The sequence below is a fragment of the Arachis hypogaea genome, chromosome 6 (assembly GCF_003086295.3).
Source record: "Arachis hypogaea cultivar Tifrunner chromosome 6, arahy.Tifrunner.gnm2.J5K5, whole genome shotgun sequence".
NCBI classification, from domain to species: domain Eukaryota; kingdom Viridiplantae; phylum Streptophyta; class Magnoliopsida; order Fabales; family Fabaceae; genus Arachis; species Arachis hypogaea.
Window position 1 is genome coordinate 102,954,645 of NC_092041.1, and position 144,179 is coordinate 103,098,823.

The 144,179-nt window shown below is 32.7% G+C and overlaps 7 protein-coding genes, 1 non-coding gene and 1 pseudogene across 35 annotated transcripts in view; 6 read left to right on the forward strand and 3 right to left on the reverse strand.

The window, feature by feature from the left end:
* Positions 1-13,161: 13,161 nt before the first annotated feature.
* LOC112697212 (DNA replication complex GINS protein PSF2) lies at positions 13,162-24,241 on the forward strand. 2 transcript variants are annotated; one of them, XM_025750297.3, is made up of 9 exons: positions 13,162-13,662; positions 17,029-17,132; positions 17,231-17,305; positions 17,398-17,512; positions 22,814-22,913; positions 23,021-23,051; positions 23,131-23,223; positions 23,666-23,818; positions 24,016-24,241. In XM_025750297.3, the coding sequence occupies exons 2-9, from the start codon at positions 17,085-17,087 to the stop codon at positions 24,031-24,033; spliced, it is 633 nt and encodes a 210-aa protein (XP_025606082.1). In that variant the 5' UTR covers positions 13,162-13,662; positions 17,029-17,084; the 3' UTR covers positions 24,034-24,241. The 2 variants fall into 2 exon arrangements, with proteins under 2 accessions (XP_025606082.1, XP_025606081.1); XM_025750296.2 differs by lacking the exon at positions 13,162-13,662 and adding an exon at positions 16,634-16,779.
* A 2,538-nt stretch (positions 24,242-26,779) lies between these two features.
* On the forward strand, positions 26,780-33,110 carry LOC112697213 (uncharacterized). Of its 25 annotated transcripts, none has more exons than XM_072197453.1 (10): positions 26,786-26,997; positions 27,221-27,527; positions 27,603-27,808; positions 28,046-28,166; positions 28,706-28,778; positions 28,924-29,023; positions 29,800-29,965; positions 30,335-30,622; positions 31,438-31,585; positions 32,658-33,110. In XM_072197453.1, exons 5-8 carry the CDS (start codon positions 28,714-28,716, stop codon positions 30,541-30,543), a joined length of 540 nt encoding a protein of 179 aa, XP_072053554.1. In that variant the 5' UTR covers positions 26,786-26,997; positions 27,221-27,527; positions 27,603-27,808; positions 28,046-28,166; positions 28,706-28,713; the 3' UTR covers positions 30,544-30,622; positions 31,438-31,585; positions 32,658-33,110. The 25 variants fall into 25 exon arrangements, with proteins under 25 accessions (XP_072053563.1, XP_072053571.1, XP_072053575.1 ...); XM_072197454.1 differs by having other exon boundaries at positions 31,438-31,503; XM_072197460.1 differs by having other exon boundaries at positions 30,341-30,622.
* Positions 33,111-34,868: 1,758 nt separating this feature from the next.
* On the forward strand, positions 34,869-38,174 carry LOC112697215 (pentatricopeptide repeat-containing protein At3g04130, mitochondrial). Of its 2 annotated transcripts, XR_011862556.1 has the most exons (3): positions 34,869-35,283; positions 35,396-37,035; positions 37,260-38,174. XR_011862556.1 is itself a non-coding variant. In XM_025750300.3 (2 exons), the coding sequence occupies exon 2, from the start codon at positions 35,460-35,462 to the stop codon at positions 36,963-36,965; it is 1,506 nt and encodes a 501-aa protein (XP_025606085.1). In that variant the 5' UTR covers positions 34,875-35,323; positions 35,396-35,459; the 3' UTR covers positions 36,966-38,174. The 2 variants fall into 2 exon arrangements, 1 of the variants encoding a protein (XP_025606085.1); XM_025750300.3 differs by having other exon boundaries at positions 34,875-35,323; positions 35,396-38,174.
* A 12,561-nt stretch (positions 38,175-50,735) lies between these two features.
* Positions 50,736-54,011, reverse strand: LOC112697216 (uncharacterized protein At3g27210). The gene is made up of 3 exons (XM_025750303.3): positions 53,491-54,011; positions 51,554-51,634; positions 50,736-51,316 (listed from the first exon to the last, which is right to left on the reverse strand). The coding sequence occupies exons 1-3, from the start codon at positions 53,705-53,707 to the stop codon at positions 50,940-50,942; spliced, it is 675 nt and encodes a 224-aa protein (XP_025606088.1). The 5' UTR covers positions 53,708-54,011; the 3' UTR covers positions 50,736-50,939.
* Positions 54,012-96,148: 42,137 nt separating this feature from the next.
* LOC114924140 (uncharacterized) lies at positions 96,149-97,128 on the reverse strand. The gene is made up of 2 exons (XM_029287416.1): positions 96,361-97,128; positions 96,149-96,268 (listed from the first exon to the last, which is right to left on the reverse strand). Exons 1-2 carry the CDS (start codon positions 97,126-97,128, stop codon positions 96,149-96,151), a joined length of 888 nt encoding a protein of 295 aa, XP_029143249.1.
* A 4,275-nt stretch (positions 97,129-101,403) lies between these two features.
* Positions 101,404-105,890, forward strand: LOC112697217 (ribulose-phosphate 3-epimerase, cytoplasmic isoform). Of its 2 annotated transcripts, XM_025750304.3 has the most exons (8): positions 101,404-101,654; positions 102,364-102,368; positions 103,564-103,626; positions 103,741-103,847; positions 103,913-104,010; positions 104,192-104,284; positions 104,385-104,426; positions 105,345-105,887. In XM_025750304.3, exons 1-8 carry the CDS (start codon positions 101,538-101,540, stop codon positions 105,486-105,488), a joined length of 669 nt encoding a protein of 222 aa, XP_025606089.1. In that variant the 5' UTR covers positions 101,404-101,537; the 3' UTR covers positions 105,489-105,887. The 2 variants fall into 2 exon arrangements, with proteins under 2 accessions (XP_025606089.1, XP_072053579.1); XM_072197478.1 differs by lacking the exon at positions 101,404-101,654 and having other exon boundaries at positions 102,363-102,420; positions 105,345-105,890.
* Positions 105,891-118,636: 12,746 nt separating this feature from the next.
* LOC112697218 (protein LYK2-like) lies at positions 118,637-122,099 on the forward strand (annotated as a pseudogene).
* A 4,502-nt stretch (positions 122,100-126,601) lies between these two features.
* On the reverse strand, positions 126,602-128,223 carry LOC112697219 (uncharacterized). Its single transcript, XR_011862558.1, has 2 exons — positions 127,087-128,223; positions 126,602-126,804 (listed from the first exon to the last, which is right to left on the reverse strand). It is a non-coding gene; the product is annotated as an uncharacterized protein (transcript).
* Positions 128,224-143,382: 15,159 nt separating this feature from the next.
* Positions 143,383-144,179, forward strand: part of LOC112697220 (probable adenylate kinase 7, mitochondrial) — a 2,446-nt gene continuing 1,649 nt past the window's right edge. Inside the window, exon 1 of the mRNA XM_025750306.3 lies at positions 143,383-144,179. This exon is cut by the window's right edge and continues 55 nt beyond it. Within this exon, the coding sequence (XP_025606091.1) occupies positions 143,905-144,179 (275 nt within the window). The 5' untranslated portion in view covers positions 143,383-143,904.

The window sequence follows — 144,179 nt, forward strand, 5'->3', positions numbered from 1 at the left end:
TGTCAACCATCACGCAAGTCCACACTACTCGGATGTGTTTTGTTGGGTAATGAGGAAATTCCTAGCTTTGAGTGGGTCTTTAAGAACTGGTTAAATTGCATGGGAAGTCCCCCACAGGCCATCATTACAGACCAGTGCAAATCCATATTTGGCGCAATTAAGAATGTTTTTCCAAATACTAGACACCGATGGTGTATATGGCACATAATGAAGAAGATACCACATAAGCTCGGAGGATATGCTAAATACAGGGAAATAGATGATAAAATGCATGGCACGGTTTGGAATGCCCGTTCTGAAGAGTCTTTTGAGAAAGATTGGTGTGCATTCGTTAATGACTTTAACCTACACAAAAATAAATGGCTATCAGGTTTGTGCTTTATAGTGCTCTTGTATTATTTTTTTATGGTAGGTATGCTTGGAAGGTTCGGTCTTTACTTTACTAGAATTAAGCCCCCGTTGTCATTGGATGATTGCAAACCAATTTGGATACTTTTACGGAATATTTTTATTTGAGACGTAGATGTATAGTTGGTTAACTAAGTCTTTAGTGGTGTACTGTGATGTAGCTATTTATTCATGATGATGATTCCCGATTTGATATGTATGTTTTGGTTTTGTAGACCTTTATGAAGATCGTCGAATGTGGGTTCCAATATATTTCCAAGGTGAATTTTGGGCTGGTATGAGAAGTACCCAACGGAGTGAGAGTATGCACGCCTTTTTCGGTGGTTACCTGCATTGTAAAAGTGGACTGGTTCAGTTCGTGCATGAGTATGACAATGTGCTTGGAAACAAAGAGCAAAAAGAACTGGAGGATGATGCTGCGAACTCTAAAGGAGTTGTCCCATGTTCATCGAGCTCTACAATTGAAAGACAATTTCAGCGTGAGTACACAACCTTTAAGTTTAGAGAAGTCCAATAGCAATTCAGTAAAAGAGGGGATTGTTTAGTCCGTGGGGTCACTCAAGAGGGTGATTTGTTTCGGGTGACCGTGAACGAGCAATACCTATTGTATGGGGAGCCTAGATCTTGGAAGTACAGTGTTGAGTTTGATCCCAAGACACACAAGATTCGGTGTGAATGCAACATGTTTGGCTCAAGAGGTATTATTTGTTGCCATTGTCTTGCTGTGTTGTTTTATTACGGAGTAGACACAGTACCATCTTTCTATGTTATCCCTCGATGGAGCAAGAATGTACAGCGAAAACACACTTTCATCAAGAGCAGCCATGACGAGAAGCGATCGGACGAAAGCCACAACTTATTTAGGCGACTGTGTTCACACTTCTACAATGTAGCACAAGATTTTGTTACATGTGAAGAGGAAGCGGCCATGTTACATTTGGGTCTTGATTAGTTAAGATCAAAGTTGCTTGATTGTCGTGCGAACTTGGTGTCTAGGCGTGTTCCAACTTCACAAAACATCACGGTCACACAGGGAGACCCCCATCTTGGTGAATCTGACATCCAAGGTCCTTCAAAGGTTTCAACGAAGGGTTGGCCAAGAATGAAGAGGCTTGGATCTGAACTCGACGCCTCAATCAAGAACTCTATGCGAAGAAAGAAGAAGAATCCACCGCTGGTATGCGTTTCCTTTTTCCATAGTTTCAAACCACTTGATAACTTGACTAAATGGATAAAGTTATTAGTGTTATTCACTCTTTGTCTATGCATGTTTGTTTTCTTTAGGATGTTCATCAAGCATTGAATCAAGATGTAGTGTATTGTTCTGCTAGGAGAGCGAATGGATCACAGGAACATGGCGGGTTCTTGTCGTTGTTAAACTCATTTCAGCCTACTTAAAAATTTTTTTATTATAGATTTGTATGGAGATATCCCTTTATTAAGAGTAACTTTTTTACTCTAATCATAGCCATTTTATTCAGTTTGTTAAATAAATAAACATTGTTAACAATGATATATCATTATTTATTGAGTTTATGTTCATTGATTAATATTGTTAACTCCTGATGAGTTTGTTAACGTTAAAATTTGCTAAGCATTGAAGGTTATTTGATATTGATTAACAAACACGTAAGACACATCTCGTGGAAGACACATCCAGATGAATATACCTAATAAAAAGTCATAACCACAGAAGACAGATCTAGCATAATAAACTAAAGACACATCTCGTAAAAGTCACATATCATAGAAGACACATCCCTATGGAGAGATTTCCTAGAAAGTTACATCTAGAAGACACTTCCTGGAACAAGACACATCCATATGAAGACACATTCGTAAAAGACACATCACGTAGAAGACACATCCCTACGAATACATATCATAGAAACTCACCTCTAAAGACACTTCTTGGAAAAAGACACATCCCTATAAATACACCTCGTAAAAAGTGACTGCTAGAGTACACTTCTTGAAAAAGACTCATCCATATCTAGCCACTAGCAACAAGTCATTTACGGCTAAAACAGACACATAAATTAGAATTTACACCTCCACCAGAATAGAGTTATGTTTTCAGTCACCTGTGTGCAAAATGTGAGTAACAATGCATGACTAAGATAAGTAGAGACATCCAAAGACATGTAGGAACCTCAACAGGTGTATCCATTGACAACAATTACACTTAAAGAATGCATTAGTTATCGAGCCTGTGCACAAAATTATCCCAAACCAAGGTGCAAAAGACAAAATCCATATAAACATGAAATGCATTATCGTTGAATTAACCAACAAAGTTTGTCAAGGTCTATGGTGCAACTACCTATAAACAACCTAACAATCCAAAATAAATAGTCCCATTGTGTAGCGAAAGTAATTTGTCTAATCCCAACAAAATATAGCATAGGATGTGAGGATATTCCCTCCATATGTAAACAAGGAGTTATCTGGAGCCTTCATCTTCCCATATGTTAGATCCTTTTGGTGGACTTTTTCTTTGGCTTTCCTCCAACCCGCCGAAGTATGCTCTTTGTATCAGGAGCTGTGAATGGAGTACTAACCTCCATACGTTTATTCCTTGGTTGGTTGCGGCGCACAGGAGGTTGAGCACGACTGTCAAGTGCATTTAAGGCAACTCCAATGGATATATTCTTGTGACATAGGATGATGTCCAATATTATTTCTAGCCTGTACAACTTGACCACGTCCTGCATATAAAAAATCAACGTAAAAGAAATGCTTATCGGTACAGACATTGACATGTGAATACGAAATATAGTAATAACGTATATAGGTTAGTGAGCTCACATATTTCCAGTCATTTAGTTTCTTGTCTTCGGTCCAGAACTCCATGTATTTTATTGTATACACACCACAGTCAAATCTAAGCGAATGGAAAAAATGCAATTTTGTTAGTGGAACAACCTAATGTAACTAAACAATTAATACATTGCGAAATCTTGGAGAGAAGAGTCACCCATTTGGCTGAATTGGCACAGAGGCACAAGTGCAAGGCAGTCCTTTTTGTGTGGGCCTATAAGTTGGGATGGCCACCTGTGCAATGTCTTCAATGATCCTCGCCTAAGACACAAACAACTAAACTTAAACGGAATACTAGAAGAATGGTTAAATAGAGCTTAATAGGGATGGGCTGGTGATGTACCGCATATGAATCTAGCCTGCTCCGTGCTGTATCAGGTTTACTGTATATGCTATCTAGTACAAACAGCCTTTTGCCGGATACATCAAATGCATACACCCACCAGTGACGGGTGATACATACAGGGAAAAACCACTGCACAACCAACCATTGTAACTAGGTATATTACTTGCATTTACAAAGAAAAACAAATATCTTTTGTGATAGTGCTACGAGTATAGTGAGTTATTGCACTGCAAACATACGTACCCAATTTCTGTTTGCAGCGATTTCCTTGTCGAAACAACTAGTATCAGCCCCAAAGTTTTGACCCAATCCGACATACGTTGGATTCGGTCCATCATGATAGTTTTCCAGATTCTTTGGGACCAAAACCATTTCCTGTACAAGTACGAATTATCAAAAATACATAAACTGTATTGTAAATAAATGATTAATATTGACGTTTTCTTACCAGAATCCCCGGACACACACAATAAAAGTCACGCGTGAATCTTTTGAGACCTGAATCATTGAATGCGCAACACATCCAGTGTACAACCTACATAACCGATTTGTAAACTAATCAATGTCGACAACACGTGAGCAACAAACAAACTACAGAAACATGATTTTTCGTTACATACCTTGTTATTTAGCCATGCACGTGGTCTCAGTGTGCACACATCCTCCCTTGATAGCACTAGGAGTGGTCTACCCTCATATGACGCCAAAGTTTCGTGCCTATCAAGAGAAGTGTTCACATCCCATCCTCTGATTCTTTGTTCTTCCCGCTCGGTTATTTTCCGACCCCGAAGTAATGGATGAATAGGTCGGGGAGGAGATGGTGAAGGTGATTTAAAGAGTTGCGTCAGACCAAGAGAGAAAGAGGGGCGTTATGGACTTGGAGTGCGGTAGGGAGAACCTCTAGGAATGATTGCCTGGATCGGGTCTATGCTAACGGGTCTCGATGGGTAAACGCCTTTTTCTATATTTGCCCAAATCATTTCGCACTCCGGATCCCGTTGAGATAAGATGGTAGGATGCCTGTTTGGAATTTAAAAAAACTGCAGTGGTCAACCATAGGAATTGTTTGGGAGGCTATTTAAACAAAAAACATTTTATACTACTACCAAAAACAATGTTACGTAGTAATAACTTGCCTGTCAAAGAATTCAGAAGAATATTCCTCAACCCCTAAAAACTCAACCAATTCTGTTGATGGTGTTTTTGGTTCAGGAGCAACTGTCACATTTGGTTGATTAGTTGATTGTGACTGCATGCTTGTGATGATTTTCCCTTCTACCATACCGCGCTGAGGTGACCACTTGGAAGAGTCTTGATGCGGATTTTGATGCCAATGGGCTGGTCATCTTCATCATCATCTTCTGAAGTCCCTGTTTGATGGGTTGTGCGCAATGATGCCCTTCTAAATCCCCCCTTCAGGGTGGATCTCTGAAACCACAATATCAAACTAGTTTTTCACAAACTCCTCAAAGTGGTTTCATAGTATACACAGAACCCAATGCTAAATGACAGAGCATTACACTAAGTTTTATTAAATAATGGCACAACCAATAACTAGTTTAACATTAACTTTAACCATTGCAGATGTTCCAAACTGCATAGCTGCAAGTAACAAATACTAACAAGGAACAACTTGCTCACCTTATGGTCCCCTTTTTCCTTTGTATTATCAATCATGCCTGCATGCTCAACCCTCATAGATGATTGAGGTGTCATCCTTGATACAGATCTCCGGCGCAATCTCTTTGCAATTGGCTCGTCGTCATCGTCATCACCGTCCGACGCAACTGCATGTGTATCCGAGTCATTGGAAACCTCTCTAACTCCATCCAGGCGAGAAGATTCCTTAAATCACATCAACAACACAACTCCAACATAAATTAAAGGTAAACATAGGCCTGACAGTTTACACGATCTACGATTAACCACGAAAAAAAATACTAAGCATATGTTAATCCTAACTCACTTTTCTATGGTCCACGTCTACTTGTTCAGGGCTTGGGTCACTAGTTTCCTCTATAGCAGCATCCTCCTTGCCATCATCTTCATTCTGGCCAGGTTCACCGCAATCCTATTGTTGCCCATTAACTAGTAAGAAGACACATACATCTAACGGAGCATTTATCAAATATGGACATAATAAATGACACAACCGTTAGCGACATCTTCTATTGCTTAATAATAAATTGCAAAGCCATGATATTCATTCACTCAAAAAAATCCATTTTGCAGTCAACCGCATCATAAATCGAGCTATGAGTTAAAAGTTGACTTTTTTTACACATAAGAAACAAATTGATTACCTCCGGTTGAATAGTTTCTGCCATAGCGCTAAGTTCCTTGGCAGTCCATGCGGAAAGCCACGGCTCAGGTTCTTGACAACCCTCGAGTTCACCGTGCTTTAGCTTCTGAAAGTACAACACCTGTAGATATTGAAAGAAGATGTCAGCTTCAGGGATGCACATCTTACTCACATTACATTGAATTTTAAATTAACAGCATTACCAGCAACCCAAGCATGCAGCCCTCACAGGATTTGTTCTTTTTATGTTGGTACTTCTTAATTGCCTGTTCTAGAGAATTAAAAATATGCAATGGCCAACGATATCTCGCCGGATCAGATACATCAAGGACTGTGTCGATGTGCCACGGGGAGATTACATGTTGCACGGTCGGGCATAAAAACATCTTCAGCACCAGTAGAATGAAGTGTCTCCTGAACTCCATCCTGTCATCTTCGGTATCCATTGGACAATGCCTGACAAAATGCCTCAGCTGCACAGTTTTCAATCGATGATACCTTGTTTTAATTGACACATGAGCAGCATTGCTACTGTCGAACGGTGGAAAGTTATCAACTGCACCATGGATATGTAAAAGATAGGGCAAGATGGATACAGTCATACGTAGATACTAGCAATGAACATGAAGACCGAAACAACACTAACCAATTCAGTGGTATGTAATAAGTAAAGGTATACTCACCCCCGGGAGGGATACCAAAAAGACGCTGAAAGAGCTCCGGCACAATGCGGATGTTCCCATTTTCTAGCTTGAGGGTGCTCGTTTCAGTGTTATAGGCTTTGGCCAACATCACCATTATGCCTTGCCTCACTTGCCACTTCGGAACAAGCTTCAGGAAACCAAAACCAATTTCTTCAATCTCATCAAGCTTTGCTTGATCCTCATTGGTTTCCAGTTCTTTGAACAAGTCGGCGATATAACATGGTGAGCATCTTGTCTCTAGTAATTTCTAGAAAATATACGACGGAACTGTCAGAATACAAAAAATTTATATGAACTATAACAAGAACAGAAAATTGTGTATGAGTTATTACCGGCTTCCCCATGTATATAAGTTGGTCTTTGCGTAAATAGGAGAGATTGATTCCAATTATAATCTTCTCTTGTGTTATCCAAAGTCAACTACTGTAACATTACAGAAATTAATAATGAGAAAAGCATTTATTTAACCTACTCATAATCATAGTACACTATTCTAATGTACAAGACACATCTGAGATAAAGTACGAACACTCTCTACGGTAAATTATTATACACACGAATTATACTCTTATTTTGCTAAAAAAAACCCCTAGAAATATTTATAAAAATCAGCTACGTGTTAAAAGAAGCCTCAACCATTGTAAAATCATTGTGGGCCATTGCTCTTGTTGCACAGTGAATCATGAAGAAACTAAAGATGTACAGAAACACTTGTTGATCACAACGGATTTCGTAAAAAAAAAAATTACAACATCTTGTCAACGTAATTGTATAATCATATGCCCAATTTCAGTAAGGAAAATTTTTTTATTGCTATGTGTATCACAAGAAAACTCACTACAAGACACATTCATTCAATAGGAAAAAGTCACATTAAGCAAATTAAGTTGAAAAAAAAAATACAGAGTATTGCTAAAGATAAACAAAAAAGAAAACTTATGCTTAAAATATACACTCATTCTCAACTTAAATATGTGACTCCATGTATCACAGAAAAATTTTCCAGAAGACAGATTAACCTACCATGCACAACACACATTAAGCAAATTAAACTGAGAAAAAAATTAGGAGTGAATGATACTAAAATGAACAAGACGCATGCAACGATAAGTTGGTGTCCTACCAAATAAAAATTATAGAGCCAAAAAAATACAAATTCAATTTGCTAATATAAAGCTCATTTAACAATTCCTAAAACCGTAAATATCTAATAAAAAACACATGGATCTGAATGCATTGCTCACAATATATTGTCATTCTCAACTAAATTTATTCCTATGTGTATCACAAGAAAACTCACTACAAGACACATTCAGATCAATATGAAAAAGTCACATTAAACAAATTACGTTGAGAAAAAAAACACAGAGTATTGCTAAAAATAAAAAAGAAAGACTATGTATGCTTAAAACATACACTCATTCTCAACTTAAATATATGGCTCCAAGTATCACAGGAAAATTCTCCAACAGATACATTAACCTATCATGAACAACACACATTAAGCAAATTAAACTGAGAAAAAAAATGAGTGGATGATCTAAAATGAACAAGACACATGCAATGATAAGTTGGTGTACTCCCAAATTAAAATTATAGTGCCAAAAAATACAAATTCAATTTGCTAGTATAAAGCTCATTTAACCATTCCTAAAACTGCAAATATCTAATAAAAAACTCATGGATCTCAATGCATTGCTCAAAATATATTGTCATTCTCAACTGAATTTATTACTATGTATATCACAAAAAAACTCACTACAGGACACATTAAGTCACTATGAAAAAGTCACATTAAGCAAATTAAGTTAAAAAAAAAGAGTAATGCTAAAAATAAACAAGAAAGACTATGTATGCTTAAAATATACACTCAATCTCAACTTAAATATATGGCTCCATGTATCACTGGAAAATTTTCCAATAGATACATTAACCTATCATGAACAACACACATTAAGCAAATTAAACTAAAAAAAAATCAGTGAATGGTCTAAAATGAACAAGACACATGCAATGATTAGTTGGTGTACTCCCAAATTAAAATTATAGAGCCAAAAAATACAAATTTAATTTGCTAATATAAAGCTCATTTAACCATTCCTAAAACCGCAAATATCTAATAAAAAAGTCATGGATCTCAATGCATTGCACAAAATACATTGTCATTCTCAACTGAATTTATTGCTATGTATATCACAAGAAAAGTCACCACAAGACAGATTAAGTCACTATGAAAAAGTCACATTAAGCAAATTAGGGTGAAAAAAAAAAGGAAAAATAAACAAGACACATTTGAGGTTAATTTCTTATACTCTCAAACGAAAAATTATAGACCCAAAAAATACAACATCAATTTTGAAACAAAAAGGTTATATACACTTTTTCTTCCATAAGAGCAACATGTTAAAACAGACCACACCAATCACATAAACAATTTGCACCACTGTAACTTAGTGGATCAGGAAACGCAAACCATTTAAAATAAAATAATTGGATCTCATTTCACTTTCAAACACAAACAGCGAGTACATCAATTATATAGCCTAATTTTAAAATAGCATTACCAACTTGAGAACGAAAATACACACATCAAAATGGCAAGCAGATCCACAAAATAATCTCAATTTTTAATAAAGACACATCTGAATAATTCATATTACTAAAATATGTTACTCTTAATAAATTATATTATAACATGCTTTCATCGTGATTAACTTATATCAATAAAGTGCCAGCAACAATTTAAAATCTCAAAACTGATGAAAAGGTACTAAATAATTGACAACGACAACAACTTCGTCAACGAGGGTGACCACAGCGACACTACATTAATCAATATTTTTCTGTCTACAAATAACACAACATAGACATATGGAATAAGCTACAAATAACCACGACAAAAAAAATTGAATAACTGATCACTCTATTTTTATCAAAGAACTCATACAACACAGTATAAGCAACCTCTTTTGTATAGTAACAAGATCACCAAAAAAACACTTCAATACACCAACACCTAAGTTCGTTCACAGCCAAGAGACACAGACACATGTTTAATCCTTCTCAATTCAAAAAATGTAATACTCAGATTTACACACCTATACAAGCACCTAATTTAAATCTCAAATACCCACTAACCTCGTAGTGTCGCCGTGGTGCCCTATGGAAGACACGCTTCTTTTCGGGCTCTTCTGCCAGTGAACGAGTTGCTCTTGGTGGCAGTAGCGACTAAAGAAAGCCACGGTATTACTATCGAACCCACACAGGCCTACAAATTGTGCCGCTGCCTGAGGAGAGAAGCGCTGGGTTGTTGCACCTTGTACAAGGGCAGACACCCAGATGCGTCTTCAAGGCTCCTCTGATTAGGACACGTAACAGACCAAACCTCTTCGCAGCGAATACCGGACCATAGCCTAGACGTGATGGTCTAGCGGTCCGCCGAAATTGACTTTCCCTTGACGGCGGAGACCGACGGAGACGGCAACAAAGGAACTTACTTGGCCGTGGATGCGGATAAGGAAGGTTGGGAGACACAGTCCACCGTCAGTCAATTTGGGGCTATGGTAATTTAGGTTAAAGTGGTAAATTAAGATTAAACTATGGTTAATTTAGATGTGTCTTTATTTAGTGGATGGGCTTCATGTACAGCCCAACTCAAGTTGGCAGATCTTGGCAGATACCAAGTTGGTAACGTAGCACTACTGATTACATTTATAAACGCATTGTGATACGTGCTTTATCTCGTTTACGGTGTAAACGAAATATGACCATACTTATCTTATTTATAGTGTAACTATAAACGAGATAAGATTAAAAATACATCGTTGACATAGTAAATGAAATATAATAGGATAAAAATATAACTTCTATAAAAGGACCAACAAACCGTTAGTATTCTTCACAAAAACATCAAATCTTCCTTCTCCTCTCTTTTTCTTCTTAGAGATTTGAAAAAAATGTCTAGTAGTAATGATTTTTTTTGTTGTGATGGTTTATCCCAACTGTCGGATGAAAAACAATGATAGCGGGGTGATATTTGAGATCGAGAGTCCGGCGCTCTTCCGAAGTAGAAGAACAGATTAGTTGTCGGAGCTAAAAAGTATGATATTGTCTCACGTCGGTCGTGCAGAGACAAAAGAGGTTGGCCGAGTTGGGTATAGGATGCTAAGACCGATGGAAAATGGGGTGTTTTGATTTCGTCTGTTTTGGCTCGATGGCGACAAGCACGTGCGCCTTATGTTTGATGTGCATGGGTGAATTATAGTTGAACAAGTGATGGAGCTTTCAGCAGAAGTTTGTGGCGTTGGTAGGGGCGGTAGTGGTACCTCGGACTTCGTACCGGATGACCCTCCTCTCACACCACGTCCGTTGCACTATGCGAGTCCAGTGCATGACATGGAGGTGGAGGGTGAGGAATTGGACGATGACTACGTTACCGATAGCAATAGAAGTGGTTCATCTGAGGATGATGACAAAGATGAGTTCGTACCAGAGACTTCCGTTAGGGTATCACGTCGATACCTGTTGCCACCTCCCAAGCCAATCCCAAAGTTATCATCTGTGCTAAGCCACTACCACACATTGGACTTGGATGTGATGCATGAGAAAACTCCGTGACAAGGTGAAAAGTGTCGGTCTCCATCTGTTTTGGGTTACGCAACATTTTGCAGGATAATAGTGCACTCACCACATGGTAGGTGAAAAGTGTGGGTCTCCAGATGCCACCGCTCCACAAATGCAGTAATAAGAGAGTTGTCAAAGACAAAGTCCTTAAGTTTCACCGTATCGCCAAACTCGGCTTCCCTCAGGTAAAGGAGGATGGCATCCGGAGGTGCAAGTGTGTGACTAACCCGCCTAGGCAATAAAAGGCGAGGCCTCTGTTTAAAGGTAAAAAAGTTACAGATACAAAAATTCAAACTAACTTCTCTAGCATATTAAGATCTATTCTAAAAAATATCATATGCAACTCAGATAATCATCATCAGATAAACATCAGAATAAATAGCACTTATTATTTCTATTTGCCAACTAACATACTTCTCAAATTTTCACTATGAATAAACTTAACTTCTTCTAACTAAGTTGTCAACAAGCATTCCCTATAAATAAAAAGTTCACTATAAATTAAGTTAACTACTTATAAATGTTTTAATCTATATTTGTCAACTAACATACTCTGTGTTACCTAAATATGATTCCATCTATGTTGTCTATTCACTAATTAAAACACAATTGATTATTAATCTAAAACACAAAAGATAGCACCAGCCTTAAAGTCGATGGCTCCCGTAATGTGCCAAGTCGCGTCCAGCCTATTTATATTAAGGTTACAAGCCATACCGGTCCAGGAACTCAGAAAATATCAAGAAACTGGCCTAAGGATGGAGGGAATGGAGGGAAAGGAGAGAAGTGTGGGTCATGAGTGGTCCCAACTCATATGTCAACGAGTTGCTTTTATAGGCGTCATTTAACCTTATCTCATTGACATATGGGTTGGGAGAGTTAATACTCAAAATAACCCCTGAAATTTGACCCTCCGACTTAATTTAGCCCTCAAATTACTAATTGACCCAAATTGTACCCTGAAATTTTAAGACGTGGCTCAAGTTGGCCCTTTTATCTATTTCCGTCACAAAAAAAACTGACGTGACATGTGTAGTTGACACCTAGCATTAGCAACAACCAAATGACACCGTTTTTCTTATTCACACCTAAAATAATACAAAACAAAACGACACCGTATGACACTAGAAGGGTTAAACAAAATCCCAGTTCACTGTTCCCACGTTTCATTTCCCTCAATTGACCATTCTTCTTCTTATTCCTCCTCTCGTCGATGCTGTGCGCACATGGTGTTGCTGTAGGCCAAGTTGAAAGTTTTTCACACTTGTTTACCTAGCACTATGCAGATTAGGGTCACCCAAAGTTTTTTAGCACGAGCAACGAAAGATTTAGAAGAGGAGTGGAGGCAGACAGCCAACCCGAGCACCGCGACAGCGAAGAAGAACCAGAATACGCAGAGCCATAGTAGAGGTAGATGCTGACCCACAACTGTGACGGCGACGATGACTCAGAGACCAATGCAAAGGATGGCGAAGACTAATGGAATAAAGAGGCACAAAAAGAGGCAGATCTAGAGGACATGATAGGAGGCCAAAAATAGGGACCAAAAGCCACGATGAGACGCCAGCTACGAAATTACTAGCTTGTGTGTGGCAGTTAGTGTGTGAGTGTGTTGGCTGTTGTGACCGGAGTGTGTGAGTGTGAGACGAGAGAGTTGAGAGACTGAGGTGAGATTGTGAAGAGCCTTAGACTTAGCTGCTAGAGCCACTTGAAGCTTGCTCCTGCTCCCAATTCACCAGTAACGACAATGATTTGGGAGAAATGGGATTGCTAGATTTTTTTATTTTCAAATTATTGAGGGCTAAATTGATGCATACGAAATTTTGCCAGGTGTTAACTACACGTGCCACGTCAGCTCTTCGATGACGGAAATAGACGGAAGGGACCAACTTGAGCCCCATCTTAAAATTTTAGGATACAATTTGAATTAATTGACAATTCAAAGGTTAAATTAAATCGAGATCAAATTTCAAGAATCATTTTGAGTATTAACTCGAATTGGGAGCATATCTGATATCTCAATAAAATTAAAAACGAAAAATGGTAAAAAAATAAAAAAAATTACATATTTTAGTAATTTTAATATTTATTTAAAAAAAATCCCCAATTTCCCTCCAGTTTTTTCTTAGAACCAGAATCTCCTCCCGGTGCTCCCACTCCCCGTCACCGTCCACCTCTTCTCCATCCGCCGCCGTCCCCATCTTCTCCCAGCGAGCCACCTCACTTCTGCGGTTCTCCTCTTCCAGCCCTCCGTTCCGCCATTCATCCTATCCCTGAGCTTGAAGTCGTGTCGCCGCGATTTCACTTCCATTCCGCCGAGCTCTGCCATCACGGTCACCTTCACGTCGTGCTCAGTGCTCACCTCCAGCTGTGCCGTCCAGTTGCAGCCGTCGCCTCCAGCCGTGCCTTCGAGTTCCGGCCGTCGCGTTCCAGCATCGTGGTTGGTGCCTCAGATTCTGGTAGGTGTAGTACTCTCTTGGATCCTTCCTATGTTTTTTCACTTTCTGTTGATGGCTGCTGTGTTGTGGTGGTTGCTTGGTTTCTGTGTTGTGGTTGCTGTGTTTTTATTAGTTTTTTATTATGCTATTGTCTTGCTAGTTCTTGCTGCTGGTTGCCGTGTTGTTCGTTGCTGGGTTGTTCTTGCTATTTGTTAAGTTGTTAATCACTTAATTGCTGTTGTATTAGGTGTTATTATTATTTTCTTTGCTATGGATTGTTGTTATTAACTTATTGCTTATTGCTGCTGCCTAGTTGTTCTTGCTGATCGATGCTTTGTTATTCACTTATTGCTTGCCATGGGCTTAATTTGTTAATAATTAGTTAATTTGTTAAGTTGTTAATCATTTAAATTGTTGCTGTGTTAATTGATCTTCTTGCTGGCTTTTATTATTTTCTTTTCTATATTGCTTTTATTGTGTTAATTTAATTATTCTTGTTATTAGATTTTTTCTCGTCTTTAACTTTAAGTCTTTCACTATAATTTTTTTCCCTAAGTATGGACGATAGTGTTAATCAAGAAGCACCTGGGATAACAAGGTATCTGCGGATAATAATTTGGCTTATAATCTACCTGATTCCAACACTGAGTTACTGATAGGTTTTCACAAAGCCGAAACTTTTTCTTTACAGGTGTTTGAAAATACTTTAATGTGCAAGGGCTCAAATCTAGGATGATTTAAATAATTGTGGGGATGGTGGTTTGATGCATAGTTATGGGAACGGGTACGTGTACAGCACATGTAAAATATGTTTTGGAAAGTACACTACAACACTTATAGCGTGCTGGTATGCAAATGAATTGTGAATTGGGATGCCATACATCACCTAGTTGGTGAATTCTTTGATGTGGATATTTTCACATTAGAATCATTTTGTGGTTCTTATTTGACTTGCATTTTGGTTAATTTCAGTTTTTTTTTTTTTAAATTTGTTTTGTTTTGTTTTTTATTTTGATTCTTCACTTGATATTAATTAACGTTGGTTGTTACTGACGGCAGTAGATATTCAGAATGGTAAATGTTTGGGATTGGTATTAATTGAAGATACTTTTTATCACCAATATTTCTTTTTTAAAACATCATTAGTAGAAATTCATTGCCTGCTGCCTGGTGATGTGAATTTGATTTTCCTTCATTTTTTGTTGGATTTGATTGGAGGACTTGTGATATTGTAGTTGGTTATGTTTCATATTGGCAGACAGCTACATTGTTGAAATTGGAATTGAATGCTTGGGTTTTGGGATGAAACTTAGGTATTTGTACACAATACTTGAAGCATTTCTTGTTTTGGTTTTGATTGATTGATTTTAGCTTTGGCTAGACTAAGCAGGAAAAAGTGCTATGGCAATGCATTTTTTGTGCCAATAGTATTCTTGGTGCCTTGGATTGGTACAGGGTTTCCCATGGGAAGCTCTTACCCTCTTAGAGTTGATTCGAGATAAGTTTGCTTCTAATGAGACAGAATGGCACACTTTTTGGTATTGTTATTGTGTTTCGGTTGTGTCCTTTTCTCTGATCAGGCCTTTTCTTTAAATTACACGTACCTCTTGTTTTTCTTCTGTGTATACTGTTGCTTGATTCAAAGGAAAAGTGTAATTAATTAACTGTTGTCTTTTCCTCATAGTCACACAATAGGCATACACTTCACTTTCCAAGTCCCTTTCCCATAATTCATGGAACTTATGTGAAAACTGTTATCCTTAAATCGTGACTCCTTTCCAAAGACAGTATATGTTGGCCTTCCTGTGTGGCTATTAATTCTTATAGTGGTGTTTTCATTCTATTTGTTCGTATAATAGATGACTGGAAAGAAGGTTGAAATCACAATCTTTGAGGGACTTCTCATATAAGGGGTTGCACTGTTGATTTCTCCCAAATTATGAAATTCAAATCTTCAGAACCAGGCAGATTTGGTCATGAAGGAATATTTGTTAGCAGATAATTCCATGTACATACATTATCGGTGGCAATTTTGGATATTGTATCAGTTAGTTTACTTAATTAATTAGTTGCTTTAGGATCTTTAGGCTAATTAGCAAGTTGTAGTGATCTTAGACTAAGTAATCATTCCCTAATAGGTTAAATATCCTTCTATCTTAAATTTAAGTTGATTTTGGTCATTGCCTTGCTTTAGTCTATCATCAAAAGTAGTAATCAGGTGGATCAATAGTCACACTTGCTGCTTATATCACTCACCCTGAACTTACTAGGCCATTTACAGTTAATTAGTCTTGCTTTCTTCACCATTTTTTTTTAGTTCTCTTAGTGTCATTTGTTAAAAGGATTGCCATAGTATCCATCCTCACACATTGTGTTCTTTATCTATCTAAATCCAAGAAAAAGTAAATCATGCTATTGCATTCTCAGTTCCTTTTACCATTGTGGCAAGTTGATGCCTATATGATTTGTTCTTGTGTTTTACATGATTAAATTTCTGTCAACGTCATCTCAAGTTACTTTTCAAGTCTCAGTCTGCTATGTCCCCTCTGTTTTTTAATTTCAGTTTTCATTATTTGATGGGAATAACATTGCATCAGGATGTGGGTAGCCTTTCTACCTTCTTATACAGGTTAAACTGTTTGTTGCTAGTGTTTATTCTTCTGGTTCAGGTAATTTGTATTATATGGCATTGATATCCATTAGCAAAATCAAGTTATGGGACCTGGTTGTTGTAATTCTCAAAAGAATTGCTCCCACACACTTCATTCATCTTGCCTGTCTTATAAGTTCGTTTACTGCTATTTTTCTGCATAAAAAATGAACGAAAAAGGAGGTCTTAAGAAATGATGTTGACCTCACACAAGGGTCAAAGTCCTTTGAAAAAGAAGGGTTTGATAAAGAAAAGTTTTTTTAAGCATTATTAGCGACTTAAAACTCTTTTGTTTTCTTTCCTTTTTTTTTTTTTGTTAATTTTGGTTTTCATTCTCTCCGAGGCTATTTTCTAGAAACTCTTGTACCCATGCTTTCTTTTTCATTTTTTCGCTCAGTCCACACATCTCTTCTCCTCTCACAGTCACTCATATCTATTTGACTGTTCCACCACTGGCTAGCAACACAAAAACAGCAACTTCAGTCAAAGTGACCTCTCCAACCAACAACCTTGCTTTGCCCTCTTTCTCTCTTTTCTGCAAAGAGCCCAAAACTATTATTTTATTGTTCTGATTTCTGTTGTTTCTAAGTGTTCTTTGTGTGCTGAAATTTGTGCCATTTGTTTTTGATTTTTTTTACTTGATCAGAAATTCTTTTTATTTATTCTTTAATTTCAATGAGTAGATAGAACTTTATTTTGTATTACAGCAAGTTTCTGAAAATTTCCTTTTGTACTAGTGTCTGTGCATCATAGCAAAGTATATCTCGTTGCACCTTGAGTACGGAGAGAAGAGATGGCTGGGCAATCAGATCCTGAGCTTTCACTGTTTTCAGCAGAGGAGGTATTTTAAAATTTTTTGGTCCTTTGCTCCGCTACATTCTTTGACATTGTTGACAGAATCACAGATTATTAATATGTTATGGTTTGGTCATCATGCAGCTTGAGTTCATTGCTGAGGATGAGATTGTGGACATTGTGCCCAATCTCAAGATGGGTCCTCTTAATTTCATCTCTGTAAGCAATAACCAATAAATGGAATGTCTCAACACTAATTCCTTTTACACACAGGGCATTGTTATTTACTTAGTTTTTCATAACAATGGCAGGGAGATTTTGGCCCATTTATCCCACAGATTGTTGCCCAAGTACCGCTTTGGCTGGCTGTTGCATTAAAAAAGAGGGGCAAGTGCTCCATTTGCCCTCCTCAATGGATGTGTGTTGGTGAGCTTCTCTTTTCACATCTCTATCCATTTTATTTTCTTTCAATCTTAGTGGTCGCAATGTTTCAGACCTGACAAGCCCATATGTATTATTTTTTCTTTTACAACCTATAATTGAGAAACCAAAAAGATAGAATAAATGAAGGAAATTTAAAGGATGTGTTTGAACTAATATTTTTGAACTTCTAGCAATATTCTCTCTTATTTTGCACGGTGGACATTGGGTGCAAGTTTTTCTTAAATACCATTTTGGGGTATAGCGGAATTAAGCTAAAGTTTATGAGCACCATATTACAAAGTGTTTGTGAATCAAGTCAAATCTTATAAGCACCATTAGATACATACCATTTTAGGTACTTGATTAAGTTAGAGGCATTGACAGGTACTAATTAGGAACAGAGATCAAATGGCCATTGACACATTCCCTTAATTTGGTATAGGTTTAGTGATCATAGATAATTTGGTTACTCTATTTCTATGGAATTGAATTAGGAATTTAATAAGTTCTCTTGAAGTTATGTTGAATCCACCTATGCTACATCTGTGGAACATAGCCGATTTCAAGCCCGGATAAAGGAGGAGGGTTGTGTTATGCTTTCGACAACCAACATAAAAACTGAGTCAAATCTTCATGACGTGGATCAAAAGACGTTATTGTGCTAAAACTAGGTCGTTTCCCGGAAGCAACCCGCTGTATGCCTCGCTTATAATGTTAAATGAGCAAGAGTCACTGCATCGGTACCCGGGTGTAGTATTAAATGAGCAAGGGTTCTCGCGTTTTCGTGAACGGACGAGGGTAAAACTAGTTCACAAAGAAAAAGGTAAAGGTAAAGGTTGGACCGATAGAAGGTTGAGATTTGGGACATGGAACATGGACACTGTAACAGGAAAATCTATGGAGGTAGTGGATACAAGAGGAAGATTAACATCATGTGTCTACAAGAAACAAAATGGGTCGGCGCGAAAGCTAGGAAGTTGGATACCTCTGGGTTCAAACTTTGATATACAGGAAAGGTGAATAATAGGAATGGGATAGGTATTATCGTGGATAAGTAGTGGAAGGACGTAGTGGATGGCAAGAGGATGGGTGATCGGATCATCTCTATCAAACTTGTGGTGGAAGGAGGTATTTTTCATGTGATTAGCACCTATGCACCGCAAGTAGGTTCGGACGAGCAATACAAGATAAGGTTTTGGGAGGATCTAGAGAGTTTAGTCCAAGACATGTCTTCGGGAGATAAGTTTTTCTTAGGAGATTTAAATGGTATTGTTGGGAGAGAAGTGAATGGGTATGAAAGTATTTACGGAGGCTATGCTTTCAGGGTGATCAATACTGAGGGTAAAACTATTTTGGACTTTTCCTCAACCGTTGACCTTCTCATCGCAGATACATGTTTTAAAAAGAGAGATGAACATCTTATAACCTATAAGAGTGGCATGACAAGCTCTCAAATCGACTTTTTCTTGTTGAGGAGAGTCGACCAAAAATTTTACATTAATTGTAAAATTATTACGGGAGAGAGTTTAAGAACACAACATATGATGCTCGTCATGGATTTTTGAGTTGAGCAAAAGTTGAGAAAAAGACATAATACGAAAAACCCAAAGACGAGATGGTGGCAGATAAAAGGCAAGGAACAAAAAAATTTTCTAAGACGGATAGGAGAAGATGCAAAGTGGGAATGGGATGAAAGTGCGGAGGAGATGTAGAGGGAGATGGCAGAAGTTATTAGAACAGTAAAAAAAAGTTTTGGTGAATCTAGAAGGATAGGAACAAGAGATAAGGAGTCTTGGTGGTGGAATGTGAGTGTACAAGAAAAAATAAAGACAAAACGGGAGTGCTTTAAAGAGTGGTTTTTGTGCCGTAATGCAGATAATTGGAAAAAATATAAGGCGGCTAAGAAAGACAAAAGTGGCTGTAAGTGAAGCAAGAACAATGACATATGAGGGTTTCTATCAGTCTTTAGGTACGAAGGAAGAAGAAAAATATTTATATAGAATCGCAAAGAGCCGTGAAAGAAAAATAGAAGACTTGGATAAGGTTAAGTGCATAAAAGATAAAGAGGGAGAGGTTTTGGCTCAAAATAAGAAGATCAATGAAATGTGGAAGAGCTACTTCTACGAGTTATTTAATTAAGGGCAAAAAAATCAAAACTTCGATTACTATCAAAGGGTTCGAGATTTCGGGTTAAAAGAGGCTCTAAAGCGGATGAAAAATGGCAGGGCAATATGACTCGATAATATTCCGATTAAAGTTTGAAAAGGTCTTGGAGAGAAATGCATCAATTGGTTAACCAATTTTTTTAGTAAGATTTTAAGGTTAATGAAAATGTCAGATGAGTGGCGAAAGAGCATCTTGGTACCTATCTATAAGAATAAGGGGGTATACAGAGTTATGAAAACTATAGAGGGATTAAGTTCATGAGCCATAACATGAAATTACGGAAAAATGTGATAGAAAGGAGGCTGGGACAAGAGACACAATACCACTGAAGCTCCATACCTGTTAAGAAGAATGATGGAGATATATTATAGTGATAAAAGAGATTTACATATGGTGTTTATTGATTTGAAAAAATGTACGATAGGGTACCAAGTGAGATCTTATGAAAGGTTTTGGAAAGGAAGAGAGTAATGATCACATATATTCGTGCAATTAAAAACATGTATAATGGGGCTATAACTAGTGTGAAGACTCAATGTGATGTGATAGAGAAATTTTCTATTGGTATAGGATTATACTAGGGATCATTCTTAAATCCATACTTTTTCACATTAGTTTTGGAAGTACTCACAGAGTATATCCAAGAGCCTGTGCCATGGTGCATGCTTTTTGCCGATGATATCGTCCTTATAGAAGAGTTAAGGAAAAACCTAAATAAGAAGTTGGATTTATAGAGAGAAGCTCTAGAAGTGTAGCGCATAAGCCGTAGCAAGACGAAATATATGGAATGTAAATTCGACTGCCGAAGGAAAAATCCTAATACAAAAGTGACGATTAGAGAAAACATCCTACAAAAAGTTAAAAGTTAAAAGTTTTAAGTATCTTGGGTGCATCATACAAGATAATGGATTGATTGAACAAGATGTAAATTATAAGATCCAAGTAGGTCAAAATGGCGGTGTGCGTCTGGTTTTATATGTGACAAAAAAGTGTCTTTAAAACTTAAAAGTAAATTCTATCGCACTGCTATCAAACCGGCTATACTTTATGGTATAGAGTGTTGGGCGGCCGAAAGGGAGTACGAACATAAGTGTGGTAGAGATGAAGATGTTGAGGTAGATGAGTGGTCATACGCGATTGGATAGAATAAGGAACGAAAATATAAGAGAGAGAGTTGGAGTAGCACTTATTGTGGAAAAGATGGTAGAATCGCGTCTCATGTGGTTTGGACATTTGATAAGAAGACCGGCAGAGCACCCAATCAGGAGGGTGGATAAGTTGGAAGATAGAAAAGGGGTGAAAGGCAGAAGAAGACGTAGAAAGACCATCCATGAACTCAATAACGTTGTTTGATCCATGTAGCCGACCGCACCTAATGGAACAAGACTTCGTTGTTTTTTTGTTGTTGTCTTCTCTTCACATCAAGTCATTTGTACTATTTGAGCATTATTCATGCCTCTTCTGTTGAGCATTTCTAGAATGTAACTAGAAGGGTTAATGAAAGAGTGAATTTGAAATCAACTTTATTGTGATTAATAGTAGGAAAGCTCCTTTTTTATTTACATTAGAAAAATTTGCTTTTTGCCCTTTTAGAGATATCGGAATAACAAAAAAAATCTACACATGATGTTTATTTATTTGAAAAAAACATATGATAGGATACCAAGAGAGATTCTATAGAAGGTCTTTGAAAAAAAGAGGGTAAGGATTGTATAAATTTGTGCAATTAAGGATATGTACGAAGGGATTACTACTAGTATGAAAACTCAAAGTGGTGTGACAGAGAAATTTTCTATTGGTGTAAGATTGCACCAAGGATCATCTCTATCTCTATATCTCTTCACATTGGTTTTGGATGTGCTTTCCAAGCATATCCAGGAACTAGTACCATGATGCATGTTTTTTGCCGATGACATCGTACTTATGGGAGAAACAATGAAAGATTTAAATCAGAAGTTAGAGTTGTGGAGAAGAGCTTAGAAGGGTATGGTTTGAGCATAAGCCGCAGTAAGATGGTATATATGGAATTTAAGATTGGCAGGCCAGAAGAAAATAATAATATAGAAGTGAAAATTGGAGAAACCATTCTACAGCAAGGAAAATGTTTTTAAGTATCTTGAATGTATGATATAGGATAATAAAGAAATTGAGGATGTAAAACATTGGATACAAGTGGGTTGGTCAAAGTAGCGTGCATCTGGTTTTATATGCGATAAAAGAGTACCTTTAAAATTTAAAGAAAAATTTTATTGCACTGCCATTAGACCGGTTATGTTATATGAAATAGAGTGTTGGGTGGCAAAGAATGAGTATGAACATAAGTTAAGCGCAATAGAGATGAGGAGGTTGGGATGGATGAACGGTTACACACATATGGACAAAATAAAGAATGAAGATATAAGAGAGAAAGTTGGAGTAACGTTTATTGTAGAAAAGATGGTAAAACCTCGTCTCAGGTGGTTTGGATATGTGGGAAGAAGATCAATAAAGCACCCAGTTAAAGAGGTAGATGAGATGGAAGATGAACAGATGACGAATAGAAGATGAACAGGTGACGAATAGTAGAGGAAGACTTAAAAGGACTTATACATGAGGTGGTCAAAGGAGATCTACATGACAACAGTCTCACTATAGACATGATACATGATAGGGCGCAACGACATCATTTAATCCATATAGTTGACTCTATCTAATGGAATGAGATTTTGTTGTTATTGTTGCTGCTATTGCTTTTTTACAAACTACATTTCGATCTTACGTACTTGCATTGGAAAAAGTCAAGATTCTGTTCTTAACACAATAAGTTTTGGGGACTAGACCTTGATTAATAGGCCTTGGAAAGGGATTCAATTGAGTTAGTTGGTGAAGAAGAGCATAAGAGAGAGCATTAGAGAGATAGAAAGGGAAGTTGAAATATCAGTAGTTGACGGTCTAGGAGAGCAAGGGGGTATTTTAAGACCAAGAAATTCAAGTGTGTTGATTAACACGTGTATATACAAATTTTGTACAATAGTACTGCTTTCGTCTTGATCTATTGCTAGTTTGAAGGTTCTTGCTTTATGGTTTACACTGAAGCTAAATTAACAAATATACAAGGCCTAATATTATTCCAATTCCTTTTTCTTTTTCTATAACTAGAGAACTTGACTCAAGTTTTGGAAGCTGAGCGAAACTCGCAAGAAATGTCAGAGCAACTGCCATTTCACTATGTAGAAATTTCTAGACTTCTGTTTGACCAGTAAGTCCAGAGTTTAAGAGACATTGCTCTTCTCATAAGAAAAAGAGACATTATTCTGTTTACCATTTTTCTCTTATTACATTAACTAACGTCTTTTCAAATTTTAGTGCAAATGATGACATCTCGGATGCATATATGGTGAGTATAAAAATGGTCCTCTTGTGGAAATATGTCCTGGGTTTTTTTCAGATGCTTTACCTTATTATTTTCTATACAGGTGAGATCTCTAATTGAGGACATCAGAGATGTACGATTTCATAAGGTTGAAACTGACCTGGAGGCATTCAATGGTCGCACAATTGCTGTTAAGGTAAATATTTTTAATTTTTTCTTTTGCAATAGGTAAATTTGATTCACTGATAGTTGTTTACAATACCAGTGTTCCTATCATATGTAATCAAGTGGTTCCTTCTTGTTGATTACATTAGAATTTTGTACTAATTGAAGTTCTTTTTTTATAATTTCTTTCATTAAAGTAGAGTTTCGTTCATAAGAAAAAAAATTACAAAGAATAATGGTGTGACCACGTTAGTCTATAATGGTGTGATGAGTTAGTTGATGGAAAAGGACTGAATGACTAATATGGTACACTTTTGCTAATCTCAAGAATGTAAATTGGTGTGATTGGGGTCTCGAGGACTATTTTAGTGCACGCAACCAATCTGAGGGACTATTTTGGACCTTGACTCTCTCATAATAGGTCTTTGTATTTCTTGCTGGCAATGCACAACATAATTCTTCATTTATTGTAGATAAAAAATTTGTCTGCCATGGAAGTGAATATCGTTCGCCCATTCATCGGAAGAGCTTTACAAGCATTCTATAAGCATGATAGTCCAGAGTTGATACCGGATCCAGAGAGAGTTCCTGATAGGCGACCGCAAGTTGTCCAAAATGCCCCAAGGGTATGTTTGTTATCTCTGTACTTTAGCAATGTACATTTTCATTACATGATAAGTCATGTAATGCTGTAGATACCTTTTAATTCCCTAATTCATTTTTTAAATCATTGATGAAAATTCAACATGACAAGCAGAAAAATACGTTTTGGACTATCATATGCATTGATGGGTTTTAATGCTACTGATATTTGCTTTTGCAGAGGCAACTGCGAAGATAAGGTACTTACAGCTGGATCTGTGCTGCTGAATTCTTTGTACTAGGGTAGCTTGCGAGTTGAGACCTGAGTTCTCAATAATCAGGAAGATATGACGTTTCCTTATTTCTCATAAGTTACACACACACGTTGCATGTAGTTTTGTGTAATCACCTTAACCCATGCTATGCATTTATGAATTTCCCATCATTTTGTTGATGGAATTATGGGACATGGTTTGTCTGAAAGATCACCCTGACGTGGATTCTCCAACACTCTCTAGGTGGGGTGATAACCTCCAGGAAATCATATCGACCTATCATTCTTCTATGGCGAACAAAAATATAAAACCAAATTGTAAACGTAAAGAAAGAAAAGCAAGCAACACTTTGCCGCATAAAGCAGTAGTACACTAGTAACCACGGACCTCTTGTATCGTCCAACAAGGGTCATACTTTCAGGGTAAACAAATCCAAGTGCATCTAGAAATCACAGAAATTCGATCATTTAAAAGAGGGAAAATTACGTTGTGATATTACATAAAATTGAGTCAAGATCTAAGTTAACTAACCTTAAATATTTCTCAATTTCAAGATACGAAATAGTTTCGCCAAAATCAAATCAATTAAACTATATATGCTTACAGTTTATCAAAACATAGAGAAGAGCAAGAAACAAAAAGGATTAGTACATCTCACAAATATCAATGTTCCACCACTCCATTATGCAATTTTACACATTTCCATTTGACTCAAAGGACATCTCCCTGACTAGAAGAGGAAAGATGTAAAGGAAATAGGCATGATAATGGGGAAGTGAACAAGTGCATGAATAGGAAAGTATAATAAGGATTAAGGAAGGAAGAGGTGCTACACGTGACAAAGGGATAACTAAACCCTTTTTAGACTAATTATTTATTAATTCCACACATTCTCTTATGTTGCTTGTTTTAATTTTTGTTCTATTATATTAATCTAATTAATTAATTGTTTTGAGACGTACCTTAAAGAGATTGTAAATAATTGAATTTTGTGATATTTGGAGGTTTTGAGATGGTAGTGTACCTACAAGGAATTTCAATGGCCTAAATTAGTAATGATTCAAATAGGTTTATGAAAACTATGATTAATAAATAATTGAGTTTGATGTGATATTTATAGGAAGAGTGAAGTAAATTCTCCTTATTACATGAAGAGTTATCCACCTTGAGGTGGTTATCATCCTAAGAATATTAACTAAAAAAAAGTGGGATGACAAATCATTATTTACGAATTTTTTATTTAAATAAATACATTAATTACTGAAATAAATAATTATCAAAATTATTATCAAAATTTTTTTTTAGAGTATAAACGAGATCAGTTTACTGTAAAGGAGATAAGATATGTGCGCATGAGCGGCATGACACGTGTATATTATCTCGTTTACACCGTAAACGAGATAAGGCTAGGAAACGGCTATATATAGATGTCGTTTACAGCGAGGTTTTGGGCTCCAGTTCAAATCTTTCGACCATTTTTTCATCTCTTTTATTCCTTTTTGGCCATATTATTGAGTAATACGAAAATGGTTCGCACAGATGCACGTGATCAGGACATCAACAGAAGGAAAACACGAAGATTCCATGGACATCCATTCAATGCACATGGTACTTTAATTCGTCCGATTCGATCATTCGGTACTCATCACTTCTGCGAATACTGTAGTTCTTCACACCCAACATTACTGCATCTCGGCATTTGATTCTGTGGTCGACCTGAAACTCTAACCCACCGTCTAGGTTGTAATCATCTTTTCCGGTGTTCGAAATAGAAAATTTCTCATGGATGGCGTCCAAATCCAATGCATGACAGTGACTTGGTACATCTGATAGTGGTGAAATCGGGTGAAGAGAGGCAAAACCTAGCGCACCGCAGTCTCGGCCGGCGTCTCCGGTATAAACTCCTTCTCATCATCATCTTCAAAAGAATCACTATCGTTGTTATCCGCAACGTACTCTTCATCGGAGTCTTCCTCACCCACCTCGATGTCTTCCACTGGACTAACAACATGAATCAGTGGTGGTGTGAGCGGTAGGTTATCCTACACAAATTTCGAGTGTACAGAAGCACCACCACCAACATCACCAACCTCGACGGAAAGCTCCATCACTTATTCCACCATGATTCTCCCATGGATGTCGAACATGAGTCACACTTGCTCGTCTTCCTAGAGTCGAAATCGGAAAACTCCATTACCCAACGGTGCTAGCAACCTATACCTCACTCTTCCGATCTCTTTTCTCCCTGTGCTACCAAGGTTGCTCAATGTCAAACTTTTCAATTCGGACAACAAACTTACGCTCTGAGTGCACAATAGTAATGAATTCTCCCCCTCAAATATCATCCCATTGTCACTGTTTCTCCTACGACAATTGGGGTATACACAAACAACCACATATCCACTATTACTGGACATTTTTGCCTAATTTTGTAAGAAAAACAGGAGAGAAGAAAGTATGAAATGTATGTGGAGAATGTAAAGAGTTGCACATTCTTTTATAGTAGTTGAAAATTTATTTTACTATATCTCGTTTATATTGTAAATACATTGGTTTAACACATATCTCGTTTACCGTATAAATAAAATATGTGTAAGTATCAATTTATAATTATAAAGATGGCTAGCAAAATAGTAAAATTACATCCACAAGCTTCCTTGGTGGAACACGTGTTTTTAATGTAATTACATTCCTGCCCTACATATACATCGTTATTTACAACATCTGTCCTTTTTTATCTTTCTTTTAACCTATTTGAAGCTGAAAAGTTGAGGAAACTACTTATCTCTCAAACTCTCTCTCCTGCAATGTTGTGATCTGTTTCAAGGTCCCTATTTATCTACTGGATCGAAGGCAGTGGTGGCTTCAGCAATCCCCAAATCACTCTTTTGAGTTCAAATGCTGCTTTGTGATTGGTTTTGCACAATAGTTCTTCACGCAATGGAAGGGTAATTGAGCATACTGGAATAATTTGAGCGGGATCCATGGCAAATTTTGGGCGCAATTCTTCAAAAATTTTCAAATTTCATTTCTTTTTCAAATTTTGAGCACACTATTTCTGGCTTTCTCTCTCCTTTACCCACAAAAATCAGAATCACTCTCTTTCCTTCGACGCTCTTTCTCTTTTTCTCTCTTCTCTGATCGTCCTCTTCATTTTTATCTTCATCTCAGCATCCGGAAATTGTGTTCCAAGTCACGAGAGACGGCTGGTCAGTGCTGCAGTTACGAGAGCGTCTGGCAAAGAACAAAGAAGACACGGCATGGGCTCCGAATCTGTTTCCGACGAGTAGCAGAGATGAAAAACAATAAGTTAGAGGTAATGGTGGCTATTGATACAGCTTCAGGTAGAAAGAACAGTGGCAGGGTTTAGGGTGTTGCTGCCATCAACGAAGAAGGAGCAGTTGACAACAATTTCAGGACACCGATCAAGAGAATGGAGAGCTCTGAGATCCATATCCCATCCATATTATTTGCATAGGTCATTTTTTCTTTTTTAAAAGTAGAAATTTTTTTCCTTTTTTCTTTTTAATAAAATTACAAAAAATGTCGTTAGGGTTCGAGATGCAAGCAAAGGAACCGCCAGAGGAACGTGTGATGGTTTCGGCAAGCGTTCCAGCACCGGAACACCAGAAACCGAGGCTGGATCCGTTCGCGGGTACTCCACAGGGATGATCGTCCTGGTTTATGGCCGTCGCGGATATGCCGACGAAGCGACTAGACTCCCCCCGCACCAACAACACCTTTGAGAAGCTCGCTAAGGTTTAATTTCTTTAAACAACCACCATATTTTTGCATCCATATTGAATTCTTACATTAGTGTCAAGTTGAATGCCCTCCCAGAGATGTTACATGTATAGGTAGCATGTCTTTACAACATGGGATTTGTTGATTTTGTAGTTTGTTTTGATTAATTTGTCTACATAAAATAAATTCCAGCTTCTATTGTTTTATTCGGTTGCAACTTCACAGGCATTAATTTTTGTTCTTTTTTTCAAGGTATTATAAAATTATAGGTTCTTTCGATAACTATTATACTATCCTGTCAAAGCTGCCAGGGGAAGGCATGAATTTTGAGCCTGACAACAGCTCTGAATTTCTTCCAAATGCTACAATTGAGGTTTGTACCAATTAGCTATAGCATATGCTTAATTAATTTTATATAGCATATACAAATTTTAACATTCAAACAACCTAGGTTGCAGGCTTAATACAGAAGAAGGCATGGTGTGTTATTATGTTTTTATTAATGTTCATTAGAAATCATTCAAACTCATTATGTGATGCCATAATAGTTGAATAGACCTTTTCTTGATCTGCATTTGAAAGTGCATCTATTTACATGCCCCCATTGAATTATTAGATTGCATAGATAATAGAGAACTTATCTAATATATTGTTTTCTTTCATTACTTAATGTCAAGTTTTAGTTTCTTATGAGTGCAGTTTTAATAAATCTTTTGATTGTTGATCAGGGTGGTTGTTAACTTTTCAAAACTATTACTAAATTATCCTTTATTTTGTAATTTTTTTTTGTCTTTTATACACATATTTTGAGGACTCAATTATATGAAAAACGAAGAAGAATAAGAAAATGGAAATATCCATAGTACTCTATCATCTATGTAGATAATTTCATGTGTTGGTTGTTGATGACAGCCTCATATATGGGAAGCTTATTGAAAGAGTACTGTGAACCTCTTCTTGCCAAGATACAACAAACTATGATAAGGTAATTGTTTTAAGTTGAATTATGCAATTCCATTTTTTGTTAAACAAGTTTTTGGCTACTGTATAATGCATGGTTTTTTTTTTTCATTTTTAATTTTTGTAAACTATAGAATTTGAAACTTCTTGATTTTGAAATTTGATCTTAGCAGGCTTAAAATCCAGCCTATTATGATTACATCTGCTCCGTTAGCGTCAAAAGTCTTTAGTGCCTTCAAACAAAAGTTTCATGGTGGTGTTGTCCAAGAGGTAAATACATTATCTATTTTGTTAACATGAGAATAATCATCTATTGTTTATTTAGAAAGGAATCATCTCAATTATTATAGAGGAACGTCTTTCCAAGGATATCCCTCATTAGATTATATTATTTACGTTGTTTTTGTGCTTTCCACATTCCATTATCCCTCATTTTTTACTACAAATAGAGGAGAAATAGATTTTGTGAAATGCAGCTTTTAGAATTCTAATTGGTTTTGCTTGACCCAATAAGTTTGAAAATAAAACATGGTGTTTTAACTGTACCGTATATTCTTTCCTTCTACCCATTAAGTTGGAAATTTTTCATTTCAAATTTTAGTGGCTTTTGTGGGATTAAGTTTTTGTTGCAAACTTATTTATTTTGATGTAAATATGTTTTTGTGATTTTTGGATTGAGATGATCTGTGAGTATGATCCTGTTATCCTTCACTATTGTTGACCTTTTCCCATGCTTGATTTGGATTTGTTTTTAGTTTGTGATCTATATTTATTGCTTATTTGTTTATTTGTTTTCTTTTTACTCTCAAAATCTTTGTAAGATAAGAAGGCAAATTAAGATGTGAAGAAAATATACATTTCTTACAAAAATAAACATGATTTTTTTTTCACTCATCAATTTACCATTTTTGCTTTAGAATATATTTGCTACTAAAGTCATAATTTTTTATATGATTGTAGGCATCATTTTTCTTTCATAATTTCTTACAGTCAAAGAAAATATACAGAGATAGTAATCAATAATGAATTGCTTTATATTATGGCAGTTTCAAAGACATCATAGCCAGGCACAATTTGCAGAAGCATTGTATGGTGATCTGACATGGTATAAGATTTTAATCATTACATGGATTAATGCTGATTTTAGAGAGTTATTTGATACAGTACAGACAAACTCTCTTTCAACAAGAATTCTGAAGGTGTCTTTGGAAGGTTTTTGTCGTCGCACACTCTCTCTCACTTTCACTGCATTGAATTGCTATTCCTGTTGCTTTTTCTGCGTTGAGATGCATTTGGTTGAGAAACCTCGAGCTTGAGCTGAATGATGATTTTAATTGCATGTTTCTTTGTGTATCGTTTTCTTCAATTTTTTTAGGAAAGAATATTCATGATTGACGAATCGAGCTGTGTTTTTTTTCTTCTCTGCCATTAAATATTTTTTTTCATTGAAATGCAGCGTCTTGAGTAAAATATTAACAAAGTTTATACTGTATGAGAAGGCCAAGAAACTAGTGTTAATAGATTTTCTCACATTGTCGATGATTTTGTTTGATTTTCTTTTCTTTTATTTGGTGATATAAGCTTCAGGTTTCCATCAAGATCCCCTTTTCTGGAAGAGCGTAGTGGCAGAATGGTGTGCTACACTTGAAGAGGAGAAGATTAGGAGATCTCGATGTCGGCAATGGTGGAATGACGCGACAAATGAGGGGAGCACACAAACAAGCTTTTGTGGTTTGAAGTCACTCCCTGAAAGCATCATCAGAATGAGTTTCCGTCAGTTCCTCCTGTAAACTCAGCTTACTCTATCCAGTCAGATGCATTTGAAAATGAATCATATCAAAGCTCCCCAAAGTACCCTAGCAGATAGAGGTATTATTCTATCATTTCATTTTTGGATTTTGATTAAATTTTATTTTACTTTTTTGTATCGTCTTTGGTACTCTTGATATTTCTATTTATTTGGGTTTGATTCCTGTAGTCAGCAGCCCTTATTCTATAACATATAAAGAAAGAATAAGCATTTGTATGTTATATTCATTTCATTTTAACTAATTGATTCCAAGACTAACATAACAGTGTTTCGGATTTGCTCCCACCATCACATTGTTAGAAATTCTTCATTTGGTATGTGAATGCTCTCATCACTAACACTTTACATATGCCAATATAAATTTTCTCAAAAGATGTTTTGAGTTTTTAATTTATTAGCTCGAATTGGTTTGAATAAAAAGGATTTGTTTTTGGAAATTCTATAAGAGATAATTTTGGAGTAATGAAGATCATGAAGTAATGCAAAAAATAATTCTGTAAGAGATAATTTTTTCAAGGTTCTGTGTTTGTGTTTTACAACTAATTAAAAGCTAGTCCGTGAACAGCCAACCATCGTACTGTAAAAATTGGATAGGTCCTATCTATGGTCATTGGAGCCTCCTAAAAAGATCTACTAAATTCATCAAGTTGGTCCAAAGGATCAAAACGGCCAGTTATTAATGGAATTCCTTGTCGGTTCTCCGTAAAATACTCGTTTGGCCGAGGGCTTCCAAAAACATCGTAAGCTAAACCCGTGCTGACAAATAACCAACCCGCAATGAATAGGGAGGGTATAGTAATGCTATGAATAATCCAGTTCAGTTTTTTATCTTTTCAATTTGTTCTTCATTTGGTCAAAATTTGTTCTCCTGCAGATCATGGATACCCTTTCGGTTTCACCTAATAAACTCTGAGATCTTAATTCTTAAATATTATGATCAGTACGTACAAGCTTCAAGATCTTCTTATTTATGGTCTTTAAAGAACATGATAATATCAGTGTAATACAACTGCCCAACTCAGGTTAGATACACATGTTTGCATATCCTTTATCTGGGTTGAAATGCCAATATGATTGCCTAACTTGCGTAAATGATTCTTTTGTGTTCATTATTTAATGTGGAATAGTTTTTATGTCAATTTCAGAGAGAGAAAGAGATGTAGATGACTAAAATAAGAGCAAAGAGTATCATTTAATTTGCCGAATTCTGTTACTTTTTTTCTTATTTTGACTAAAAATTGTTTTCTTAAAATTTTATTGACTTTCTTTCTCATTCCTTAGATTGAGTGTAGTTCTTTTTGAAAAGCTTTATACTTTGCTATACATGCTGTGCTTTAGTGTTTTTAAGTTATCTTTCAGTCTTCAGATGGCCCTTTTTATCTTTTTCTGTTTTTATTAATTTTAATGGCCGAATGTATAGTAGGTGCACTAATTGTTTCAACTCCTCAAGATATTTCATTAATGTTGATGGTCGAATATGTGGTGTTGCTACATATTTATTAAAAGTTAAATAGTTACTTTGGATCAGAATATACATGATCTCTTTCAATTTTTTGTTAACATGAGAATAATCATTTATTGTTTATTTAGAAAAGGGTAACATCGGGAATCATCTCAATTATTCTAGAGGAAAGTCTTTACATTTTTTGTTAATGAAAATTAATGCATTATTTATGTTGCTTTTGTGCTTTCCAAATTCCAATGATATCCCTCATTAAATTATATTATTTACGTTGTTTTTGTGCTTTCCACATTCCAAGGTTATTCCTCATTTTTTATGTTGTTATCACAGAGGAACATTGTGCATTGAATTAGACTCACAATAGCTTAGTAGTCACTAGAATCACTACTTTTCTTGGCGAATGATATTTGAGAAAAGAAAAATCTCATTGATTTAGTGTGTATATATATGTCAACTCTTAACAATAAGTACTCAAAAGTGTTAAGGAGATAGTATTTTTCGTATGCACTTATGTAGTATGCTTTTGTTTGTGTGAAGAAGAATCATTAAGAGTTCATAATAATTGTATTGATTCAAAATAAAATTATCCCTTTTAAACTAAAGATTTTTATTTGGCTTTTTTACTTTTGCAGAACTGTACTGCAGAGGCAAAGTGGGCGACCCTCCCAAACAAGCAAGCTCCATTCCCATCCTCCAGTGAGTATTGAACTCGGGAGAGATGGTTAAGGGATACAGACCCTCATCCATCTGTGCCAACTTGCGTTGGTACTTTTGCAAAACTATTGCATGTGTTTCATGAACATCTTGGAGCTGGAGTAGATGTCCCAGATTACATTTAATAATAGCGGGAGGAGCTGGAGTAGAAGAGAAAGCATGGGTAGTTATCAGTCATCATGGTTGCTATTAAGCCACATTAAATATTAATAATCTTGAATAGACTTAATCTTTGTTTGAGCAAACACTTCAGGCTATGCTTGGAAATAAGAATAAATTTTGATGTACATCCAGTAGTATATACACAAGATTGTATCATTGTATTGCTAAGTTGAATGTCTCACTAAATTAAAGCTAAATTTTAAATGCCATTACATGATTTAACACTACATTATTTAACACTCTGAGTTTTATATACTTAACAAAAGGTTATGTTGTTATAAATAAGATTATACTTAAATTATCTATCTTTGTTTGATGGCTTATTTTTAAAAAAAAATTATACGGTTTCAAATTTTGTTAGTTATTTTTTTATTGATTTTTTTCATTTATTCTGGCTAACATTGGATATAAAAGTTATTACAAAATTGTGTGTATTGTCTTTGTTTTATGTTCAATATATTACAGCGAAAATTATTGGCAACTTATAGAATAGATGCATAAATTTAAGTTTTCTAAAAGCAAAGAAGGATATAGTAGAATAAAAGGATAGTTATATATTTATTTTTATGGAAATATATATTAATAAATACAGAAAAGACAAAAACATTTGTGAAAAAAACATTTTCTCAAAAGCCAAAATTCTGGAGAAAGTCTAAAAAAATATTCTTTTAAAGTCAAATTGTTTATCTGTTGTAGTAGATGACATCAGAGAATAATATATAAAAAAAAAACAATCAAAAGATGAGTCTTCTATACAGAAAAATTGTAAATGGATATATATTTTTTTTATTAGGAGTTATGATTTCTTTTTATCATTTTTATTTTGTATCTTTTTTTTTTGATAGTGTATTTGTTTGAGGTCATAAAAGTATTTTTAATCTAATGGCCAAAATCTTATTCCAAAAACAATAATAATTGATAATTTGACATAAAAGCAACTAAAACTTTTTCTTTCCTTTTTAATTTAATAAGACTATTTTTTGTTTTATATATTTTTTCTGTTATAATTCTATTTAATTATTTTAATTTCCTGCAAATTAGCAATTGCTCAAGATTTCATGATACAAATATAAAAAAGGTATTTTATGCTTTCTATTTTAGAAAAAAAATTTCCAATAACAACATAATCTATTAATTTTGAATTAGCCACCTTTATTATTATGGCTTCTTTAAATGTATTACTCTTTTCTTATGCACGCTAGCTAATTATGTAAACTATACTTAAATTATTAATTAGTTTAAAATTAAAGGAGCACTATTTAGTATATTAAACTCTTCTCAAATCCTATTAACATGATTTTTTTCATTTTATGCTGCCTTGGTTGGATTGCTTCCAAATATTTCAAATTTCTATTAAATTATAATCTTTCTATGCATTTATATTTCAACTTGATGCAAAAATAGAAAAATATTACTTAACAAAGCAGTGGATATTCATAGTTACTCATATTTTCCTCCAATTTTTCATTAGAGCATAGATCTAAATGACGGTGTCAATTCTATCATCTTCTTATCTTTTATATTTCTTTTGTTTATTGTGTTTCCTTTATTGTTTACACTAATTTTGGAACCTTACATTTTTAATTAAAGGAAGTACATAGTAGATAGTACAACACAACTAAAACATTCAACGGCTCTTTTTTTTATCTATGTTTTCTTTAATTTCACATCTTATTTATATTATGTCTTATTAATTTCACATCTTATTTATATTATGTCTTATTACTCTATGTTAAAATCGGTCAAAAGACCATTATATATATTACATACAATATTAGTATTCAATCCAATATTTTAAACAAAGCAGTTACACCATCCAAACATTACTATTACCCGCGCGTATGCACGGGGCTTCTGCTAGTAAATAAGATAAAGTTGAGAAGCAAATTTCGATAATAACTTTTATAATTATTTATTTCAATTAATTATTGTATTTATTTAATTAGAATAAATCACTTAACCAATTCGGTTAAGATATAAAACTGCCTTACAAAAAATTGATTAGAGAATCGGATGAGTCGGCGGTTAATCGGTAAATCACCGGAACCGGCCGGGTTTTTTCATGGTTTTTGGTTCAGATGTTCAGTGCATCGGTGAAACGACGCCGTTTTGCAATCAGAGGAGAAGAACGAAGAAACATCCCAGCCCCTTTCTCTCACACTCTGAAACCTAACCCTAAGCCCAGCCAGCCAACATCACCGTCCCTCATCGCCGAACTCTTCTCCTCCGGTACAGGGTGCTGTCGCCGCCAGCTAGGGCAAAGCGTGGGTGCCGTCGCACTCTTCTCATCGCATCGCCGAACTCTTCTTAGTTCTCATCGCTCCTCTTCTCGGCGCCGTCGCACGAAGGACGCGTTGATCCGGTGGCATTGCCATCGCGAAGGTTGATCGGTCGTTGTCTCTTCGAGCTCTCTAATTTTGATGTAAGATATTAGCTCTCATTATTCGTTGCTTGATGGAAAACCTAATTTTCTTTATGCTTACTTGTCTAGCAGGGTTTTGTTCCTCAGTCCCTTTTTGTTACTGTGGCTGTTTTGAGTTCACTTGTAAATCACCCCTATGCACTCAATATATCGTTCTGTTGCCAGCGATTCCGCTAGCCTATGTTGTAAGGTTCTGGTATCTAGAAGTTTCTCTTCACAGTTAGTATCTTCTCACTGTGTAGGAGCTAGAGAGTTTTGGCATGAAGAACAATGTCTAGAGCTTACTAAATATGCTGACATTCTCATTGCAAAAGCTAGCAAAGGGAATAGCGACCGAGAAATTCTCCGGTCTCTTTTCAATGATCCAGCTTGTGATGGTATACATCTATCTCAGAACCTTATTCAAAGGTTACTCCATCGATTTAAAGACGATTGGAGGTCTGCATTGGGGATATTCAAATGGGCAGGTTTGCGATCAGGCTTTAGACACTCGCCGGAATCGTATGATATGATGATAGACATATTAGGGAAAATGAAGCAAATGGAAAAGTTGAGAGATTTCTTGGAAGAAATGCATGAGGTGGGTCTTGTTACTCTGAATACTATAGCTAAGGTGATGAGGAGGTTTGTTGGTGCAGGACAGTGGGAAGATGCAGTAAGGATATTTGATAGCTTAGAATCTCTTGGGTTGGAGAAGAACACCGAATCCATGAACTTATTGCTTGATACGCTATGCAAAGAGGAATTTGTTGAACAAGCTCGTGAAATTTTCTTGGAGCTAAAGCAGCACATTGCTCCAAATGCTTATACGTTTAACATATTTATACATGGCTGGTGCAAAGTCCGTCGTGTGGATGAGGCACAGTGGACAATCCAAGAGATGAAAGGACATGGTTGTCACCCTTGTGTTATAAGTTACTCAACCATCATCCAATGCTATTGCCAAGAACAGAATTTTGACAGGGTCTACGAGCTGCTTGATGAAATGCAAGCACATGGTTGCTCCCCAAATGTGATTACTTATACTACCATCATGTCTGCATTGGCGAAGGCAGAAAAATTTGAGGAAGCTTTGCAAGTAGTTGAGAGAATGAGGTCTGTTGGATGCAAACCTGATACCTTATTCTACAATTCATTCATTTACACATTAGGGAGAGCAGGCAAAGTAGATGATGCTATGTTTGTATTCAAGGTGACGATGCCTAATGATGGTGTTGTCCCAAATACATCCACCTATAATTCAATGATTTCTATGTTCTGTCATTATGCACAAGAGAATAGGGCTTTTGATACATTGCGGGAGATGCAAGATGCGGGCCTCTGTAAGCCTGATCTTCAAACTTACCACCCAATGATCAAATTATGCTTTAAAACGGGAAAAATAGATAGTTGGTTGAAGGATATATTGAATGACATGGTCAACAAACATCATCTTGGTCTTGATATCTCTACCTATACACTTCTGATTCATGGGCTCTGTAGAGCAGATAGATACAAGTGGGCATACTCTTTATTTGAGGACATGATTGATCAAGATGTAATGCCTAGATTGAAAACTTGTCGTTTGCTATTGGAAGAAGTCAAACAGAAAAATATGTATGAAGCCTCCGAGAAAATTGAGGACCTTATGAAGAAAATGTAAATGCACGAGTATTTCTGCAGTCTGATTGCACTTTTTTTCCAGTTTGATTCAGATATACGATAAAAAGAAGGTATTTGATAACAATGTATAACATTGTATTGAAATTTGTAATCCAGTTGGATTGCCTTGTTGTTCTAGTGATCTAGCTATATACAACTAGTTTCTTAGTCTAGGTGTTGTAAAAATAAGCAATGTTAAGCAGTGTTGTAATGTTACTAGGTTTTCCATTTAAATTCGATATTTTTTGTAGAAAATGAACATGTAACTAAATTTTCTCAAGTTGGCACTCTGCAGGTTTTCAAATATGGTTTCTCCAATGATTGCTGAGGTTTGCGAACATAATGTCGCATTTGAATCAAATGAGTAGGGTTTCGCAGAGATTGAGATACTAGTATGGAATATTGAAATGAGAATACTGGAACTTAATTGCCTAAAGCCTCTGTCCATACTCTTGATGTATATATTGCTGCCAGTCACCGGCATACAAGTACCAGAGACCACCCAAATCCTATCAGTTCACACTGAGTGATAATATCAAATTTTATCACTATCAAGCAAATGGAAAGTAAAACACAACTGAGCTACCTATGTTGTGAAAATATCCTTGCTCGTTTTCTTTGCTTGGTTAATGTCTTGCTACTTTTTAACGGCAAGCAACAACAATACTTCATAGAAGCTTACATTGATGCTAAAAGAAGGTAGTTTTGGTGTTAGATCATGACTGAGAAGGGAAAAGGCAAGTACTGCAATTATGGTTCGCTGATCAGAATGTGAGGTTCTAGATCCAAAGTGGTAATGGAAATCTTAACTAGCAGTGTGAAGATTTGGCATGTGAATGAGTGGAATAGGGTAAGTAGATAATTTGGAAAATGCAGTTAAAGTAGCAGCTCAAATCCAGGTCAAAGCTTTTCATGTGCCTACTACTCCTTTCATATCAATGACTTGTTCTTGTTCATTTAGGTTATGCTCTCATCTTTCCCATTCAGTGAAATTCCTTAATTCCTTCTTGTTTTTTTAATCTTAAAAGTAGAGAGTATGCAAACTGGTTTACAGTTTATATTTTGTTATTTAACTTAATGAACTTGTAGATTCAGGAAGTTGCTGCTTTATCTGTTGTAAATTGTTAGTACAGTTATTTCCCAGGTATTTAAGATTTTGCTGAAGGCCAAATGAACCCTACAGTTGATAAATATTTCTAGCCATTTCACATATTTGACTTGTATGGTGCCGTTGTAAATTTTGTATGCCAATGCTGCCAATTGTAAGAAGGCTTTTGGAGTTTTGGAGGTAGAACAGTGGTCCTGATTTTCTCTATAGCTAAAGCAACATATGTGATATGTGAAAGAATGGGAGAGAATGATGAATCAACTAAAGGAGCTAAAGAGAGTGTTATGGCAAGTTGGCAACACATGATCTAAAAGTCTGGACAAATTTAAGGATTTTGATAACTAATATCTAGTATATACAACATGGACATAGAGGAAGTTTGGTACATGGACATAGAGGAAGTTTGGTACATAACATCCTTAAAAAATGATTCGAATTTGTACATTAATATTATATTGAGGTAATGCCCATTTTTGTTTCTGAAATTGAACAGATGAGTTAATATAATTTTTAACGGGATAAGTATGATTTTGGTCCCTAACGTAGGGGCCAAAAATTTATTTCGTCCCTCGCCTTTTTTCGCAACAAAAAGGTTCTTGAGGTTCCAGTTTGTTTTAAAATCGTCCTTTGTCCCCAAAAATAAATTTTTAATACGAAAATGCCCTTGATGGTTGGTATTACTTCCCGCGAGATCAATTTTCCTTTCCCAAGCAACGCTTTGTCTGAGAATAGAACTCCAGAGTGAAATGTTTGTGTGAAACGATTGTGCGAAACCCTTGGAAGGCCTTCCTGCGACGTCCGGCGTTGGTAGCTTGAGAGAGGTTGCCGGAAAACTTCCTGGGTTGTTAACTTGGCTTCGTTCCAACAAAAATCCCTTGGCGAGGTAAGCGTTATTATGTGAATGTAATTTCTCGTTTCTTAATGTGTATTGTGCGAAGGTGTGTGGAAGGCTAGGGTTTGAACTAATTGTAGTTGTTGTTCATAGTTGGTTGACTAACTCCCTGTGTTGATTAATAGGGTTTTTCGGGAAGGAGATGGCGCTCTTCAACATGCGGGTGCACCATGGTGGGTTATTTGGATATGAAAATGGTGTGCTCAAGTACTTGAAGGGTCAATCTACAGTTGTGGAGGACATTGACGGCGATCGGTGGAGTGTGTTTGAGGCATACGAGGAACTAAGACAGCTTGGATACCTGAAATCTAACATTTTCGCGTTATGGTACAAAGACCCAACTGAGGATGATTATGAGCGTCACTTGAAGCTGTTGGGAGGTGACACAGAGGCAATTGAAATGTGTACCATAGCAGGGAGGAGAGGCTTTGTTGATCTGTTTGTGGTGCATAAGGTTGAGGATGCCGAGGGATTTCGGAGGTGGGTTTTCTGGACGTGGGGGGAGAAACGGTAGGTGGCCAGAATGAGAAACCCTTAGGTGGTGGTATGGATTTAATGGTGTTCGAAGGCAACGTAGATAACAGTAATGGAGCTAGGGTTGCTGGTCAACAAGAATGCGAGAATAAGGATGGTGGAGTGGAATTAGGCTAAGAGGTGGATAGTGATGATGTTAGCAGTGGCGAAGACAATAATGACCCAACATACTTTCCATCTAATGAAAAGGAAAATGGTGTGGAAGACATCCACTTCATTGACAGTGATGAGGTGTACGACTATGAAAGTGGATTCGGTGAAGATAATGTTGTGCTGAAGGACTGTAATGTGGAGAAGGGCAAAAAGGTTGGTACAAGTGATTTGGATGATGAGGATGCAGTTGACAGTGATGAATTGGAGCAGGACCATATAATTGTAGGAGTAGGGATGGGTGCTGATGATGGGGAGGATCATGCTGAGAGGGGGGCAGATGTTTCCAGTGCATAAGATACAAAAGGACATGGGAAAGTACCAATAGAAGGTGGGCACATTGTATGAATCTCGGCAGGAGTTCAAGGACACAGTGTCGGCCTATGCAGTCAACACAGCTAGGAACATTAAATTCAAGAAGTGCGATTTGGTGAGGGTCCGAGCTGTTTGTCAGAAAGGCTGCCCCTTTTGGTTATATGCACACAGGATCGGTGAGGAGTCCACTTGGCAACTAAGAAGCATAAATCTCCAACATACCTGCATGCAGACACACCGGGTTGGGATTATGCACAACAAATGGTTGGGTAGCCAGTTTAAGAAGAATTGAATCCAACCCAAAGATCAAGGTGAAGGAGCTGGTTGCAAAGGCTCACAAAAAATGGAACCTGACCGTTACCAAGGCAATGGCAGCTAAGACAAAACAGGAGGCTTTGAGTCAGATACAGGGCGCCTTTATAGAGCAGTACAAGCGAATAAACGACTACTGCCATGAACTCCTAAGAACAAACCCAGGTTCCACAGTGATTCTGAAGGTTATTAGATCACCAGATTTTGCTCAAGAGAGACAGAACGCAGAACTGATGAACTATTGTGTTTTCCAAAGAATGTATGTATGCTTTGATGCTTGCAAGAAAAGTTTTCAACACTGCAGAAGGTTCATTGGGCTGGACGGTTGCTTCTTGAAAACACCCCAAGGTGGACAACTCTTGGCTGCAGTCGGAAGAGACCCAAATGACCAGATTCTTCCAATTGCGTATGCGATTGTGGAGGCGGAGACTACGAACTCTTGGGTCTGGTTTCTGCGTCACCTGTCCGATGACTTAGGCCCACATCTCAGTGGGAAAATCTTTAGGATTTGAGTGTGAAATCTTTTGTGACTCTTGTGTTAATGTTTTGCAAGCAGTGTTTTTAATTTTGGTATTGGCTATTTACATTAAGAACATTACCTTAGTTACATTGGTTTGAGTATTGTATTTTGGTATTAAGTGCCTGAGGACACTTGAAGTGTTGCTTCTCTGTTTTTTGGTACTAGGCATATGGAGGCAAACACAAAATATTTGTCTATGTTTTAACTAGTCATCAAATGAAATATTCCATTACTAATTACTGAATTTACAGATCTTCTATTGAATGCTTTTCTACTTTGCTCATAAACTACTTTTACATTACAAAATAACACAACTCCACCATTAAAGAAGGTGACAATTTGGGCAACATTAAACAACACTTTCCTTCATTAATTCAAACAGTTTCAAAGATGCTACGAACCTAAACCACTGTAACATCACAGAATACCCTCAAACTCTACCCACACAACACAGAAAATCTCATAACATTCCCTACCAAATCATCTGTAACCTAAGTGCATTCCATTCGGGTGCTTCAAGTTGTAATGATTCTGCAGGAATAAGAACAAAAATCCCACCCACCCAGCAATACATAGAGCAGCCACAACCCAAAGCTTCATATTCAACTCCTTCAATCTTGCCTTTAATTTTGTTATCTTCCTCTTATTTCTTGCAAATTCAACCTCTTGCTAAACAGCTCCAGGTTCCGGATCTGCCCATCTGAAGAAATCACACCCATCCTGAACCTAATAGGAGCCATAGAAACATATGAAGAAATCCCAAATTCTCAGACCCACAATAGCAAAATAGGAAGAACACTTTACCTCATAGTATACACAACCCCAAAATCTTCGTCCAGGGTTATTCTTCGTCGATGAAGTTCGCAAAATCGGCCTCTCACCATGGCCACAGAGCAACTCCTTTGCATCTGAACGAAAATGTGAGGCTCTTGAGCTCTGGGAAGCCATGGACGCCATTGTCTCCTGAACCCTAGCCATCGACCTTCAACAGCAGCTCCCATCATTATTCCTTCCTCCCCTGCACTTCACATTCATTCACTTTCTTGATTTAATCCTTCTATTATCATTTATTTATATTAATTAACGTTTCCCATATCCGTTAAAACGGTCGTAACTAAACCTAACGACCACAGGGGTAAAATCGTCTGAGGGACGATTTTAAAACAAATCGTAACCTCAGGGACCATTTTGTTGCCAAAAAAAGGCGAGGGACGAAATAAATTTTTGGCCCCTACGTTAGGAACCAAAATCATACTTATCCCAATTTTTAATTGAGCAATGCTATGTGATTAGTAAATATTATTATTTTGAGTCAATATTTTGTCAATAATAAATTACATCCATATTTGTAGGTGTTTGCATACAAGAAATATATAATTTGCACTTATATTTACCAAGAGTTTGCACATATGAGTTGGATTAGGGGTGTTCAAATCCAAACTGATCCAAATTAAACCGCTTATCCAATTCAATTTAAACTAAAAACCGCTTAAAACCGCACTAACTCGAATTCGATTGGATTCTATTTTTTGCAAATCGCTGGATCGGATCGGATTTCGGATCGACTTTTCATAACCGATTTAATCCAATCCAAATCGGATAATGTGCTATAATATTATTATTTTATTATTATATTTATAATTATACTTATAACATGTTCAATTTGATATATATTTTTATATTATCCATGTATTATTATTATTTAATAAATATTTTTATGTTCAAAATATGATTTATTTATTTATTTTTAACTAATTTATAATTTTATTTTTATTGTGATATTATCGTTGGTTTTTAAGATATTGTTGAGACTTGTTATATTATTGATTATTTAAAATTTGATATTGAGACTTGTTATATGTATTTAATTTTTTAAATTTATAAAATTGCAAATCCAATCCAATCCAAACCGCTTGAAATTGGATCAGATCAGATTTTATTTTATTTTTTTAAAAATCATCCAATCCAAATCGTACCGCAAGTAAAATTAGTGTTCAAATCGGATGAATTTTTTACTCAAAACCAATCCAAACCGTACTACGAACACTCCTAAGTTGGACTATACCAGTAAAACCTCGATTTAACTGGCACCTGATCATATCTTGGATAGAGACTACACATGCGCAACATCTTCGGAATAACCATTTGAGATATTAATGATCCCAACTACCTTCACAAACACGAGCAAAAAACTCTTAAGCCGTTACAAAAACTATGCATCCGATCATCTATAAAAGAGGAGACACCCCAAGTAAAAGGATACGAGCAAAAAGCAAAGACAAAAAAAGGCTAATAACATAAGAATCGTTACAAGATTTCATTTTTATTAAGGGTTAATACTTAAAATCGTCCCTAAAAGATCACACAATTTTCATTTTCATCCCCGAATGATTTTTTTAATCAAATTATTTCCTGAATGAATTTTTTTTAAATTACGTTCGTCCTTCCGTTAACCTCGTGACGGCGCCGTTAGGAATCTGTTGACCTGGAATGTGACCTGGCAGTCCACCCAACCAAACGACGTCGTTTGGCACCTTGAGAGGCTTAGTTGTGAAACGCCACCGTTTTGAGAGTAGAGTGTAACGTTTTACACTTTGTCTGTGGAACAAGTCGTCACTTCTTCTTCATTCTCAACGTGACCCTCTGTTTTTTTGACCCATAAGCAACCATCACGAAGACGAAGAAGACCGCGCCATCGTCCGCAACCATTAGAGTAGTCGTCGAGCATTATTCGTGCGTCTGTTCTAGAGCTTGGTGGAAAACTTGAAGGCAACTATACAACATTGTTTCTGCGCTCGAAGTGAGAGGTAAAGTTTTTTGTATCTTGTGAAAAAAAATTGCTAACGCTATGTAAACCCCTAGTTTTCACATTATATGATTGAGTCATCGTTAAGAATCTGTTAGTGCATAGGGTCTAGAGCAGTGGCGGAGCCACATAGAACCAAAAGGGGGAAATCACTCCCCCTAATTTTAAATTTTTACATATAAATTATATGTAAATTTCAGTTTAGCCCCCCGTTAAAATTTTATTTTAGTCTTATTTTATTGTGTAAATATTTTTAGCCTCCCTCTAACATTTTATCTAGCTCCGTCCCTGGTCTAGAGTTTCATCCCAGGGTTTGGTTTATGATCGGTTATATGCGTAAATGAGGAAAGACTCTATTTTTGTGGCTTAGAAAAATCATAACTATTGTTTGTGTTAATGGAGTAATGGTTGCTGGTTTAGTTGCTGTGTTGGTGATGATTTAGTGTTTTTTATGTTCTGTTTTAAATTTTTATAGGGTTTGGAGGCATTGCCAGTCTTAGATGGAGGTTCCTCCGATGACATTCATATTTCATCATGGTGGAAATTTTAAAAATGATAAGAAAAAAAAGTAGAATCTACGAACCAGATAATACAGAAGTCTTGATGGGGTTGATGGGGATACGTTTGATGTGTTTTTTGTTAAAGGATACTATAAGGAACTGGGATATGCTGAGGGGGACATATGTTGGTGGAAAGTTCCTTGGCTGTCGATTAAAAGTGGGCTGAGGAAGTTGGAGACTGATAAAGATCTGCTTAAAATGTGTAAGACTTGTAGAAAGAATTACAATGTGATGAATATATTCTTTGAACATGGAGTTTCAGAGCCACACATAGTGGAATGCATGAGTGAGGATGATGAGGTAATTCTGCCAACGAATGCCTCTTTGTTGAAGCTACCCAGCATACAGCTTGCAATGCAAGCAACAAAAATTGCATCCTAGTCCACAAAGAGCCATCACAGCCATTGACAACTGATGGGCGGATAATTTATACGCTTTTTGGCATTATTTTTACATAGTTTTTAGTATGATTTAGTTAATTTTTAGTATATTTTTATTATTTTTTATGAAAAATTTATATTTCTGGACTTTACTATGAGTTTGTGTGTTTTTCTGTGATTTCAAGTATTTTCTGGCTGAAATTGAGGGACCTAATCAAAAATCTTATTCAGAGGCTCACAAAGGACTGCTGATGCTGTTGGATTCTGACCTCCTTGCACTCGAAGTGGATTTTCAGGAGTTACAAAACTCCAAATGGCGCGCTCTCAATTGCGTTGGAAAGTAGACATCCAGGGCTTTCCAGCAATATATAATAGTCTATACTTTGCTCGAGTTTTGACGACACAAACTGGCGTTCAAACGCCCCTTCTCTGCCCTATTCTGAAGTTAAACGCCAGAAACAGGTTACAAGTTAGAGTTAAACGCCCAAACTGGCATAAAAATTGGCATTTAACTCCAAGAGAAGTCTCTACACGTGTAAAGCTCAATTCTCAGCCCAAGCACACACCAAGTGGGCCCTGGAAGTGGATTTCTACATCATTTACCTATTTCTGTAAATCCTAGTAGCTAGTTTCATTATAAATAGGACCTATTACTATTGTATTCGACATTCTGGGTATTATATTTTCATATTTGGGGAGGCTGGCCATGCGGCCATGCCTGGACCTCCAGATCACTTATGTAATTTTAACGGTGGAATTTCTACACACCATAGATTAAGGTGTGGAGCTCTGCTGTTCCTTGAGTATTAATGCAAAGTACTATTGTCTTCTTATTCAATTCAAGCTTATTTTTATTCTAAGATATTCGCTTTCACTTCAACATGATGAATGTGATGATCCGTGACACTCATCACTATTCTCAACCTATGAACGCGTGCTTGACAACCACTTCCATTCTACCTTAGATCGAGTGTATATCTCTTAGCCTCCATTCCGAAAGATCGGAGTCTTCGTGGTACAAGTTAGAATTATTGGCGGCCATTCCTGAGATTCAAAAAGTCTAAATCTTGTCTGTGGTATTCCGAGTAGGATCTGGGAAGGGATGACTATGACGAGTTTCAAACTCGCGAGTGTTGGACATAGTGACAGACGCAAAAAGATCACTGGATTCTATTCCAACATGATCGAGAACCGACAGATGATTAGCCATGTGGTGACAGCGCATTTGGACTATTTTCACTAAGAGGGCAGGAAGTAGCCATTGACAACGGTGATGTCCAACATACAGCTTGCCATAGAAAGGAGTATGAAGGATTGGATGAAGGCAGTAGGAAAGCAGAGATTCAAAAGGGATGAGGCATCTCCATACACTTATCTGAAATTTCCACCAATGAATTACATAAGTATCTTTATCTTTATTTCATGTTTATTTATCTTTTAATTATCAAAACTCCATACTCATTTTAATCCGCCTGACTGAGATTTACAAGGTGACCATAGCTTGCTTCAAGCCGACAATCTCCGTGGATCGACCCTTACTCACGTAAGGTTTATTACTTGGACGACCCAGTGCACTTGCTGGTTAGTTGTGCGAGGTTGTGAAAAAGAGTGATATTACAATTGTGCGTACCAAGTTGTTGGAGCCATTAAGATCACAATTTCGTGCACCAACAACTAACCCTCTGCATCCCACTTCCAAGAATAAAGCCAAAACCACTCCCAACTCTGCTGGACCCAATCCTCACCTCAAGAAAATGGATTATGTGAAGTCCAAAACAAGGTCCTCCCAGCCCACTGAAAAGCCCATTGACAAGCCCAATTCTCAGCCCACCAGAAAGTGTAGTTCTCAGCCAACACAAAAGCACAAACCCCAGGCCAAGTTCCAACCAAAAAGTTTCTCCCAACTAGCAAATCCTAGCACTGCTATTAAACCAAGTAGTAGCCATCAACCTCCAAAGAAGTCAAATGCTCAAAATAAGAACAAAGAACCTCAGCATTTCACAAGGTCTGGTCGAGCTGTTAAGCCACCCCCAATTCAGGATGATAGTGACTCTCATGACTCATATGAGAGTGCTGAGGACAGTCTGTATAAATCCACTAAAATCTTGGGAGATCTTAGTGACACTGACAGTTGGAGTGATGACTTTGAAAGTAGAGGGATAAGAAAAACTGATTGTAGAGAGAAGCACAGACCAACTTCTTCTAGAAGGGCTGAAAAGATTATTGACACCGATGACTCTAGCTATGAAGATATTGAAGAGGACGAGCCATCTGATTATGGTAAGTCATGATTGGTATTTCCACTAATGTTACTCATGTTATTTTTTAATCACACATGTTGATTGGATAACTGAACTTTGTTGTACTTGGACTGATAGACTCGGGAGAGAAAACTGAAATTGAGGGTGAATCTGACTGTGACTCCTGGCACTCGAAAGATATGGATAAGGTCTTGGACTCTGATGAAGAAGAGGCTACTGTGTATCCACCATACAATGAAAAGGCAAAATTTGGAAATCTGAAGCTTGAGGTTAGCATGATTTTTAAGTCGAAGCACCACTTTATGAATGCAACTAGGGATTACACCATACTATGGGGTAGAAATATCATTTTTACCAAAAATGATAACGTCAGAGTCAGGGTTGTATGCAAAATAGAGGGATGTCCTTGGGTTGTTTATTGTTCATGTAACAAGCAAAATGGGGTACGGCAGATTAAGACACTAGTTGATGAACACACATGTGCTAGGAAGAGAAAGAATAGGGCTGCAACACAAGAGTGGACCTTGGATAAGCTTATTCCTAAGCTTAGAAAGCACCCAACTATGAAGCATAAAGAGGTTTATGACTGGTTTGTGAGGAAGTGCAACATTAAGCTAAATAGGACCTGTATTACTAGGGCCTTAAAGGCAGCACGAAAAGTTGTGGAAGGAGATGAAGTTGAACAGTATGCACTTATCTAGGACTATGCTAACCAACTGTGGACCACCAACCCAGGTTCAACAATCCAAGTTGGTGTCATTCCCATGCCTGAGAGTCCTCCACAGTTTTAAAGGTTTTATGTATGTTTCGATGCGTGTAAGAAAGGATTCAAGGCCAGGTGTAGACCATTGATTGGCCTGGACGGAGCCTTTCTGAAGAGCTTGTATGGAGGGCAGCTTCTGACTGCTTGTGGCCAGGATGCCAACAATCACGTGTTCGTGATTGCTTATGCATTTGTGGATGTCGAAAATAGAGACAACTAGCAATGGTTTCTTGAGCTGCTGCACAATGACCTTGGTGACTACAAGGAAAATGGATGGGCCTTTAGCTCGGAAATGCAGAAGGTAAAGATGAATGTGATTCCCGAAAAGATTTTAAGGGACCAATTTGATTTAATGAAAAATCTATTAAGGACTTATTTGATTTAATGAAATATCATTTGAGGAGTGAATCAATGCAACATCTTGTCGATGTAAACTATTTTTGTAGGGATTAATCCCAGCCATGCAGGAAGTGATGCCAAGAGTTCATGCAGGCTAAGATGAGGGAAAAACCACCAAAGCTTCAAGTTTCTAAGGGAAAAGGAAAAAGAGCTGTCTCTCCCCAACTTTCTCTAACAACTGCAACAATCCCAATTTCTGCTAGAACAATCAAAGGATCTAATGTTGCGACAACCAAGAAGTTTGCAAGTCTCATGACCTTTGTGCCGACTCCGGGGTTCAAGCGGCCAAGGAAGAAAGATAACGCCATCTGAAGACCTTCATCGGAGCATATGCTTGTTTTTTGGTTTTAGGCTATAGATTAGGAAAGATATGTTTGTGTTAAACACTATCAAGTCTCACTGTTTTGTAAGGCCTTTATTTTGGATGCATGTTTTACCTTGGTGTGAAGTGTTTCTAATTAATCACCTTTAGGAACTTTACTACCTTTTGTGGTGACAAATGCAATGTTGGGAACTTCATATTAACACTTTATATTAAGAAATTTAAGGAACTTTATTATCTTGTTATGTCTCTGGTTTGCCATTTACTTCTTTACATATTATAGTGTGAGTGATGCATAAATATATTTCATTCACAGGTGTACTCAAAATCCAAGTTGCCATTTATAACCTCTAGTTTCATATTACAATAGTTTAGCCATGATACTGGAAACAAAAAAATAAGCTCCCTAAATCACACCACCATATCACATTCACTCACGCCTACTTGTACATATATGACATGCAAAGTAAAGCTCCTACTAAGATGACTAGCATCAGACTAGTGAATATGAAGCACATTAACATTCTATGTACTCTAACTTCTGCTTCTAAACTACATATTTTCCATGCTAATTTAACCTTCCAATCTTCATAATCAATGTCTAGTTCTCTTTCGATTTCTGGGACACCCCTAGAACCTTCTGCAACAGCTACATTTTCATTTTCTTCGACCCATTTAAAAAAATTGTAATGGCTCCCTTTCTAAAAACATTGAACAAAAATGTTAACCCCACATAAAGAGTGAAAGCCAATATGATGCTATCATTCATACAAAATTAAACTCACCCGATATCTTGGACAAGTACGAAACAACCGATATGGATTCTTTGGTGTCCCAGATTTCTTAATCAAAGTTTTTAAACCGCAGAAACAGGTTTCCTCATGGTTTTGTCTTCTTCTTCACATGGACGAGCTCGAAGTATAACTACCGTGTGAGTGCGACGGAAACCCACCACCGGACCCTCCACTTCCACTCCCCATCATGGCGCCGAGATCAACTTCCTCCTCCCTGAACAGCAGTTAGGTCTACGACAACGCTCAAGCAAGGCAATCATGTTCTTCGGAGGATGGAAATTAGGGTTTATTTATTTGAGACTTAGGGACTAAATTGATACAATACTCTAAACATATCTCGTCAGCAACACACACACCATGCCAGGTGTTACTTGTATTGTCAGCTCACATTTCAGGTCAGCAGATTTCTAACGGCGCCGTCACGAGGTTAACGGAAGGACGAATGTGATTTAAAAAAATCATTCAAGGACTAATTTGATTAAAAAAATCATTCGGGGATGAAAATAAAGATCGCGTGATCTTTCAGGGACAATTTTGAGTATTAACCCTTTTTATTAAACAGCTCCACTGACTTGATCATTGGAGTGTTTTTTGCAGGACCTCCCGACGCTTGGACTCCAGTGGAAGGAGAAAAGGATTCCTTGTGCTGAGCAATCTCACGCCCCGAGTTAAAGCTACACGTCGGCTAAACCGTCAACTGGCATAGAACATGAGTCAATATAATTTGTACTCACATTTTTTAAAATTTACACCTGTGAATTAGTAAAATTTATTTGTTGAAAATAATTTAGTATTTGTGCTACCTAAATAATGGCTAAAATTATTAAAAGCTGTTGGCTCTAGTGTTTGTGTTTAGTTTTTCAAAATGACCAAAGTTATCTACTTTAAGAAATGTGACTTTTGTTAATCCTGGAAAAAACTTTCATCTCACAACTATTAATTTAGTGCTGATGTGAATGTCACTCTGGTACTGTGATGGTTAATTGATGCTGGCACCCTTGAATTATGATCAATATGGCATCTAAAGTTGGTTCATGTGACTTGATTGATGTCTACCAACTTTGATTTAAATAAATCTAAATGTCTAATGAACTAATTTCAGATATCATATTAATTACAATTAAAAAATGTTAATACCAAATAACAGTTACCATACCATAGTAACGTTTAATTATTATTATATCAATGAATGTATGACGAAAGTTTGTTATTAATAAGAATAGCAAAGTAGAAAACTTAGTTGATCATTTAAAAAAAAATAGGGGTCATGTTAACTCATCTAACCAATTCTAACTTCTAGAACCAGGATGAGTGTCAAGTGTCAACATCATAGGTAAACAAATTAATTTTATAAACTGTAATTGTAATTTAAATGGATTGTCACACTATCTGGATCTGCCATTATTACTCTAATTCTCTAAAAGAAGAAAAAAAAATTAATTTCGAAATCTTAAGAACCAGGATAAATCGTGTGCGCAACTTCAGCTAACAAAACCAATCGTTTTTCTTTCCTTTTTCTAAGGGGTTGAGTTTTTAAGTTCCCAATTAAATATCTTTCACAAAATAAATATCCAAGTTTTGTGGTCTGATAGTCACTCCCATCAATATCAATAATCCCACTAGTCTAAAACATAAAGTTGATCACATAAGATCGATTACTAAATAAAAATCTCTTCCTTTATGTGTGTTTTCTTTTCTCTTTTTTTTTTTTCCTTCCAAATTCATAATATAATTCTACATTGCTTTTTACAGCCATATACTAAAGATTTTTACATACATTTATCGTATATATCACATTGACTTCATCTTCCAAGATGCGGAAGATTTATGTTTGCTAATAAAGATTGCAACAGGAGGACTCAAGCCTTCCCATTAGCAGCGATTGCCGGACCCGGACTCCCCTTCCTTCGCCTCTCGCTGAAGCTGCGGCACGGCACCAAGCTCGGCAGGCACCGCTGCTTAGATTTAACAGCGCTGCCTGCAGAGTTAGTCTCTGAGAAATATGGAGTGCTGTTTGCAGATTTAGATAGTAGAAAGTCCTGTATAATTGGTTTGTCTCCTTCATTGTTTTCGCCACCATCTTTGTGTTCTCTGATACTTTCGCGAAAAAGCTCCAACAGTTTCTTTTTCCTTTCTGTTGGATATGGCTCGGCAGCAGAACCAGGAATGCTATTGGTCATCACAGGGGTGGCGAAAGAATGGTGCACTGGAGTGGTGCCACGCGATGGGGTGAACTCTAAATTGAAACAAAGAAATGTTAGATCATTGAAGAAACAACCATGCTACGTGCACATCTAACAAGACTCTGCAATCTTCTTAAGCAAGTGTCGGGAGTTCGAATCCCGCCTTGTGCATGCATCAACTCATTGGCCAGTGACAGAACCTTAAATGAACTTCCACACTTGTTTAAGCGGACGCATAAGTTAACCACTTCAAACAATGGAAAACTATTAAAGGAAGAGCGTTTTCTTACCACCCTTGACACTGTAGAAATCATCTTCACAGTCTGAGTCTAACCAAGCCTTTGAATCGAAAAATGCTTCCTCTTTGCTAGCTGTACAGAAGAAAAATCCATGTTCAGATGCAACAATCGAAGCAAAAGCGAAAAGCAAGTGAATGGAATCCATGACATGGTAACGCATAAGGAATATATGTTCAAGTGAGCTATGAAGACCCTGTGCAATATAAAAGCAACAAATTGTTCATGAACAAATAACAATGAACTTAGAATAGGTCAGAGAAGACAGATAACAGATTACAGTAGTGTTAGTACACCAAAGACATGTGTTTCTTTCAATAATAGATTTTATCTTAGTCAAGTTAGTGTTTATTAATGGCAATTATTCTTCATCAATTTTCAAAGATATTATTGAAAACTCTCCAATTATTCCTTCATTGTAACTCCTACATGGCCAACCAGCCAATCCCATTGTGGTCCACAAGTTAGAGTAGACTCCAATCTTGGCATAATACTCTTGGGTAAAATTACTGGTCCACAAAGGGATAGAGATGGCAACCTATAATAATAACTTTTCATTAAGAAATTTTAACATTATCACAACCCAATTATGCTAGGTGTACACCAAAAATTCAATCACCAAATCAACTTCTTGTATATAATACATGTTAAAATACAAAATACACATCGAAAATAAGTTAAACAACACAGCTCTGATGTACATGGCATTTTTATCACCAAAGCCTCCATATTTGTAACAAAAATCACAATTAGCAATCGAAGTCATATAATCGATTCAACTAAGACTTCACCACGAATGGTAAGTGGGAAAAAAAAATCAACATGGAAAAAAACTCATCAAATTGTAACAACACCACCACCAATAAAACCTTATCCCAAGGGTCGTTGTGTTATTTCCCCGGTTCAAATTGCAACACAACTCATCAGCCAACAACAAGCCCTTAAATAAAGCTCCGAACTGCTACAAGACCTTCAAGGGCACTCGGGATTAAGTTAAACCATATCATGTACACAGGGAATTCCTTGGTTAACAATACTCTACTAGAAAAATCATATACATATAGTTATCATAAAATCAATTAGGATCAAGAAAAGGAAAGACATGGAAGAAGAGGAGAAAGAAGATGAAGAAGTAGTAAGCACTCCCTGTGTGTACTATAATAAAACAAACAACTGGACAACAAATTAACCCCTTTCAAATTAATTAATCATCATTAACGCTTATATTATCAATTTTTTCCTTTCCATTTTCAGCACACAAAGTATAGTAGCAGAAAGCAGAAAATTCCTTCCTCCTCAGGAGAGATAATTAGAACAAAAAGAAAAAAAAAATCCATAGAAAAATTAGGTAGAAAATTCATGTTCATAATTGTGAAAAGTAACTGGGTCTGGGAGGCTGTAGAAGTGAACTGTAACATAAACTACACAAGACAATTCTGTACGAACGGATTTGTACACGGTAACAATTAACAAAACATAACCACTGAATTTCAATAAATAAACAAATTAGAATTCGATCAATCTAACAGAGCCGAAGAGACGACCAATAACATATACGCATAATCTTTTAGAGAAATAAAAAATAAGAAGAAACAAATTAACAAGGATTTGTCAACGCTCTGAATATTAAAAGTTTGTATCGGAATTCCCAAAGCTAAAAAATAAAAAAATTCTTAACCGTCAAACTGACGAAATCTATAATACAGTTATTAAAAAAATTTAAAAGCTTCTAACTTTTAAGAAAACACCTATGAATAACATTTGAAGAGCAAGAACCCAAGCTTGGGTCTAATAGGAAACCTATTAGTTTTGAACCAAAAAAAAGCTTCATTATTATGTCATGAAGCAAGAAAATTAGCGAAAAAAGGGAAACCAAAAAAAAAAGCAGAGACTTTTGAAGGAAAAGAAGAGGAATATATACATATATATACCGTTTTTATCATAATCTGTGAATGAAGTGGTAGTGGTTGAGCGGTGAGAGTTAAGGGCAGAATCGTCAAGCGGGTAAGTTTCATTATTTTTGGGCTTGACGGGTGATGGTGGAATGATGAGGGTGTTAGCTTTGGAGGCAAAAGATGAGAGGTTGAGTTTCATGGTGGTTTTTTCTTCAGTCTGTTGGGTTCTTTGAAGGGAAGAGCATGAACCCATTGGTATGTAAGTGTATAATAATTAATAGAGAATTGGAAAACGAGTCACTTTTTGATCGTCAAGGTTCACATGGACCTTCCTGCTTCTCCTTGCATTTAAGAGAGAGGAAGAGAAAGAGAGTGGAGTGGAAGTGAGAGAAAGGGATTATGAATGGAATGAGGTAAGGATGATGTAAAAGGAGAAGACTGGAAGAGAAGAGAAAAAAGTGGTTTTGTTTTTGAGTTGCTAATAAACTAATAATGGATTATGTGATCGGTACGATGGTACATGTGCAAATTTATTTAGACCAAGTTAGATAAAGATTAAATATCAGTTGGTTATTTGTCAAACTTTATAATAAATTTTAACAGAAATGTCAGACATTTTTTAAATTTTAATTTGGATGAATAATTGTATTTTTTAATATTATTAGAATTTGGCGTGTTTTATTATAACTAAATTTTAATTTTTTAAATATATAAATTTGAGGATAAAACACTTAAATAAATTAATGAGCCACTAATATTATTCAATAGTTCCAAAATAAAAAACGTTATATAAATGTCCCAATGCATATATCTATATAAATCGAATTGATTTAATTTGAATTACAAATTTTGGTACTAAATCGAATCAATTTGATTCGAATTAGTAGGGTTATTGGTAAATCGAAGTTATTTAATTCGAATTATCAATGATTGATATTCGAAATATAGTTTGAGTAGTAAATTGAATCAACTAGTTTTTCAAAGTTAATTGAAAGTTTCAAATTACATATTATATAAATATATTTAAATCTTGAGAAATAATATATTTAAAATTTTAAATTACATATTGTATAAATATAGTTAGTCTTTTTATATTGTATAAGTATATGTTATTTTTTATTCTGAAAAAAAATTCAAATTTTAACTCCTATGTCACCTTGGAGGGCTATACTTTATATTAACTTTCTCAACATCAAAAGTGTCGATAATAATTCTTTAGATACTAATGAGTTAAAGAATGATTTTTAGTGAATTTTTAGAAATCGTTTATTATTATGTTTTAAATTTATAAGTTTATAAAAATATAGATTTTCTAGAATTTGAACTAAAACACAAAAATTGAATTTCTATTCTTATTGATTTTGATTTTTTTAATATTTTATTTGAATCCAAGTGGAAGTATTTTCTTATTAATATTTATGTTTTAAAGTTAATAAATTAAGTAATTAACTTAAAAGTAGTAAATGTCAATAATTTGTATCAATACTAAATCGAATTAATCTGATTCGATTTACTATATATGGGTTGTTAAATGGTAAATCGAATCTAGTTGATTCGATTTAGTATTCATTGGCTATATTTCGAATATCAATCATTAGTAATTCGAATCAAATAATTTCAATTTACTAATAACCCTACTAATTCGAATCAAATTGATTTAATTTAGTACTAAAATGTATAATTCAAATTAAATTAATTCGATTTACATAAATATATACATTGAGACATTTATGTAACGTATTTTATTTTAGGGCTATTAAATAATATTAGTAGCTCCTTGATTTATTTAAGTATTTTATCCTAAATTTAACCATTAAATTTATATTTTATTAAATTTTAATATAAATCAAACTTTTTAATTTATGTACATACAAAATTTAATATTCCGTCATCATAAAATTTGAAGATTAGATTTTTTTTAGTAATTTTATAACCTTCAAATTTGAGGATTGAATTTTATAATTAAAATTAAAAAATTAACATCCATACTAATAAGAAAAAACACACACTACTTTACCGTTCTGTTTACTTTATTTCTAAAAAAATGAGCCTATGTCTGATGATCGGAATTAATTTTCATATATTATGGTATTACTAGAAGTTACTAAAATTTCAATTTATTATTAAAAAAATTTAAACGAAATAAATTTAATTAAATAACTGTATAGAATTATTTACAATTTCAATATATAAAAAATTAGATTCTTAAATAATACAATTATCAATATTTTTTTATATTAAAATTTGGTCAAATGTCCTCTGTCTTCAATGATTTGGAATCTAAATTTAATATTTTTTGATTTATAGCAGAGAGAAGAGGAGACCTTCGTCAATTAGTGGTAACGAGATTTATGTTAGACAGTAGTTTAAATTAAAAGTAGACAAAAAATTTTCTTCATCGCAGTGCTGTGTTGGAGCACTTAAAAAACGAAAAATAGGTGTATTTTTTAGAAGTTAATAAACTCAGCGCCGGAAGTAATCCAAAAAATCAGCAGTCTAGTGCACGAACTCAATAGCCATACCTGGTGAATGCTAATAATTTCTCTTTATTCTTACTTAATTCTTTCTTAAACTATTTGTCTTTCAATTATATTTGGTGATAATTAAAAATACTCAATTTTTTTATATTTTTTATTAAAATATTATTATTTTATAATAATAAAATAATATCTATCTTTTAAAAAGAATTGGCCAAATGGAGTGGAAGGAACAATAGAGAAATGGCCTTGAAAGGGAAGTAATGCAAACATTAAGGTGTGTAGACTTATTGTACTCTTGGTCTGCACGTGGGGACACTTTCCACTTTAGCCACTATTTTACTCTAAGTCAAACCATTTTTTAAGGTAGGAATTTAAATACAGTCGATTTTATGTAAAGTTAATATTTAAAAATCGTTAAATAATTTAATTGATTTGACTAAATTTTTATTTAATGTCTCTCAGCTATTAATTTTATATAATGTTGACTGTACTGAATTTTTACCTTTTTTTTAAAGAGTATATGTAATGTTTTCTTTTTCTTTTTTGGCTACTAAACTTTTTTCAAAGGTTATAATATAGAAAGATTTTTAAATGTACTGCTATATTGATATATCAATAATTTTTAACCCTTAATTTTAATTATATATATTATATATTTTTTATAATTAAGATCAACAATTAAAAATTACTGAAACATTAATATGACAATATACTTAAAAAATTTTCCATAATATGAAGGGTAAATAAAGCACATTTGAGCATAAATAAATTGGATTTTTTCCGAGTGATTTAAAGATGCTCATTAAACTCTTTTAAATAAAAAAATGTTAATTAAAAAATAAAAGTTGAGGCGATCGATGTATTCGTCATATTTAATTTAGGGAAACTTTTGCAAACTTCCACCGTAAGTTTTTAATGATTATTTTTAACATACTTGTTAAAAAAACTTGTAAACTTTTACTTGTATAAAAATGTCTAAATATTTTTAAGTTAAAAGGATATATTCATCTTAAAAAAAATTTTATATTATTTAAAAAATCAATAATAAAACTATATTAATATAGTAGTAAAAATTTTTCATTTTTTATTATTGACTTGTTTAATTAAAAATGGGAGCAAAAAACATCATATGTGAGATAATGGTGTTATAATTTGGGAAATATGGGAGTTCAAAATGCCAACGGGTGTTTTTTAATTTATTCATTTCTAATAATAAATAAAAAATTTAACAAGCTATCTTTAAAAAAAAAACATTAATAGGCGTTTTTGACATAAAATAACATTTTATATCTCCACATATACAAGTTTACTACGACAACAATTTCTCTTCCTCTATCTCCATCTTCTTCACACTTGCAAGACCATAATGAATCAACCTAATATTTGTGAGAGCGTAACTCTGCTTCTGTATGTGTTAAAAAAATGAAGGCTATGGTTAATATTATTGTACGAGTCAGTTTTGACTTTTGAGTCATCTAATTAAATCTGTTTTCTTTATTATATATATAGTTACTATATTTTTAAAATAACATTATATAATTAATTACACGTATAAAACTGTTTTAGATTGAAAATATATTAAAATTAAATTTATAATGTATATTATAACAGTAACGTAAAAAATAAGACACGTACAGAAATATAGTTAAAATGGGGGTAAGAGATAAGTAAGAAAGCCCAATCTTAATTGTTGATATGTACGTAAGTGGGAATTAGGATGCAGAAATTTCTCAATGAAAAGACATGAGATCACCAACCCTGGTCTGTGAGTATGAGTCTAAGAAAGCTACTTTTGCAAATTTTTTTATTAGTATACTGTACGCTCGAAATAATTGACCATTCATTCAATTAAATTAACTTGTTTGTTTCTTCACCCTTTCATTTGTTTAAATGGCAACAATATGTTCGGCTCAATTTTATGGTTATGGAAGCCTCGTATGTGATGTGTTCGAATATGGATTTACGAGGAACAAAATAAATTTGTGGGACAGTTGTTTGTAAGTGTCAGAATGTAAAATTCAGATTTTGTGAGTTGTTTAATTTAAAAATTTTGTAGAATAAATCGGATGGTCTAATTTAAAATTGGAAAAATTTAAATTTTAAAAGAAGGAAATCGAACTCTTTGTGTTCTTTGTCTTTAACAACTCGGGCCGCCTGTTATTATGAAAAAATTCACATGGTTCGAATTCTATTATTTTAATACCACACTCATATGAAGCACTTGTCTTCTCCATATCCCTATCTAACTTTATTGTTGCCTCTATATTTAAATTAAAAAACGCAATATGTTGCAGTAGTGCACTTTCGTGTTTTTATTTAGTTCGTGTTTTTATTTTAATATTTTTATTTTTAAAATTTTATAAAAAATATTTTTATTTTTATTTTTATTATAATATTTTAAAATAAAAATATTAACAATAAAAATAAAAATGCAAACTAAATATATATATTAAATTATTACTTCTTCTATTTTAACATATTGCCAATTAAGTTTTAAATTATGGAAGTAGTTATCGTTATGTTAATTAATAAATAATAATGGTTTATTGTCACACTTTATTTATTGTTTTTTTTATCTTAGTTAAATGTTTTTTTTTTTTGAACTGTGTCTGAAGATAGTAATATATGTTAAAGATGTGCCATGCGCCTAAGAAATTAAAAATCTTTTAAGCTCTAGCTATGAAAAATCAAAGAGAGAGGCTGATATATAATTATATATATCATCAGAGCCAACAGTTGATATACCAACTTTTTAGTTTTTACTGGTGATGCAGCTACGCACACAGCATGAACCTTTAATCATGAATTCATCTTTGACAGCTTAAGCGTGAGAAACGAGTTATAATATAATGTAGTAAATTTATTTTAAATTATAGAAGAATATTTTCATTGATCATGTGAAAATTATGTGATTCCAAGCCTGATATATACTATATCTATATAATAATGCAGACACAAAAACAGAATTCCGGTGCAATCTATTCTCAAGAATTTACACCAATTCGATTCCGTTCAAGCTACTTCGAATATTGTGCTTTATCACCTTTAATATGCTGGTGCCAGCGTAATTTATTCTCCTCTTAGCTAGAGTCTTGTTTCATAGTTAAATGTCCAACCTCTTTAAAGGATGGATTTTATTAACTAAGTATTGTTCTTAGAGGTATTTAAAATTGGGTTATTTTGGACTTGAATTTAAGGTTTAAATTTTTTTTGGGGTAGCGTTTAATTTCTGTTATTGTTAAGATGTTGTTGTCTGAGTTTCTCATGAGAAGATGAGGGTGGTACTTATAAGTGATTCTAATACTTAAATTAGTAAGGATTTAAGTAGGTTTTTAGTAGATTAAATCCTGAATATATTTCAAGATGTCAGTGTATTTATGGTAGAATAGATAACCACCTTTTAGAATAGTTTCATCTTTGATGGTAGATGACCGTTTTCTTTCCTAACGAGGTTCTTGAGATTTTCCTTCTAAATAAATGAGGGATATTTTAGGAGTTAGTTATTTGTTCAGATAAGTAGTGATGAGCTGTCTGTCATTGCGCCCGACCTCTATGAAGTCAGGTAGGAATAAACAAAGCCAGCTCTCTTGGGTGAACTTTTATTTATTTTGGGGATGGTTATATCTTTGTGCCAAGGTATGAACATTATTTTAGAATATATGGTAATATTGGATTGAAAAGAGTTTTTGGTTGAGAAAATATAAGGAAATAACGTTTTTTTAACAACGTAAATAATAGATTAAAAAGGAAAAGTTAATTTTAATTTTAAAAATTAAATTTTGAATTAATTAGGTTTAATCGTAATTTTGAATTTTTTTGAATCATTTTTTCTACGACGTCACCTTCCCTCTCTCGCAATCCTGAGCTAATGCCGCCACTGCTGTATTGCGACCCCATTGCTCTCGTATTTGCTGTCTCGTTACTTTTTTCTTATCAAATAAGTCGAATATTCATTTTATTATGTATGCATATGGTTGTTTTCATTTTAAAGTGGATGTTTATTTAGGTATATCATTGATATTTTACTTGATTTGGTTGATTCTACATATACATGCTCCACAAATGTTGATTTTACTATATATGCGGATGGTTTTTTCACTAAGTGAATGTTTATTTGGGTAATACGATTTGAATGAATGAAGTAAAGCAGCACGTGATGGAAGTGTTAAAGACACGACGCAGAGGCGTGGAAGCAATGGTAGAGGTGCAATCGGCAGAACATGGCCGCTGGTTGCTCGATGGTGCGACGTCATAGAGGAGAGAAGAAGGCGCGCAGTGGCAACATCACTTGTAGGGAGAATAGGGGCGGCGCGACACATGGGAGAAGAAGGTGCAACGGCGACGTCGAGATCTAGGGCGCGATATAGGGAAAAAGAAGGTGCAATGGCAGCGTCGGTTGCAGAGAGCACAGGGCAGCGCGATGCATGAGAGAAGAAGGTGCAACGACAGTGCGGTGTATTGCTTCTTCAGATGGTAGCGGCGACGGTGAGGTGCATTGGTGATGGTGTGACAGAAAAAGGAGAATGAAGCGGCTGCGGTAAAAGGAAAAAAAGTTGGAAGATGGAAGGCTAGAGTTGTGGTGGATAAATGAGGTGAAATGTTTTTTGTTTTAGTAGACCTAGAGTATAGTTCATTGTTTACGTTATTTATACTCTTTATTGTCTACCTAGCAGAATTCGTAAATTATTTAGTCTAGAATCTTATAAATTCTCGACACTTAATTAAAGGAAAATGAACCCTTTTCACTTAATTAAATCTAGATAAAAACAAGGATAAAATTAAAGTGGAACAGATGGTAGAAGGGCATATCAGATGCGCAACGAAAACAAATAGTAAAATACCAATTTCAACAATATTACGTATATATACTAAAACGATTTTCTTAGAGAACTAATTAGTATGTAGTCAATTTAGAATCAATTAGTTAAAAAATAAGTCATTACAAAAAAAAAATCCACTATTCTAATTTTTAAATTTTAAAATTAAAATAAAAACTATTTTTTAATTAATTAGTTTCAAGTTAGTTATATTTTAATTGATTTTCTAGATTTTTTCATACTAAAATTAATCATTTAAATTAGCTATTAGTATAAAATATAATACATATTAAAAATAAATTGAGTAATATATATTTATACAAAAATATATTAATAACTAATTTTGATATATAAATAATATTTTTTTTTTCAAATTAGTATCTAACTTTTCATTTTTAGACAAATGTTTAACTAATTTTTGTTTAAAACTGATTTGAGTATTACGAGTATTACTCAGAAAAAAATAGCTCAAGTAACAAATTTACTGACTTTAAATTCTCACTTTTCCAGATATTTGTCCATTGAGATATTGAAATCAACTATTCGTGGCCGGTACAGGAGACCGAACTAATTAATCATACTGTACACATAAAATAAAGGAAAAGAAAATATAATTCAAGAAATAAAAAGGGGAAGAGGGGGGGGGGGGTGTTAAAAGAATATCAATCAAATGCATGCGCACTTCCAAAATATAACTCATGCAACATGACAATCCCAACCCACTGAAACTTATTATTCAGCTAAATTATCTTATTTAATAATTAATAATAATACAAATGATGTATGACAAACGTGAATACACAAGATAACAATTTTATTTATTAATTTATTAAAAGCTTGTCGACAAAATCAATTATTGTATGTGGCCTTGGTCAATAGTAATATAAGACAATAAAGTAAACTATTAAATCGCATAAGCAAAAGCGAGATATATATCAAATCTTCTTTCTTATTTTGTTTCTTTTCCCATTGGAATCGCATCAACTTTCACACTTGGCCCATATTATTATGCACTAATTTCTCTATGTGAGACAAAAGATTTCGCAACCTGAAGAGAGATGAATGGTGATGAATTGGGAAAGCGTAATGCTGAAATCAATGCAATTAATGTTTTATAGTTTTTTTTCCCTGTTGAGGGAGTTTCAAGTTTCAAGTTTCAACTTTCAACAAGCATTGTATTACAATTATGTTTAAGAGAATTATACGGTACAGATTTAAATATGTACAGATTTAAAGATTTAAAGATGTGGCAAAATTTAAACTATACATCCTAAAGCTACACTTTTCACTTAAAATTGTAACTCTTCACAAAGAAAAGCGTCACCTAATGGAAAAAAGTAAATTAGAAGATTTAAGAGAAGAAATAATTAAGTTATCAAAATTAATAGATCAAAAATTAATGATTTTAACTAATGTTAATTGTAATGACACCGAATTCTTAAAATCAATACAAAATGATTTTTCTCAAAATCTTTATTTTACTATAAGTTTTATTGAAGGACTTCAAAAACCTGAAAAAACTTATTTTTCACACGGAATTTCTAAAAAATGTTACCATGGAAATGATTCCCCACATCTTTATCATACCTTCAACCCACAATTAAATTCTATAGTAGATATGCTTGAAGAAATATTAGTATCCATAAAATTTCAAAGAAATAAGGAAAAAGAGAATCCCAAAGAAGAAAAATTTCAAAATATAATCAACATAACAGACTTAAAAGTAAAACCACCATTGAAATTATGAATATTGAAGAAAAATTAGAAGAAGTTACAATGCTTTTTAAACAATTAAAAATGGCTCAAGAAAATAATATTATGGAACATGGTTTTCAAATAGAAGAAGAATTAGTAAATTCTGAAAACATAGAAAATGAAGAACACATTCTAGATTATTCAAGTGACGAAGAACCAGCAATTCCAATACAAGTAAAAAATGAAGCTGGAACATCTAAGGATAATCAATCTCAATTTAAATGGGAAACAGGTTTTGATAATTATGCCTTTAAAAAAGGCTTTATAAATAAAGATTCAAAATATACAAAATACCATCAAAATACATCCCTAAAATCCAGGAAATGGAAGGAGATAGAATGCTCGATTTAGACTGTAAAAAGAATGAAAAAGAAATTTTCGAAAACTGGTTGAATTCCTTCTTATTAGAAGCCTTTACTAATCCAAAACTTAGTGAATTGTCTGGAAGAGACATTTGGAATTACATAGGATTTCATACTAAAGGAACTATAAGAGATTATATGACATCAATAGAAAACCAAATAATAGAAGAATTAGAAACAAAAACATCAGCTTATGATAAGATATTATATATAATGATGATTCTATATAAAGAATTTTTTGGAAAAAATATTACAGATCATAGACAAGAAGTCTATAATAAAGAATATCAAGAAGCAAAAAATCATTTAGCTAATATTCATATATATGATTTATGTAATGTGGAGTCTTATATATGTGAATATAGAATACATTATTACAAATTAAAAGAAGAAGATAAAAATCATTATCTTAGTATGTATATAACAAAACTTCCATATCCTGCTAATGAATTTATAATGGGAAGATTTATAAGAGAAATAAATAGAGGAACAATTGAAAATAATTTTGGTGGAGCAACCTCTGCAATAAGAGAGGAAATAAAAGAATGTTGGTATTGGCAAGAAGAAGGACACTATGCAAATGAATGCCCGAAAAAGAAGGATAAAAAGGATCTTACTAAACAAATAGAAATTGCTAAGTCTTGTTTCATGGAACCATTAGAAGAATCTGATGACAACTTAGACTATATTTTTGAATATGTCTCGGAAATAGACTCAGAGACTGAGTAATAATGCTACATTTATTACTATAAAAATAACAGAAAAGTTTATAAATGCTTTCATAGATTCTGGAGCAACACAATGCTTTGCTAGTTCAAATATAAAACTTGATTGGAAAAAATTAAAGAAACCATTAAGAGTTAGAATAGCTGACAAATCAATACATAAAATTAACCAAAAAGCAGAGATGGTTGAAATTTTTATTCAAAATTATAGGTTCATTGTTCCATCAATATATATGTTAGATTCTGGAATGGATTTTATCATAGGAAATAACTTTTTAAAGCTATATCATCCATTCATTCAAGAATTAACATATATAGTTTTAAAAGCTCCACACGATTCTTCAATAAATCAAAAATCAAAACGAATAAAAATATCGACTACTACTATAGATAAGATCTTAAAATTTAAAATATTCTCTATATTAGAGACATGTTATTTAAATCTATACTTTCAGATAAATATCCCAAAAAATAATCTTGAAATAAAGATAGAAGAACTTTTGGATGAAATTTGTGCTGAAAATCCTTTAGATATTAAAAATACAAATAACGAATTAGTAAGTATTAAATTAAAAGATCCTACAAAAGAGATAAATGTTCCAAATAAAATTCCTTATTCCGCAAGAGATAGAGAAGAATTTTCATTAGAATGTAGAGATCTTTTGGAAAAAGGAATTATAAGATTAAGTAAAAGTCCTCATGCGGTTCCAGCTTTTTATGTCGAAAACAATAATGAAATTAAAAGGGGAAAACGAAGAATGGTTATTAACTATAAGAAGATGAATGAAGCAACTATTGGTGATGCTCACAAACTTCCAAGAAAAGATTCTATTTTAGAAAAAATCAAAGGAGCAACTTAGTTTTCATCTCTTGATGCAAAATCAGGGTATTGGCAACTTCGTTTAGACGAAGAAACAAAGAAATTAACTGCTTTTACTTGCCCAACAAAAGAATCAACAAGTGTGTTGCTCTATGAATGGAATGTATTACCATTCGGATTAAAACAAGTCCCAGGTATTTATCAAAGATTTATGGAAGAAAATCTAAAAGAGTTAAATGAATTTGTTTTAGTGTACATTGATGATATACTAATTTTTACAAAACAGGATAAAGAAGATCATCTTCAAAAATTATTAATAGTTTTAGAAAGATGTAAAGAAAAAGGATTAGTTCTTAGCAAAAAGAAAGCAAGAATAGCAAAACAAGAAATAGAGTTTCTTGGGTTAATTCTAACCACTCAAGGAAAGCTAAAACTGCAGCCAAATGTCCTAGAAAAGATAAATTTATTTCCTAATAAAATAGAAGATAGAAAACAATTACAAAGATTTTTAGGGTGTATAAATTATATTTCTGATCAAGGATTTTTAAAGAACATAACAGAATACACTAAAAGCTTATTTCCAAAAATAAGTACTAAAAAAGAATGGAAATGGGATGAAAAAGACAGTATGCAAATTCAAAGGATTAAAGAATTATGTGAAAAACTTCCAGAACTTTATATTCCAGAAGAAAATGACTACTTAATAGTAGAAACAGATGCTTCAGACATAACTTGGTCAGGATGTCTAAAAGCTAAGAAAGCTATAAAAAGTTTGGAATAAAAAAAAGAATCACTAGATTCTAAATATTCCTCAAAGGAATTACTTTGCAGGTATATTTCAGGAACTTTTACTCCAACAGAACAGAGATATACCACTCATGAAAAGGAAACTCTAGCAGCTATTAAATCTCTTAAGAAATGGAAAATTGATTTACTACCCAGAGAATTTACATTAAGGACAGATTCAAGTTACCTAACAGGTTTCATACGATATAATTTAAAGGTTGATTATAATCATAGACGATTGGTAAGATGGCAATTATTTTTGTTACAATATCCAATAAAAATTGAATATATTAAGGGTGACAAAAATGTTATTGCAGATACATTAACAAGAGAATGGAGTTCGTCTACAACGCATTAGATCAAGAAATTCAGAAATACGAACAAGAACTCGAAAAATGCAAGCATTGTTAGCAAATAAGGACACAGATCCAATCCCTCAAGAAGGCCATCGAAGTAATGAAATCAACACAACATCCAAAACCATCAGAGTTCAGCCAGCTAAGCGTGGTGGACAAATCAGGTGAAGAAAAAATTCCAGAAAATAAAACAATTGCTGAAATTATCAAAAAATCCACCCAAGATAAAAAATATTATGTAATTTATAATGGCCCCATGAAAGGAGTATATGATGCCTGGGAAAAAGCAGCACCATTTACACATCAATCAAGGATAATTCATAAAGGAGGATTTTTAACACTGAAAGAAGTAAAGGAATCTTTCAGGGAATATGAAGCTCTTCATCCAGAGCAAACCCTAAAAAGAGCAGATAAAGCTCCAATTCAAACCCAGAGAACAGGAATAATAAGAAACATTCCTACAAGGGCTGAAATCAAGGAAAAGAAAAGGGTCTGTAAATCAAATCTCAGAGAAACCCTTAACATAGTCCTAAATTGGACTGAAGAAAAAAGGGCAATCTTGGGATATTATCCTATTGCCAAAGAACAGTTAACAAAGCTGGTTATATTTCCAGAAGCTTCCCCATCTAACACCTATCAGTTTTTCCAGTATGGATTAATTGATACAATTTTAATTTTTAATGATTTAAAAATTATTAGTGAGTGTCCTGCAGGATTCGTTGATGCAGTAAAGAGATTTAAAAATATGATTGACAACGTAAATCCAAGGGATATATCCCTAAAATTTACGAACATTCAACCTATTTTTAATGAAGAAGAAGAATGCTTGGTTCCAGCACACCAAGTAATATTCATGTTCGTCTTCCCAGGAAATTGTCAACCAATTGATCAAGTTCAAGATTTAACAATCTACAGTCATGAAGGAAGACTAGCCAGCACACTAGCAAGGGTCTTCGAAAGAACTCAAAAGATAACAAGGGAATCTCACACAAGAATCAATTATAAAAGCAGAAATACTTTGCTTGTGTCCAGTAAAAGGAAAGAAATTGAAGAGAGAGAGATGAGACTCTTAGTGGAATTTGAATCAGCATTCTACAACTTATCTGGACTCTTAGAAAAGCTCCCTGAAAGGATAAAGAGGAATCTCTGCTATTTGATAAAAGACAGAGAAGACCACAAGTGCCAGCTATGTATCTCAGAGTTATCTGAAGAAAGCAATAATGAAACGGAATCAACTCACATGATAAAGGAAGAAGACAACGCATCTGAAGGTCACATGATGAAAGAGGAGGACAGCACATCTGAAGCATCTCTCAACATTATTGCATAGTGACGTAAGCGCTTAGGTCATAGAGCACCAACAATGTAGCTGGTGCAAGATAATAAACAATGACGTAAGTAATGACGTCATAAGAAGGGTAAGGATGGGAATTGTCCATCAGACCCAACCATTATAAATAGGTTGCTTAGGCAATTGTAGAAAGCATCAAACAATAGAAAGCAGGAGGCTAAGAGTAATCATATGCTAGGAGAGCAAGGAGGAAGCGGCCGAGGCGATTCTATAGTTTGAAGAAGAATTTCCTTAGGAAAAACCAATTATAAACTCCCCTCTGGAGTTAGTATCTTCAATCTCCCCTCTGGAGATAAAAACATCTTATGTAAAATATTTTAAATAAAGGAAGTTTTTCTCCAGAAAGGTACGCCTTTATCTTAATCTCATAGTCATGAATTATTTAGAAAGTTTAGAATTAACGGAAGAATCTGATTATTATAGATTATCTGCCTTATTAGATAATGAAAAACAGGCTGTTCTAAAAACAGAATTAAATATCAAATCAAATGAAAATTTTAATAAACAAAATCTTTTAAAAGAAGTTTTTAATAGAAAAAATATAATATACTATGAAAAAATTCAACTTGAAGCCCCTATAAAGATAAAATCTGCTAATGGAGAACTTGAAATAGCTTTGATAAATGATGAAGAATTGAGTAAACAGATTGAGAAAATTAAGGATCAACAAAAAAGATCTAAAATTGGATGGATTCATATTAGTACTATACAAGTCTTAATCAAATCTACATATATGAAAGGAATTAATTCACCAATAAGCTTAGCAATCTGTGACAAAAGAATTACTGATGACCCAATAGATCAAATAATTAGAATTGTTCATGGAAACTTGGCAAACGTAAATGTTAAATTCAATGCCCATCTTGGATATGCTATACCTTTATTAACTGAAAATTTTGGAAGATCTATAAGTTTGGCTTATAAATTTCACAGAAAGAATCTAATGGAACAAGACGATGAACCATTTTCAATTACATATGCAATAAATTATGCTTTAACAAATAGCCATTATAGTATAATATTTAAAAACAGAGAAAGAATTTATGTTGATGAATTATTTCAGAAAATTGTAAAAACAGAAATACCAAAATATAAAGCTATTGAGAACCCAGTTCTTTTACTAAAAGAACCATCAGGAAAATTAGTTTCATCAAATTTTCATATAAGAGAATCCAAAATTAATAGCCCTTTAAGTTTATCTAAGTTAAAGATTAAAGAAGAAAATTCTGAAATAAAAGAATTAACAAAAAAGGTCGAAAAATTAAATGAAACCCTAAACACTAAGTTATGACAATAAATAAAGAGAAAATATATGTAACCTATCAAGACAAGAAACAAGAGCTCTTTGAAAGAGAAAATTGGTTGAATTATTTACAGTTTTCTGAAATAAATCAAAGAGCATTTGAAGCTCTAAAAATAATCTATGACAAATTGAAAGGAGAAGTTAAAGAGTTAGAAAAATTAATAGAATCTCTAGAAAATAGTGATGAATCAATGATAGAATTTGCAGAAATTCTAAGATAAATAATGAAGTATACAAAGATTGAAAGACCAGAAAATAAAATAAAAAGAAAAAGGGCAAAAAAATTAAAAAGTAAAATAAATTAAATAATCTTCAGTTCGAAATTAATGACCTTATAATAAAAAGGATAGAAATAAGAACAAATATAAACAAGTTGGAACTAAACTTAAAAAATTTATAAATGCCTGAAACACCATATTATGACTTAAAAGAATTAAAGCTGTTGAAAGAAAAAATGGAGAATGAAGTTGAAAAATTAAAAAGACATTTAGAAACAACAAAAAGTGTAGAAATAAAAGAAGTTTTGGAGAATTTGAAAAATTATATTAAAGAAAAAGACAAACAGATAAAAGATTTTATATACAATAATCAATGTAAAAAAGAACATTATAAACTAAAACAAGATTGAAAAACTATAAAAATGAAATCAGAATTAGTAATAGTAGAAATGCTCAATACTTTTGAAATTACAAATTATAAAGTACCACCAACCAAATCTATACAAATTATAAACTTATTCGAAGCAAAATATGAAGAGTTAATTTTAAAAATTGGTAAAAATTGGTATCAGAGCCAAGTTAACGATTAAGGGTAACACTTTTTCTTTAAGCAACACTTTTAGTGATACACTTTTAAATCAATAAAAAACAAAAATCTGTAAATCTGTACCAAAACACATCTGTACACTAGATGGACCCTTATGTTTAATGTCCTATCTAATGTTCAGGAGTTAAATAACTAAAAGACGGTAATATTAACAGAAATTATTTGAGATATAAAAAATAGTATTTTTATTGAATATTGGTATTTAGAGTATTTTGTAGAAATATGGATGTTCATAAAATGTTCTCACAACACGCATGGTACTTGTTATTTTATCAGAGATTCGCAGAATTTCGAAATAACTTTATCAGAGATTCCCAACAAAAATTTACCACGTGTCATCTTTCAATGTAACACGCACCCTTCATGTTACTTTAGCAAAAATTTTTTATAGAGTTTTGAGGTAACTTTATCAAAAATTTTCAATAAAGATTTGTCATGTGGTAGCCCCAAGACAATACGCATCTTGCGTATTAACTTTATCGAGATTCTATGCATGTTTTTTAAGCACTTTTATCAGTGTTTCCAAGCAGGGAAACGCCACATGGCAGCTCCAGAGCAACATAGAGGGTACGTGTTACTTTTCAAGCAAGCACGGGAACACCACGTGGTAGCACCAGGACAACACGTAGGATGTATTTTGACCACTTTTGGTCGATGTCTCCATACAGAAGATAAGGCTTGCTCCGGGAAGTGGCTCATTAATGGCGCCGAGGCTATAAAATGGGAGGTGGGGTGCTTCATTTTTTTATTGTGGGAAGTGTCTTTATTTAGGGTAGTAACATATGCATAGAGATTTTAGAGTTTAGTTGAGAGTGAGTAAGTTAGTTTTAGTTGAGAGTGAGATTACTATGTTCAAAATGATATATGATTATACGTCCACAGCAGATCATATTATCAAATATTTGGGACATCTTAATTATGTAACTTTATTATTTTCAGTTAATTTGTTAGTTTTTATTTGATTAACATTAGTTTAGTAGTTTGTTATTGTTTATTTGATTTATATTAATTTAGTTGTACTGTTATTTCTGTTAATATGAATAAATAATATAATTAATAATAATATTGATTTTTGAAAATAATATTATTCTATTTTTTTCTGTTGTTAGTATGTATACTTTTTGATAATATTATTCTTTTTTATTTTCTGTTATAATATAATATTTTATATTTTTGTTAATTACCAGGCTAACAAGAATTTTCTATTTCGTAAACTTGATCCGTTGGAGATGTGGCATCTGACGGTTGATTAGACCTTACGAACAACAAGATTCTACCATATCTCGAGAGCTAGAGAGATCAGAGGACATTTCACATTGCTAGCTACAACTAAAAGGCAACTTTTATTTTTTCCGTATAGGTTGCTACCATCAACTTGAACCAGCAGCTTGCAATATTCGAAAGCTCTAATGTATCGATTAAAACTCCAAAATATTCGGTAAAGTATCTTAACACTGTCTACCTCATCACCCCCGTTATACAGGGGTTGTGTTTTTATTTGGACGTGTGAACCAGGCATCTTCTAAACCATTGCTGAGAATCACAATGACAAAGCTTGGTAAAAAAAATTTCATCCATGAAAAACTTTGGCTATCGACTTATGCTTTGCCAACCAAGTCTTTCAGTAACTAATGGTGTAGTTAATTCGTGCCTGGACTTCTACCATTATAGATTTTACCTTTATGGATGTGTCGGATTCAACGAATGCCTTCATAGCCTCAGCAACTGTGTCCGAGTCTAATTTGGAGTGATCTTGTGAAATCGTTCCCATGAAACACATGTGCCTCCCATTGTATCTCCGAATCTCCCAACAACCTTTCTTCTATATCAATCTGACTTGGAGAAGCCAATCGCACCCATATCCATAAATCTTACATTTTGCATTTTGCCACAATGACTAATTTTCTAGAATTGTATTCCATTCTCATCCTGAACTTTCCATCCTTAGAATCAGCAACACCTATAAAAAAATAAATTGTCTTTCATCGATCTGTAAAAAAAAAACTTAAGAAAAACAACTACGCACTCCTCACATACCTATGTGCACATATTCAAGGAACTCATATGCATGCATGGCGTCAAGATCCAAGCTACGCATAAAAAGTAGAATGTTCATAGATTGACTAACTGCGGGTGAGACCACTAAAGTTTCAGCGACTTCCTCACCTCCCATCGCTGTCCTCATCCTTGTCACCGGCTTTATACATAGCTTCAAACTCCTCTTCGCTATCATTGTTCATTCCTTCGTATGCTTCAACTCTGTCATCTTGCACGTCTGGATCATGTTGAATCTCATCCGCAGCTATATATTCAAACTCAACATACAAATTAATCATTGGGTGTTGCACCTGAATTTGCTGGTGAATATGAAACATCTGTTGAATACTTGTTTCGTCAATGATCGCCATAATCTCAAACTGTATTAGGCCGCTAAATACGACAACGGAACTCCTATGGAGAATATTGATCACCCTCTTTAAAATATTACTCTCTATGCTTTGATAGATACCGTACTGTAGTTCCGCGAATGTTATAGTGCATGGAACCACAAATGAAAATGGATTCTCACACATAAAACTTACCCCTCATATGTATTTTGTATAATCTCACCGTTGTGGTAAACCACTATATTTACAGTACCTTCCATGACACTAACAATGTGATGGTTTCAGTGGCTAAGAGAAGGGGGGGTTGAATCTTAGCCCCCTTTTTGCTTGCTAACACTTGCTGGAATTAGAGGAGACTTTTCTGTTTTTAGCTCGTCCCTAGCCACGAGACATTTTCATTTTGTCTCGTCACTTGGCACGAGACATTTTTGGATTTTGTTCCTGAACAGTAGAAACAGAAGTGGAGTAGGAGAGAAAGAAGATTACACCCAGATATATCCTGGTTCAGCTGCTAAGTGCAGTGCAGCCTACATCCAGTCTCCATCACAACAATGATAGAATTTCACTATAATCAACTTGATTACAAACTGTAAAGTGCTAACCCAACTTACAAGGGAATTCCCGCAAAATCATGAAACACAACATAGATGAATAAAGGAACTCTAAGACATCTATGGCTTTTTCTTTTAATTTTGCACTCTCTGCCTTTTTCCGCTCTATGGCTTTTTCATACAAACCTCACTGTTTGCCTTTTTCCATGAGACGCAAGACATGACAAAATTAAATAGAAAAATACAAAACAGAAAACTTTGAAGGAGAAGAAGAACTGTAAGCTTAGGTAGCTATGAGATTTCTGTGCCTTGCACTCTCACTTTCTTCCCCTTTTTTCTAACCGTGACTGTTCACCCCTTTTATAGAGAAGTGAAGCCTTCACAGTTGAAACACCAAAACTGAGCTTAGCTTCCTTTCTTTCAAAACAAAACCGGTTCGACCACAGAGAGAGAAGAGGTAACTCATGCAAAACTCAACATGCAAATACCTCTAGTTCTTCCTTGGTCATCACTCTTCATCAATCCGAGCGCTCCATCCTTGGCTTCCTCTCCAAGATGGATTTCTGGCCCTTGATGCTTCATGATGATGATGACTTCATCTGCTCCAATCTCTGCCTCTTCCATCACTTCGCCACTCTAGCTACTTCCTGTGGTGGTTGAGTAGAGTCAGAGACAAGCCATGCCTCCAAGAATCTCTTCCTTGCTGGCTGAATCTTCTTCTTTCTTTTTGAGTATGAAGGATCCGAGATTACCTCACCAAATATTACTACATTTGGTGATTATATCAGACACAGCATACTTTTGGTTTTCTTTTTCTTGCCATCATTAGCTTGATGGTCTTGATGCATGCAGCTTCTTCTTTTCGGTGAGTGTTGCTTCCATGGCTTCCTGGTCAATAACCGAAGAGAAGAGAGAAAGAGATGAGAGAGAATGTGAAGTTAAAGTAAAATCAATTAAATGAAATGAAACATATTGATGGATTGCTTTTACTTCCCTTGCTTTGAATAGCGTATAGCATTAATCATAATGATTTTCATCAAATCAAAGTCAAGTTCTCTCTCATGTTTTCAATGCTAGCATATTAAGTTTTGAAATCCATCCTTAGCAAGCAATGGAATCCGTTGGAAAGCATGAAGCCTATATGCTTTCTCTTTAGCTTGGTTTCGGACCAAGCTTGAAAACATTCAAAAAAAAATTAATGTGGGCTTGTTAGCAACAAAAATTTAATCTGGCCCGATTAGTAACATTTGCTTTCCTGATGAATTTTGGATCAAGCATTGGATCATTCATCAAAACTAAATTGGGCTTATGGCAATGTTTGATTTCTGGCCCAAATGATAAAATCTTTTCAGCCAACAATCACAAAACAAGAATTATATAGGGCTGAAATTTAATTTATTGGGCTTGGAATCTCTCCTTTTATTTCGGCCCAATTAAAAACCTGCATCACAAAATTATTAATTAACATATGTTAATTGAAGATTAAATTAATAATTTTGTAATTAAATATTTCAATAATGTTTGTTCATCACAAATATTAATTTGGAGTTTTCCAAAATCATCACAATGCACTAAAATACCTCTCTCGCAATGAAGTAAAATGCCAGCAAGCCTCAATTTTTATAGGCAGAGGACTCACCTCGCAGGTTATGTGTTGGAATGGCATCCAACCAGTATTTGACATGTGTACAACACACAAGGTGTGTGTTGCTTAGATGACCGCCATGTGTTCAACACGCAGGGTGCATGTTGCTCCTTATTAGAACACGTGTCCATCACGCTGTATGCGTGCTGAGTTAGCACGTTACTTGCATGTTGGCCCTGCTATATCTGCAACGTCCACCCACCTGTATATATACAAAAAAATTTTATTTCTAGCAAAAACTCACATGTTTTTTTTCATATTAAAATTTTTAGCCTAATATTAGTGGCAACGCATTCCATCCTTATATTTCATTTATCAACTCATTTCATTATAACTTACTGTCTGAAAAATTTCACTATTCTTTCAACTTAATTATGACAACCAAATATGGATGAAGATTGATAATTATGTTCTTATTATTTGAGTATAAGAGAGCCACGAAAAAAAAAAGAAAGAAAAAAAAAAGTAAAGATTAAAAAAAATTATAAAAATGCTAGAAGGTTGATTCAGAATTATTTCAAGCAATGAGAGCATTATTATAGTAATTTAGAGCCAAATTCTTGTCAAATACAATCGTGTTTTTTTTCTCTCCATTTCAATTAAACTTTTTATTTTATTTTATTTCATTATGAATTAAATTTATTGGCTAGGAAATTGATGTAGTCTATTATGTAAATTAATATGTTATGAATTGATATTATTCAATGATTTATGTTATGAGTTATATGTGTTTATAATCAATTTTAATATTTTTAGATGCTTGATCACTATTTAAAGAGTAAAACCCTAACCCGTCCCTTGACCATTTCGCTAACTCTCATTCCATCCCTCATCGATTGAAATATGACATTGCGGCCCCTAACTAGTAATTCGGTCAGACATTCTATCCCCTCTATTAATGTCTCTGTCCAAAACTAACAGATTTTGCCTACGTATAACGACTAACGTTAATTCAACACGTGTCAAGGAACCATTGAAAGAGACAAAATGCCCCCTATCTTTCTTCTCTTTTCTCCTCTCCCCCTCTTCACGAACTAGAACACCACCAGGCTAACTCCCTTTTCTCCTTATCCTCTCTACCATTTTCGGTCACCAACATCCACTACCATCCTCTGCATTCTCTCCTTCTCATCTACACCATTTTCGGCCACCATCATCACCAACATCTACCATCATTTTTTGTTTTCATTGCACCACCTCATTACCATCATTCTTCTTCTTCTTCTAACCGAACTAAAACAACAAAGTCATATCTCTCCTCCTACTTCTTTGTTCACCCTTGGCAACCCTAGCGCCGCCACGGCTACCCTCTCTCCCTTTTTCTTCTCCTTACCCTCACAATCCCTCTGTCACTAGTTCGCTCATGTCTCTATTTACTTTCACACTAAATTCTAAATCTGCATCTAATGTAGAGAACCTTACATCGAACAAAGAGTGAATTTTTTCATGGCTTAATAACTACTTGACTACAAATACCACCCATACAAGCAACCACAAAATCTCAAAACATTTATGCAGTTTCTGCAAGTACTACTCTACACCAGTCCATTAATAACATCAACACTAACACAATACACATACAACTAGATTGAACTTAGAGCATTATGCAAGAATAAAGCTTATTTCAAATCTGAATTTTCGAAGAGTATTACTATGAGGATCCATAAGATTTTTTTTTCTAAAAATCAGCTTTTAACACCAATTAAAATACTCACACACCTCATAATCACCAAATCACTCTTTTACATAAAAATCGATACTTTAAGTAAATATCCATACTCAATAATCAAAATCCAAAAAAAGGGGCAACACATAAGACCATATCCCAAACCAAATATAAATATTTAAACAGATAAAATTATTCAATTGAAGAAAAAGGGTGGTGCAATGAGTACAGAAAATGGTGGTGTTCTGGTTCATGAAGAAGAGGAGAGGAGAAAAAAGAAGAAAGAGAGGGGGTATTTTGTCCCTTTCAATGGTTCCTTGACACTTGTCGAGTTAACGTTATACGTAGGTAAAATTCCGTAGCTTTGGATGGAGACAATAATAGAGGAGATAAAATGTCTGACGAAATTAATGGTTAGAAATCGCAATATCGTTTTCCAATCGATAAGGGACAGAATGGGAGTTAGCAAAATGGTCTGGGGGTGGGTTGGGATTTTACTCCTATTTAGATGATATGTTGATTTACAATGCCCTAGAGAAAGAAATTGTAAATAAAACCACTAATTATAAACATCATAAATTGAGAAAAAACTAGAAATAGATAAACACTATTGACGTGGTTATTATACAAATTTCACAAAAATACAATCCTTTTCCGAGTTTATTCACAGAAGTTATAGCTAAGAGATTAATACATTTATATGAGTTTAAGAGAGTTTCTCGATCTTAAGAAAGATTAGAAATTATATTAAAAAATTTAACCAATTTGAATTCTCAACAAATAAATTGAATGACACTAAATCCAACATATTCAATTTTATAATGTATGAAATCAAATGTCCTAATAATTGTGATTTATTGCATACAATAAGTTTTTCTTGTTAACTATTTTTATTATTTATATTTTTACTGCATTTTATTATACACAACTAAATTAGTAATAAAAACTTATTATTATTAGTATTACTTTTACTACAGAAAAATTTAAACAATGCACATATACATTATTCTTATTTACTTCTTAATTTCCGTTATAAAATAAAAAAATTATTTCCAAAGAAAAATTATTTTCGTTTTAATTTTCGAAATTTAATCCTTTTTTTGCATCAGACACAAGTTTTCCGTTTCCCTCAGCGAACCCTGTCAACTTAACAAGGTTCACCGCACCCCCTCGATGAATTTCATGGATTATGTGAAGTTTTCCACCCCCTCAGCAAACTTCAAGCAGATTCGTCAATAAAATCCTACCGAGCCTGGTTGGGAACCAAAATTACTACTAGTAATCTATCGTTCTCCTTGATTTTGATCTTCTAATACTCTATGCAATGTCTAAAATTTTATTATTATCCATTTATTATGATGGTAAAATAGTGTATAATGAAGCGGGATCTATTGTGTTTAGCTCTGCTAAACCAGTATTTACATATATGGCACCTAAAGTCGAAAGTCTAACAGCGTTGAAGAATATAATATTGTACGCCATTGGCCAAAAACACACGAAAAGAGTAAAAAAAAATTACTACAGATATCCGTCCAAAGTACATAGCATTTTGTTTTACAAAAGGTATATCATAGATCAAAATTGTTATTATTATTTAATTATTATTTATTCTACATCACGATTTTGATAAGATTTTATGTTTTTGTAAATTAGGTCGGTTACGTGATGACGAGGACATACTCTTATTAAGGCTTGGCACCACTGTTGGATAAATGTCCATCTGTTGGAATTATTTATTTTTCTAGTCAATTTGGGTGGTAAATCATCTGCGGATATTGCTGATGATACCCTTTAAGTAGGGTAGTTAGAAGAAATATTAGAAGGACGACGGTTGACCTAAATATGTCACCTGAAGGTAGTCAAGTGGGGTCAAATATCGAAGATTCTATTAATGGTATGATGCAAATTGATGTTGAAAGTTATGAGGGTTCTGCTATTGGAGACCCAACGATGGATCCTTATCAAGTTAACCTTGATGACGGTAAAAATGCTAAGGTTGAACCAATGAAAATTCCGGATGAGAAGGAGGAGGAAGAGATGAATTACTATAGTGACACACAAATCATACTAACACAGCCTGCTATTTCTCAACCATATGATCATCTGAATCACTTTTTCACATTGAATTTCGAGGCAATGACTTTATATTATTTATTTAGTCAAGAAGGCTCTGAGGATGATCCCACCAATGAGTTTGAGATTAGACAACAATATAAAAATAAAGAGGAAGTTATTATGGTGCAGTTAAGATATAACATTAGGAGGGATGTGAAGTATAAGATATTAGAGAATGACTAGTTGAAATATGATATACAGTGTATCTTGTTTGAGTTTGGTTCTCAGTGGAACATACGCATAACTTATTGCTGAAAGCATAACAAAAAGGAGGTGAGGAGATACAACGGGCCTCATACTTGCATGCAAACATCAATAGGCCAAGATTATGAAAGGTTGGACTCGAAGGTGATTGCTCAGCACATATTTACAATGGTCAAAATAGATCCAACTATCAGCATAAGGATTCTGTAAGGAGGTGTAAAGAATTACTTCGGTTATGAGATGTCCTACAAAAAGGTTTGGCTTGCAAAGCAGATAGTCATTGTTAGGGTATATGGAGATTGGGAGGAATCATACAACGAGCTTCCTCGTTGGTTATTCACAATGTAGATGTATCTACCTGGTAAGATTTACATTGTCCCTAGTTATATATGCTTAATTAAGTCACTACTTATATGTCATAACATCTAGGGTTATTTAGGTATATGGGTCCAACTTATAATACATCATTGGCCTACTTCAGTCGATAGTGTCATATTTCATCTGGTGCTCTGGACGTTTTCTAGTGTATTAAGACTTTCAAATACTGCAAACCACTTATTTCCAATGATAGCACCCACCTGTATAGTAAATATGGAGGCACTTTTTGCTCTGTCATTAGGTGGCTCCAACCCCTCCCACCTATAACTTCATGAATATTTAGAAACCACAAAACTATTTCATTAACTTAAGAAATGATATGCAAAAAAAAAATAAATAAATAACAATACATCTCAATCAGGGAAAATCGATGCCAGTCAAATTCATCCGATCGACACATTGTTATATGGTGATATGCCCAAGAGAGAAGCAAACCACCACATCCACTCAGGTTCCGCTGACAATAATTCGTGGCTCGACACATCTGGTGGTAAAGCCATGCCAATACACCTGACGCCTATGACAATGTCACACATCAATCAAGGTCTTCTAATAGAGGCAACCACCTCATATGCACCTGAGAGTCAGAGGCATCCAGAAACAGAATGCCCCAGTGATCTGCATAATGTATCTCTGGTATAACGCAGTAGGCGCACCTCTTTCGGGTGTTCTTCTAATTGTCTGCAAATAATATTTTCAAACCAAGTAAGTTTGACAGTCCACTTGGTTTGTAACTGTCTATCATAGTCCCGGAACAACACCTAGCAACTGTTGATAGATATCCCAATAGATCGTCCTTCATAAAATTGCTCCCACCTCCAATACATCTGTTGACTGGATCTCCATTAATGTTGAATCCCAAATGATACACTACGTCATGAAAGGTGATAGTCATCTCCCCACATGGCAGGTAAAAAATATGGGACTCGGGCCGTCATCTCTCGATCAAAGTGGAGACCAATGAGCAGTCATGGTCTACTCTAGCATATAGGCCACATACTTAAATCCTGCTCGTCTAAGATGTGACTTAATATGCTCAGACAGACGTTCTAGTAAATTCCTTTTAGTATGCAAGACCCGAGGCATCTACCAAAAAATTTAATCAGTCAAACAAAACGGAGTCATAAAGTAATAAGACAAATTTTAAACATATAAAAGACATGAGTTTTAAAAAATTTATACCACTCGACGAAGCCTGCCAGCAATATGGTCAATCTGATCCTGTCTATAAAAGGTATCTTCATACTCTAACATATTTTGCACCATAAAACTACATTATAATAGAATAAATTGAAACAAAATAATTTCAAATTAACTCGCTTCTTATTAGACAAATTCAAACTAAAGCTAAGTACCATAATCAGTTCAACTTAAACAATAATTTAAATAAAATAATTTAATATTAACTTAATCACATTTAAAAATAAATCTAAAAGTTACGTCGAACATAAACTATAATTTTACTCTGAGCCATAATTAGTTTAAACAAAACAATAATCAAAATTTTTTTTCTTTATCTAGCATTTATTCATCTTCTACCCTACTCACATGATCGTTTGACATTATCTAAATTAACAATATATGATAATTTAAACTAATTGTATCATCAATTATCAAACTATTTAAAATTAACAACAAAATTTAATCCAACTAAATAAACATGTTAAAATTAGAAAATAATACAACAATAAATTAAATTAAAAAGCAACAAATGAATGTAACTATTTAAAATTGACGAATTAAAGAGATAAAAAGATCAAAAACTCTCAAAATGAAAAGTCTCATAAAAGAAGAAAGGATGAGAGTGAAGAAGAATAAAAAAGTAAAAAAATCAAATGTGAAATATAAGGGACCACGAATTTTATATTTGGACGAATTTATATGAAGATTGTCGAAGGAGGAGGTGAATCTCATACGGCAAACCTTGTTAAACTGACAAGGTTAGCTAAAGAGAGCAGTAAACTTGTGTGTAATGCCAACAAAAAAAAAAGTTAAATCTCAAAAATTAAAGTAAAAATATTTTTTTAAAAATAAAGTTTTTTTATTTTATAACGGAAAAAAATCCCTAACTATCGACTTCATCACAATAATAATGATCAAACACATATCCCCAATAAAGTAGAAAGGAAAAACAAAAAGAGAGACATATCCCCGATGTCGAGAGAAAAATCCTGGTAATTGACTCATGATGTATGACATTGTTATTAGCATTTTGCAAGAAAAGTTTCACCTATGTATATGGATATACTTTGTGGGGTTCAACATATTTATTAAATAATTATTTTTATAACTTATTTATAACTTTAATTTAAATTAAAAAAGGATTATATATTTTGATTTTATCCTTTAATAAGAATTAAATAAGTTTTTTACTTTTGTAACATTAATGATTTATTAGTCTTTTGTAAATATTTCCTAAAAGATTATAACTTTCTAAGACTATCAATTCGTTTCTATCATTGTCTATTTGTCTCACATGCGTGCAAATCAATTTTCCAATATCATGTGTTGCTTTATATATAACTAAAAAAAAATCAGTAATTTATCCCATTAAAACGTACGTTCTTATCAAGAGAAAACAAAAATGTTAATTAATCTGAAGGTCATTATAGTATTATGAAATTTGTAAATAGGTTTTGATATTTTAAAAAAATATAATTAAATTTTTATATTTTATAAATTTTTTAATTAATTTCCTGTCATTATTACAAAATAAAAAATAAAAAATAATATTCCTAAGTACATATATTTTTAGAGACTAAAGTGAAAAAAAATTGTAAATAATAATTGAATTGCAAATTACACTATATTGTCGTACATTCAAAGGTTTATTTTAATTAAAGAAAGCTCTAATTGCTTGTTCTTTGGGACATAAAAAATCTAATAGAAGATAATTATTTTTTTAAACAAAAATTTTGCAAACAAATGTTTAATAATTACTTTATATGAATTTAAATATAGAGTAATAATTGAAAGTTCTAGTTCATCTTTTTAATTATTTTTTATAATTCTTAAATGTGCAAGAATTCAAATATATATATATATATATATATATATATATATATATATATATCTTGAAATATAAAAAATAATAAAACTAAGGGTATAGTATATTTTTTATTTCTGAAGTTTGGTAAAAGTTTTAAAAATATCTCTAAGTTTTATTTTGTTTCAATTTTGTCCTAAAAGTTTTTTATTTGCATCAAATATACCATCGACGGCTAAATTTTCAAAAAATTTAAAACCAATCTAATAATAATGCATAAAAAGTATACTTGATTTGCTTGCGTTGAGGGTTGTTCTTATGAAATTGTTGTTGAATCGATCTTAAATTTTTTGAAAAATTAACCGTCAGTGGTATATTTGATGTAAATTAAAAATTTTTAGGATAAACTTGAAACAAAAAAAAAAACTTAGGGGTATTTTTAAAACTTTTATCAAATTTTAGAGACAAAAAATATACTTTATCATAAAACTAAAATATTTTTATTTAAAAATTAGGAGAATAGCTTAAAATTTCCAATTATTTTATTAAATATATCAATGAACTAAATAAAAATAATGTATCGATTTAAAAAAAATATAAGATTAAACATATTTTATCAATGAATAAAAAAAATTTATTTTTATATACAAGTGAGTGTAACGTATTTTTATTTGTAGTTAAGTTTTTGTTATCTATAAATTTTTTCAATTAAATATTTATAAGAAAATACTTAGAAAAATTTTATTTCTTTTAATATTTTTATAATCGTAAAAATTAATTATATTTTTTATATAAAATATATATGAATATTTAATATAGTAACAATTAAAAAAAAAGAAAATTTATCTAAATAAATCAATTGAAATTCATATTTACGTAAATATAATAATTTTAATCTCATTACATATCTGTCCTATTTCATTTTTATGTAAACCACGAATGCTAAATACGATTTATTATTTAGTCATAAATCGCAGGACCTTTACCGCAGTTTATGAAGAGATGCATTTGGATATAAATTGCGAGAACGGTTTATGAAGAGCAGAATTCGTACATAAACCGTGGAACTTCTACCGAAATTTATGAAAACTAGGATTTGTACATAAAACGCGATAGACAATGACAGGTTGCATTCTCTAATATTTAAATTTTTGGATTTGAAAGGATTTTGAGAGGATTTGGGAGAAAATCACTTGGCATCGAAATCGGTTGTACCTTTTAAATGACGTTGCTCACGCGTGGCTAGAAATATCAATGAAAAGGTTAGTTGTTTATAGTTTGTTCTCTTTATATGTTAGTTGTTTGCTGTTCTGTTTATATATTATTGTCATTTTGATGTGTGATTTTGATATTTTTATAATGAATTTGAAGATGTTAGTGATTTATTTGTCAAAATTTAATTAGTATCAATTTAATTTTTGTTAATTTATATGTTAGTCTTTTATCTTTGAATAATTTATTTTATAAATAATTTATATGTATGTTAGTGATTTATCTGTTAAAATTTGATTAGTACGACTTTTTTTTTTGTAATTCTTGTGTTACCCTTTTAGCTGTGACTTATATAATTAAAAAATAATTCAAGTGTTAGTCTTTTTTCTATTAAAATTTAATAGATACCAGTTTAACTTTTTGTGCATGTATGTATTCGTCTTTTATCTGTTAATTATTTAATTTAAAAATAATTAAGGTATTAGTCATTTTTCTATTAAAATTTGATTAGTACCAAATTAATTTTTTGCAAAATGTAGTCGACTAGGTGCATTACTGGTGTTAAGAGGCAACAGAATATACTTCTACATGACCGATCATACCTTATTTGAAAACTGCAGGTTTGTATTACTTGGCGAGGTTGAACAGTCATTGGTTCTGTGTGGATGAGCCTCTGGTGAGCGCATTATTGAGAGGTGGCGTCCTGAGATGCACATGTTCCACATGCCATTCGGAGAGTGCAACATCATGCTACAAGACGTGGCTTATCAGTTGGGGTTGCTCGTTGATGGGAAGGCTGTTAGTGGGTATCTCACTGACTTTGAGCAGTATGTTCCCGACGGAAGACCAGAGTGGGAATGGTTTCATGAATTCAGCGAGCTACCACCACTGAATAGGGTCAAGCAGATGACGATCCACTTCACATGGTTCCACGAGAGGTTTCGAGTGCTCCCTGCCGATGCGAATGAGGAGACAGTGCATAGGTACGCTTGTGATTACATCATAATGTTACTATCCACTCAGCTTTTCAATCAATGACAATAATGAAAACCGAGTTCACCTTCAGCGGCTGCCGTTTGTGGTGAGGTTTGAAGAGTTGGAAAAGTATAGATAGGCCTTAGCTGCACTGGCCTGATTATATAAATGTATGTGTCAGGTTGCAAGCAGAAATGTGATTAACTTGGTCGGACCACTGTCAGCTACCTCTAGGGCAACCTCGATGTCATTGTTCCTGTCTGAGATAATAAGAATGCCCTCTTATGGCGTCATATGCTGTCATAGGTTGGATAAGAAAAAAGTCCACGACTTCGCATTCTCTCCCTCCACAAGTGCAAATGCAATGGACAAGATTTTTGAGTTTTCATCTTGTGCGACAGCCAGAAGCAAAGTACCTCCATATTTGCCATACAAGTGAATACCGTCAATACTAACTAATAGCTTGTAATGTCGAAGGCCTCAATACAAGGAGAAAATGTTAAAAAAGGATTATGAAAGTACACTGTAGAGTTATCAACCTATTCTCTAACTCTAATCGGAGAAGTCTTCAACACTGTAATGGTTCTGAGCATGGTGGACTGGATTCCAAGCATCCAACATGGCAACTCACTGTAGGACTCTTCTCAATCTCTATAGATCTGTGATATTATCTTCTACTTTGCCATCCAAACCTTTCTATAGGTAGGCCTAAAACCATAAGTTGCTTCTGTTGCTTCCTGTAACACTTTTATCGTAACCGCAGCATCCGCTGTAACTAACAGAAAGATCTTCGCACAGATGATGTGGTAATCAAGTTGCAGTGATCGATTGAAATAGATGTAACTAATCATGTGTGCGGACCATTAAACCATCTAACGTCTCAGATACTCTTTCGTTGACGTAATGTGGTACTTAAGATGATCTGATTCTAACACCCTGTACTCAACTCCTTTACGGATGCTATAATTCTTCACACTCAACACAGCTTTATCTTTATTCTGGAATGTTTGCCCAATTTAAAATTTTGTAGGAGCAGTTCCATGATTCAATCCTTGACTACCAAAGGCAGCATCTATGTCCGGTTGTTATCCCATAGCTTCCAAGTTCAAGTTTGAAAAGTGTGGATGATACTGTTGTGTTCTAGAATTTGATGGACCCTACTATATATGTGAATTGCTCCTTGTATCCTCATTACTGTCCCTAACTATATCGACAAACTCTTCTTCCAAATCATCCCCTCTCCTTGCATTTTCAACTCGATCAGGTTTACTGTCGCCTACACAATCAGAAATCATGATAGGAGAACTAGCTATCTCAACTGTCAGCTGTCAAAATGAACAATTCTCCAATGCTACACAACCATCTTCATCTGTACGGTTCAAATCAACCGCAACAGATGGGGATGCAATGATAAGACAAGCCGGTGCAACCACAAGGATCGAACTGGAAGCATCCCCCAAGCCAGTCGACTGAGGATTCGGAACTAATGTCGCAGAACTGTCGACATCATCCTCCAATTTCGCATAGTGCTCGTGTACTCTGACATCCAAAAGACTTATTCGATAATGAAATAAAACATACAGATCTTCGTCAAACCCCATCACAAACATATTATACTTCACACCAATTGACACAACTGCAATATATATCTTATAAAATAAATTCTTTATCCACTTGATTCCAAGCACATCAAACTTTTGCAATATACTCGTTTTTAAATTTGATAATATTTTCGATAAACGGATAAATACACTCAAAAATTTTTTATCGATAAACTTCACATTCTCTCTTTTGTGTTTATGAATTTTTTCAGAATAATGCATTAATGTTAACAAACTATCTTTCTCATTTAACATCGTAAAAATGACTCTCTTCTTAATAACTATTTTTAACTCATATATAGAGCCAACAACTTTCATATCGTGGTAGGGATTTCACAATGTAAGAATGCTGTTCTTTAAAAACTGCAATAAAGATCCTGTAATTTATGCCTAAATGCAGTTCTTCAAAATCGCCGAAGAGATTCCGCATTTATACCCAAATAATAAACCGTTGTTTTTCGCCGTAGTTTACATAAAAACAAAATAAAATAGGTATATAATGGGTTACAAATTGTTGTATTTAAATAAATATAAATCTCAATTAATTTATTTACGTCGTTTGCCCTAACGAAAATATCGTGCCTGCACGTGGGCATGTACATGGTCGGCAAGCATACAATAGTCTCGTGTCTTCAAGTGGCAGTTAATAATAAAAAGAAAATATGTAAAATAAAAATAAACAAAAATGTCTTTGTCTTAGCGAGTTAGCTTATCTCCTTAGTCCTTAATCAGTTAGATTTGACATTGCCTAACACAGTATCACACAGTCAGCTCTTCATCGTTTTCTATCCCTTCACTTCAAATCTAAATTTCTGGCTATAATATTTTTAATAAATATTATATATACACTGTTACGGTGGGTAACCGGAGATTGTCTGAATGGATAGCGCTGGCTGGCCCGTAAGTGTGAAGGAGAAGGTTTCCGTGTGAGTGTGCAATTCGGGAGACTCCGCCCGACTTGTGTTCGCGAGTGAATGGGGGGTGGTACCTGCAAAGACACTCCGATGCCTAAGTTAGCAAGAGTGTGAGCAGGTCTATAGAGTATTGGGCTTAGAGATACCTGAGGGGTGTCAGTGTATTTATAGTGGTGAGCCAATAACCACCGTTGGAGTAGTGCCGTATCTTTTGGGTGTTAACCGCCCCTCTATCTTAGGGAGGTTAAGATATGGTTTGATGAAGCGGTTAGAGAGATTTTAGGGGCGGTTACTCATTCAAATGAGTGTTTATCCGCCAACTAACCTCATGTCCGACTTCTTCGAAGTAAGTCGTGGTCGACACCGACTTCTTATATGAAGGTCGGCGCTTAGCTGGGCTTAGTTCTTCGGATTGGGCCTTTCTATTTGAACCTGGGCCTTTATTATTGGGACAGGGTATGAACATACACAAACCATCAATTATTTTAATATAAAATATATATTAAAAATATAATATTAATTATTAATTGTTATAAATATATAATGACTAATTTAATAGTTAATTTCTAAAGTACATCTTATGTACTAAACATTTTATACTTTTTATATGGTAAGGCATTTTACAATCGGTTTGTGTAGAAAATATTGAGGTGAGAAGAAATTGAAGGGTGTGTTTTGTGATTACACAATTCTGTTGAAACAAATTCATTTTTTTTTCAATTTTGAATTTTTTTCGGGGTCAAATTCCTTTATTTATTTGTTTTTTTCCCTCCATTAGGGATGTATTCCACATTTTTATCGTTAATCATTTGTTATTTATAGAAAAACTAGTATTTATTTGTCGCATTTTGAAATACTTTAAAAAATTTTATTGATAAATTTGGATGATATTTTTATCGGTAATTAAATATTTTGGAGGTGTTTTTGTTGATTTACTTCAAATGATTTGTATTAATAATGTATATTGATGCTGGCTTCAGAAACTCGTTCTTAAAAATAATAGAGACGTAAAAAATAAAAAATTAGTAGTCTTATTCCACAGCAATCATGGGCCTTGTTTGCGCAAAGAAAATTGTGGGCCTATTCGTAAGATATTGTTTGGAGATAATATGATAGGATTACGACAAAAAAATAAAAAAATTTATTATTTTTGACAAACACTTTTAACTATTAATCTCATAATATATTTTTAGTCTATATTTTTTAATATTATTAATTGATTACTGATAAAATATAATAAATTCTACTTCTAATACTCCTAAAAAAACAAAGATATGATTCTATTCTAATCTAGACTTTAATTTGTACTAGCCTCTCTCCGTTAAAATTGAAAGAATAAGTTAACCAAAAAAATTTTGAAAGAATAAATAATCATAAATCTTGTAAACTAATTCATTTTTGTGCGTATAATAATTTATTAAATGGTGATAAATCCTTGAATAATGTTTAAATTTATGATAAACTAATTTTAATCTGTCGATATCATAAAAAAATATTTAAATTGCTTCTCAACCAGTTTTATTGCATATATTTACTTTTTAAGAAATTTAATTATTCTAAAAATATAAAATTATTTTTATCAAATATATTGATCTTTATGTTATTTTCAATCATATATATATATATATATATATATATATATATATATATATATATATATATATATATATATATATAAATAAATTTTAATATAAAATAATCAAACAAAAAATATTATCATAAAAAATTGTTTTCTAAAACATAAAAAAAAACTAATATACCCAACAAAAATATTTTTTGAATATTTTCTTAAAAAATTGTTCAAAACAGCGTATTTGTTGTGATAAGAATGGGTTATCACATCTTATGTGGATGCCCATTTTTCATAAGATAGAGTTTTCCAAGGATGAATGAATTTAATGTAGTTTGAAAAAGAGAAGCCTTGCACATGTATAAATAGGAGCATAAGCTGAGGCCTTTAAACACACAAAAAGGCAATAAAATAATTCTCTTTCTTTTATGTTGCAATACTTCTATCACTCTCTTTATACTTCTTTATATTTTATGTTTGTTACCTCTTCCTTGTTTATTTATTTAGTTATTTTATAACACGTTATCAGCACGAGCTCTAACGAAATTTTAGGAAGACTCCAGGTAACAAATTTTTATTATGTCGAAACTCTTTTATCTTGAATATAATGCTTTTGATATATTTGAAAATAATTATTTATCATGAATATAGATGTTGAAATCCATCTTGATTCAATGGATCTTGGAGATACCATTGAGGTTGAAAATAATCCCAGAAGGATAAAGTCAAAGCTATGATTTTCCTTCGTCGTCATCTTGAAGTATGATTGAAAAATGAATATCCCACATTAAAAGATCCTGCAGATCTGTGGAAAGACCTTGAAGAAAGGTACAATCATGTGATACTTCCTCAAGCCCGATATGTTAGAGAAATTTTTCTCGACCTTCCATGTCTCGAATGTGCTCCTGCAGCAGCAATATCGAGAAAAAGAATTTAAAAATATTCTGAGTTAATTTCTTGCTTTCTTGTTGTTGAGCGCAACAATGAGTGACTCTTAAGAAATCATGAAGCGCGCCCAGCTGGCGCTGTCCCATTCCCTGAAGTAAATGCGGCAATTAACCCCAAAAGAGGTAAATGGCAAGATTTTGATAACAAGAAAAATTATGGAAGGAAAAGAAATTATGTTCACAAGAAAGAATCTCACCAGAAGTGGAATAAAGAAAGGAACAATGGGCAAAATAGATTAATTGAGGATAAATGCTTCCATTGTGGTGGAAAGGGCCATTAGACACGTACCTGTTGTATCCCAAGGCACCTAATTGATCTTTATCAAGCATCCTTGAAAAAGGATGACAAATGAAAGGAAACAAATTTTGTTTCAAATGATGAAAATTCCACTACTCTTTATGATGTATATAATTTCTTTAAGGATTCTAAAGGAAATATTGGCTATTTGATCAATGATGGAATAGTTTGATATATGTATGTGTTTGTTAAGTATTCATGTGAATAATTTGACTGTGCATGTACTTCTACTCATTTTATAATGATCATTTGTTTTTGAAGAAAAATGGCAAGGACATATTCTGAAGATATTTGTCTTGCGAATAGTGCAAGTTCGCACACTATTCTTAAAAGTGATATATATTTTACCCATCTTGTGCCAAAAGAAGAATATGTTAATACTATTATTGGCTCGGGCAATGTGATAGAAGGCTCCGGAAGAGCTATAATTTTGTTTCCTAAAGGAACAAAATTCATAATAAATAATGCACTATTGTCTACCAAGTCTCGAAGAAACTTGTTGAGCTTTAAAGATATTCGCCGAAATGGATATCATATTGAGACTATAAATGAGGGAAATCATGAGTACTTATGTATCATAACTCATTATTCAAATAAGAAAGTTATATTAGAAAAGTTGCCCTCACTTTCATCTGGATTATATTATACCAAGATTAGCGCAATTGAATCACATGCCATTGTAAACCAGAAGTTTACTAGCCCAAATGAATTCATAACTTGGCATGATAGATTGGGTCATTCGAGAACAACCATGATGATGAGAATTATTGAAAACTTTCATGGACATTCACTAAAGAACCAGAAGATTCTTAAAACTAGTGAATTTTGTTGTGCTGCATGTTCTCAGGGAAAGTTAATTTTAAGGCCATCACCAGTAAAGATTGGATTTGAGTCCCCTGAATTCCTAGAAAGGATTCAAGGTGATATATGTGGACCTATTCATCCACCATGTGGATCTTTTAGATATTTTATGGTCCTAATAGACGCATCTTCGAGATGGTCACATGTGTGCTTATTATCTTCTCGCAACCTGGCGTTTGCAAGATTACTGGATCAAATTATTCGATTAAAAGCACAGTTTCCAGAAAATCCAATCAAAGCAATTCGTCTTGATGATGCTGGTGAATTTACTTCCCAAGCTTTTGATGCTTATTGTATGGCTAATGGAATAAGTGTTGAACATCCAGTAGCTTATGTTCACACACAAAATGGATTAGCAGAATCACTTATTAAACGCCTCCAATTAATTGCTAGACCCTTACTTATGAGAACAAATCTCCCAACCTCAGTTTGGGGACATGCTATTTTACATGCCACAGCACTTATTCGTTTGAGGCCAACGAGTTACCATCAGTTCTCTCCTATGCAATTAGCATTTGGCCAGCAGCCAAATATTTCCCTTTTAAGAATATTTGGGTGTGCGATATATGTTCCTATTGCACCACCTAATCACACCAAAATGGGACCCCAAAGAAAATTTGGGATATATGTTGGATATGATTCTCACTCTATAGTGAGGTATCTTGAGATACAAACTTGAGATGTATTTAAAGCCTGGTTTGCAGATTGTTATTTTGATGAATCAAAATTTCCAACATTAGGGGAAGAGAATAAGCTTCCTGAAAAGGAACTTAATTGGAATGCATTATCGTTGATGCATTTAGATCCTCGATCAGGGCAATGTGAACTAGAAGTTCAAAAGATTATACATTTGCAAAGAATAGCAAATGAATTGCCTGATGCATTTTCCGATACAAAGAGGATAACCAAATCTTATATACAAGCAGAAAATGCCCCAATTCGAATTAATGCCCCAGTAGGACAAATAGCCACTGAAGCAAATTCACGCTAGAAGCGTGGCAGGCCTGTCGGTTCCAAAGATAAAAAATCCTTGAAAGAGAAAAGAGGTAAATACTATTCCTGTTGAAAAGACATAGTAAAGACACATGCAGTTGTCCAAAATTCTGATATAACGCCAGAAGACGTTCAGGTACCTGAAAATTGTGAAAATGATGAGATCTCGATAAATTATGTCTTTACAGGAGAGAAATGGGACCGAAATAAGATAATTATCAATGAAATATTTGCATATAATGTGGCATTGAATATCATGCACGAAAGTAATGATCTTGAGCCAAGATCAGTCGAAGAATGTCGACAAAGGAATGATTGGCCAAGATGGAAAGAAGCCATGAAGGCTGAATTAGACTCACTTGCAAAACGTGAAGTCTTTGGACCTGTAGTCCGTACACCTAAAGATGTAAAACCTGTTGGATACCGATGGGTATTTGTGAGAAAACGAAATGAGAAAAATGAAGTCGTGCGCTATAAAGCCCGACTTGTGGCACAAGGTTTTTCACAAAGGCCCGGTATAGATTATGAAGAAACGTATTCCCCTGTAGTGGATGCGATAACATTGCTCTATTTGGTCAGTTTATCTGCATATCATAAACTGCATATGCATTTAATGGATGTGGTAATAGCCTATTTGTACGGCTCATTAGATCGGGATATCTATATGAAAGTCCCTGAATGACTAAAGATATCTAAACCATCAAATGAATATTCACAAGGGTTATACTCAGTCAAATTGCAAAGATCTTTATATGGTCTAAAGCAATCTGGACGAATGTGGTATAATCGTCTTACTGAGTATCTGGCCAAAAACAGATTTAAGAATGATGATATCTGTCCATGCGTTTTCATAAAGAAATATGCATCTGGATTCATTATAATTGCTGTGTACGTTGATGATTTAAATATCATTGGAACTCCTGAAGAGATTCCAACAATTATAAAAACTCTAAAAGAAGAGTTTGAGATGAAAGATCTTGGAAGAACTAAATTTTGTCTCGGCCTGCAGATCGAGCATATAAAAAATGGGATCTTTATTCATCAAAAAACATACACAAAGAAGATCTTGAAGAGATTTTATATGGATAAGTCACATCCATTAAGTACCCCAATGATCGTAAGATCTTTGGATGTGGAGAAGGATCAATTCCGTCCTAAAGAAGAGAATGAGGATATCCTTGGTCCTGAAGTACCATATCTTAGTGCCATTGGAGCGCTAATGTATCTTACTAATAATACACGACTCGATATATTATTTGCTGTGAACTTACTAGCAAGGTATAGTTCCTCTCCAACCAGAAGACATTGGAGTGGAATCAAGCAGATCTTTCGATATCTTCATGGAACGGTTGATATGGGATTGTTTTATCCCTATGGATCCAAATCACAACTAGTTGGCTATGCAGATGCTGGATACTTGTCTGATCCACATAAAGGGAGATCTCAAACAGGATACCTATTTACATATGGTGGAACAGCTATATCATGGAAGTCCACGAAACAGACGATAGCAGCAACCTCCTCTAATCATGCTGAAATACTAGCGATACATGAAGCAAGTCGCGAGTGTTTCTGGCTAAGGAGTTTGATCCAATATATCATGTCATCATGTGGACTGATTGATCAGAAAATAGCTCCAACTGTCCTGTTTGAAGATAATACAACATGTATTGCTCAACTTAAAGGCGGATATATCAAAGGTGATAGAACAAAGCATATTTCTCCCAAATTCTTATTCACTCATGATCTTCAAAATCAAGGGACAATTGATGTCCAAGCTCAAGTGATAATCTGGCAGATTTATTCACAAAGTCACTCCCAAAATCTTCTTTTGAAAGATTGGTACATCAGATTGGGATGCGCCGATTTCGAGATATAAAATAATGTCGGCAAGAGGGGGAGATTGTACTCTTTTTTCCTTGGTCAGTTTTTTTTCCATTGGGTTTTTCTTGACAAGGTTTTTAATGAGGCAGTCCCCATCACAAATGATATTGTACTCTTTTTCCTTCACTAAGGTTTTTTCCCACAGAATTTTCTTTAGTAAGGTTTTAACGAGGCAATAATCCTAAATGGTCATCCAAGAGGGAGTGTTGTGATAAGAATGGGTTATCACATCTTATGTGGATGCCCATTTTTCATAAGATAGAGTTTCCTAAGGATGAATGAATTTAATGTAGTTTGAAAAAGAGAAGCCTTGCACATGTATAAATAGGAGCATAGGCTGAGGTCTTTGAACACACAAAAAGACAATAAAATAATTCTCTCTCTTTTATGTTACAATATTTCTCTCACTCTCTTTATACTTCTTTATATTTTATGTTTGTTATCTCTTCCTTGTTTATTTATTTAGTTATTTTATAACAGTATTGAATTGAAATTCTTATTTTTCAATTGATAGGATTCGTCGGCATATAAATCGACCACAAATTTTGATTCCTTTTTCTGATAAAACACGTGTTCAATCTATTCCTTGTCTTGAGCACGAACATGGCATTTTTTTGTTCTTCCAAGCCCTATCTCTTAATCATAGTAAATTAAAAAATAAAATGATAATTAGGTCTTTGAAAATTTTAATAAATAATTATTTAATTTAAAAAAATATTAATTTAATTATTTACGATAGTAAAATAATAGATGCATAATATTTTTTATTAATTCATTATATAAAATTTAACAGTGATATTTAAAAAAGAAGTTTGTCTCTTTCGGTCTTTCTCCTTTATTTAAGTGCAAAACATATTAAATTTACAAAAGACATTGTACCAAGCAAAAATAAAGTGTATTTGAAAGAAGAGGGATTTCCAGTTCTCTTACACTATATATACGAGTGACAGGTGTTCCAGCTTCCGGGAGAGCCAGAAAAAATGAAGTGTTGCAAAAATAATTTCTAAATATTTATGAGAAAATGCACTGTTCTCTTTTATAAGATATTAAAATAATATATTTTTTATTTATAAAATATATATTTTTTATAATTTTTAAAAAAATTTATCTTTAATTTATTTTAATTTTTTGTGTGTTAACTAATGTTAATTTTATCTATTTTTTTAAAAAAAATAAATTATTTTTTACAAAAATATCTTTTAACAAAAATTTTATTTTTTTGTCATTAAATTTTGTTTAGTAAAATACTCTTTAAGAAATTATTTTTTATTAATTAAATTATATTTTTATTAAAATATTTTTTAAAAAAATTAATAATTAAATTATTTTTTTAGAATATTCTTTAATAATTTTTTAATTATTAAAATAATATATATTGATATCGAAAAATAATAGTAAAATATAAAAAATTATTAACAAAATTTTGGTAAAATTATAATTTAATAATTAAAAAATTATTGAAGAATATCTTAGAAAAATAAATTTAATTAGTAAAATTTTTTAAAAAATATTTTAGTAAAAATATAATTTAATTAATAAAAAATAATTTATTAAAAAATATTTTAATAAGTAAAATTTAATAATAAAAAATAATTTTTTGTTAAAGGATATTTTTATAAAAAATAATTTATTTTTTTGAAAAATGAATAGAATTAAAATTAATTAACATAAAATTTAAAATGAATTAAAGAGAAAATTTTTTAAAAGTTATAAAGAATGAGAATATACATTTTATAAATAAAAGAGAGAAGAGTATCATTTTAATATCTTTTAAAAGAGAAAAATGATATTTAATTTTCTCAATATTTATACTTCTCACATTTTAAGGGTTTTTTTTTCTTTCACTCTATACTCTCCTCGTATTTTAGAAGAGTAGTTTTAGTTGTTTGTAATCTAAATATTTTATTTATATTATATACAAAATTAGCAAATATAATCATACAAAGTGTTAACATCTTAAAACAAGGATCTAAAAAGTTATATGTGTATCTCATGGACAATACGGTTGTATTCTTTAATTTGTATTTTGATCTAACTAATGCACTCAGCAATTAGCTTCTTTAGCTTTCTCAATTTCTTGGTTTTTTTTTTCTTTGACGATGTCTTATTTAGACAAAAATTTGGTTGTGCTTTTCTTTTTTTTTTTTTCTCTCCTTTAACAATGTCATTTTATTACGTATGGGAAATTCGCATAAGGATATTTGTATCCTCTATCATGAACCTAAAATTTTTGAAACCTTGTTATGATAAAAAAAAAATTTTTGACGCACATAAAGTGGAGTGATATTATAATATCTAGGGGTAAGTACGATTTTGGTCCTTTAAGTTTAGTGCCAGAATCGAATTTGTTCCTCTTGTTCTTTTGCCATTAAAGTCGTCCTTAATGTTACATTTGTATTTAACTTCGCCCTTAAAATTTTTTTCGGACATAAATGCCCTTTGCATCGTTAGGGTAGTTAGAAAAATGGTTATATAAAAATAAAGGCAATAGGCATATGTTAACCCCAAAAAGAAGGGCAAGTTGGTTGATTCTGGAATTGCTGCCGACACCACCGTCGTCGACGTCGAGGAGGGAGAACGCCATGGCTGCCGAAAGCTCGATGTCGTCTCGGAGCAAATCTCCCTCGGATGGTGCGTTGCTGCTCTGTTCCCATGGTGAGAGGCCGGTGCTACGTACTTCGGGGACCAAGGAGAACTACGGGCGCATATTTTGGGGCTGTATTTATTATGGAGTTTGTTTTTCTTTCTTTTCTTCTGAGTTGAGTAATTTGGGTTGAGGAGTGGAGATTGAAGACGGTGATTTTGTGTAGGTGCATGAAGGCTCCAACTTCTTTCGTTGGGCAGAGCCGGAGACAGAGGTGGGAAACCCAGAAATTGCAAGGATGAAGAAGAAGGTTGCCTCCCTGAAATCAAGGACGAGAGCGGCAGAGTGGAAGTTAATGGTCGTTGCTCTGTTAGGGTTTGTTGGGTGGGTTGGGTTCCTGTTTCTGTTGCTGCAGAATTTTTCTATGTCTAGGCCTAAGTGTGTAATTCCATTGAACCTGGTATGAAAAGGGTGTTTGGGTATGATGCTGTTGTTGTTGTTGGTAAATTCTTTTAGGGTTGGTTTTGTTGACTGTGTTTTGGTGAAGTGTTTTGGTGGTAAGTTATTAGGTGACAATGATGTACCTGGTATGAATGTGTTATGTTGAATTGTTTCTCAACATGTATAAATGACAATTATGTGAATTTGATTTCTGCTTGGTAAATACCTGTTTTTCATTACTGACTAATTTCCTAACAATATAACAAACTTGAATAAAAAACAATCTCATGTGAATATGGTAAATGTCATAATAACATAGATAATAAAAAGTGTTTCAGGCACATAGGTAATCCCAAAAGGGTTGGCTGGTCCAATCCAGCAACCAAGTACAACACATAGATGCTCATAGGCAAAGTTGACAGAAACATAACATAACAAGAAGTAGCTAACAAGTCACACTGCACTTTCCCAGCAAAGTTCACAAAAACATAACCCAAAATAAGACAACATGCACAAAATACCCAACAGAAGACACAAAAGACAACATAACCCAAAATAAAGCATATCCCATTTTCCTTTTCTTAAAGCATTCCCCATTTTTTTGGAGGCAACTTTGCCATTAACTTCAGTTTCTTTGGAGAGATGTGAAGTGCTCCAGAGAGCCTGGCAGAGAAGTGACCAACAGGTTGGCTTGAAGATGTGGTAAGGGTAGGCTGAGATGAAGGAATAGTTGTGGTGGCTGGCTGTGATGAGGATGAATGAGGTGCTGAACTTGTTGGACTGGCAACCTTGTTGGGCTGTGGAGCAGGTTGGGTTGAGGAATTGGGCATAGTAGTTCCCTTGGGCCTGCCTCTAGGCCTTTTGGGCTAAGCTGCATTGTTGGATTGGGCTGCAGAGGGTGGCTAAGTTGGTGAAACAGCTTTCCTTTTGGGCTGGGAAGAGGCAGTCTTCCTTCCTCCCTTGGCAGGTAGATGGTTTGTCTTGGTGCTTCCCTTCTGCTGTTTTCCTTTGTTCTTTGACTGCTGGGCCACACAAACAAATACAATTTAATAATGGGATAGCAACAATAGTTGAGACTACAATTAATAGAAGAAAGACAACTTAAAAATCATACCAACTCCTCAATAGGTTTAGGGCATCTGCTTCTTTTGTGCCCAACAGATCCACACAGAGAGCACCTTTGTGTCTCTCCCTTCCTTGATAGTTGAGTGCGGCTGCTCTGCTCTTCATCTCCAGGAGCTGCTATCCTCTTTTTCACTGGCCTGTGACTAGGCCTTCGATAGGGGGGAGGCATAACATCAGGGTGTGCAATCCTCTCCCAAAGATCTACTCCATTCAAGGGATGTATGATTGAGTCATAGCACCTCATGTAAGCTTCTCTCTTATAACACCCAGCCACAAAAGGTTCTATGTCTAGTCCCTTGAACTTGATGCAACTGATAGCATGGACACAGGGTATGCCACTCATCTGCCAAATTCTACATGAACATTCATGGGATCCTAAGTCCACCGCAAACTTCTCTAATCCGTTCACCACTTCATACTTCAAAGCTGCAGACCAGTATGGTCTCCAATCCCTAGCTGACCTAGATCTCTTCTTCAACCTGAATCTAATCCTAGGTAAGATTGTCCCTAAATAATTTTGTGCAAGTTCTCTATTTTCTGCCCACCTAGTCATTAGTTTTACCCTTATTTCCTCTAACATGGTGACTATAGGCTTCTCTCTAACATCAACAATGGCAGAATTAAAGCTCTCAGACATGTTATTAACCAATGTATCTACCTTAGAGTTATAAGTGAACCTAGATCTAGACCAATACCTAGGAGGGATAGCAATTAGATACCTATAGGCCTCTTGATTCATAGCTTTCACCTCGGCCATGTGCCTCTCCCAATCCCTCTAGTGAGTTGCCTTAGCACACTTCCACATCAGTTTCTTCAATTGTAATCCTGGAAACCTCTTTCTGAAGTTGCTGTACAAGTGTCTCACACAGAACCGATTATCCACACCAGGTATAACCTCCTCATATGCTGGCAACAGACGCTGCACGCATGAAATCAAGGCAATTGTAATTAGGGAGAATTGAATGGAAGTGATTCACTCTATAAATTTAGTGTACTTTGCTTACTTTTTGTTGGTCAGACATGAAGGTAGATCTTCCCATCTTATCCAGCCCAACATCAGATGCAAGCTGACTTAGAAACCAACTCCATGAGTCCTTCGTCTCGGCTTCCACAACCGCATACGCAATCGGCAGCATTGGTCATTGGGATCCCACCCAATTGCAGTTAGCAGCTGTCCTCCCTGGGGTGTCTTCAAAAAGCAGCCATCTAGGTCAATGAAATCCCTGCAATGCTGGAAGCTCTGCTTGCATGCTTCCAAGCACACATAGATCCTCTGAAAGATGCAGTAACTGGTCTTTGATGATGCTGGTGCTTCACTGTCAAGATCTGGGGACCTCTGCACTTGTATGCGAGCGGAGGATCCTGGATTTGCCCTCATCAGCTCCTGTCCATAATCGTAAATTCTTTTATACTGCTCTTGGAAGGTTCCCTGAATTTGATCAAGTGCAATCTGCTTGGTCTTAGTGGCCAGTGACTTAGTGACAGTCAAGTTCCATTTCTTCTGTGCCTTCGAAACCAACTCCTTTATTTTCACCTTCAGATTTGACTCAACCTTCTTCTTAAACGCCTTGCCGAGCCATTTTGAATGTAAGATCCCCACCCTGTGTGCTTGTGTGCATGTGTGTGTCAAGTTCATGCTGCGTAGCTGCCAAGTTTCCTCACCCCTGACCTTTGCAGCATACACCCAGAAAAGACAATCACCCGAACAAACAGCCCTAACCCTCTGCAAGTCACACTTTCTAAACCTGATTGACCTTGCCGTATGCACAGCATAAGCAGTTACAGTGTCCTTGAACTCCTCCCGAGATGCATACAAAGTGCCAACTTCCCATTTGTATTGACTCATATCTTTCTGAAGCTTGTGAACTGGAAATGTGAAGCCCTCATGCTCTGAATCAAACCCAACCTGGTGATCGAAATCTAAGTCATCACTGTCTCCTCCCTCAACATTCTCAAACTGCTCATTTGCACAAGCATTCTTATTCACAACCCTAGGTTTTTTACTCATCACATTCACATCTTAAAATCCACTTACCTCAGGATCAACATCATCATCACTATCAGTAAAGTGCACATCATCTTCACTATCGTCCTCTTCCCCAGATGGATTGTACTCTGAATCGAGACTGTCACTGTCACTAGATTTATCATACCCAACTTCATTGTCGTCCTCTGCCCCAGAGTTAGCAGCAAATGGTTCAGATTGCTTTTCCCCCTCATCTACTCCCCCATACGGAACCAGCTCCTGCCCCTCACTAATGTCACCCATCCCATCTTTATCCCCAACATCAATGTAGCCAACATTAGGAAACATCTCTTCGTCCTGAACCTTATGGACAACATATAAATCTACATGGTCTCTCAACTCTGCTATTCGACACATCTCAATGGAATCCGCATCAGCTTTAAACAATTTCAGATTTTTCTCCATGTCTTCAGCAACTGGATCTTTGAACCATAATGATGGGATATTCTCCTCGACATAACCAAGTTGCTTTGGCTCAGCATACGCTTCAAATACAGACCACCGATCACCGTCAATCTCTTCTATCACCGTTGTTTCTTCTCCCACATACTCTAATGGACCGTTCTTATACGTAAATCATCCTCCATGGTAAACCTTCACTTTAAAATAACACATCCTCTTCTACCATACCCTGAAACAGAGTACAACAACACATACACATTAATATAGAATATGAAATAGACGGACCTACCTAATCCCTACTCTCCACACACATGGCCTCATTCCAACGATAAACACACCCCCAAACCCTAAGTTATCTAACCTGAGAATACCCATTGCAGCGAGAGCTACCAAACTGAAAAGAAGGAACAAAAACATACCTACTCAAACCCTATCGGTAATGCTCCAGCGACTCCTCACGTCCCTTTCTTCCAGTTCCTCGATCTCGCCTCCTCTCTTCAGTTTCAGTCCATCAAAATCTACGGTCTTCTCCGATTCTGGGTTAGGGCACAATGTATTGGATTTCCTTTACGAAGCCTTGTGAATAACAAACCAAGCGTTGTGAATAAGAAACGTTAAGGGTTTCTCATCCAAGAAAAGAAACCAAGCGTTTCCCGCGAAATGAAAAGGGTAGAATTGTCATTAAAAAGAAAATTTAATTACAAAGGACGAACTTAAATACAAATGCAACATTAAGGACGACTTTAATGGCAAAATAACAAGAGGGACGAATTCGATTCTGGCACTAAACTTAAGGGACCAAAATCGTACTTACCCCTAATATCTATTAGTAATATATTAAAACAGAATTAAAAGTAATCTCTGGATGTACTGTTAATTTTTTAATTTTTTACTATAATGTCACGTTAGTTTAAATGGTTATTTTACACAATTTGAACATAATCTTCTATCTTTATATTATATCATAAAATTTTTATTGTATTCTTATCTTTTCATAATAATTTATCTTTATATAATGATAAAAAAAACAAAAGTAACTATTTAAAAAAAATAATTATATAATGAATAAACTTTAATTAAATATTTTTATTATTTATAGTCTAATTTATGTATAATTTTATTTTTATAATTACTAAATTTTGAATCAACTTTTTTATTTTAAATTGTCATTTATCATCAACCGTTATAAAATTTAAATTAATTTTGATATGCTACTAGAAAAAATTTTAAACTTCTTAATCAATTAAATTTAATTCATATTATTATTTAATTGGATTAAAAAATAACGGTTAAACACAGTTATTATTTATATTAAAATAGTATAATTTTTATATTTTTTATTGAATAATATTATTATTGAATCATATATAAATTATCAAATTAAATAAATATATTATATCATATAAATTATACAATATTTTTTATAATAACTAGTAAGTTCAATATTAACTTATATATTATCTAATCTAAGTAATATTTATAATATTTTAAATTTATACTATATAATATAATTAATTTAACTCTCCGCACATAGTATAAATTTTATTCTAGTTTATATTAATTTGCCATTCGCATTCTTTTTGTTTAAGGATAAAAACACAAATTAAAATGCATTCATTTTACGTCAACTAAACTTATTTGAAACATAAATGAATAAAAATTATTTTAAAAAAAGATTAGAAATTTATTAAAATTTATTATTTTTGGTCATTATTTTTAGTCATTAATTTAAATTTTTTTATTTAATAATCTAACAACATACTTTAGTCGATACTTATAAATATTAATAGTTAATTAATAACAAAAAATAATAAATTCTAATAATTTTAATATTTTTCATATTTTTATGCTCCATGTGGAGTGACAATTTATTTTGTTGAGTAATTTTTTCTATTAGATTTAAAAAAACAAAAACAAAAAATAAAAAATAACAGGAAAATGAAGAGAAACAATATAACTTTATTAAGTTAATAAAAATTTAATTACTTGTTCGAACGGTTCACAAACGGTTCGGATCTACTAGATGTCACGCAGCGATAGGTACTGGGAGCTGGATCGGGTCGAACTCTGTGAGTAAGGGGCCTCTAAGCAGGTGGTGTGAGGAAGAGGTAGAGCCACCTGCAAAAAGACTCCAACATTCAAATCAATGTTCATATAAAAAGTGGCAATTAAGATTAGAATATGTAACTTACTTTGAAAAAGGGATAGAGCCTTTTCTTATATAATTTGTACGGGAATGGACCCCATTTGAGTAGACCATTTTTTCTGAAAACTTCCTTTTTAACTGTCCAAAGTTACGTGGGGAGGGAGAGTGACGCTCGGATTACCTCTTGGATTTGGAAAACTGCCAAATCGATCGGATATTCGGTTCCGAATCTCTAATTTATTGGACTGGGCCAAACTATTACTAATATAAAATATAAATTACAATAAATTAAATAAAATATATAATTAATTTTAATATACGCATAATATTTTTTATTAACGTAGAGAAAGAAAAAAAAATTTACTCTACAAAATAAACAAGAATTTATTAGATATAAATAATTAAATATTGAATTCAAGTAGGGGAATTCCTTTTCAACCTTTCATCCTTCACAAAGACACAAACGATCACACAGCATCTTCCGCTTAGTTCCTTCTAAGCGGTCTTTGGGTTATTCTAACTTTCTAAGTGTTAAAATATAAAAAGTAAAAAAAAAATTAAAAAAGAAAAGAAAAGAAAAAAAAAGGAAAAGATGGGAGTGACCCCAAATATCGCTCCTTCGATGTTATCTGCTGATTTCGCTAATTTGTCGTCGGAGGCTCACCGCATTCTCAATTCCGGCGCCGATTGGCTCCACATGGATGTCATGGTACTCCTCCCTTCACGTTCTAACAATTCCATTTATTTATTTACCTTAGTTTTGTGTACTTTATATGCCACACCTTTCAGGATTTTAGCTATCAATTCAGAACCATATCATAGCCATATACATATTTCATATTTATAACTTTCTTTTAGTTTCTTGTATTAACAATGAGGATAGTCATCTTAATGGTTGATCCTTATTGTGCATGGATCATTACGATATAAAATCTAGCATGAAAATAATCTAATTTTATAGGAGGAAAACTCTTAGAAGAACACAAGCCTAGTGTGAGAGAAATCATGATGTCTCAATGGATGAGTGATACTTATTATTATTATTATTATTATTATTATTATTATTATTATTATGACACGATGCAATAGCATTGTTTTATCATATAACTGTTCCACCTAATGGGATGAAGTTTTGTTGTTGCTGTTTGTAATCATATAGTGTAGTCAAGTTTTGATTTGATCCGTACTATATGTGGATCATTGCAACATAAAATCTAGCATGAAAATAATCTAATCAGATAGGAGATCAATTCTTGCTAAAATTTATATTCAGGTTCAATGAGAAGTTTAGTTTCCTATGGTGGATGGGGAAAAAAGTTTTATTCTTACTAGCATGAGTCGAGTATTGATGAGATTGTGCATGTTAAGTTTTGTATGTGATCGTTCTTCCTCATCTTTTGTTTCTTTTTGTTTTTCAGGATGGGTAAGGTGTCTTTGCTTTTGCTTATGCTGCTATCTTTCTCTTGAATCCTGAGGTTGCTGTTATGCCCAACTTGACTACTGGACTTTAAGTTTCAGTCCTTAATTTCGTTATGCATTTCTTGTTTCGTTCAATTATTTGCCTAATTGTTATGGTTGATTGTTATTGTTGAGTGTATCTAAGTCTTGAAAACACAACAATAGTTTTGGCATTCAGGATGATCATTAAGTTTTATGTAAATAGTTGCTCCATTTGGTATTGATATCTACGTTGTACTTGTATATGTACATGTGACGATTGATTAAATCTAACAATTTTAGATATCATATTCTTTGTTCCTCTCTTCTTTTTCTTTGTCACTCTTTCAAGAGGTATATCCATATTCATGAAGATGAGTTAGGTGTAAAATTAATTCGACATTTTCTAGCATTGGCCTTTGGGTTTAGCATTGAATAGTATATATCTCACTTAATTCAAATAAAGTGTTTATGCATAATACTTAGTGACATTATAGCTATAAGAATTCTTGTTTCTTTGTACCTATTTGAGTTTAGTTATTCACCAAATTATAATTAGTAAGGTTTTCCTATCAACACAAAGAAAGTCGATCTTCCTTTCAAGTTCAATAACAGCAATAATAGTATCAATGCAACACCAATGTGGCGTTTGTCAAGGTGATAAGTACCTTGGTCACTTAATCAGTGGTCTCAGGTTCAAAATCTGGAAATGGAAAGGGTCCTCATTGGGAAACCTCTACCCTCTTTATGGAATTTCATCCAAGTCATGTTAAGTTTTTTGGATTCTTGATAACAGAATCTAGATGCCCGTGGTTCAACTAGATCCAAAAAGAAAATGATCAATACAACATCCAGATTTCATTATAGGTTTCACTAGTTTTTCCTTTCTAATCAATGCTGCAATCTCTATTTAAATATAAAAGTAACATGGGATGTATTAGATGATCATCTAATGGAAGGAACTTAGGAAGAGCTCACAAAGATCTAGCTGCTAAGATGTGAAGCATAAAAGTGAAGCATAAAATCCTAAGTTATAGCTTTTTTTCTGGTGCTAGTTCTTTTTAGGATTATTTTCAAAATAATGGGAGAAAACTTTATTTGTTAACTTGGCTTGGTCTCTGTGGATGTATTTAGAGTCATCTCACTTTGTTCTTTTCAAATTCTTCCTCTATTCCATGCAGGCACTTTGTCCCCAATTTAACCATTGGTGCTCCAGTCATTGAAAGTTTGAGAAAGCATACAACGTAATATCTATTTTTGTCTAGATCTTTTTCCATGTAGAAAAACTATATTTGCCTCTAAGCATGATACACTTCTTTGCACTTTGCATTTGAATAATTGGTCATTATCTCTTGCAGGGCATATCTGGACTGTCACATGATGGTTACAAATCCTCTAGATTATGTTGAACCTTTGGGGAAAGCCGGTGCTTCTGGTTTTACATTTCATGTCGAGACATCTAAAGGTTGGTCCTCACCTTTATAGGATGTTTACTTTTGCCGCATTCTCATTGGAGTTTCTGAATTACAGATAACTGGCAAGAACTTATTCAAATGATAAAGTCACACGGCATGAGACCTGGTGTAGCATTGAATCCAGGGACACCCATTGGCGAGGTTTATCCTCTGGTACGCATCCATCTTGTTGTAATCTCATGGGTTTTATTAGCATCATTAGTGCATTATCTCTTAGAGATGTTCCTGAATTGTGTGCATAAACTCAGTAAAGGATATTATTATCTTTATTAAGAATTAGTTGTTTTTTCCCCTTCATTTATTCCCTCTATTTTTCTATTTATTCCTTTCTCAGGTTGAGGCTGAAAAACCAGTGGAAATGGTTCTTGTGATGACTGTAGAGCCTGGATTTGGTGGACAAAAATTTATGCCGGAGATGATGGATAAGGTAATATTACTCTTAATTTCGTATGTTATGGCTGTTTTTTTTATTATTATTCAACTTAGTTTTGGTTAATTTCCTTTTATCTCTTTGAACTTTTAATTAGGTACGCATACTGAGAAAGAGGTATCCATTGCTTGACATAGAGGTATCTTGACCCATTGTCTTGTATTTAACTTCTTTTCTATCAAATTATCTCCATATTTTGTACATGTTTTAGGCATAGAGACATTGAGATTTTTTTCCTTGAATGATTTTCGAGCATTTTTTTGAAAAAAATTCCTTGAATATGTTCCACATTTTACATGTACGTAGCCTGATTGCTTTTTTGTTTTTATTTTCAGTGTTTTCTACTTTAAATCGTTTTTGAAGAAAAATGGTGAACACAGTAGAAAAGATAAAATCTTTTGTTCTTTTTTTATTTCCTAATTCTATAATTTTATTTACAAAATCCTGAAAATAAAGAGTTTGAAAAGGAAAGAAAACGAATATAGACCAAATAGGCCCATATTCTCATTTCTAACTACTTGTTGAACAGCTCTGTTAGCAGCAGTATGATTTTTTCTTTTACATCAATGATCCGATTAATCTAGTGCCCCCGTAATAGATTTAATTGATTTTCAATTAAGTCCCTATATTTAAAATAATTGTAAACTAGTTCGATTTTCTAAATTGTACTAGATCCTTATAAACACATCTATTATATCTCTAAATTCTACAGATATCTGAAAATCTTGGTACTGCATAGTGACTTGATTACAAAATTTTTAAACTGTAAGAGCTTATTAAAAGGCATTTATACAACACACAAACCTAATTAGATTATAGCCTTAAAATTTTAGTGCATTGTAAAGACTTGATTATAGACTTTTAAACAATAGTTCTAATTGAAATTTAGCAAAACTACTCCCATAGGACATTAGGAACTTAACCAATATTTGTATTTGTTGCCTCTGTAAATATACATGTTTTAACTCGTATATGTCTTAGACCAAAAATTTCTTTTCTACATGATTTGTAAGGTTTTATAAAGATGATGAAAAAGCATGGCAAACTTCAATTGCAGGTTGATGGTGGTTTAGGACCTTCAAACATAGACATGGCGGCATCCGCAGGTGCAAACTGCATTGTTGCAGGAAGTTCAGTTTTTGGAGCCTCTGAGCCAGCTGAAGTAATATCCTTGCTAAGGAGTTCTGTTCAGAAAGCCTAGCAAAAATGTTGACTTTTGGTCAAAGTGTGGACTTTAACAACTTCACATAGACCTATCTTCAATCTGCATAATGAGCTCCCTTTTTAATCAAGCGAATAAAAATATCAAGTGATTTAATAATGTTAATGTATGTATGTAGTGTGTCCTTCATAAATTGTGAAAATATATAGTATATAGCACATGCTAGCTACCGTCACCTAATTCATTTGTTGGGGGATATTTCTAGCAATTTGAAATTGTTTGTAACACCCGCATATTCTTTTGTAATTAGTTTTCTTAGGTGAAGTTGGTAGTGATTAAAGAAAATAAATATCCTTGATTAAGTTGTAACAATGTACTTAAACAATATGAGATTAATATTTGTAATTCTTTTTCTCAATTCAAAGTTTTTATTATTAAGAATTCAACTAGCCAACTCAAAGTTAATTAATTGGTTAAGTAATTGTACATAGAATTCAAATTCTCTAAATTTTGGATTTTCACTTGAGAGAGTAAAATATGATTTCTCACTATTAAATATTTTTTCTCTCATGTTTGATGCTTTTTTTTGTCGCACTTATTATAAAAAAAAATGGTGAGAGATTACATTTTATCCTTTAAAATGAAATCCAAAATTTAGAAGATCCAAATCTTTTTACATGAGATCATTGGTTAATTAATTGTACATTGATACCCTCCATATATTAATCGTGGCTCTTAATGTAGTTGCAACTATGAGTCTATGCTGCTAATGAGTTATAACTCAAATGACATAGTCTCTCTATACTCATCTAAAAAATTGCGAGTTCGAGTCTCCCTGTCTTTAATTAAGGAAAAAAAAACCTATTAGTCTACAACATATATACCGTACCACTCATTATTTGTGACATTTTTTTCCTTAAAAATATTGCATAGGTGCATTGATTTGCTAATTACAAAATTATGTAACTGGTCATAGACAATTAGTTAATAGTCAAAATTGTCTTTAAAAGATACTTTGATCTTCATTTTCATTTTCAAAAGATAAAAGTAATTGAATTCGTCCCCGAAAGTAATAGATAGATTATTCCATGCATGTCCAAAATATTGGGTGAGTGGTGTTGAAAAAAAGTTAAAGACTTTCCATCTTGTTATCTGTTGTTAAATATTTTTTCATTTTTTTTGTTTTCTGCTTTCGAAAATTATAGAAGGGTAATCACTGCAATTATTTTAAGTGAGTTGATGATGATGACTATCAAGAAGTGACTGTAGGTGGTACAAAGAAAGATGCAGGAACTTATTTAGAGGTTAAAAGTGACTATAATGAATGAAAGGTGAAGATGTCATGGAGATTGGACAGTTTAGAAGCTGAAATTAGAGCTTTGACACTACTAATGATTTTCATGTTTGTGGTAGTTGTAATTAGTGTGATACTTTATTGTTTGATATGTACTTCCATGTAAACCTAGTTATTTCATGGCTTGAATGAGAGTAGCTTCCAAGTAAACCTAGTTATTGCATGGCTTAAATCAGAGTAGCTATTTGAAGTTGGTTGTGTAAAACTAAGACATTGTCAAATATTGCAAATAAATCTCTGTCACTGTTGCTATAAAATATATTAAGCCATAAACAAAGTAATCAAACTAAGTAATCTTAGCATTGTCTTGCCATTGAAGGCTAATTGTCACATTGTCTTACGAAATAAATACCATATCAAATTCATAAGGTTTTTATGACACCACAAATCTAAAAAAAAGGCTACACAACAAAAAGGGCAAATATAATCTTTAAATTACAGATAATCACAATATTAATATGGTACTTCATTTGTCCTGTACAAAAAATAGAAGTAGCCAATACAAAAAACAGCCAACTACAACTCATTTTAACTAATCAAACTTTTTTATCATTTTTTCTTGGGTGCTTAAAGCCTGGAGTAGGCATAAAAGTTATGAAGTTGGCCAACTTCTTAACAGTTGTAGAACTTATTCCTTTGATTGTCTTAGCAGAAATAGCCACGGGTGCAATTACAGTAAGTTTAGGGGAGGATTTGACTCTTGCTTTTCCTTTATCACTTATAATTTAGGTGACCGAATTACCACTTGATCCTACATAATTTAGTACCAAATACATTTGATAGATAATTAAATAAAGCTAAAAAATTTTATAGTTGAGTAATGATGATACAATTTATTGTATATCTTGGATTGGTGGAATGCTTTCAAATTAATTGATGTCAATCTATGTTGGAGATTGGATAGGTGATAAAAATGCAGACAATGGTGCTATTGTTTCTGGAGCAATATCAATCTCAGCAGGGGCAGCATGTACTTCGGGATCAACACCATTTGCACCAGAGGCAACAACTGCTAGTTGCAGTTGCATTTACTTGGCATGTTCCTCAACATTCATAGCTTTCATCTTTGCACAACCTCTTTTGTTGTGTCCAACCTCACTACAATATGTGCATCGGATTGGGTTGTACTTTCTCTTCATCTTTGTCTTTGAGCTAGTTGGTTGTTCATCCTTGTTCCTTCTCTTTTTTTTGTTGGTCTTTCAGGTTTTGGCTTAATTACGGGTGGGACTGGAGCTGGATATGGAGTTTTTTTCCCATGGATCCTATCCCTTTACCGGATTGACGTTGAAATAGTAAGTTCGCCTATACGCTTCCATCTTCAACCAGTCATGATAATACTCTTCAGCTCTCTTGTCATTCTTATCCTGTATTACTGATATTGCATGCATACACGGCATTTCTTTTAGAACAAATTAAAATATTAATTAAAATTTCTAACACGATTAAAGAGATCATTAACTAAGTGTTGAAGTTGTTACCTATGAGTTGCCAAAATCTACAAGTGTACGTGTGCTTTTCTAAGTCAACCACCATATTGGTTGGCCAGCCATGCACTTCATACAATTTTTCTTTTTCATCACCAGATCATTGAGGAGCTCAATGGCTAGACAACCTTGTCATTGCTTCTAGTCTACTTTGTTAAACAGGAGGAAGAATTCCTTGATAGTTCTGCAACTTCTTCCTATTGTCAATTATACTCTTCATGGTGATTCTTTTAACTTCTTCAGCTAAGGTCAGGATGGGCTTGCTCCTTTCGTGCTTGATTTTGCCATTGAATGACTCACATGTACTGTTGCATATGTTATCCACTTTCGGAGCTTCACTAAAATGTACCTTCGTCTATGCTTCTTTCGGCCATTTGTCAAGATATTCCCAAGCTTCTCGTTGATCAACTTAACTCTGTTCATGTTTCTATCAAATTCATTTCTTGTCCTTGATCGAGTACATTTTCACACCAAGTCTTTTAACTCACGGCTTTTTCACAGATTTGAGAAATTGCGCCGCAAATACTATATACAAAATTGATGGTGAACCCTTAAAAATACTTCCTACACGGCAGGAATTAAACCCTGTACCAAAGGAAAGATCCAAAAAGATAGTAAATCAAAACAGTCATTCAATAATATTCATTAAATCAAAATAGTTCTTACAACGTGTTATCGTGAATCAATTACATCCTCACCTTCTACATGTCTAAAATAGAGCACCGTTTGTTCTTTCTATAATCTCCAAGATCATTGTGAAGAAGCTCCAAAAACCATTGCCAATTATCCTTATTTTTCACACTAATAATCGCATATGCAATCACAAAGATTTGATGTTAGCATCTTGTCTGTATGCTGTCAGAATTTGTCCCCCATGTAATGTATTTAGAAACGCTCCATCTAGCCTAATTAAAGGTTTATAACCTGCCTTAAGCTCCCTCTTACAAGCATCAAGACAGACATAGAACTGATCAAACAAAGGAGGATTCTTGGGTATGAAAATGACACCAACTTGTATTGTGGATCCCAGACTGCTAGTCAATAATTCATGAGCATAATCCCACACAACTCATATTGTACTATTTCATCACATTCTACAACCTTTTTAGCAGCTTTCAGAGCCCTAGTAATGCATGTGCTATTCAAGTACACATTAAACTTTCTTACAAACCAATCATAAACCTCTTGATGCTTCATAGTTAGATGCTTCCTAAGCTTAGGTACTAGTTTAATAAGCATTCATGTTTGGGTGGCAGCTCTATTTTTTCTCCTTCTTGAACAGGTATGATTATCAACTAGAGTTTTAATTTGTCAAGATTCTTGTTTGTTACATACACAATATACTATCCATGGATAATCTTCTGTCTTACAAATATCTCTGACCCTAACCTTATCATTCTTTGTAAGTAAAATATTTCTACCCCACTAGATTGTATACTCCTTAGTAGCTTGCATAAAATTAGTTTTTAACTTAAATATCATACTAACCTCAAAGTTCAAATTTTTAAACTTGGTCTTTTCATTAAATTGAGGATGCACAGTTGGTGATTCCTCATCAAAGTCCAACTCTTTACCAGAATTCTCTAAATGCCATGAGTCATCATCTGAGACACCATAAAAATCATCATCATCCCCTTCTCTCATCTTCCAAGAAAAATTCAAAACAAAAATTACCTTAAACATTTGTCAAATTAATCAATAAATCAATAATCCTAAGGATATAAACATACCATAGCCAAAGCTTTCTTCATCTTCAAAATCCTTATAGCTAGAGTCATCAGCGTATATTTCTTTATCCCCTAATCTGGACTTAGGAGACCTATGTTTCTCTCTAACCTCAAACTTCTTGTTCTTTTTTGGTGTACTTTTTCTATTGGCATTGTCATTGTCACTACTATAAAGATTGTCTTCTAGAATTTTGAGAGGCATGTACAGTTTATCTTCAACACTCTCATATAAGTCAAGAGAGTCAGTATCATCTTCCTAGATGGGAGCTTCTTTTACAATTCTTCCGAATCTTGTGAGTATGCATCTACTACTATTTTTTTTTTCTTATTACCTTCTGAATTTTTTGCTGGTTGAGATGATATTTTGGGTTGAGACAAAATTGTGTTGATTTGAAATGTGGTCTTGGTGGGTTGAGAGTGGAGTTTTGTGGACTGCAAGGGAGCCTTCATGGATTGAGAGGTAGTCTTAATGGGCTTATTTGTTAGTTTAGTGGGCTGAGAATTGATCTTATTAAGCTATGAGGCTGTTTTAATGGGCTAAGAGGTTGGTTTGTTGGGCTGAGGGTGCATTGTACTGGAAATTTTGGCAGGTTGAGAATGGTGCTTCTTAGTTCTTCATGGCTACATCCTCCTCCATGTTATCCACTACACATGGCTGTGAAATACAATTCTCAAAGTATAGATTTATTAAATATTGGTTCTTCCTACAATCCTTGCACATTGTAAGCAAATCTGCATCTGTCACCAACTTTTTCAACCCGGATAAAATGGAAACTTCAGGAACTTTCCACCAATATTTTTCAGTTTTAATGTATCCCAACTCCTTATAGTAACCCTTTACAAAAAACACATCAAGTGTGTCTCCTTCAATACCTATCAATACTTCTATATTGTCAGGCTCATATATCATCTCTCTATCCTCACACTTTTTAAATAACCCACCATAGTGAAACATAAAAGTCATGGGAGGACCCTCCATCTATAATAACAAAAATAAAAATACCATTAATAAACATATTTGCACTAGCTATTCTCTATGTGTCACCAACAGCTAAACCTACTTTGTATCAATCAATCATAAGAAATTGTACCCTAAACCCAAAATAAATATGAAACAAATTAAAAGAACCATCATTAAAATCAACACCCCTAATTAAAAATCATCACAGAGCCAATTAAAGTAAGAAATTCTCACACACTAAAATGATAAATGAACATTTACACAAACCCTTGATCACCCCAAACCCTAGCCTAAATTAGAGGAACACACACAACACGACACTAAAAAGACATCACACCACAAAATAACTCAAAAATTATGAAAAAAGTTCCATCCTTACCTCTCACCGTCGCGATGGCTTCCTCCACTATCAATGCTACTCCAGGATAAGATTAACTCTACATTCAGTAGCAACAACTCTTCTATTTTAATCATCAACCAACACTAACATATGTTGATGGGGTAGTTCAAAATTTGGGTGAAAGGCATAGGACATAACTTGAGGGAGACAATACGTTTTGGAGCAAAACAGACAGAGATAGTTGTTATGAGAGGAGGGTTAGGCTTTGTAACGTTTAAAATTTTCTTCTGGACACTAAAACAATGACGTTTCAAGACTTGGAGACCATTGAATCAAAACTGCGTCATTTTTATTTGTGTGTCATGCTGGCAGTTAACAGGATACGTCAGCAAATATTAGCCATCTCAGCGAAGAGATGACAAAAGAACGAATATACTCAAGTTGGCTTGATTAATTTTATCTTTTATGAATAAAAATAGAGATCGAAATATTTTTTAGAGACGATTTTGACTGTTAACTCCATAGACAATTTAATCCATGACAGTTTGTAATATACAGCTTATTATTTCAACATTTCTTAAGGACTATATATAGTATATATACGAGGGGAGGGAGGGGATAGTTTCAGGTTTAAGGACTGTATCTTAAAAACCTTGGAACATTTAAACAATTTTGGAGAATCTTTAATTTGCAATCTAGTACCTTGTTCACCAAGTTCCAAGCTCAGCACTAGCAGGTATACCCACCAAAATATTACTAATTAAGATACCATATCATATTCAAAATTACACGTTATCTTATTTGATCTTCTCAACATCTGGGAGATATAACTATCTTTTCACTTGTAACCACCTAACGGGGCAATAAATAGAGGGGTTTAGTAACTCCTAAATATGATTGATTTCATATACACACTATCCTAAATCCCTCACCTCAAGTTTATCAGTCCCTTACAAGTACACATCTCTCAACATCTTTGGAACGAACTCGTCTTGACATTATCCGTGAAGATTCAGAAAAGTACTTCTAAGAATGTGACAGGAGACACGCTGCTAACTTCGAAGCTCAACATTCCGAGACGAAAGATATCAACTAAAGAGCATTCATGAAAATTTACTTTTTATATATTTATAAGTAGATTTTAGTATATTAATAAATAGATAGATAAATATGAAGAGATTTATCATTTGAATTTGAATTAGAAGAATTAAACTATCTTATTAGAAATTGTTTCGCTTGATTTTGGTTTACTTTCAACATAAGGGCTTGATTAAGCTTGTATCCAAAATTTCAAATTACAAAACAGATATAACTCTTCTTAAAAAAATGAGTTTGATCTGAAATTTATCGATTGTAGTGTCAAAACTAGCTTTACAAATGATAAAATTATAATTATGTGAATACAAATGAATCAAAACTTTATATCAAAAGAACCTTGAAGAATGCCATCAAAATATTTTTAAATAAAGATGTAAATGAATGAATAAAACTGGACAAAAACTAATAAACAAAGAAAGAAACTGAAAACAAGATAAAATTAAAGATAAACAAATTGAGAAAAAAAAGCCAATATTTAAAAGAAAATAACAAAATAAATTGACTTCAAACACTCACGTATTAGTATTTCATAATTTTTCTTTGTGTCGATATGACTGAGAATTTACAGAAATTTAGGATAATTTAAAGTGTTAAATGAAAGTGCTTTTAAAATTCTTTGATTCTCCTATTTATAAAGAAAAAATTTATACTACAATGATTAGTTATTGATCTCTTACCACGATCTTATTTTACTTACTCTCTAAGTTTAACTACTCACGTTCCTACTATATCTTGATAGTCAAGTAATAGTCCCTACGATTATCTCCATTTAAAAGTTACATCTATTTCCCACGTATTATTTGCACTTTTCTAGTTCGATCTAAAAAATTCTAACTAATTCTCGTTGACCAATACACCTTTGTATTATTAACAATTGTGCTCCGTCGAAATTTTGTGCTAACGAAAACACAATAAAATCACTAATTATAATTAGCATTTACAAAATATATCACAACAAAAATACACTACCAGAATTTCACATGGTATAAAAAATTTATAACCAAAAGGCATAATATTTGATTTTTATTAACTTTTAAAAGGAAAAAGATTGCAACATAAGCAAGTAAAAAGGAAAAAAAAAGTTCATGCAAAATTTATATAAATCAAAAACAATTTGTGTGCAAAATGTATTAAATATATAATTATTTATATATTTTTATTTATTAAATTAAGTTTTTGAAATAAATAATAATTTGATAATAGTAGAAAGAAATTGGTAATGCTACAACAGATGCAACATTAAAATGTAAATATAAAAAAGATTCACATACATCACCATAATTTCAATATTTGAAATTACGATCAGTATAACTGTGATTGTATGCACACGCGATTTAAAACTCAAATGGCTTCTAAGAATTATACATGAGCCAAGGCATTTACAAGATTTTAGTTGTGTCGCATATAATTGCAGATAAAGTACCAATCACATCGTGTTTCTGTTTCAGCTTGCGATCACATGCAGAGATATATCTCAAGATGCCACTTTCGAACATTTTAATTCTAATATTTGATGTGACATTTAGTTAATTTACCATTTTGTTTTGTTGCTATGTTGCATAAGGATGAAGTGATTAAGGGTGAACTCAGATTGGATCGGATATGACCAAAATTCTTAGCCAACTCGCATCAAATTTATTGGATCGGATCGACTCCAATATCTACAGTTTTTTTTTAGCTTGTATCCGATCCGATCTTTGTATTTGCCTATCGGATCGGATATATCAGCAAAATATAAAAATATTTTTAAAAGTTTATTTTTATTAAAAAATATCAATAAAATCTCTTTTTTCTATTCTTTTAAATATGTTTACATTTAAAATAATATTAAACATATTTTTTTAAATAAAAAATAAAATAATACAATATATATGATAATTATTAGTTGAAATAAAATATAAAAAAAATATTTATTTATTTATTTATTTATTCTTGCATATCCGTAAATATGCGAATCGACGATTCGGATTCATATCCACAATTTTCGAATAGAATTTGGATAATATTACGAATTTAAGGATCGAATCCGATCCATAAATACCCTAGAAGTAATTAAACTTTTTATATATCATGTTATAAACCTAAGTAAGTGAGATGTTGAGGTAGATAAGTTAATTATAATAAATAAATTAATTTTATCTAATAATCATTAGAGATATAAAAAAGAGTAATTTATTTTTTATTTTAGAGAGGGTTGGTATATAAAGTAATACTACATATTTAAATTTTTTTATGAATTAAACCTAATTAAGTTAAATAATAAAATTTAAAATAATGCTAATTATAACTGATTTTTTTTATATGTTAGACCAATTTAATTGAACTTAGTTAACCAAAAAACTTAGATGTGTTGTATTATGTATTCTGGTATATATATATATATATATATATATATATATATATATATATATATATATATATATAACATGAAAACATTATTATGCTATCTTGCAAGGCCTAGGAAGTAGAGATATAGAACATGGATGGAACACATACCAAACACTTGAATCAAACACAACACAACATTTAAAAAAAATTGTATCGTAGCATCTGTATGCTTATGGTGTATTATTTGTATCCGTGCGTGTCAATTTGCACACCTCATCACAGCTAGAGTATCGTTCAGATTTCTAAGAACCAATTACACGATTTTAAAATTTCAGGTTTGAATAATGTAACCTAGCTCCAATTATTATTTTGGTATTTGTTTCAATATATATAAAATAGCCACTTGAGAATAATATATTCTTACATTTGTTTTAAGAGTATTGTCCCGCTAATAAATAGAAATAGAAATATTGGTTTTTACATGGCAATGTGGCGTTTGTCAACATAGGATATGAATGGTTATTGTGACCTCTCTACTCCCTAGCCTTTCTTTCATGCCTTAACTTTACCGTGCATAATGGTTATTCTTCTTGTGTCTGCATTCTCACATAACCCATACTTTCCACCACTTGCATCATTTCAAAGATTATATTCCTTTCTACATAAATCTCTACATATGCGCCTTTCCATTCTTTAATTAATGCTTGAAATGGCCTCTTGCTTTTATATGTAAAAAGTTGAATGTACTTGAGAGACACAGTGCTATCCTTGTAAGCTTCTTTTGCGTCGATGGGAGACCGTAGTTGTTGAAATTTACGTCTATTGGCATTTTTTTAATTATTCATATTCTTGGCGTTTTCTATGCCAACGCTTGGATTTTAGTACCAAGATGCTTTAACCCATCAAGTGAAAATGTTTAACATCTTACATACACTCTACTTTCTTATTACCATACTTTTCATTTCATCTTTTAATATCTACTTCTTCATTTCAAAAACTAATTGCCAATGTCTTCCCTCATCTCTCTCTTCCTGATCTGATCTCTCTTTTCCTGATCTCTTTAATTATCCACCTAAATCTTAATATTAAAATAACTATTCATACATTTAGTGAATTGAACATTCAATATATCCATTATTTATATTATTTAATATTTTTATTATCTACCTATATTTTTTCATAAATATAGTCATTATTATATTGTGAAAGAGTGATATTCAATCCAAAATGATAATCACGACTATATTTAAAAATTTATTTTTATAATATTTTATATAAACTAAAAATTAGCCGCAAAATTAGTTATTATATATTTGTAGAGTTATACAAGATTCCAATATAAAAATAAAATATATTTTACTAAATTTAAATTTATCAATTTTAGTTAATGTCATTTTTGGGTCGAATTTAAATTCTGTCTCAAGTTAATTCAACTTGGTCTAAAAATCGTATTATATAACTAAAACATATATTTTATAATAAAATTAATAATAAAATATTATAATTTATATTTAATTAATAATTTTTATATTACAAAATGCCATTTTATCTTTAAAATGGTTTATTTTAATATAAATATATGATATTTAATAAATTTAACTTTTAGAAGTTATATTTTATTAATTTATTTTGTAAAATTTACAAAATTATATATACTAATTATATTATCGAGTTGATCTAATTTAACCAGAAATTCGGATTAGTTTAAGGTTTGGTTCCCATTTTTAAAATAGTCCGAGAAATATTAGGATCGAAATGGTTTAGGTCTAAGGTTTAGTTTGGTAAATCTTTTACTTTTTAAAAGTAGCTTATAAAAGTTAACTTTTAAAAGATGGCTTTTTAAAAGTTGTAGCATTTATGTTTGGTAAATCAAATCAAAAATAACTTTTAATAAACATAAATAACATTAATTGTGTTTGGTAAAATAGCTTTTAAAATTTAAAAATACTATAATAGACATAAATGCAAACATTAAATTTGAAAATTAGTTAACATATGAGGTTATATTAGACTTTTAAATTTTGAAAAGTACAAGTCAACTTTGAAAAGCTCTATCCTAGGTGCTTTCAAAAGTACCCCGATCTTTTAAAAGCTGCAAGCACAAGCACATGATCTTTTTGATTTACCAAACACAAAATGAGGAGCTTGAGCTTTTAAAAAGCACAAGCACATCTTCAAAAAGCTTTACCAAACCAAGCCTAACAAAACTCAGTCCAACTTAACCATGCAAACCTTTTTATATTTGTGTATATTTATATGAGTAATATATACTAAAATTAGTCATTAAAGTCAGTTATTAGTATAAAATATACATATTAGATTATAAATATATATTAAAAATAAATTAAATCACATATATATTTATATCCAAATATATTTGTGACTTATTTTAATATCTGATTTTAGTGTACAAATAATATTTATATATATATATATATTAATTTATATATTTTTAATTAAATAATGGTAAAATTCACATGCATTGTTTTTACGTGAAATTAATAGTTGATAATAATTAAATAGTGATTTAATTAAACTTGTAAATTATTTAACAATTTTTAAATATTAACTTCACATAAAGACAATATGTAAATTTTTATCTTAAATAATTAGTCTTTAGATTAATTAAATATATTATAATAGAATAATTAAAAATGCAATAAATAAGTAGTTAAAATTTTTACAGTAATATAATAATAAACTTTTATAGAAAAAATAAATACATATTTCATATACAATAGTTGATTGATGATTAATTTTTTTATATATCAAATTAGAATCTTTAAATATTCTAAAAATACTTTATAAAAACAATAAATTAAAAGAAAAGTTTTTAATAGAAGGATAACATTTTTTAATTTTTAGTCCATTAGGTATATTTGAAGTTTCAAAGATATTCTATTTTTTACTCTTATTACAAAAATTATTTATCAAATTATTAATTTTTTAACTAGTGGGGACCATTTCCTCTTCAAGTCCATCCCTACTTTCCATGAGAGTTTATTAAATAGTAATACTTTTGTACAAATATACTACTAGTCATAGGTTACATAGCTGAACAATTAATTAACTAAATCTTTTTGTCCTGTTCTCTCTCTAGGTCCTCAAATACCATCTGATTAACATCGTTGCTCTAAGATATCTTTTAAAAGCCTACAATATTGCTATTGCTATAAAATTCTACACGTCATCAGTTATGCATGCACCCACTCTAAATAAATCAATCCGTCTGATGTGATAGCACCTGTGGCCCTATAAATACACATAAAATATTGAAAATTTTTTAAATAATTTAGAAGTATTGATATTTCACTAATTTTAACGAATAATTTTAATTAATATATTATATACTTTTATAACTAAATCAACTACTAAAAATATTAAAATACCAATATTCTTAGAATACTTGAATTTCGTCGACTAAAATATTTATCATCAGCATAATAAATATGTGATATCTTTATATCTTATGCACAACAAAATTAATGACCACCCTCACATGCACAAGTACTTGCATATAAAGGCGGGTTTGAAGCCCAAGGAGTCTCTAAAAGCAAGAAGCAAAAAGAGTGTGTTGCAATTGAGTCAGTGAGGTGTGTTCGTAATTCGTATATATATATTGTGTTCTCAATAATTCTCTCACAGGATTTATTTCGTGTAATGTGATAAATATTTTGAGTCCTTGAATCCTATCTTAAACTTTAAAAATTTTCTATCATAAAATATAAATTAGTGTCCAAATAAACGTTCTGATTCTCAAGAATCTTGTCTCATATATCTATCTCTTTGATTTCTTCTCTTTTGTATAGATCCAAAGAATACACCATACACTCTCCAAGAAAGAGAGGGTGGCTTTAGGAATTAGGACCCTTTTTTAATAGGCCAGTGTCCATGTTATGAGAATTGTGAAGAAGAAATGATGATCATTACCTTCTTACACATGAAAGCATTGATCTGTTTCTTCTTCTTTGTGTTTGTCCCCACATCGGGGAATGACCTCTTAAGCTGTGAGACAACTTCACCAGATGCATCTGGCTACAGCTGCATACAAAATAATAAAAGCTCTATTCAATGTGCAACATTTGCACTCATTCACACAAATCCATACTTTTCTTCTCTCTCAAACCTCACTCATTACTTGGGACTTAACCGTTTTCTGATAGCAAAATCAAATGGTTTCTCTCCAGAAAACACTGAAATCCTCTCCAATGATCAACCCCTTTTGATACCAATTGATTGCAAGTGCAGCAAACATGGTTTTTTCTATGCTGAATTAACCAAAACCACCATCAAAGGTGAGAGCTTCCATGGCATTGCTGAATCACTTGAAGGCTTAACTACCTGCAAGGCCATAAAAGATCGAAACCCCGGCGTGTCGCCTTCGAATCTCAACGGAGAATTCAAGTTGCTGATTCCATTAAGATGTGCATGCCCAGTTTCATCTTCTCAAGAACAGAGGGCTCTGCTTTCTTATCCTGTAAGTAAAGGCGACACGGTTTCGAATTTGGCTTCAAAGTTTAATGTTACCATAGAATCCATAATTTCTACAAATAATTTATCATCATCAGAAGGGTTTGAAACTCAAAGCCTTACACCTTTTACATGCCTTCTGATTCCATTGTTAAATGATAATCCTGTGGCTAAACCCTCTAATAATCCGGTGATTAGTCCACAAAAGAAAAAAAAATGTGGAGAACTGAGTTGTGTATTGGCCTAGCCGGTGTTGCACTTGGACTCTTCATTGCTTCGTTAGTGGGATTCTTTTTCATCAGATTGAAGAACAAGAAGCAGAGTGTGAAGAACAATAATAAGTGTAAAGAGTTAGATATGGAGCTTCAACATCTGAATCTGAGTGTAAGAACAACCAGTGACAAAAAAGTCTCATTCGAGGTACCTCACGAGGGGAAGATCCTAGAAGCTGCGACGCCTCGAAAGATTTTCCTTGAGACATACACAAGGGAGGAAATTCGGAACGCAACAGAAGACTTCAGCTCAAGCAATCACATTGAGGGGCCGGTGTTCCATGGCCGATTGAACGGCAAGAACATAGCAATAAAAAGAACAACGAACGATGTGGTTTCGAAGATAGAGTTCGGCCTCTTCCACCACTCAGTTCAACGTCACCCCAACATTCTAATGCTTCTTGGAACAACAAGCTTGCTAGAGGGTCCAGATTCCTACCTGGTTTTCGAGTATGCGAAAAACGGATCCTTGAAAGACTGGCTTCACGGTGGCTTGGCAATCAAGAATCAGTTCATTGCTTCATGCTATTGTTTCTTGACGTGGAGGCAGAGGCTCCGGATCTGCCTCGACATAGCCGGCGCCTTGCAGTACATGCACCATGTGATGATCCCAAGCTATGTTCATAGGAACATAAAGAGTAGGAACATTTTCTTGGATGAAGAGTTTGGTGCAAAACTTGGGAATTTCGGTATGGCAATGTGTGCTGAGAATGAAACTGAAGATCCACATTTCTATTCCACAAACCCTGCTTCTTGGAGCCTTGGTTATTTGGCACCTGAATTTGTTCATCAAGGTGTAGTTTCACCAAGCATTGATGTGTTTGCTTATGGGGTGGTTTTGTTGGAGGTTTTGTCCGGCCAGACACCCATAAGCAGGCCTAACGACAAGGGTGAAGGGAGTGTTTGGCTCACGGATAAAATCCGGTCGATTTTGGCGTCGGAGAAGAATGCAAGTGAGCTGAGGGAGTGGATTGATAGTGCCTTAGGGGAGAACTATTCGTTCGATGCAGCTTTCGAATTGGCTAACATTGCAAGGGCTTGTGTTGAAGATGTGGCTTCTTTGAGACCAAGTGCAAATGAAATTGTTGACAAGATTTCAAGATTGGTGGAGGAGTTTCCGGATGATGAACACCACATGTTAATCACCGAAAGCTCTAGCAAGCCACTGGTTAATGCTGTATGAAAATTTAAATCCTAAACATAAGTTTCGTTTATTTTGGTGATGGCTCATGCAATTGTCTTTATATAAAGTTGATATTTGAGAATCCTTAATTTATTGTCACTAAGTATTCGTAATTATTAACTTCACATCAAGACAACTGCATATGAGTTCCACTAGTTATTTTTTTGTCTTTCTAAGAAAATATAGGAGAGGATATACAAGTTCAGTACTCTTGATGATGTGAGTGCATACCTAATTGCTCTTTCTTGAAAGTGGAGGCAGAGAAAACACAAGTTCTTTGTCTCTCAATTTCTATATTTGTGTTCTGTCTCTACTCTCTAGTACTTAACATAGCTATAGTTTCTTTCTGTTGGTATGTAGTTGGATCGGATTTGGATCTTTCTTTCCATTGTGTAATTACTATAGCAAATCAGAATAATGTACACAGAACTTTGTTATGTTTCCTTTTCATCAGATAAATAATAATATAGACACTATTTAAGAGGATTAGTTATGAGTCAATGGAGCATCTTTTATCTAATAGTGGAGACATTTAAAAGTGAGACAACTATTATGATCTAAAGGAAAAACAATAATTTTAGCAACTTGTGTGCTCGTTATTATTTTAAACGTGCTTTTTGTGTTCCGCTGTCATTCAAATTAGATATGAAATCTTCATCAGTAGCTTTAGAGGCGTAGACACGAGGGGGCGGTTTTGCTCAGCCATTTGATTAAGGCATTAAAACAAAAGTAAATTGAGACCTTGGTGGACTACAAACTCGAGGAATGCAGGAAGGGGTAAAATCTCACTCTCAGTTCTTAAGGCCATTGAACATTCTCTAATTGTATGCATGTAAGAAAATGGTCGAGTCACAAGGCCTATTTTTAATAATAATTCCGTTAGTTAGACAATCTTGTGAATAAGCAATCTTGGTCCACCGAAAGTAGAAAAAAAACTCCACTCAAATTACCCAACAAAAAACGCTTGTTACTTCAGAAATTTTAACCATCCACCACATACCCTAATTTACCGTCTCTGCTTCACTCACCAGCCATGCTCGCCGATGTCGCTGTCTCCCTCACCGGACACCCTGGATGCCGCGGAGCTTCTTCTCCCTCTTGTGCCACATACCGAGCAGAAGCAGCAGCACCAAGCAAGCCGGAGGCCGTACACCGCCATCACCGCCAACTGCAACAACATCGTTGACACAATACACGAATATTTACTTTACCATGTATGCTGATTATTAGTTTCTTTCAATAAATGGATGTTTGTTTTTTATTTTACTTAATTAGTTTAATCCATCTCTTATTATTGGGTGTGTAAAAAGCCAAATTTCTATAACATCCATACATGACCACAGCTATAAAATCATTATCATTGTTCGTAACTGAATTTGTAACTGTCTTCCAAACTTGGGATTTATGGATGAGAATGGTATTTTTATTGATAATTTTGCATCTAAAATAGATAGCACATTCACTCTCATTAATATTAATTACATGTCAATTATATAATAAAGATGTAAGTTTATATATTTTTTTTTATAAGATGAAAAAGAGATTGAAAAAAAAGGTAAGATCCACATTTTAAACAATAATAAAATAATTATAAATAATTATAAAAAAAATTATATTTTCTTTATACAATTTTAATTTATATAGTAAAGTATTCCATTATATAATATATTAGAGGTGTTAATAGGATAAGATAGGATATATCTTGGATCTCTACCTTATTCTATTCGCAGACAAATTTACACTGTACTCTACTTTATTTACAGCAGATCGGATAGATAACCCTACCCAAATGGATTGATTCAGATAAGATACTTACGACTAGAGTATATATTGACAACTCTAATTACCATTATCAACCGTCCATGACAAAAACCACAAACGCTGGTGTCTTGCATCTTTGGTAATATGAGGTGGTAAATCCCATTCTATTCAAGACCACTAATGTTAAGAATTTCTTCACATTCAAGAGCACGAGCTTCTTCTAAAGATTTTTTGGCAGCATCACCAATTGGTAGCAACAACCACGGATCTTGTTGCCAACTTGCCATTAAGAAAGTGTATGGTTCAAGTATTATTTTGTTATTTAAATTTTATTTTTATGGAAATTAAATATACTTAAAAAGAATGGAAAATTTAAAATGATAGTATTTTAGTTTTTTGGAATCAAACTTATTTAGAAATAACATTTTAAACTTTAAACCAAATATAAAAATATAATATTCTCATATTAAAATTCTTAAAAATTATTTATAATTTTTTCAACCACACACACCTTAAAAGAGTCTTTAGAAGTATTAAATTCATTGCTTACAAACTATGTATATAGATGATTGGTTTTCTTCAATAAATGGGTGTTTGTTTTAGTTATGTACTTGGCCTTTGCTTGATTTATTATGTAGATTGAGTTAATTAAATAACTGGTTGAAATTTATTTTTAGTTGTACTAGAATCAACCTAATTCTATATGTTTTTTCATTTGGGTTGGGATATTTCTAAATAATAAGAAAAATATACAGCTCAGCTTAGCATTTGTTGTATTGATATTTTTTGTGAATCTAAAACTAGAATAGTGTGAACAGAAATTCGATTGAGATGTTATTTAAATTTGTTGAATTTATGTTGTTTTCCTATATTTAAATTTGTGAAATTAGTAGATACTTGTTCATCTTTTAAACCATTTTATATAATGGATGTTATATTACTTTACTTGCTGAAAATAATACGGATATTTAGTTTATTATAATACTCTAAAATTGTAAGTCTTGTTAATATTTTGATTACACCGAAGGATCTCTAGAAGTAACCACACCAAGACAATCAAACCTTAAAGCAGAAATTGATAAATTATAAAACCAAGTTATGGAGGAACTGCAGCATATCAAGAGGAATTGTGATGAAAGGGGGCCGAGATGACTGCGAGCGCAACGAAGGCGTGGAACTGACTGTTCGACGGTGACGAGACAGGGAGCGATGAAGACAAATCCCAAGACCTGCTGCATCTGCCGCCAACAACGACGAGGGCAGGAATGGTGCACGATCACGACTGAGTGCTAGATTGGAGATATTGAGAGATATCGGAGCCAAAAGAGCGATGATGAGCTTGAGTGCGACACCGGAGATAGTGAGAGAGACCAGAGCCGAGAAAGGGAAAGAGCTTGGGCGGGAGAACACGCAGTGAGCCACAGAATTCGAGCTTAATGTTGAAGGAGGAGATTTAGGATTGTTGAACGACATCGTTCTTCAAGTTAAAAGAAAGAAAAAAAAAAGCATGACTCGGTCCGATTATGTAAACGGACCAAATTGAACCAGATTTTATGGTTATGGCCTGAATAATTAGGTTTATTGATATTATTATAAAGACTAATTTTTTTAATCTTTTAACTATTAAACTGATTTATTAAATACATTCAATCATAGTTTGACACCTAAATATTCTTAAAAAAAAGTATTTTACAGTAACTTTATGGGAGTATCCACCTTACACTAAACCTGTAAACATATTCTAAATGAGTGTAAAATATCTAAACAAAAATTAGTATTATGTTTTGTTCCTTTTTTACTTTTTCTATTATCTTTTGTGTGTATATATGATGTACACCCATTTATGGTAATACATAATTTAACATTTTGAGAAATAATATTTACATTATTTTTTGTATATATTTTTTTGTTTGAATTTTTTTTATGATATAAAAAATAATTTTTTTATCCTTTTTTACTTATAATTTTTTTAATACTAAAACATATATATATAGCATTCGTCTAATATTTTTGTTCTCTTTTATATGAAGAACTCGAAGTTTCATATAAGTGAAACATATATAAGGTTGCTAGCTAGTTGCTTGTTAGCCATTTATTTGTGGTTAAATTTAAAATTCTAGTCAACTTAATTCTAATCTTTTGGTCCATGTGATTCGTAAATCGTTATCCAACATCGAACACTGAATTTTTCGTTGGCTTCTGCACCGTCCAACCTGTATTTTTAAAGTTCTTTCATGTGAAATTAAAGGTTGGAAGAAGTAGAACCAAACATTTCTATCTATTATTATACACACAAACTAGAAAATGGTATCTCAATAATATATTATTCTGTTCTCACATCAATTTTTTCTTTAAGTTATAATTTTTATAAAATTTTGAACTCTTTAATTATATTTTTTCATCTTATAGACTACATTATACTAGCATCATCTCCTAATAATAAATAATGTTTAATATCACCATTAAGTAATTTTCTAAAAAAAATTATCATATAATTTATTTGTCATTAATTATATTATTAAATTTTATTTTATTTTATTTATATTTTATGTTATAAATCAAATGACTTGTATATTATTATTATTATTATTATTATTATTATTATTATTATTATTATTATTATTATTATTATTATTATTATTATTATTATTATTATTATTATTATTATTATTATTATTCAGTTTGAGATAAAATTATATGGTGTGAAGCTAATTCGGATTGAACGATATTTAGAGGATTTGTTAAAAAGAAGTTTGAATTTATTATAGTTCGACATTATAATTTTATTTTATTTAACTTTATATAAGTGATGATGATATATGCTTTTTTTTCTATTAAGTATTATCCTGTTAAATTATTTTAATTAAGTAGAATTTGCATGAGTAACTTTGTTTGAATGTCAATGAATATATTATTTTTATATTAAAAATGTTATGTATTTATTAAAATTAGCTATTAAAATTAATTATTTTGTATTTATATATATATATATACCGTTTAATTTATTTTAATATATATTTTGTAGTCTAACATATATTTTAGAGAAATGTTAGATAGAGAACTATCAGAATAATTTTTTATTTTTTGTTATTATTTTTAACGATCAATCTAATTCTTTTAGTTTAGTAATCTAAAAGTATACTTTAGTCTATATTTTTAAATATTAATAGCCAAAAACAATAAATTTTAATAGCTTTCTAATATTATTTTATATTTTATATTTAGTGATTAATTTAGTGACTAATTTTAATATAAATCTAAAATTATCCTTTTTATATTTACTTGCCATTTTTATTATTAAATACTCTAACAATCAAGATCAAATAAGAAACAAAACTTTTGTTAATTTTTTTAATGAGTTTAATTTTAATGTATTGCTGATAATATAAAAAATTTTACGCAATCATTCAATAATCAAATTCATGTAATTATATAATTTTTTAAATAATAAATCTAAAAATTAGTTATTTTTATGAATATAATAATATATAATTATTAATTGTCTGTGTACGATTTTTTAATACAGATAGACATATATGAAACATAAATACTTCTTTTGCACTTTATCAAGAATTTATATTTAAATAAATACTTTAATATTGACATAATTTAAATAGTTTTCCTTATATTATTAGGATTGTATTATAATATAAAATTTAAATTTATCTAATATGTGTCTTAAATGTATTTATATGTTAAGATTATCATTAAAATTTTTTATAAAAAATATAAAAAACTAACATAGTCAATAATAATAATAATAAATGAATAAAAATATAGGCATCAAATATTATTAACTAACATTTAGTTACTATATTAATCGTTATATATTTATAGATAATTATATGTTGTCTAATTTATTTTTAATATATATTTTATATCTATCAATAATTTGATAGTTGATTAATATTAAAGGTGATAAAGCGAGCCAGTTTGTCCCTATTTCTCCTTGCCAAAATTCGTTCAAATATGGGACTGTCTATCCTACTAAATTAATATAGGTTTATTATAACTTTCTATCCCACCCAATCAAAGGACTAACGGGTGAATTGGTGGGTCGATCTTCTTCCTTTTTTCTTTGAAATACTCTAAAATAATATGATTTTAAATCTCAAACAAATTTAAATCACAATGTTAACCATAATAACTTAATAAATCTCAAACATAACAATAATAAAACGTAAACATATCATCCATACATAAATTCATATCAAATAATCAAATTACACTTAAAACAAAACACACAACATAATCTATAAATCAACAGATAAATCAATTGTTAACTTCTAAATTAATAAAATTTAAATCTGTTCCAAAAATTGAAATACTGCCTTGCTTAACACTTTACACTTTGAGAAATCACATCTTCATCTTCACCTATAATTAGATGAATACTCAAATTTAAAATAAAAGAAATAGATACATAATCTAAATAACAGAACAATATCTAAATCAGTAACTACTAACTACATCATCAATAACAGTCATCAAACAAAATTAGTAAAAAAATCTTTAAACAAAATCAATACAGTAATCAAACAGAATCAATAATCAATAATAAACATAATCAATAATAAAATAGAATCATCAAAACATCAAACATCCCTCCCACAAATAAAAAAATAAAGAAATAAACAAATAGTAATAACCAGTAATTACCAGAGGAGGAGTTTGTCGCCGTTGCCAAGAAAGCCAAAGACGAGCTATGAAAGAGGAGAGACGAGTGCGCTGCCGCAAATGTGAGGAAGATTTGTCACTGCTGAGAGACAGAATTGTCAGAGAGGAGAAACGAGCGCGCTGTCACAAAAGTGAGGGAGATATGAGAGAGGAGAGACGAGCGTGCCACTGCAAACATGTGAGGGAATCGCTGCTGCCATCATTGGTCTCTGAAAATGCGTGAGAGCTTGAGAGATGAGAGTGAGGAGGGAGGCAAGGAGCTCAAGGTTCGGTCATTGAGGAGGGAGCCAAGGTCGGAGGAGGTCGCTTCAGTGAATCAATGTTGGTATCCTAATTTCAATTTATATTTACTATTTATATCATGTATAAAATTACTAACATAACCTTAAAAAAAAAGAGGACAATCCGTCCCGCTCTGCCTTAACCCACGGTTGTGACGGTGCAGTTTTGGCGAATTTTTAGTGTTGGACAAATTTTAAATTTTTTCTCGATCCGTCTTTTTGGACGATTTGACCTAACAGATTTAGCCTATTTTACTACGCTAATTAATATTACAACATCATGACCCTGAATTCATCAAAATTAAGAACTCCATCTCCATTGAGATCGAATCTAGATATCATAAATTTACAATCATCTATAGACCTAGACTCACCTAACCTGCTAAGCATCCTCTTAAGGCTCTTTGGTGTGATGCAACCACTCCCGTCCATCTCATACATCTTAAAAGCCTCTCTTAAATCATTCACTTTCTCTTCCTCTTGTCCTCCTTCCACAAACCTCACAAAATCATCGAGTCCCAGAAGCCCATCCCCGTCCAAATCCAGTAATGTTACGGCCACCTCCGCCTCCTTGGCCGACAACTCCCCACCCACTTCCTCCACGCATTGCTTCAGTTCCGATGCCGATATCTTGCCGTCTCCATTCTCATCGAAGTGGTTGAACACACGTTCATATTGGCTTAGCTTATCCATAACCATGTTACAATTAATCGAATAATAACCTTATTATAAGGTTTGTACATATAATATGTTGCTCTAGTAACCAAACTAAATGGCATAAAGTTAAGAAGAAGAAGAAGAAAAAGGAAAAGAAAAGAAACTAAGGCTTCAAAACGAATTTTGAAATGTAAAACGCGTATATATATAGAGGTATGTTTGCATGGGACATGCCGCGTGGCGTGAATTGACCAAACAAAATGGTACGACCAGGTACAGAGAAGGAAGATTCTGGGCATTTACGTGATTAAGGCGTGGAAGATTAGAAAATACCATAATTTCATCGTAATGAAGACAAACAAAGATATGTATCTTTTCGTCAGCGTTGAGAGCCGCCGAGGACTTACGTGCCACAGAAAATTGAGAAGGAAGCACGTCATATAAGAATCACATGTATTTATATTTAAATCGGTAATTAGTATAGAATATATATTAAAATATAAAATATATAATATATAATAAAAATAAATTAAATTATATATATTTATATAAATATATAATAATTAATTTTAATAGTTAATTTTAATGTATAAATAATATTTATTTTTTTGTATTTATTATATATTATTTAATCTAATATTAATTAATTATTAATTTTTTATTAAAAGTGTTGAACTCTTCGCATTCAATTTTTTTTTCAAAATACATAAATTATATGACTCATGTGACGGTTTTTTATTTGTCTATATTTTTGTCAATGTATATTAATTAATTACATTTTTAAGGTTTTGTCTTTTAATTGCGGTCTCATTTTTCATGTATATTTTTGTTTAAATAATATGTATTTTTATTTTTTTAATTATATTATATATATATTAAAAATAATTATTAAAATAAATTATTAATATAAAATATATATTAAAATATAAAATTTATATTAAAAATAAATTAAATAATATATATTTATAATTAAATATATAATAATTAATTTTGATAGTTAATTTTAGTATAAAAATATGTGGGTTTACACACATGCTTAGTCTTTGGAAGTTTCTAGAAAGTTACTGATGAAGCCCCCGGCCGGCAAACCACGAAAGAGAGCTTATATAAACAAAACAAAATAGAAGTTCACATGCATGAATGTTTTTGTAACCATTTCCGGAACATTGAATAAAAATTTCCTAGGAAAGTGCTCAATATTAACAAATTTTATTTTATTGCAAAATTAGTAAAATGATATTTTCAAATAAAATTTATTCATATTGAGCGAAAAATAGTTAATTCTTTTATTGAACTATTAATAAAATACGCCTTCACCATATAAAATGCCAAATTTTAAACATGTACAATCAAGCAAGCTATTAGTTTAAATTTACTTTCATCATCAGTTTATCACAACAAAAGGCCAAGATCCCAATGCAAAGGAAACAAAGCAATAACATCATTCAATAATGATATATATCAAATCCACCGTCTATATATAGAATATATATTAAAATATAAAAATAAATTAAATAATAAATATATTTATATAAAATAATTATATTACATATATATTAAAATTAATAATTAGTATAAATATATATTAAAATATACATTTTATATTTATCGTACTAAACCTTAAATCTTAATTATTTAATCAAGATAAAATAGACAAATAAAAAAAATAATTTAAAATAATTTGTTTTACTAATATTATTAAATCTAATATGTTTGATGTATTTTAGGATTAAAATAACTATTTTTTTTTTAATTTTAGAATTGCTTAAAAATTTTAGATAGTATTCATATCAAAGTCAATGTCTTTAAAATTGATAAGTCTTGTTTTAAAATAGAAAAAAATGACATAATAATCAATGTATTTAGAGTGGTTACTTCTGATATGTAATTTATTTATGTATTGGTGGATTGGGAGGGTTCAGCTATAAATGCTAGGGTATTGCGAGATGAATTATTTCACAATGAATTTAGTATTTTTCAATGTATTTTATTGAAACTTTAGTATGTTATTCAAAGTAACAATTTGATATTTTATTAATTGGTTTAATTACTCTATTAGTCCCTATAGTTTTGTGAAATTTTCAATTAGATCTCTATACTTTTTTTTCTTTTTAATTGAGTCCCTGCACTATTTTTTTTTTCAATTAAGTCCCTCTTAATAGTAATTGACTTAATTTTATAGGGACCCAACTAAAAAAAAGAATTGGTATAGGGACTTAAATAAAAGAAAAAAAGTGTAGGGACCCAATTAAAAAAAATTTGGTACAAAGACTCAATTAAAAAGAAAAAAAGTATAGGGACCTAATTGAAAATTTCGCGAAACTATAGGGACTAACAGAGTAATTAAACCTTATTAATTTTGTTCAATTTTATATGTCACACTAGGTCATTACTACTTATGTGACGTTGGATACATAAATTGTGAATGATTTTTGGCACCTTATAGAGGACAAAAATATCATTTGAGTGAGTTTAATCCACATAATCAACCCAGTACAGCATAAGAGCTTTTTAATATGAAACACTCACAAACTAAAAATGTCATTGAAAGGACATTTGGAGTATTGAAAGTAAGATGAGAAATTTTAAGGGAAAGGTCATTTTATCCTATTAAGACTCAAGGAAGAGTTATAACTGCATATTGCCTTTTACATAATCACATTAGAAAAGTGATGGTTGTGGATCCTATTAATAAAATAGTAGATCAAAATATGCTTGGAGTAGATGGTGGGACGATCCACCATATTGAGACGAGTGATGCTTGGGGTAGATAGATGAATCAACTTGAACAAGAAATATGAAACCAATAGAGGAGAAGACATCACGTTCAATAATTGTGACCATTTTTCTATGTGTGATGCTATCTATCATAATATTGATTTCATTTTGTTGATGCATTTGTGTACTCTTGTTGTGTATATGTATACTTATTAGTGCTAGTAATTTTTTACTTTTGAAATTTTTTTGTAACTTTGATTTGGATAATAGTGAAGTTTTTTAATACATGTGGTTAGAATTGTTGAGACTTATTTTATATAAGTTCAATTATAGATTATGTGACGAATTATGAATTATGAAATTTTTAGAAATTTAGATAAGTATGCTAACTTTAATTATGATCATGTTCATTTGAATTAAAGATATTAAAACAATTAAAATCAATAATAATTTTAATTAAACATATTTGTTATTAAGGGTATTTTAATAAATTTATTATTAGAGGTACTTATTCCGAGCGTTACTTGAAACGTTGATTTGGTACTGAACGTGTGGTCCAGATCCCTTTATATGGCAGCGTCTGACTTGTTGATGCCGAGATGCCGTCTGTCCTAGTTTCTCGTGAGGAGGTGGGCATGGTACCTGCAAGAGACTCTGATGCTTAAGTTAGTAGGGGCTTTAGCTAGGTTTTTAGTATATTAGAACATAAATTGTACCTGCGGGGTGCCAATGTATTTATAGTAGAGTGTTAACGACCTTTGTTGGAGTAGTTCCACCTTTATGGGTGGATGACAGTTCTCTTTATTTCGCGAGTTGTTGAGACCTATCTTTTAGGGAAGATAAAGATAATGGAGACTTGCTTGGGCAAACAGGGCTGGACTCCTTTCACGGCGTCCAACCTCTTTACGGAGGTCGGATATGCTGTAAAGTCTCCTCTTTCGATGGGTCTTTTTTCGTTGTTGGGTCAGGATATGAATATTGCCCCTGTTTGAGTTCAAGCTTTATGTTAAGTCGGACTCAAGCATTTTGCGGTTTCATTTTTTCTACGTCAGGTACGCTGTCCTCAAGAGATTGGGCGCTCGGCGTATTTTTAAACATTACCCGCCTTTTAAATGAGGAGCTAAGTTGGCGCGGCAGTTTCTTCGAATTACGTGCACGTCTTTAAGAGGATTTAAGGAGTCATTATGCCCATTGTCTCTTATAAAAAGGTCTCAACTCTTCTTCTCCTCTTTTCCCACATTTCTGAAGGTCTTAATTACATTTGGACTAACGGAGCTGATGCTAGCCAATCGTTGGTCTAGAATTTATCAATAAAGATCACGTCGAAGTATAGTTCTAAACTGATAACTAACTCTCAATCAAAGTTTAATTTTGTTTGTCACAAGTGCAAACCAATAAAAATACCGAGAGTATTTGATCTCGGGTCGTCTCTCAAAGAAATTGCAGTGAGGTGTGTGTATTATCAATTATGAGGTTCAAGAGGGTGGTTTGCGGATAAGAAGTTAATAATCTAAATGACAAAAAAAATAAAGAAAATAACTAAAGATAACAAATACTAAAGAGACATTCACGGAAAGGATTGAGAATCAAGGTTTTCTATCCTAGTCATTAATTATAACACAATAATCACCAAGAGCTAAGCCTATTACGTTATCTCCACATTAAGAGAAAGTTAAATAGGCCTAGTTAATTCTAATCCATAAGTAATGTTAATGGAAACAAGATTAACTAACAACTCTAGATCACCAACCCAAGTTGGGTATTAATGACTCAAGATTGCCTAATTTTTCTTTCCAAGCCAATAAGGCTAAAAAGATCTACTCTAAAACTAAGCCAAACATTTTATCAAACACTTGGTATGTATAAAAAGAGAAGCATATTAAATAGTGCATTAAAGAAAATCCAACTCCAACAATAGTGCATGAGCATAAAAGTGACATAAAAGAAAAATTAATAATGTAAACTAAGAGAAGAAAGATGTAAGAACAAAAAATTGCAAGGAAAACTAAATTAAAGTAAGAGCAAAACCTAAATCTAAGATGACATTAACCTAAATCTATCCTAATTTTAGAGAGAAAAAGGATCTTCTCTCTCTAGAAATTATTTAAAGCATGTTTCTACACTGCCCTAATTGCTCTCTTCTTGTTCCTTCTTGAATTTGTCTCAAATATTTCAGAATTGAGTTGGATTTGGGTTTGGATGAGCTCAAAAATTGCCCGAACGTTATCCTTTAAGTTGGTCACGTGATGCTTGTCACGTACGCGTGGCCTGACGAAAACTCTACCCACGCATACGCAGGATGTCATGCGTACGCATCGCTATGAATTTACCAAATCCTCATTTCTTCATGAGTTCTCTACTTTGCATGCTTTTTCTTCACTTCTTTGATCCAATCCTTATTTTATAAATCTGAAATCACTTAACAAATATATCAAGGCATCGAATGGAATTAAAGTGAATTAAATTTATCAATTTTTGGGTCTAAAAAGCATATTTTCACTCTTAAACACAAATTAGGAGAGATTCACAAAACCATGCTATTTCATTGAATAAATGTAGAAAAAGTTGATAAAATCCACCAAATTCAATACAAGATAAACAAAAAAATTGTAGTTTATCAGGAGCTTAACTACACACATCAGCAGCAACGTTAAAATGGCTGATGATATTTGGACTAACGGAGACTCATATTTCTGAAAGTGAGGGATACATTTGGCCATTTTAAAAAGTGGAGGACTTAATTAAAGCGAGTTTGAAATTTCACAGACTATTTGGGACATTACACCAATATATAAGTGTGTTATTATAAAAAAAAGAATTATATGATTGATTAGACACATTTTTCTATCCAAAAATACATATTTTTAACAAGAAATCAAAAATCAAAATACAAAATTTTTTTGTTCTTATGAAATACATGTTTCTGATTGTGTGTAAATAGACTAAGACTAAAGGCACTTCAAACACCCTCATTACCATCTCTGACCTCTTTCATTTAGACTAGATGAAAGAGGTTGGAGATGATAGTAAAGGTGCTTGAAGTGCTTTCATGTCAACTCCAAGATGGTGGTTATAAGTACCTGTAAGAGAAAAAATATTTTATAAAGACACTTTTATTTAAATATGTGAAAAAAATTAGAATTAAAATTAATGCATTTAAAGATATTGAGAATTTTAAATTCATAAAAAAAAAAACTAGTGAATAAATTATTTTAGTGCACATCATTCAATTTCAGAAACTAAAATGAGTAATTTAATGTAAAGTGATGGACTAATTTGGTGCATCTACAATGATGACATAACGGATGACATGTGGTACAGACGGACATGTGACCAAATAATATTGTGACACGTGGCACAACCGTTCACGTCAGCATGACACACGTTACTAGTCAATACATCATCATACTATTACACATGGCTAAACCATGGAGTAACACATGTCACTAACAGTAGTCTACATCATGAAGTCATGTCATCACGCCGTTAAGAGAAAATAGGTCAGAGACTAATGTGATGTATTTTTTTTTTCAATTTTAAGAACGTAACTGAAATTTCAGGAGCGGTTTTGGTGCACGATGCAATTTTAAAAACCATTTTAGAATTTAACTCATTGGTTAGTATTTAATTATTTAAGTAATTAATTTGAGTTAATCTAATAATTAGTTTACTAATTCATTTAAATAAGTATTAAAATTTGAATTCGATCCTATAAATATAATAATTATTAATTAATAATAAATCTATTCTATTATATAAAAATCGGATTTCTACACTTAATGATGGAGTTGGCATGGTATGCTTCTGAGAGTGTTTTCCGATTTATTTGTTTTAACTTTTAACTCATTAAATATAAATTATTACAATAAACTAATTATATCAACTAATTGATTTGATTAGATATTTAAATATCACATAATTTATTATAATTTATATTAATTTGATTTGGTAATATTTTTTAATTTATTTCTTTTAATGTTCTATTAGTATTTGTAATTTATTTTTTAATTTATTAAACCAAATTTATTGTGTGTACTAATTAATTAATTAGTCATTAAATAATAAATCTTTGAATAAAATAGGCAACTGAGATATTTTTTACTAATAATTAAATCAAATCAAATCAAATCATATATATTAAGCCAAACTCAAATTATGTGAATTAAGGACTAAATTAAAATAAGATGATTTTTTACCTATTCAAATTGAATGCAATAAATACAAATTAATTTTGTTAGATAATCATAGTTGTCTGGTCTACTATATATAGATGGCCACACAAAATAATAAGAATCATGATTTTTGTTGCAAATGCTATTTCAACTTTTCTTTTCTTCTTTTTTTTTTCTTTATGTATAAATGTACCCAAAATGAAAAAGTACGGATGATATTTTATTGATTGTTTGTTTGATGAATATATCTCAATTTTGGCATTCTACCACTGTGGATGGAAGTTGACCCGTACTAATTTTGGCATTGTAATGATATTTTTTTCAATTATTAGATTTTTATGTTAAATTCTTTAAAGGTACAAGATAATAATAAGTTGACTTTAATATCATAAGAAGCTAAATTTAATGGTTCAAGTAAGCACCACTAATTATGTTAATAAAATAATTTTGTAATACTAATATGATTTGCATATTAATTTTTTCGAGTAAATTCATTTCAAAATGTAAAAATTAGACTCAATTACGTTAAAATTTTAAAGGTAATATAGAATTTTGCAACAAATTAAATTAACATTCATTAAAAAATATTTATATAGGGTTCTTTTCTTATTATAAATAATAACAAGACTTATGAAAAATATTAATGTCAACGTTCTTATTAACTAAATCATAATATTAGGTAGTTGATAGTTTCATAGGCAAAATTTATTAAGTAATTACGTTAAAATTAGCAACGAACAAGCAATAAAGATTCATAAAAAAAAAATTATTACATATTACTAATTTTATCATTAAAATATGTCACATATCATATTCTCATCTCTTCTATTCATTGTCTATTCAATTATATAAAAATAAGGTTTTTGCACTTAATGATGAATTTGACGTGACATATTTTTGAGAGTGTGTAGCGATTTATTTTTTTAACTAATTAAATACAATTTATTACGATAAATTAACTATATCAACTAATTATATTTTTCACTAATAATCAAATTAATTTTGTTAGATAATCATGGTCTTTTGGTCTTTTATATGTAGATAGCCACACAAAATTATAAGAACCATCATTTTTATCGCTTTTGCGATTTTAACTCTTCTTTTTTTTATGGGAAAGTATGAGGAGCCAATGGAATACTTGTACAATGGGTACAATGGAGATTTATGAAGTATTAGAGATATAATCATTAGTGTTACCTTTTCTCATCATCTGAAGCTTTTGAGATGAGTGGTGTCATAACATGGTATTCATTTTATAACTCAATAGCCATTGTACACATTGTACAAATAGTCCATTGTCTCCCTAGCGGAATCCTTTTTTATGTATAAATGTACTTAATTAAAATGAGAAGGTATGGATGAGTATTTCATTAATTGTTTGTTTGACAAATATTATAGTCCGAAAATGTCTCAATTTAAGCATTTTACCGCTGTCGATGGAAGTTGAACCTGCAGTAATTCAGGGTAACCATGATATTTTTTATAATATTACGTAGAAAAATATTTCTTATAATGAATATATCTATTGTAATTAATTTTTTTTGTCAATCTGTTATCTTTTATCTAACAAATAATATCCATGTTGATATATTATTTTCATCAAAAGCCATATATAATTGATTGATAATTCTATATATAAAAATACTCCTATGGTAATTAAATATCATATTGTTATCTCGCTAAAGTTAATTCTCCTATGATTATGCCAATGTATAGTACTATCAGATCAAAATTGATTAAATTACATTTATTTCTGACGAGGAGGGTAACCTTTTAGGCCTAATCACGATCGGAGTTGAGAAAAATTTAAAAAGTGTTAACAACACAAATACTTTTTATTTTTAATACCCAATAATAAATATATAAATTAAAACTAATATTGTTTTGTATAAAATCATAAAATGTATATTATACTTAAAATATATATTCTATATTAATTGTCATTGTTTATCAATTACGTTATAACAAATCTGGTTATTAAAAAAGATTAAAATTAACTTACGTATACGCAATATTATTCCATGCCTTTTATTTTTATTTTATCATCATAAAAAATCATATATATTATAATTTATAAGAAAACATCATATTTTTACCAACAATTCTTCTATTCAATAGTTTTTATAAAGAACAGATGAATGTTTTTGTTATTTTCAGTTCTTTGATAAATATGGATGACACATAATAATATTGCATTTGACAAGAATATATGAGATTTTAAAAGGTTGAAACATAGGTTTAATCTTTAACATATTCGTAGATAAAGTATAGAGTAGATAAAAATATAGCTAATAAAAGAATAAATTATTAAAACTTCTTCAATGTTAACCATCGTAGTGTATGATAGGTGTTCTATAATTTTTTTGGATTTGATTGTTTTTTTATTATTATATGTTATTATGTTTAATTTATGATAAAAAGATTTATGATAATCATCTTATCGTGGTAGTGTAAAAATTGTAGATATTATATTTATTTTGTATGCTCTTAAATCTCATATTTTTGATAAATATTTGTGACTGAGTAATTATTAAAATAAATTGGTTTAATATCTATTATATATTTTATTTAAATTATAATAGTGAGTAAATTTTTTTTCAAAGTAAATAATGCGATTTTTTCATAAAAACAACGTTTGAATAATTGTGAAATTAGATTATACTATAGATAATGATAAATATCTTAGCATTATATCTGTTATAAAACAAATTTCTAGGAATATTATGTTGTATTATATAATTTAGTTATATTTTTTTTATCAATCTATATTATTTGCATCGACATATTTTTAAAAAGGGTTATTCAATTTTTTTAAAATTATTAAATCAAATCCATTACAACTAATTAGGTTGATTAAATAAATAGATATCTTATAATTTAATATAATTTAATTTATATAGATATATGGTTTTTACAGTTTTATTATTTATTATAATAAATTCTAGAGATAATTTTTGTACGTTATAATTTATTTTTTATTTGCATATTCAACTTTTAAGAATAAATTTTTAATTTTTTATTTATAAATAGATTATTTTCTAATTTAATATATGAATTTTTATGATTCTTTATTGCATAATTTACTTTAACAAAAATAAATTAATTTATGAAAATTTAAATTTAAATATATTATCTATAAAATTATATGAAAATTCAATTATATAAAATTCAATAGTTTCTTTCGAAACATACTTAAATATATTATCTATTATATATAATCATTCGGATAAACAAGCAAATATAAATTAAATATATAATTTAATTTTAATTTTAATTTAAAATAAAAACTAAATAAATTGTCAGAAAAATTGCAATAAATTTTGTTTTAATTTTTTTATAAGTTTATTTAAAAGTAAAAAATTTTCTATAACCACTAACATCACTGATAAAAAAGTTATAAGTCTTATAAAATAAAAAATATATAAGATAAATAATATATATAATTTTTGTATTTTTAATCATAAACTATGGATAAATTAAAAAAAATCTTATGGATTAACAAGCAATTTTTTTATTTTTTTTAATTTTTTACACTTATCAATATTTAAGTTATCTATACATCACTTCTCAAAATATTATGACTTCACAAATTATAATATAGGGTTAAGTACAATTTTGGTCCCTAACGTAGATGCCGAAAATTTATTTTGTCTACGACTTTTTTTTGCTACAAAATAGTCCCTAAAATTTAACTTAGTTTCAAAATTATCCTTCGAACGAAAATACCCTCCCCTTCTTCCCCAAAATTAACAGAAGCAGAATCAGAAGCTGAAGCAAACCCAAAAATTGAAGCAGAAACAGAGAAAACACCAATGAAATAACAACAACAAGAAGCACAACACCAACAATAACAAAAGATAATGGAATCAGAAGAACAACAACAATAATAAATAATGAAAATATTAAGAAGAAACATTAGAAAATCATCATCATCATCATCAAAAACCCAGATGCAGAACTCATAACTCAGATTTCGCACACGACCACCACCACCGCCTCTTCGACAACGACGAACGCAAGGACATGGGCCAGACAAGGGCGGGACCAGACTAGGGTGCAGCGCTGCGTGGTCGAGGTGCGGCTAGACGAGGGCGACGGTGAGGCAACGACGATGGCAAGAGTGAGGTGGAGGAGCAGAAACTGCGAATGACGAAGAGCAGGAGCAACGGCAGTTGCCCTTCCCCTTCCCCCTTCCCTCTTCCCTCTTCCTTCTTCCCCTTCCCTTCCTTTCCCTTTCCATTCCCTTTCCCTTCCCTTCCCCAAACCAAACACTCCCATGATACCCTTTCCCCTTTCCTATTTAACCCATTTTCTTTTTCTTTTTTATCTTTAATTAGGGATATTTTTGGAATTAAAATTAAAAATTTGATAAAAAGAACGATTTTAAAATAAATTGAAACTTTTGGGACCATTTTATTTGTAGCAAAAAAAGGCTGGGGATAAAATAAATTTTTGCCCTCTACGTTTGGGACCAAAATCGTAATTAACCTATAATATATGAAATTAGTTATTGTTATATATATGAAAAATGTGACTTATTTACGTATTGTTTGAATTAGAAGAATTTGTAGAAAAATAAAATGATGGAGAAGAAAATGGATGAAAAAATCAATTTTTTATTGTTTGGATCAACAAAAAAATTGAATGGAAGACAAAAAAGGTGTATGTGGAACTCATGTAAATTATTTCTCTTCAAAGTTGCAAAACACTGATGGAGAAGTACAAACATGGGTAAAAGTACAGAGTTACCCTTTAAATTATAATTTATATATAATATATAAAAATATTAATGTAATTTTACTCCATTATAATTTTCTCTCTTCTTACTTTTTCTTCCATTCAAGTAAAAGAAAAATTTTCTTCTATTTTTTTCCATTCATTTTTTCTTCATCTAAACAATACAAAAAATATATTTTTCTTTTCATTTTTCTTTCCTCTCATTTCTTTCTTTCCATTTTCTTTTCTCTTATTTTTCATCTTATATCCAAACAATAGCTTAGTATTTATCCATTTATCTCCTATTAATATTGTTAAAACAAGGATACATGTGACTTTATAAAAAAGGATATATCATATATCTTAGATTTTGATTATTTGAGAATTTACTGAGTGGCTAAAATAGCTCCACATCACGAGCCAACGAATGCTATCAATAGGGATGATCACAAAAACAGAGGAAACATGTATTTACAAAAATTACTCGTGATTTAGAGCTAGATAGGGACCTGTGAAATCCTCACGACCTGCCATGCAAAAATAGATGGGGAGTAAGGGGTGGCAAACGGGATGAAACCCGTCGGGCCGGCCCGCGTAATCTACCAAAAAGGGCGGGATAGACTGAAAATTTGAGACTGCCAAATTAAAAAATAGATTTTGGCGGGTTTCGGTGGGGCGAGGCGGGGCAGGCTTCTGTGCCGAGTCAAGCGTTTCTTTGTCAGAGCCATTTTTTTACAAATTTCAATAATGTTATTGATCTACAAGAGGATAAAAATGATAATTGAAGATATTCTAAATTATATTTTGGATTATGTTTTATCTTTGATTGATTATAAATTTGAAGATGTTTAATTATATGTTTTGGACAATATTTGTTTTGGACAATGTTAGTTTTATTATTTTGTTTTAAAAAATTTAATTTATAATTATATTTATTATATATTTATAATTATAAAGACTTTAATCTCTGTAAATTTAGAAATTATAATTTTTTATATCTTTAGAAATTATAAATATATTAAAAATGGTTGTGAAATTATATATATATTATTTAATATTTAATGATTATAAAAAAAAAGAGAGATTTGGCGAGCTTGGTCCGTCAATCCGTCAGCCTACCGTTAGGCGGGACGGGGGAGGAATTCAGTACCGTCTCACTAGACAGAGTGAGGCGGTCCAATCCGCCAGATGGCACGATTATGGTGAGGCAGGGCGGGCTTCCCCATTTCCCACCCCTAATGGGAACACGGACATAAGTATCTGCCCCATGAAACCTATCAAATACACGCGAATATAAAATTATTAATTTATCCTAATTTAAATATGTAAATAGTATAAATTGATATTTTTTAGTATAAAAGCAATAATAAATGTTATTAATTAAGTTAATTACATAATTAAAAAATTATGAATAAATTTTTAACTAATTAAAAACTGAGATCATTATTTTCACATATTACAAAGTTTATGAAAAAAATTTTGGATAATAAATCAGTTCTTAATAGATTATACATTAGTCCAGTAAAAAAAATAATAATTAATACATTAGATATTATTATTTACTTACTAATATAATATATATTATTGATTATTAAGTTTATAATTATATTTTAACCCAATTTTTTGTAACTAAAATTTAAATGATTGAAATTATTAAATGCTGAATATTTTGTATCTAACCAATTTTATTTTTATTATTGAAATTAAAAATGAATGAGTTGTTAATCAATTCTAAATTTAAATTTAGATTTGAGTAAGAAAATAAAAATATTTTAAATTTTATCTCACTAACTATAATTAATTTTAAGATAAGAAATTATTTTGTACATTATATATATTGTAGGATAATTTAGTCATTTGCTATTTTTTAACAGTAAATATTGTCAAATAAAATAGTATAAGAAATTAGAAGAAAATATATTTACCAGTTCAAGAAATATTAATTTATCTTTCAATTGAATAATTATATATTGAATAATAAAAGTTATTAGTTTCTCTTCACACTTATTAATACTTAATTATGGTGTTTCGGTACATCATCTTATCAAAAAATATTAATCTATCTAGTAACTTTTGTAATGACATAAATTTATAAATTAAAAAATTTAAAAATCATTTCATAAAATGTAAAATTTTAATAATTAATAATGTTGATCATATTGTTTTGACTTCAAAATTTAATAGGATACCAACAAATAAAATTATCCCAGGAAAACTTCAACAAAGACAAAAGTCTATGATTCGGGTGGGTTTCGTGAAAAATAGATTAAGTGAAAAATAGTAGTTAAGATGAGAGATTCGGGGTAAGTAAACTTATGAGGAAAAACACTTCTATTAATGGCAAATAAGCAATACGAGAACTAATGATGAGAAATAGAGGTGGAGAACAAGTGTTGAGACCTCCACTAATGTCACAAGAGGATGAATGAGCTTTGTTTAAAGTGGACAGGGGTTGGTTAATGGTTGTCGAGTGTTTTAGTGGAACACCAGAACGCCAGTTTTTACTCGTGAAGGTGGTGAATGAAATGAAGAATAATGAAAGGAAATTTTGGAGGGAAAAAGATGGGTTTTTTAGCTTGTTAGCTTCAGAAGTCAGAAAGATCTAGAAGAAGGTGAATGTGAAAGTGAAAAGCAGTAAAAGTAAAGAAGAAGATGATCAAGGTAAAAGTGAAAAGTGAGTGTCTGGTTGAAGGTCTGTGAAGAGGAAGAGGATGAAAGTGAAGGTGAAAGTAAATGATGCTTTACCGAGGTAGCTTGAGGTCCTTTTTATAGTGTAAAACCATGGTGAAGAGGAAATCTATTGTCTAATGATTTTTAATGTGATATTTGGTTTACTGCTTTTTCCAAAATATCTTTAGGTGTTCTTGTCACCTCAAGTCTTGTCAACTGGAAAGGTAAGAAATTGATTCCCGCACGTTAAACTAAAGCTCCTGATATGTAACATTAGTGAAGGGACATCTAGTTTGGTTTTCTTTTAACTAGATGACATCTTTACACTCCAAATCCAACCAATCCACTTCCACCAATATAGTTCCCGCTGAAGAGAAATTCAACACCTCAATGTGTTCTTTTGGGTTCTATCCTTTTAGCCCAATACCTTTAGAAGGAACTTAACTCTTTTTTGACCATGTTTGTAGGTCATTATAAAAATTAATTATATAAAAAAAATGTTTATATTTTTAGTACACAATCAGTCTATAAGTATTTTTATTAATAAGAAATTAATCTATTTTAAAGACAAATTCACCACATATTGATATTCTATTTATTAAGAGTCTGCTGTTAACTAATGGATTGTTATACATATAAAATGAAATTCGAACTCCAAATATTTGTTTAAACGGACAAATGATATGACTATTCAACCAATTCAAATTGATTGAGACAAATACTAATTATTTTTAATATTTTAAATTATAAAATATTTATAAAAATAATTACTATATATAATTTTTATTTAATTTTTTAATAAAATTTTTTTATATAATTTTATGTATCATTCCGTACAAGACACGAAAACATACACTAGTTATTAAATAAGATTTTGATTTGCTCATTTTTAGCTGCTGTGGGATTAAAAAAAATCTAATTATCCAAGTATCTAACAAGAAGATTTTTTTACCTAAAGGCAGATTTTTTTTCCATTTTTCCGGGCAGAAATATCGTGACTTAATAAATCATTTTTGGACCACAAGACTAGAGTAAAGTAGTAACCACATAAAATAAAAGAGAGAGAAAAAGTATACCAAAAAAAAAAAGGAATTCCTAAAGTAAAAATATTAAAAGAAAAAGCAACAGAAAACCAACGGTATTCATACATCGCTTGCTACGTGGCACCGTTTTTTCATGTTTGACTTTCTCCATTTCCCACCAAGCCATAAGCTTCGAACTTCGAAATTCATCGATACGAGCATCGTAATTAGTAAAACGATGACAAAGAGGTCGCACGATGATCCCGCACCCACTGAATTGCACCCTCGGGCCTCGGCCATCACAGTCTCCGGCCAACCAATTACAATCCTCCAGCTGGCAATTAACTCAGGCGGGGTCACACAGCAGCCACACACCCCCATAGTGGCATCCACGTAATTTCAAAACAAAACAGTGTCATTTCTCAAACCGAATATCCCCTCTTAAAACCCTGCGAAGTTCCCGTTCCCCCTTCCCAGTTATTTTCACTCGCGCCGTCACTCACATCCCTCTGCAGTAACAGAAAACCGAAATCGAAACAAAAAAAAGCACTTATTTCCGACGCTATGGCCGCGATCGCGCGCCTGAGAGCGTTTGCGCCGCAAATAAACGCGCTTTCGAACCGCGCTTTCGGATCTGCTGCTGCGGCGGTGCAGTACCACTACGATGATGACGAAGAAGAAGAGGAGTACGCTCAGAGCGTTGTCCCTAGCGCGATGCTCGACGCGCAGGGTTCGGCGCCGGAGCGCGGTGTACAGTGGGTTATGATTGGTGAGCCCGGAGCCAAGAGGCACGCCTTCGCTGAGAGGCTCTCGAAGCTTCTAGAAGTTCCTCACATTTC

Excerpts from the sequence above, each read along its gene's own strand:
- LOC112697217 (XM_025750304.3), top strand. The coding sequence starts at position 101,538 with ATGGGAGTGACCCCAAATATCGCTCCTTCGATGTTATCTGCTGATTTC. Across the intron at positions 103,627-103,740 it reads AGTTTGAGAAAGCATACAAC|GGCATATCTGGACTGTCACA; the intron begins GTAATATCTATT and ends TATCTCTTGCAG. Across the intron at positions 103,848-103,912 it reads TCATGTCGAGACATCTAAAG|ATAACTGGCAAGAACTTATT; the intron begins GTTGGTCCTCAC and ends TCTGAATTACAG.
- LOC112697212 (XM_025750297.3), top strand. The coding sequence starts at position 17,085 with ATGGCTGGGCAATCAGATCCTGAGCTTTCACTGTTTTCAGCAGAGGAG. Across the intron at positions 17,513-22,813 it reads TCCTCAATGGATGTGTGTTG|AGAACTTGACTCAAGTTTTG; the intron begins GTGAGCTTCTCT and ends TTCTATAACTAG. Across the intron at positions 23,052-23,130 it reads ACATCTCGGATGCATATATG|GTGAGATCTCTAATTGAGGA; the intron begins GTGAGTATAAAA and ends TTTTCTATACAG.
- LOC112697213 (XM_072197453.1), top strand. The coding sequence starts at position 28,714 with ATGGGAAGCTTATTGAAAGAGTACTGTGAACCTCTTCTTGCCAAGATA. Across the intron at positions 28,779-28,923 it reads ATACAACAAACTATGATAAG|CAGGCTTAAAATCCAGCCTA; the intron begins GTAATTGTTTTA and ends ATTTGATCTTAG. Across the intron at positions 29,024-29,799 it reads ATGGTGGTGTTGTCCAAGAG|TTTCAAAGACATCATAGCCA; the intron begins GTAAATACATTA and ends ATATTATGGCAG.
- LOC112697215 (XM_025750300.3), top strand. The coding sequence starts at position 35,460 with ATGCACTCAATATATCGTTCTGTTGCCAGCGATTCCGCTAGCCTATGT.
- LOC112697216 (XM_025750303.3), bottom strand. The coding sequence starts at position 53,707 with ATGGGTTCATGCTCTTCCCTTCAAAGAACCCAACAGACTGAAGAAAAA. Across the intron at positions 51,635-53,490 it reads CACAGATTATGATAAAAACG|CTAGCAAAGAGGAAGCATTT; the intron begins GTATATATATGT and ends TCTTCTGTACAG. Across the intron at positions 51,317-51,553 it reads TTTCTACAGTGTCAAGGGTG|AGTTCACCCCATCGCGTGGC; the intron begins GTAAGAAAACGC and ends GTTTCAATTTAG.
- LOC114924140 (XM_029287416.1), bottom strand. The coding sequence starts at position 97,128 with ATGGCCGAGGTGAAAGCTATGAATCAAGAGGCCTATAGGTATCTAATT. Across the intron at positions 96,269-96,360 it reads CTAAACCTATTGAGGAGTTG|CAGTCAAAGAACAAAGGAAA; the intron begins GTATGATTTTTA and ends TGTGTGGCCCAG.